The following is a 144,179-nucleotide window of genomic DNA, read 5'->3' as shown; positions in this document are numbered from 1 at the left end:
AAAAGTAAAAAAAGTAAAAAAAAAAAAGAATCACCAACTTGAAAAAAAATAAAAATCTTGGTCTTGGTTTTCCTATGGTTCTGTGTAGTATGCTGGCATATTGTAGACTCACATAAGATTTCTCTTGAGTGGCAGTGCAGAAGGAAAATTCTCCCAGTGGGACAGAGTTGAGACAATATATCTGATTGCCCAGTTTCCTGGATGAGAAAATGGACAGTAGTATGAATGTACTCTGATTCATAGACAATGGCTGAACATAGACAAAGTAATGGGTATGAGAATGGATCTCCTACTATATTTAATTTTAGAACAAAATATATGAAACAATTTTAGACAAAATGTAAGGAAAAACTATTTTGAGACAATAGAAAACATACAGAGAGCTGTGATTTTTGAGAAAAGGAAAATATGTGATATGAACAATATATTCACTTCATCTTTATATTTAGAGCACTTTATGAACCACTGCACAGAGAGGTAGAGCTCAAAGAGAGAGCAGTGGATACACTAAGCAAAGGGAACAGATCAGACTTGATGACAACTGAGATGGCTAGAATTTGCAGGGCAGGGTGTTGAAGAGAGCAGCATGAAGCAGGAGTTCCAGAAATCTGCAAGAGATCACTTTGACTCGTTGGGCAAATAATAGATAAATCACCAGGACAACATTCCACACCGTCTGACAGAGAACACACACTGGGGACTGTGAGCTGAAGACAGACGCTAGTGGTGGAAGGGTCCTAGAGATGATGGAGTTCTGCCAACCAAAAAAATCTTGTTAAACTCTCCAGACGTTCAGTTAAGGTCCCTAAAAAGCTATCGCTCAGGAGTAAAGCTATCCTACCCTTTCAGAAAGGGCTGCCTAGACATATCCTAACAAATATGGAAATCAAGCCTCAACAGGATCGAGATGAACCACCTGTAAATGCCTATCAAAACAAACTCAATATTTTTTAGAGGAAGGTGACACAAATTACACTTTGAACAATGGAACATCCATAATATCTTACATACGATCAGATATTACTTGACACATGAAGTAGCAGCAAAAATTAATTAGCAGCAGGAAAATAAAAAAGAGGTTAGGGAGGGGAGAAATGGGAAGTTGTTGACTTGGTATAAAGTTTCAGTTACGCAAGATGAATTAGTTTTAGAGATCTGTTGTACAGCATAGTGCCTATAGTCAACAACACTGTATTATGCACCTAAAAATTGGCTAAGAGGATAGGTCTCTGTTAAATGTTCTTACCACACACACACACAAAACCCAAAGAGACACTGGAAACTTTTGGACGTGATGGTATGTCTATTACTTTGTGGTTTCGCAGGCGCATGTGTGTCCATACTCATCAAATTGTATACATAAAATGTGTGTAATTTTTTGTATGTCAATATCCCTCAATAAAATGTTAAGAAAAGAAAATTAATAGAACAGACCCAGAAATACACATATATTGGAACTAGAAGGCAATTACTTTCAAATATTATGAAGAAGGAATATGTCTGAAACCCAAGGAATTCTCCGGGGTTCCTCTTAATGCTTCTGCATTCAAAGGTAAATTAAAAGGAATAACATAGCATTCCAATACGGGCAAGACCACTAGGATTTCAAATCCTTTTAGTATGAAATTTTAATTCAAGCTACCAGGTAAAAAATCCTAACCAACTTAGGTGCTGGCTAAGGGCAAAGGGAACATGTAATGATTAACGGAAGAAGGAAGTAACAAATATAAATACGGTATATGCATATTTTTCTTCATTGTTATATATGTGTTAACTATTAACCTATTTTCTCCTCCTTTGCACCACACTATTCTATTGAAGTAATATTTGTATTGGTTAACCTGTACGGGTGGGATCAGAACTAAACAAGAACAAATAATTAAGATTATTAACCAGAAATAGATACAGTGATTCAACTTTGTGTTTCTCCTTTTGGGGAAGATGCTGAGAATACTTTCATTTTTTTAATCAGCTATAGTGAAGTACAGTTTACATACAATAAAATTTACCAACTTTATGAGTACAATTTGCTCAGCTGTCACAAATGCATACGGCTGTGTAACTGCCATAATTAATACATGAAATATTTTTATCACTGCAAAAGTCCCCTTGGTAATATTCTTCAGAAAGTGTATAAAATAGAAGCATATTAAGTCCCATACATAGGGGAGCAAAAGGGTGGGAATATATATTTTTTTATGCTCCAAGTCACGATGTTTTCCTATATACAAAATAGAACTTTAAGGCTGAAGTTATAAAAATGACTAAAATTCCTTTCCCACTCCTTTGTTTATCTGTAAAGTTTGCCTTTTCTTTTGGATATGAATTTGATTTGATTAAATCTTTTTCACTTTTAAGATATATGATGGCAAATGATATTCTATTTAGCAACCTCTTTGCAAGTTGAGTTTACACATTAACTAATATTAAATGTGAAAGCATTTTCTCATTTTAACAATATACTTTTTTATCATTTCTACTGATAACACTGCAGATGAAATATTTTTAGTTAAAATTTTAATTCAAAATAAAATCACTTTTGTTGATAATATGAATAATTGAGATGAATTCAAGTTAATAGCACTAATCATATGTATTGCTTTTACGTACTCCTTTTACTATTATTTCCTCTCCTTACAATACATAATAAAGCAAATATTGTGTCTGTATTTCTATACATTAGTAAACTAAGGCTCAGAGATATCACTTAACTTGAATGAGACCTATTAAATGGCAGAGTTAACTCTCAATATCTGGTCTTCTTATTCTAAATATAGTTCTACTCCACTAGGATGCCACATTTTAAATGTCATTAGTTATTAATCATCATATTAACCAAAAAATGAAATGTAATGCCTTTGTGGATTAATTGCATATAATCCCAAAAACATCCTTAATATAAAATCAGCATCTTCAATGACTTGACTTCCAAAATAATTTCAAATCACACTCAGAATATCATTATTTTTGAAAGCTTTACTGAAGATTTGGGAGTCATAGAAAGTGCATATAATTTCATTCAAAATCTATCTTTAGGTATATTTTTTCCCAAGGCCCTCTACTCTCTGATCCTGGGTCTTTCTTTTTCTTCTTCTAGTCTTCAGCCTTACTCATTCTGTTCTCTTTATTATTAGCATGCTAGCTTCCACCTGTCTGGTGAAATCTCAGGTCCACCCTACTCAATGGGCCCTGGAGACTCCTTTAAAACTTGCTAGGACTTAAACATATTCTAAACAAACCTCTGTAATGATGAAAAATAATATATATACCAGCTGCTAAATACTATAAAAATACCCCATATATAATTATATTTGGAAAAATTAACCAGAACCTCTGTTATTTTGGAAATTCATGATGAAGCACCTACTTGCCTAATGGGCACCTTTATTAGTCCTCACTTTCTGGTCTCTTTGGAGTAGCAGCAATAGGTACCGTTTAACATCTAAATAAAGGTGTTATAACATTACTATAAACCTAGCAGCATAAAACAACACACATTTCTTATCTCAGAGTTTTCTGTGGGCCAGGAGTTTGAGTACAGCTTGGCTATGTCCTTTGCTTAGGTTTTTATAAAACTATAATCAGGCATTGGCTGACACTCTGTTCTCATTTGAGGTTTGATTGGGGAAGGACCCGGGGAAGCCCCTGTTCTCCTATCCAAATCTAACTGGCTTCATAAATCTCAGCATCAAGGATGCAGAAAAGAAAGATATTAAGTAAGTGTGCTAATTGTCTATTATTGCCATACCTAATTACCACAAATTCAGCAGTTCAAAATGATATTCATTTATTGTCTCACATTCTGTAGGCCAGAAGCCTGGGCCCAGCGTAGCTCAGCTGGTTCTCTGCTCCAGGTTCCACAAGGTGGAAATAAAGGTGTCAGCAGGATGGTGTTCCTTTTGGAGGCTCTGAGGATGAATTCCTTTGCAAGGTTGTTGGCCTAATTCAGTCTCTTTTGGTTGTAAGAGTGAGATTTCCAATTCCTGGCTGTTGAGTAACGGTGACTCTCAGTTTCTAGAGGCCACCCACATTCCTTGGTTTATGTCCACCTTCCTCCATCTTCAAAGCCAGTAACAACAGGTCAAATCCTTCATATGATTCAGCTCTCTCTATCTGCCTCACTACTTCTCTGCTGAGTCTGATAAAGCTGTTGGATTCTAAGAGCTCACGTTATTAGTTTGGGCCACTGGGATAATCTCCCTATTTTCAAGTCACAACCATAATTACATCCGCAAAGTTCCTTCTGCAGTCTAACCTATTCAAAAGTTGTGGGGATTAGAGCGTGGGCATCTTCGGTGGGGGCATTTATTTGCCTCTTACAATAAAATACAAAATTACATTAAAATCATGATGAGATTTCTTTCATTATAAGTAAAAAAAGGAATGTTTTGTTATTTTGCTGTCCTGAAGGACAGTATAAACTGATAATCCAAATACGTGACAGAGATTTAAAAGCTTTTAAGAGCTTTTAGCTGTAATCTCAGTTTTATCTAAGAAAGCACAACTTCTCCGGAAGCATGTTTCATTGTTACTAATTTCAACAACAACATTATTTTTAGGATAGTGAAATCTAAGCTGATTATAAAGCATTTTCGCATCTCCTGTATAATCTTTGAATGGTTCTTAAATTTAGGAGAAAAATGTTGAGGAGGCCAAAATCTTTTCATGCAAAATTATCTATTGGCTTGGCAATGCTGCAATAATCAATATTTCACAGTGCCCAAATTTTTGCTTAAAGGAATTGAGAGGTGTTTGTTTATTTTTGGTAGTTTTGTTTCATCTAAGTCCTTAAAGGCACCAAATGGTCCTGAAAGAGTGGATACATTTTGTATGTTTGTATTCGGTGAACGTAAGTATGCTTGGCAACTGGATGTCACTTCAGGACGTGCTTCATAGAACAAAGTGAAGCACTCACTGACCCTGAGAAGGATGTCAACTAACACAGCAATAATAATGGCTTATGTTTTTTGAAAGCATCTTCTATAAAACACTAGGCTAAGCACTTTCATGAACTATCACACTTAATTCTGATTGAAGAGTAGGCACCATTATTGTCCTAAGTTCAAATATGAGAAAACTGAGGCTAATGTTAAAATTCATACTGTTAGTCTCTAATAGAGCCAGGCGTCAATTGTCAAACTATGAATGTCTATTTTTGGCACTTAGGACCTTAATTTTTATTTTCCATGCCTGATAGACACACACTCACACACACACATGCACAAGATATATGTCTAACATCTAAAAGAGTACACACTGCCAGCACACATTTTAAGACTTCAATGTTTGTCCCTAGCTCAGACCATGGTGCTTGTATGCTAAAGATTAGCAAGATGCTAAAAACATTAAATATGATCGGTTTTAGAAATTCTAAAACTTTATTTTCTTTTATGAGACACTCACATTCATGATTTTCATTTTATTATGTTCTAGTTTTGAAGTGAAGTTACGCTGCTACTTTTGGCAGAACCTCTGATTATACCAATTTAGCTTCAAGTGAAACCATGATTAAGATATGTTGATACAGCAAAACAGAGAAAATTGCAAATTAAGTTATATCACCAGTTCTATAGATTCCGGGTACCATAAGGGGCATTTGGTTAAAAGAGATGTTAAATGAGTTTCTGAAAGTTTGAAATATTTGGGACAAAATATACTGGCTGAACTCCAAGATATCAGATAATTGAACTTAGCTCCTTTACTGGGAGTAATTAGGCCTAATTTGCATAAGTAAGGTCATTTGAACAACTTTCTGGTGGAAAATAAAGCTAATTGAGATTAATGACTCTTAAACACATTGCTTCTCTACTTAGCATATCAAGGCAATGTTTCTTGGAGAACAGAAAAATGCTTCAGGAATTCTATTAGGAAAATAGGGAAAATAGGCTTTTTATTCTTTCACTCATTTTGTCACATAACATTGTTACATTTTTCCATAATACATGCCAAATTATTTTATAAAACAATTTAAAAAAAGGAAGCCTTATGAAAAAATCAGTTTTTGATTTTCAGCAATTTTCCATCCCTTCACCTTAATTTTTTCCCTACACATTCATTTTTCAGTATATTCACACAGTTTTTTTCACATATAACTGCTATAAGTTTGGTATGATTTTCTCCTCTTTTAAAAATGAAGACACTGATGTTTAGAGAAATTACTTACTAAAGACTACACAGCAAGTAAACAGTCAAGCCAGGATCTGTTCAGGTCTCTTCAGCTTCCCAAACCATTTAAAATTCTAAATCGAAATAAACAGGATGAGATGCATACAATTTACCTATAAATGTAAAGCAATATATTTTTTCTTCTTGGTTTATGTTCTTACTACATGTTTCATACCAAATAAAAACAGAAATGCATGTATTTGTTTTAAGCAGCTGTGTGTTATGTACAGACATATGAAATCACAAACAAATTAGAATATTAAAAAAAAAAGAAACTGCATCAGAATCTCAATTTTGTTAAAAAACCAGTAGCGATTGTTTAGAAAGGGAGGGTAATGCATTTGCTCTAGCTACAATGTTTGGGTAAGTATGTGCTTTGAACAAATTAGGTTCTCTACAAATGCTTGTTGATTAATTGATCTGTCACTAATTCATCACACTGTAAAGATAATTGACAAGTAAGATAAATTAAGTCTGTGGATCTGAACTAGGACTACGAATTTCCCCCTTTCATAGAACACATATACGCAAGCATGTGCACCGAATAACTGTGACCCAATGATTAAAAACAAAAAGAAACCTGAACTTTTGCCTGTTATTCTGTTATAGGCTGAACTGTGACACCCCTAAATTCCTATGTTCATGCCCTAACCCCCAGTACCTCAGATTGTGCCTGTATTTGACGATGGGGTCTTTAAAGAGGTAATTAAGGTAAAATGAGGTCATTAGAATGGGAACTAAGCCAATATGACTGGTATCATTATAAGAAGAGGAGATTAGGACACAGAGAGAGAAAGATAGACATGTACATGCATAGACAAGTAACAAGTGTGTCAGGACACAGCGAGACAGCAGTCATCAGCCATCTTCAGGAAAGAGGCCTCAGAAGAAACCAAATATGTTGAAACCTTGATCTTGGACTTCTGACCTCCAAAATTTAGAGGAAAAATATTGTTGTTTAAGCTACTGTGTCTGTGGTCCTTTGTTATGGTGGTCCTAGCAAACTAACACATACTCCCTGCCATTGAAGCAGTTAAACTCTTTTTCCCTTGAAACTGATAATTGTACGCATTAGCTTCTATAGAAATCTATAAAAGATCTACATTATAGAATTTATAGAGGATCACATCATAAGGTTCTTGGTAGGAAAAAACATTCAACACTCAAAATGGCGGGATTTTCAGCCCTTTCTTTCTATATGGCCTTTTGAAGTTGCCTTTGTCCAAAGTCATTACTGCTATATGGATCCAAATGTTTCTTGCCACGCTCTGATTGTAAGTTTGATATTTGGTTTGGTTAGTGCAGACCATTCTTAGGCCTGTGCCAGGAGCAAATGGATAAACCAAGACATTGTGGTTAAGGGAAAAAAGGAGAGGAATGAGAGCCATTTTGGCATCTCAAAAAAGGGTATTTTAATGATTTATTGCTACAGAATATATTGCCATAAAATATAGTGGCTTAAAATAACAAACATTTCATAGTGGTTAAGTGCACATGCTCTGCTTCAGCTGCCTGGGGTTCACAGGTTTGGATCCTGGGCGTGCACCTACATACCGCTTATCAAGCCATGCTCTCTTAGGCATCTCACGTATAAAGTAGAGGAAGATGGGAATGGATATTAGCCCAGAGCCAATCTTCCTCAGCAAAAAGAGGAGGATTGGCAACAGATGTTAGCTCAGGACTAATCTTCCTCACACAGGCAAAAAAATAATTAACAAATATTCATTACTTCATAGTCTCTGTGGATCAGGAATTCAAGTGCTGTTTAGCTGGGTTCATCTAGCTCAAGGCCTCTCACAAAGCCATGGTTTAGGTATTGCCCAGGGCTGCAGCCATCTCAACATTCAACTGAGGGAGGATCCACGTTCAAGCTTGAAGGAGCTGTAGGCAGGACTCCAGTCCTTACTGGCTATTGGCAGGAGACATTAGTCCTTGCCATGTAAGTGCCTCTATGAGGCTACTCAAAACATGACAGTCAGATGATAGTCAACAATACTGTATTATAAACTTCAAAGTTGCTAAGAGACTATATCTCATTTGTTCTCACCACAAAAAAGAAATTGTAATTATGTGACTGTGAGAGAAGTGTTAGCTAACTCTATGATAGTAATCATATTGCAATATATAAATGTATCAAATCAACACGTTGTACACTTTAAACTTATACAATGTTGTATATTAATTATATTTAAATTAAAAAACACAGAGCAAGTGAAGAGAAAATTGAGACAGTGAGCAAAACAGAAGTCACAGTTTTTGTGTAACTCAGTCTCAGAAGCAGTATCCCATCACTTTTATTATATTCCATTCATTATAATCAAGTCACTAGTGCCAGCCCTCACTCAAGGGGAGGGTCTTAGATAAGTGTGTAAATACCAGGAGATGGGGATTATTGAGGACCTTTCAGAGGTTACCTGCTACAAAGGCAATATTTAGGTCCGAGTTCTTGCAATCTTCTCTATGTTAACATAACATTATTAACTCAGGTTCTTTTCTTTTTTTTTAACTGTTAGAAATTATTTCACTTATAAACAATTTCTTCATTATTCTTAATTTTTAAAAATGCTAATAAAATATCTAATTTCTCCAGGTTGTAATCAATCACTCCACCAACACATCAAGGTTGTACAGACAAGGAAGGGGCAGGAATTTCCAAAGAAATACAAACTTGATGCTCATTCTGACACTTTTCATAGGAATTCCAGTGAGTAGAAAGCTTTTTCCCTGCATATCAAGGCAGAAGTTCCTCTCCAAATTCCGAAGAATTTGAATAAATAAAATAATAATGCCAGTATTTTTTTAAATCGAAATCCTTTTTTTCTTTCTTTCCTTCTTCCTTTCTTTCTCTCTCTCTCTCTCTCCCCCTCCCTCCCTCTCTTTCTTTCCTTCCTTCCTCCCTCTCTCCCTCTCTGCTTCTCTCCCTCCCTCCTTCCTTTTTTCCTTTCTCTCTCTTACCCCTTGATTTCTTTCTTCTTCCTTCCTTTCTCTCTCTCTCTCTCTTAAGTAAAAAGACAAATTTCACATGCATCCTTTATTTTGACAGGTAATTGTCTAGGAATACTCTCTCTAATCAAAATACATTCACAGCAACAAAAAAAAAATCACAAAGACCTAAGCATGGTACAGACTAGATTCCACCTACAATTTCAACTTTACCTGCTGCTGCACCCTCCTCTTTATTTATGGTAGAATATTGTCTAAGTCATGAACTTTTATATCTCAAGGCATTTTGTATACTGTACGCTCTGCTTAAAGTCCTTTCTCTTCATCTTCATATAATTAAAAACAAATACAAAAAAAAAAATCTACCATCTTACTTGATTTTTAAGGCTTAGTGCAAAAGTCCACACCACTGGGAAGCATTTCCTGACCAGGACTTCACCTCGAGCAGAATTTACTACTCCCTTCTTTGTTAACTGAAAGCATTTTTATCACAGTACTAGTACAGTACTTACTGTATTACATTATAACTAGGTTTTGTTTTTAGTTGTTGTAGTTGTTTCACTTAGATTTTTGAAGATAGAACTTAAAAATAATTTACTTTTTATCTTTAGCTCCTATGATAGTATCTAGGTATCCAATATCTACCACGTTTTAGGCACTCAGAAAATATTTGGTGAATTAAATTGATTCAATTTGGATGCCTGACATGTTCTTCAGGTATGTAGTTAAAAGGTAGAAAAGTCAGAAATTAATGCACTTGTGTGGCTCTGGATGGCTCTGTTTACACTAGAATATCATCATCTTTAGCATTGGAGGAATATTATTTCCCAATGGTTTGACCCTGACTCCTCAATGCCCATACAGAAGAAGGCAGAAAACGTTGTAAATGGCCCTGTGGAATTCAGAAGATCTTCTGCTGACATTGATATTGGGAAGAAAAAGGAGATTCAAGAAGGAAATTTTATTTTTTTTCAAGAATCTTTTTTAAACTAAACTTTTGACTTTGTTTACTAACATAAGATTTTTTTTTTTCTTTTTCTTGTCAGCATCTTTGGAAGACATCCCTCCCCTTTCACATCATTAGTTTCAGGCGAGGATGATCACGTCTTTGGGTTCCATAGGTGGGATCAAGAGTTTTACTTGACCAAAGTTCCAAAAAACTCACTTTTCATGGTTTATTGACAAGAAATCGATGCAATGCTTTTCCTAGGAATTTTGTTGGAACTCTAGGCAGGAAGCATTCTTTCCTTCTGACATTGCTGGTGAAGAGTGACTTTGGAGCTTATAGCTGCTGGAGAATTATTTTAAGACAATAGATAGAGAGGGAGAAAGTGCCAGCTACTAATGAACATATCAGAATAGAAAGCAGAGTGAGGTAGTGAGCAGATGAGACACTGATTTATTTAATGTTTTTATGACCTGATTAAGTACCTAGATCCGTAGGAGATTGAAAACAAAACTTTCCTTCAATTTTTTAGCTTTTAGTTTTTGTTTACTTTTAGTTTTTTAGTTTAGTATAAGCCAATTGATCTCCTTATGTTTATTAAACTAGTCTAAGTTGAGATTTTGCCACTTCCAACAAAAAGAATGACAATGGATAGAGGAGGTAATGAAATTCCAATCATGAATTTCTCTGTAAACGTTTTGAAATAATGTTCAAAAGGGCAGTCATATAATGTAGGGTAAAGACCACGTACTTCAGAAGTAAACTGCTCAAGTGTGTCTCCTCAACCCATCATTTATTAGCAATGTGACTATAGGAAAATTAGATTAGACAAACTCTTTGTTTGTCTTAGTTTCTTTATCTAGAATATGGGCATAATCACAGGAGAGAAATATAACAATGCTTTACAGATTAAATCAGTGTGTGTGTGTGCGCACATGTGTCTAGTGCTTAGAAGATTGTCTAGTACGTTGAAGTGCAATGTAAGTGTTGGCCATTAAATACCTTCCAAAGCTTGCTTGAATCCATTCATTCTTCAGAGGGTGCCTACTGTATGACAAGCTCTATGCTGTACATTCTGGCTGTAAAAATACATAAGTTGTGTTCTTTGCCCTAAAATTATTTATGACCAAATGGTAGGAAAAGACCTGAAAACATGTTATTGAAATAGAATGAGATGACTACCAACACATGGGTGCAGGCAAAGGACGGTAGGAAAACCAGTTGTGTCATAAAGAACTGACTTAGACTAGGAAAAGGTTCAGAGAAGACATTGGTCATGAAGAAAAAGCAGTTTAACTAACGGAGTGGACTAGGGAACAGGAATACTTTACACAGATAAAGAAGTATAGAAGTTCATCTGGTTATCAGATCACCTACAGTGGCACTAACATCATGAAATAGTTCTGAAGTTTTCCTGAATATCAAAGCAATTTTGACCTATGAGATTTCATTGTGTCATAATCATTTTTCAAAAATCAGGGATAATGTCCTCTACATAGATATTAAAGATATATGCTATTTCTGTTTACATATTTTATATTTTCACATTAAACCTGTTCCCTAGGAACAAATTAGTCCAGTAATTTTAATGGAATCAAATAAATAAATAGTGAACACAATAGGTCAAAAACTAGCTCACAGAAACGTTTTTAATTAAAAACTATGGAATTACATTTTCATTATATTCTTTATTAGTTTCCTTAAAATAATTTCTATAATATACTTTTAATTTTGTAACTTCAATGTTTTGATTATATTGTATAAATTACCTACTAACTATGAAACTTTTGATATATCCTTCAATATACAATATATCTAATTAAAATATGTTTATTTACTTATTTTAATAATTTAATTAATTGGTTAATTAATTAACTGTAGTCCTCTTCCTTGGTTGCTGGAAATTTTTCAACGATTCATTGGTCTATTTTCAAACAACTCTGCATTCAGCTCTCTTAAACGCATCTTCTTCTTTCTTAACTTAATGAAGTGGTCCACTGGAGACCAGAGTGCAATATATTTGATAAAAAAAAAAAGATCACTGCGTTTTGAAAACTTGGCACTTATGGTCAGGGCTTCTGAGACTTTAATTAAAATAATAACATTTTATTGATCCCATGATTACTCTGTATACCTTGTTCCTTTGTGTTTTAATTACAACAATGGAAAAAATGTCTGCAGTGTTTTGCTCTTCAGACTAAATAGCTCCAGATGGTTGAAGTAAACAACATTCAGAAGATAACGTGGATTATCTTTCTTTTCTATAAGAACTGGGATTCCACTTTTCCTTTCTTAGGCACCATGTATTCATAGGTGTGGTTTAACAGTTACTATCTTCTCTCATTAACAATATAACTGAGAAAACAAACCTAGATGTTAAGCTAATTAAAACGTATTTTCTTTTAGTTTTCTTAGTGTGAAACTACCAAGCAATAAGTGGTAATAATATGGATAAACTAATTGATGAAGTTCACTGTAAGTTTAAGCACAAAATTGTAAGCTAGGCTAATGGATATACCACAAAGCACATCAGTTTCATGTTTAAAAATATTTCCTAATGGATAAAGCATGAACTTTGAAGTTAGGCAAATCTGAAGTAAGATTAGACTACTGCATGGATCTGACTCTGCCTCCTGCAACTTAATTTAAGCTTTAATTTTTTCATCAGTAAATTAAGAAAAACAACAGAATCTATGTAAAAACTGTTATAAAAATAAAACAGCATACATGATCACTTAACCCAATGTCTGCAAAATAATAATGTTATTATTTTTTAACAAGCACTGATATATTAAGCCCCTACTATGTGTTTATCAATATTAAGTTTAGTACAAGAATATATAGGTATTTTAGGTATATGCTTGTATAAATATTTTATAAACAAAGGAATAAATCCATTGTATGTGATACAATGCTTACAAGTAAGGCTTTTTGGTAAGACAAATTGGGGGGAAATTGTCAAATTTAATGGAGATATAGAATAAAATATATGGATTTAGATCAAAAAAGTCTCTCAAATTGCTCTCTGAATGGATAATACTGTGTTGGCCCCATAGGTTGACTTTCTCATTCCGGTAAAGGGGTATTACTTTAACATCCCCCATTACCTTGCTCTTAGTCAATGACTTCTCTAAGAAAATAAAATCAACTTATTTATAAGACTATCTTCATTTTGGTATGCTATATCCCCATTTATTTGGCTTTTCCTCCTTTTTCAAACTTGGAACTGTTCCTCTTTCTGCTTAAGTCCAAATTTTTAAATTTTTCACTATATCTCATTGCGTTTTGTTACTCAAAGCTCTCACTCTTGCACTTATCTCCTTTCCTTTTGCATCATTGTTTTTACTCTCTACGGCATGTATTAAATTTAGCATAAACACAAAATAATTCTTCAATTTTATGAAATTTTATAAAACGTTCCTTTGACCTTGTACTATAGACAGCTCTAACAATAGACAAATTATCTGTTACATTTTATAGGCAGTTTCCACAAAAGTTATTTGTATTTACTGTTTCTAATTCTCCATGCCCCATTCTGTCTTTAATCTTTTTTAATCAAGTTTTCATTCTCTTGTGACATCATTCTATTTAAGTCCATGAATGGCTACTATCTTGACTCTAAAAGCACCATTCTTATCAAAGTCTCCAATGACTGGACTCTATAAATACCACCTTTTCAAGTTTACCAAATAATTTTCAAATTCAATCATTTATATGCTTTAATCTTACTTGGACTCTCAGCAGCTTTGACAAAATCATTACTTCCACCTTATTGAAACACTTTAATGTCTTGGGCTAAATGACCTAATTAAACTCACCGAACCTTAGTTTCTCATTTATAAATGAGGATAATTATCTTGCAGAGTTGTGATGATGATTCAATGAGGTAATACATATAAGACATCTACCAGTGGCTGGCTTTTAGGATGGACCCCATCAAGAGAAGCAGATGTAATAATAATTAATTTCTCAAGTATTCCAATCATGTCTCTGTGTCTTATCTATGCTTTATGAGATGCCAGTTAGCAGGAAGCATTCCTATTTCACACACTCTTTCAAGCCTAAATCTGAGCACAAACATAGCAAAAAATCTGAAACGTAGAAGTCAATATTTATTAAAGTAGTGAATGAATTCCACTGTTGACTCAATTTCTTTTTTAACAAAGAAGTAAACCAAGCAGCTTCTACCCTTCTCTCTCAGAAGGAAAGGTGGAAAATCGCCTGTGTTCTCACCTTATGCAGAATGTAGCCCCATTGTTGTCAACCTGGTTTGAAAGGTCTTTTCGCATCCACCTGATAGATGATATTGAAGACAATTTCTTCAGACCGTGGAGCAGCAACTTAGCGCTGAGGAGGCGGTAACGAAGTCCCTGAATACTTTCAGAAGCCTCTGCACTAAACTACGATAACTCACAAATCATATTTTATTTCTATATTGCAAAATTTATTATATTTAGAGGTTTAATTACAGATAAATTGTTAAATTGGTTGTTCATGTACAAATGCACTTTCCTAAGAGGGAAAATACAAAATCCATGGATATCAAATTTAATATGTTCTTTCACTGACAGTCTCCAGCACAAATTGCTCCATGTACCCCAAAATATAGATTTATAATGGTTTATGTCACCCATATGGAACATCAATTCTAATCCCTGTGTGTGAGAGTTATAGATACTTGAAGTCTTCTGTGAACTTTCATTTCAGCCTTTATTATTTCTTATTAAAGGTAGACTCCCTAGACTCGACCCATTACAAGAAATTATGCCTGTACTTCCTCCATCTCTTTCAATCAATTGATGTGATATTCACATCAATGGTGAAATTGGAAATTAGTTTTATAGTAGCAAAGTCATTATATGATAATTGTTTCTTATGAAGCTATAACCTTGTAAAGAGAATAATAGAAAGCAATTTTATTGCTTTAAAATCCAACATATGTATTATTTTTTACAGTGACCAATCTGCATCTTATTTCATCTCTGATCTAACTCCTCATTCCTTTTTATAAGCTTCACTTTTATTCACTTGGCCTCAGATATAACACACTCTCTTGAATTTCCTTTTTATTTCACTAGCAGGAACTTCTCAATCTTCTTTGCTGAAGTTTCCTCTATTTTTTCAACTTTAAGCAGTGGAAAGTCTTAGGATTATGTCATATTCTTTTTTATAACCAAATCCACTCTCTAGGTAAGCTGATTTACCTCATCTTCTTACTCTAAATACTATCCATATAATGATGACTCATAAATTTTAACCTCCACCTCTTCCCTCCTACCTGAATTTCAGACCCTTATATTCAACTGACTGCTTGACCTCTCCACTTGGATTTCTTCTAGGAATGTCCAACTTAACATGTTCATAAGTACACTATTGATTCCCTGTTTCTTCAGTTATACCTCCTACACTAATGGACCCTCTAGCATTAAATTGCAACACCATTCATCCAATTGCTCAGGCAAAGACATTTGATTTTACTTCTTTTTACAACCAGTGCTCTTCATCTCAGTAAATAATAATACCATTTACTCAGCAAATTCATCACCATTCAATACTATCTTTTGCAGTATCCTAAATTAGTCTTCCTGCTTCCACTTTTGTTCACCCTCTGTAGCCATAGTAATCCTTGAAAGGGACAGTTGCCTTCTACTTTTCCCTCTCTTATTCTATTCTGACTATAATGGTTTCCTTGTCATTTCTTAAACACATGAACATATCCTTGCCTCAGATTATTTGCTAACCATTGTGCCTCAAATACTTGTCTACTAAATCAAGGCTACTCAGTGCCAATCTCACCGAAATAATGAGTTTGAGCTGGAATGAAACTCAAAGCATTACTTCCTTAATGGAGATATCTTGCCTAGTGTCATCTTTGATTTACATTATGATGCAACCTCCTTCTCTTATTGTTGATTGGTAAAAGTTCATGTATTTGACCATTCTGGTCTAAGTCACACATTTTGATTAATATTGATGTGACTCAGGACTTCATTTCATTAAAGTGTCTGCCCAAATATTACCTCACAGAGAAGCCTTCCCCTGAAAACTTTATGTAAAAGAGCACATTATCTATCCTTTTCCTCAACTTTATTTTTCTTGACAGTGTTATTCATGTGAACAACAAACCATCTATACCCACACAACTTACTGTCTATATTAGATGACTTTACTATTTCAATGTCATCGTCAACCTGACCTCACTATTCCAGGAGACTCTTGCTCAGGAAGACAAAAGTTGAAAATAACTTTATAATTTGTTTCACCAACTTCCTGAAAATATAATGTATTGGAAAATCAGATACTCAACTCTTAAATAGATAGTATCAAAAGACCATTTCCTCCCAAATCCCACTTAAAATTCAAGCTTAAACCCTCTCCTTTCTCTGTTCACTAATTCTAAAACATTATACCAAAAACCATATCCAGTTCTTAGCAAGCTCTCACATTGAAAGACTAACTTTAAAGTAGATCACAAAAAATAAATAAATAGAGGCCGGCCCAGCGGCCTAGTGGTTAAGTTCGCTTGCTTCGCTTCAGTGGCCTGGGGTTCACAGGTTCAGAACCCTGGGCGCGGACTGACACACCACTCATCAAGTCATGCTGTGGAGGCATCCCGTATGCAAAATAGAGGAAGATGGGCATGGATGTTAGCTCAGACCTAATCTTCCTTAGCAAATAGAGGAGGATTTGGCAATGGATGGTAACTCAGAGCCAGCCTTCCTCACAAAAATAAATAAATAAAAATATCTGCTCTTTATTATCTTTCCTCTGAGAACCTACCATAATTGTGCCAACGTATTTATAGTCTTACCCATGGCAAGCAATAACGTCAACTATATCAATAAGTTGTTTCAGTATTGTTTTGGGGTGGCAGCACTCAATGATTTTTGTGTTCATTTAGTCAATCACTTATTTATCATTGAATTTATCATACATGTTCAATTATATATCATGTATAATCATATATACATATATAGTAAGTGTAATCTATTTTGGTAACTTCATTTATTTGTTTATTTTCTGTCTTTCTTCTTGCAATATAATCTCCAAAATGGAAATATTATTTGTTCACTATCATATCAACAGCACCCAGGACAGTGCCAGGCTTATAAAAGGTATTCAATAAATATTCTTTGACTCTCCCTTTTATTTTTATTTTGTAATAATTTTTGTTTTCATGAAATCCCTAGAACCTTGTATATCCAACGTAAATCCTTATCAAAATGCATAAGCCATAATAAAACGGATACAAATAGTATGTGACAGTGAACTCATATTATGTTTTATTAAGGTAATCTGTCAGATTTAAAACAATTTATCTGGAAATTCTCGCTTAGACTTAAACCTACTTAAACCACCTTCCAATTTTTACCTCTATTTTAGTCGCAGAGGAAATTAAGCTTTTCTTCTTATTTTTTTTTCCTTCAGTTTCTTATGTGCTTTGCATATTAGAGATACTTTTTTACATCTTTCTTCAAATTCATTTCTTGTTGGAAGCTGGTTTATTCATATCACAGGAGGAAGCAAATGCATCCCCTCATACTTGTAAGTTCATGAAGCTCTATAAGTGCCTGCCTTGTCCTTGATGTCATCTGAGGTTCCAAATGGTTCTTTATACAAAAAGTAGTATTAGCATGCACTAGGAGTGTTTAATCAAACAATTTCAACTGTACTGACCACAACCAATTGGACTAGTAATCAACAAACAAGTAAAAGTCAACTATTTATTTCTAGACAGTGAAAATAGTCTATGATATTATAACGATAGATATGTCATTATACATTTGTCCAAACCTATATAATGTACGACATCAAGATTGAACCCTAACATAAACTCTGTACTTTGGATGAGTATGATCTGTCAATGTAGGTTCATTCTTGGTAAAAAAATGTACCATTCTGCTGAGTGATATTGATAGCGGCAGAGGCTATGCATGTGTAGGAGTGGGAATATATGGGAAATCTCAGTATCTTCCTTTCGGTTTTGTTATAAACCTAAAACTGCTCTAAAAAAAGTCTTTAAAAAGGTTTACCATTGTTGTAAATTAAAAAAATAATAATAAGGTAAGAATAATAATTTATGAATTTAGCTACTCTTTTGCTATAATTTTCCATATTTATAAAACTGCTTAGACATGCCCTATATCAGGAAAATATAAGGTACTCTATGTATTCCAAGTACTAAGAATTTGAGGCTTACCTAACTATTGAAAAAATTGAGGCAGCAAAGGTAGGGGAAGCCATTGAAGCATCTATCTCAGACTATAGTACCAAGGTGAGTGGTTCTCAAAAGCTCCCCTGGAACTGCTGTAACCCTCACACCTGCTCATACGTCTGGCTGCATCTTACTCCAGCAAATAATGACTTCTTTGCTTTAGCCTTCCAAATATCATTCTGTGCTTCTCCCTGACCAACTCAAGTTTCCGAACTTTACTAAGCAGGGGATTCTGGGAAATGTAGTTTCTCTGTGTTGCAGAAGAGACATTAATAGGTAGTGGCAGTGATTTTGAGTTTACAATAGACATTTCTGGACACCCCCAACACACCACACACACACACACACACACACATACATACACACACACACACACACAGATTCAGTTGTAAATCTGCTTATCAGATCCCAGAGAAGACTTGTCCTATTTAGCACCTATTTTTCTGCCTTGTCTATAAATTTATTTTTTTCCTTGCTTTTTTGCAGAAGTGACTGGTCTAAGTCAAATGAGAAACTACAGCATACCAAATGGGTAGAGACGGAAGCCTCACCCGTGCCAGTTGTTTCACTGTGCATTTTAAATTTTTCTACTCTACTTTGCATTTTAGAGGGAAATTTCAGGGTCGAAAAAATTAAAATGTAAGAAATAAACTGATTTGAAATTTGTTATGCGAGTCTTTTTTCCCACCATGTTGATTCTGGTTAGTTTGAACTTACTGAGAGTGAAGTAGAAACATATGACTTCTACATACAGAGGGAAACATTTTGGTCTAAAACTGTTTCCAAAAGGACATTTGCTATTGTTTGACGACCAACTGACCAAGTGGAATCGTTTGACTTGGAAGTGTAATATTGAGTAAACAGAGAAAGAAAACAGTTTACCTAAATTCAAATAGTACTCCAGATAGCGCTCACTAAATAGCTTCCTGCATGTCTCAGTCTGGGAAATACTAGGACTCTAATTTCCAAAATTGCTAAGAAGATGCTCTTTTCATTCCTGTCTCCTCTCTACCACCCTAAATCACTTAACTAATTCAAAAGATTCATGAAGGCTTGCAGAAGGGAGAATCAAGTTAAATTAATGTTTCACCAGCAAGCTTCTGGGAAAAAAATCTATCTAAATCATACCTTTTGTTCAATGTACTACTTAATTTCTATTATTCATTTGGATTATCCTTGCAGCCTGGCAAGAACTATTACGAAAATTATTTCTAATGTAGAAGAGCAATAGTCCTTCATAGAAAAGACATTGTAATATGATAATCCACAGAATAGTAATAAGCATTAACATAATTAAATATCCAAAATGTAATCTAAATCATGTTATAGTGATTTTTAGTCTAACAATTAAATTTCAATACTGAGTGACCTGAAATTCCTCTTAAATGTAGAGCAGTGGTTCTCAGCCAGGGATGATTTTGCTCCTCCAGGGGACAAATGTCTCCAGGGAGACATTTTTAGTTGTCACAACTTGGGGGTAGAGGTGTTACTGGCATCAAATTGGTAGGGGTCAGGAATGCTGCTAAATTTCCTACAATGCATCTCACACACAAAGAATTACCTGCCCTAAATGCCGACAGGCCAAGGTTCAAACATCCTAATCTAGAATAAGAAAATAAAATAGCACAAATTTCATCAGTAATATTCTCTTTTAGAAATGTTGTCTTTTTCATTATGTGTTTTTCCACTTGCCTAAGTGGGATACAGTAAATTAAGACATCATAGTGAGGCACAATTGAAGGCTACTTTAAAATTACTCTGATATAAAATGAAAATCTCTATATCTTAGAAAAAAGTAAGCGTGAAAGGTAATACGTAGGTATTTTTTTCCCCTTGGTTAGGATTTTTAGAATTTTCTCGTGAATTTTTCTCTACTTAAAGAAATTGTATTGTAAAATAAACAGCAATTATAAATTTCATTTTATTACGTATGTCTCTAAAGCAGTGCAATGTACTTTGAGTCATAAATATTCACAAGTTTTCTATAATAAAGTAGTAGTCATTTTCTAAGATGTTTATGAAAATATCAGGTAGTTAAGAGGCTATCTTGAAATATAACTAAAGTTCAAAGCGAAAGGGAAGTTTGAGTTGAAAGTTCTGAATGGCAGAGCCAATAAAAGGACTATAAGGCTAGAGGAGGAATATTTTACATAACACTAATTTTTCTAGAGACAGTCACTGTGGAACGAATAATATTGTTCTCAGGATTCTTCTTTAGATTCTTTTCTCTTCTTACTCAATCAAATACTTTCCAAGAAGATTTTATTCACTAACATAGCTTTAATCTCTGTCTGTTTGCTGATTTCATTAAAATATGTAACCCTCTTTGCTTCTCTTTTCCTGAATTCCAGACATAAAAATACAACTGGCTTAGTGGCAAATACAAATGGAAACACCAGAGAGAATTCAAATTGTAGGTCAAGGCTGGTTCAGGGCAAATGACCTTTGCAGTCGTACAGGGACCCACACTCACAAGAGCATATTTGTTTTGCACTGGGTCCCACCAATTATTCAGCCTTCTTGCTAAGTCTGAATTCATCTTTCCACCCAGACCACTTCCTCCTTCTAACCAGCAGTCATCAGTCCATCTCTTTCCTACATGTTTCTTGCTCTCCAAAGGCAGTAGTTTTCCACTCTTTTAGCTACATTTTAAATGTTTCTTCCTATGTTTTCCCATATTTTTATATTGTCATTACTTGACTTTTCTGCTTTAGATTACCTAAGAGTTAGCCCGATAATATCAACTCCAAAAAAATCACTTCCCTTCCTCTATGTGCCTATAATAATTATTTCAGAGGTTTTAGTCTAATCAATCCAAAGTGTATATTTTTATAACAAGATAAACACTATTCATAGATAAGCCATATTCTGCATTTTGGATATATTTGCTTTCTTATGCTACTTTGCATTTTTCCTTTAGTTAAATATCTGAGTCATGTTAAAGCACTTTCTTTGAGATATCCCTTCTTGAGTCTTGGTCTTCCCACTTCAACCTGGCTCTTTCATCTTTGTGCTCTATGGAATCTCCTTTCAACATCATCATGGGGATTCTTTTGTCGTTTTTCCTATATTAATTCACTTATTTCATGATTCTATATTTATTTCTTTGTTTACTTCTCATTTGGTACTGTATATCCTTCAGTACTTTCCTGAGAAGGAGGAATAGAAGATAAATATTTTTGAGATCTTGAGTGGTGGATATCATAAGTTGGCATTTTTTGTTGTTAGTGCCCTCAAATTGATTCCAACTTCTAGCGACCATGTATACAGCAGAGCAGAACCCTGTCCGGTCTTTTTGTGCCATCCTCTTACCTTCCAGCGCTATATCAGACAATGCTCCAGTGCTATTCATGGGGTTTTCACGGTTTTGGAAGTGGGTAGCCAGGTCCTTCTTCCTAGTCTGGAAGCTCCACTAAAACCTGTCCACCTGGGTGACCCTACTGGTACTTGAAATACTGGTGGCATAGTTTTCAGCATCAGAGTAACACATAGCCGCCACAGTATGACAACCAACAGATGGACAGGCGGTGTGGTTCCCTGACCAGGAAATGAACCTGGGCCACAGTGGTGAGAGCATAGAATTTTAACCACTAGACCACCAAGGCTGGCTCAGTTGGCACTATTCAGCATCTATTCCTACCACTTTGTAATGTACCTTCCTTGACTTCAGAGATAAGGAAGCTAAAAACATTTCATAGATCCCCTTGCAAAAAGGGTTCTGAATATAATTTATACTTCACCAATCTGATGTCCTTTTGTGAGATTTAGACAATAGAAGGCTTCACTTCAACAGCTTTTTCTGTTTCTACTGGTAAGTATGGTTGTAGAAAATTTTGGACTTTCTATAGCCCTGTGAGAAGATGTCCGTTGTCTTATCACAAGTTTTATAGTTATCAAGAGGCATGGCCAAGGTAATTTATTTTGCTGGTCCACATAACAGTGGGCCCAGTGTAGCAGTAGGTCCAGGTAAAATAATAGTGATCACAGTCACTGTTCAGTATCCAATCTGCCAGTAGCGGAATCCAATGTTCAGTGTCCAATAAGGCGCTGGCTACTTGTGTCAATCCAATTATATTGGACACCTTCCAAAATGTAGAGGAGAACAATTTCTTTTCACTGGAATGGACATTTATTCTTGATATTATATGCTTGCCAGGCTTCTGCTTACAACACTGTTCAAGGACTTATTGAAACCCTATTTGTTGTTTCTGAATCCTACAAAGCATTGCTGTTTACCAAAGAATTCACTTTAAAATAAAAAATAGCCAGTCAGTATGCTGACATTCTTGATATTTACTGGTTATTCCTTGTATCCCATCATTAAGAAAGAGTTGACCTAAAAAATGTGGAAAGGCCCATTGAAGAATCACATACTATAGTCAGCTGGGACATAGCACAAGGTTACAGTATCATCCCGGATAATTTCGTATATGCTTTGAAGTTGTGACTTAAATATGGTGCTGCTTCTCCCACTATCATAGTACATGCATCGAGGAACAAAGATTAAGAAGGGAAGAGGCATTTCTTCCTATGACACACTGGCAAAAGCTTTGCTTCCAGCTTCAGAGGTCTTAAAACCTCAGAAGATATTCTTCCACTGGACAATGTAAAAATTGTTTTTGTGAATAGAATGTTTATACTGCCACCTTTTCAATATGCATTCTTCATACCACTGAAATAGAAGAGAAAAAAGAAGGCTATTCTGTTGTCTTGGATGATTTATCTAGATTCATCTATAGGAAATTGTATTTGATGCTAGATAATAAGGAATACATTTTATCTGAAGCCTATATTCTAGTACTGTAATGCCTCCTGATAAAAGTATTTGAAGTTTACAGCAATCAAATACAGGAATGACTCTAAAAGGCTCAGGCTTTCCCAAGAATAGTGTTTTGGTCACTCAATCATGTAAAGAACTCTGATAAGCTAAGGTTGAGAGCAAAGATAATATGAAATGGGTAATGAAAGAAGAAAGTTATAAACAGAAATGCAGCTTTATGACCAGTTGCAAAAATGAAGACTATAATAAAGTCCCATATTTTCCACCTTTTTCTCTTTCCTCTCTCCATTCCCTCTATTTTATTGTATATTATGTGTTGTCTGTGGTTAGCTTGAGAGTTTATTCCATAGGGTACAGTTTATCAAATTGGGATTTTGACTGAACCAGAGGAATGAACGTGCTTAACATGGATTCCATGTCTGAAAGGATTTTTGGTCTTTGCCTTTGGGATGATTATAAGCACATTTGTGTTTGTGCCAGGGATCATTTCATTATGCAATATGGGAGCACACTTGTGATGTTGCTAGTTTTAGATGGTTAAGTATGGAAAAATATGTATGTATGAATATGGAAGAGGAATATCATAGAGGTGGACTGTGGTGGATATGGTGAATTGACACACAAGATTTGGAAGTCGGAAATAAGGTAGGTGACACACAGTTTTTGTATTTCTAGTGGTAAATAAAATCACAAAACAGTTTGGTTTTTCTTTCTTTCTTTCTTTATTGTTCTTTCTGTGACAGTGTTTACAAATGTTTTAGTAACTAGTCTCTAGTTTTATAGTATCAAGAGCCTAGAGGCTTTTGTCTGTGGCTATAGGGACATGGTTCTAGAGCCAATATCTGTACTGATAGCTTTCCAATTGAGGAAGCAGAACTCTCAGATTGCAAAAGTAGCTCCCTTGATTACCTGGTTTTATGACTTGGTGCAATAGTTTATTTTATATTTCTAACTGTGCCACAGGGTGCCCAGATATTAGGCTAAACATTATTCTGGATGTGTCTGTAAGAGTGTTTGTGGATGAGATTAATATTTGAATTGGTAGACTGAGTAAAGCAGATTGCCCTTCCTAATATCAGTGGGCCTCATGCAATCAGTTGAAGGACTGAAGAGAACAAATGTTGACCTTCCCCTGAGGGAGATAGAATTCCTCCTGCTTGACTACTTTTGAACTGTGATATTGGCTTTTTCTTGCCTTCAAACTGGAACTATACCATTGGGTCTCCTGAGTCTCCAGCTTGCTGACCTACCCTGAAGATCTTGGGACTTGTTAGCCTCCACACTGTCTGAGCCAATTCTTTGCAATAAACCTCTTTCTATGTTTATATACATCCTATTGGTTCTGTTTCTCTGTAGAACCTTGAATAATTCGCTTGCATTTAGATATTATTACTTAAAGGTAGATCTTAAATTTTTTTCATCAGCACTTTCAATGCTTTTTAGGCAGTTTAGTAATCAATCATTAATCCCTTTATACATAAACTAGATAGAATAGATTCTCTTCTGTGAATCTAAATCCTGAATGATATAGCATGAATGTCTAAAATTATCTTCTTTCTACCCTTATACTTGATTAAATGTTTGGTTAATTGATTGCATACTTTTAGGTTGGAAATAATTTTTCCTCAGAATTTTGAAGATTTACTCTGTTGTCATCTATGTTTCTGGGTTGGTCCGTTGCAAGAATTAATAGATACCATTCTAATGTCAGTTACTTTATAAGTGACTTGGTATATTTTCATTCTTTTTCTGGAAACAATGAGGATTTTGTTTTTGTTTTTTTCTTGCTATTATTTTGTAATTTAAAAATGGTGTCCTCATGTCATTTCTTTATTATCTAATATGAGAATCAAAAGGCCTGTTCAGTATGGAAATTTGGATTCCTTAGTTCTGGATATTTTGTTCAATTATTTCATTGAAAAAAATACTTCCCTTCATTTTCCATTTTCTCTGTTGTATCTTTCTAGAATTTCTATCAATTGCATGCTGTAACCTTTATGTAAAATACATTGTGTGTGTGTTCACGTACATGTTGATCCAAACACTGAATTATATTTTGAAGAAATTAAAAAGTGAGAAAAAGGTCTTTTACATTAATCTTTATATTGATAACTTTGGGGGCTTCTCATTTTTTGTGTGTGTAGATGGAAGTTTTAATCTGGTGCAAACTCTGAAGAACATTTCTTATAGCACAATACTGTAGGTAACAAAATCTTTCAGTTTGTGTTCATTTGAAAATATCTTTATATTGGTCTGAAAAGTATCTTTATTTGGCTTTCATTTTTGAAGGATATTTTCTCTCAATATAGAATTCTAAATTGGCCAGTTTTTGTTTATTTGCTTTTCTTTTAGTATGGTCAAGACATTATTCTATTGTATTCTGAGTGGCATCTTTTCTGATGAGAAACTAACAGTAGCTCTTATGTTTGTTTTCCTGTACATAATGTCCTCATTTTTTTCTGAGTGATCTTAATATTTTCATTATAGCTCTGGTTTCAATAACTTAATTATAATTTGCCTACGTGTTTATTCTTCATTGGGTTCATTGATGTTCTTATATCTATGTATTTTTCTTCAAATTTGGAACATTTTATGCCTTTATTTCTTGAAAAATTTTTGTTTTCCTTTCCTTCTTGATTCCTATTATACATATGGTTCCATATTGTACTGATGTTCTGATCTTTTTTTTTAAAGTTTGTGTTTTTTAAGCATCATCCCTGCTGACCTTTTTTTTTTTTTTGAGAAAGATTGGCCCTGAGCTAACATCTGTTGCCCATCTTCCTCCTTTTTTCTCCCCAAAGCCCCAGTAGATAGTTGTATGTCATAGTTGTACATCCTTCTAGTTGTTCTATGTGGGACGCTGCGTCACCACGGTTTGATGAGCGGTGCATAGGTCCGTGCCCATGATCTGAACTGGCAAATCCTGGGCCACTGAAGCGGAGCACACAAACTTAACCATTATCTCACCAGGCCAGCCCCTGATCCTTTTTTGAGTTTTTTCTCTCTGCCCTTTGTTTTGGATAGTTTCTCTTCCTATATTTTTAAATTCACTGTTTTTCTCTTCTGCAGTATATAATCTATCAAACCAATCCAGTAAATTTTCATTTTATATATTTTATTTTTTGTCTAAAAGTTACATTTGTTTCTTTATTTAAATCTTCTAATTCTCTCACTCCTATATTCACAATTTCTTTTAAATTTTTGAGCGTATTTGTAGGAGTTATTTGAAATTCTTTGTCTTCTAATTCCATTATCTCATTCATGTTAATATTATGTTGTTAAGTATCTGAATAATGTTATCTTCCCCTAAGAGTACTAAAATTAGTTTTGGAGAGTGTTTAATGTTATTGAGGATCAGCTTGGTCATTTTATTGGCTCAGTTATGGAGTACACTTTACTCGAGAAAGTGTAAACTGCTAAGATCTCTGGGTATCCATTGCATGTCCTAAGTGTTCAAAGTGGGTTCTCTAATTTGATAGGCTAGAACCTGAACATCTCCCAGCCTTGAGTGTGCCCTGTTAATTGCTGATGTTACGGTTCCGTGGTTGTCCTTGGCCCAGCCTAGTTGAATTTCACAGTTTGGAGGCACTAATTTTTACTCAGTGAAAGAATCAAGAGGAAATGTGTGCCAATTTGTTCTATGCTTTCTCTGTGTTCCCTCTACTGTAGCAACATTCCATCCCACAAATTCAGTTGACTACTTCTTCCCCAAATTCCAATTCTCTCCCTTCACATTGGCTACTTTCTATGCTAATAATTGTAACTATTTTTTCCCCAATTTAAGTTATTTGCCTTTTGAGATCATATAATATTTTTTCCCTATAAACATACTTTATTTTTAATTTCTGGTTGAATTTATTAACCTTTTTTATGAGCTCTAATTTCTGAATTTTAGAATTTTTTTCTCCTTTCCAAAATAACTAAAACTTGTCACATTCATTCTAATATATTTTGATTTATTTAATTTTTTATATTTATGTCTTTGAGTCTTTTGATATTTTTCCTAAGGTTCTTTGTGAGACAAGAATACAATTTAATTTCCCCAATTACTAATTGCCTGCTCAAACACCATTTATTAAATAGCTTGTTCCTCCCTAAATGTGAGAAATCTTCTTTTCCTTACATTTTCGTGCCATTTAATACCAGCAGTTGTGTGTTCTGCCTTTCTCCTGCCAGAGTGTAAGATCTTGGTTAAATAGTAATTTATTCTATATAATTCATTCCATATGTTTATCCCTAACAATGCATAGTATATAAAAATCTCTCAATAATTATTTACTAAACAAATGAAAACTTTATTTATATAAACAGGAAAGCAATCTATTCTTGATCTAAATATGATTCATTCTTACTAATCCTTATAATCCTAAGAGATGATAGTAAAACATAGCAACATAGCATTATAAACTCTCAGAAAAGAAAAATACTAATTAAACAATTACCTAATGATATTTTATTATTTAGACATCATTAGGTACTTAAATTTTTATACATAGATTTTATCATTTCTGTGCAAACATAAAAAGGAAAATATAAGCAAACTAAATCGTTCAAGGCAGGGGCTTGCAAACATTTTCTGTAAAGAGCCAGAAAGTAAATATTTTAGATGTGCAGCCATAGTCTCATTTCAATTGCTCAAAGCTGCCATTGTAGCAAAAAGAAGCTGTAGACAAAATGCAAACTAATAGCCATGACTATATTCTACTAAAATTTTATTTACAGAAACAAATGACAGCTGGAATTGGATTGTGGACCATACTTAGCCAAGTCCTGGGTTAAAAAAAAGAACTGAAAAACCTTCTGTACATTCATATTCCAAATCTTCAGATCATTTTTGACTCAGGGTCATTAATTTCTATATTTTCTGTATAGTATCATCCTCTGGTCCATTGAAATACTTTTGATGCAGCATTGTTCCAAAAGAAAGTTCCATATGGTCTAAAGCAATACTGTGCAACAGAAATATAACGTGAGCCATATGTAATTTTAAGTTTTCTTATAATCCCATTTAAAAATGTAAAACAGATTAAATTTTAACAGTATGGTATTTTATTTAACCAAATATATCCAAAATGTTATCATTTCATCATGTAATAAATATAAAAGTTATTAATAATAGATTTATATTCTTTTTATATAGTAATTTTTGAAATTTGGTGAATATTTTACTTTTACATCTTATCTTAATTTACGTGAGCTACATTTCAAGCTCGATATCCACATGCAAATAGTGGTTACACTCTCCTACTGCATAAGTCTAAAGGATATTCTTCCGAGCTTCTGATACAAATTTTGAACCTTTTATTTTTCTCAAAAGTGTCCAATGGGAGATTTTTCAAAAAAAATCATGACTTCTATTTATTACTCAAATCATTCTTAAATGCTTTGATGACTGAATTCTTGAGGACTGCAATTGTCTAGTCATGCCATCAGGAATAAAAATTATGCTACACCAACCATCTGGCTAACAGCTATTTTAAGATATCTTTTATTACAGAGATCTAAACTGTGAAAAAATTCTATGTCTCAAATTGATACAATACTGTAGTTAATTCCCAAAGAAATTGAAGGCTGTTATTAAGGAATTTTAAAGATTGGCTTTTCATCTCTCTTTCCTTTCTTTTCTATCAATATATGATATTTATGCATACACAGATGGTGTGTGTGTGTGTGTACATGCGCGCACACATGCATGCATGGCTAAGAGAGAGGAAGAGAAAGAGAATAATATAATTATTTTCTCTTTCGTATAGGTTAACCAGGAAGAAAGATTTGGGTAGAATCCTAATTTGCTCTTTCAAAAGGGATGATTGCGCTGCAACTGTCTCCTTTTAATCATCATATCACTAGTCATCTTTCGCTCCTGAATCCTGCTTTCCCAACCTAAAAGTACTGTAAACTGTATTTTTCAGTGTAAGGATCATTTATTAACATGTTGAGATCATTTATTAACACTATTTGTTCATGAAACACAACTCCATTTGTAGAAGGTCCTCACACAAAATTAAAATTAAATACTCTAATTCAGTATTAACAGGAGTTTCTGGAATGACAGGATATGATATCAGCCAGAGGTAAATAAAACTCTTTTGCCAAACAGAACTGAGTGTTCTTTTTTTTTTTTTTAATAATTTTATTTATTTATTTATTTTCCCCCCAAAGCCCCAGTAGATAGTTGTATGTCATAGTTACACATCCTTCTAGTTGCTGTATGTGGGACGCAGCCTCAGCATGGCCGGACAAGTGGTGTGTTCGTGCGCGCCCGGGATCCGAACCCGGGCCGCCAGCAGCAGAGCGCTCACACCCAACCACTAAGCCATGGGGCTGGCCCAAACTCTGAGTGTTCTTTAATCAAATTGTGAGTTTAGGGGCCGGCCCGGTGGCGCAAGTGGTTAAGTGTGCGCGCTCCGCTGCGGCGGCCCGGGGTTCGCTGGTTCGGATCCCGGGCGCGCACCGACGCACTGCTTGGCAAACCATGCTGTGGCGGCGTCCCATATAAAGTGGAGGAAGATGGGCACAGATGTTAGCCCAGGGCCGTCTTCCTCAGCAAAAACAAAAGAGGAGGATTGGTGGGTGTTAGCACAGGGCTGATCTCCTCACAAAAAAAAAAAAAAAAAAATTGTGAGTTTATGCTCCAACTGAGATTCATATGTTTAAAAGCTAACATACGCTGGAAACTTCTTCAACTGAGCAAGCTTGAATGAGCATTGAGATTTGAGCTGTTGAGCTTTTGTTTTTTGCTATATTTATTATAAGGGCTAAGGGAGGAGAGGAGATGTAAATAAAACATTTCTCTTGGTTCTTTCTGTTCAAGCAGAACAACGGGCTTTTCAAATAATTTTTTGTGCTTGACATTTGGACTCTTCTCCTTGACATCTGAGGCTTTAATTTTTGCTCCTGATTCAGCAAAATCCCTGTAGCACACACTTCAGAGCCAACAACAAATTGCTTGAAATACCTATATATTCATGTCCATCCAGATGTCAGGACTTGTGTTCCAATACATTTTCGTGTCCTTTAGGTGGTCACTTATATAAGAATGTGATTAATCACGTGATCCATTTATCTTTTTTGTGTGTCTGAGGAAGAATAGCCCTGAGCTAACATCCATTGCCAATCCTCTTCCTTTTGCTCAGGAAAATTGGCTCTGAGCCAACATCCGTGTCCATCTTCCTCTACTTCATATGGAATGCCGCCACGGCATGGCTTGACAAGCAGTGTGACGGTCCATGCCCAGGATCCAAACCCACGAACCCTGAACCCTGGGCCAAAGTGGAGTGCGAACTTAACTGCTATGCCACTGGCCAGCCCCTTGTTCATCTTCTGAGTGAACCAATTCCTTTGTCTTTGGTTAGAAGCCTTTATAAATGAGGGGGAAAATGTCTCCTATGAAAATTATAGTAAAATAGTGAGTAGAATTGTTCAAAAAGAAACCCTGGGTACCTTCTACCCACTGAAGGGGTTGTACCAAACTCAAATTTCCAGGAAAGTGAAGGCTTCCATCATGCCAGTAGGGGAGAATGAATCTTCCCCTTGGCCCAATGGCTCTAAGTCTTTGGAAGTTGACACTTTTAGACAACTTCTATCAATATCTACCATTCATATTCAGACTTCTTGATGCCAACGTGAGTTTTCTTCCACTGAAAGTTTCCTTCTGTGCTTTCCTTATGAGACAGGAGACCAACAGCAGAGTGGAAAAAGATTCTTCCACTTGAACACAAACCCATTCGGTAAATTTATCCAGTAAATGGCCCAGGCCCTGCCATGCCCATAGAATAACGTGAGAATGAGGGACTCATTCATATCTTTTCATATCTCATCTTCTCTCTTCTCTTGGTGATCTATCACTTGTAATTTCATCTTTTCCACATCAAAATCTCTTCCTAACTTAAGTTGTGAAACATTGTGGAATTATTCCTGAGCTCCAGTGCATAACAGATGGTAACCTGGAAGAGAGTTATGTTATAGCCTAGTAGTTCCACTAAACGCATACATGATACCTTTCCATAGCAAAACATATTTGAAGGAAAGAGCAAGATTAAATATTTTAAGTTTGAGAGCATTAAGGATATTGATATTTTTGTCTGGCATTTCTGATTCTTCAGGTGCTTTAAAAAAATAGAAAAAGGTAGAACATATGTTTCGTATGCCCATCAATTGTTTGCTACTTTAATTTGAGCTTAATGTTGTTCTGTTTATATAAATTGGAAACTGCGAATTATAAAAATTATGCTAGCCATCTGGAATATTTTGTACTTAATCCTTATGACATCTGTCTATTTCCTGCACTTGTACAGAAGAGTATGAAAGAGGGAAGCCATTTATTAAAGCCCTTTAGGCTATGTTCAATTTAGTTATGTCAGGAATCACTAAGATATACATAAAGTGTATGCATGTATATAAATACATAACACCTGGTGCTTCTTGAGGTTAACTAAATGTGGTAAAATTGAACACTGAGATTCTTCTTAGAAGTATACTATAATTTTTGTCCTAATCTTTACTTTCATCTTATGAAGAAATAGGTCATGATAATATTCAAATCTTCAAAAAAATTACTAACAAAAAACAAATCCTATCTTTTTCTCTTTCAAATATTTTGTAATCAAGCATTGTCATTACCACCACTGCCAATAATAAACACAAAATATAGCAACGAATCCTTGTGTTACCAAGGACCACTGCATCACTGATTTAAATTGTGCAATTGCATGAAAGTATTCCAGGCATTCACTCAGGAGATCACAAAAAGCAGTGTCTATTTGGAAAACACCATTTTTTTGACAACAAGTTAGAGAAAGCTTTGGGAGTCTAATTACATTGCTTCTTTACATTGCTTGATCAAACCAACAGCCTCCAAATCAAGGCTTTGTCATTAATTTTAAAGGCTTTAATGAGAAAATGCTGGTAGGTTTGACAATCTATGCTTCATATTCTTTACATGACCTCAGATGAATCAGCACCTGCTGCCACAGGAAGATTTTTCAGGACATTCTGATATGGAGAAAAAGAAATGATGAAAACCAAAATAGGACCTGGCCTACAGTAGATGAGTTTATTTAGTAAAGATTTAGCTCTTGCAGTAGTAACTATTATTGCGTTTGCTGATCAAAATATCGGCTGAAGTTCAACTCCTCACTTGAACGTAATTTCAGGGATGAAAAGAAATTCTATTGAATTGAGAGTTGTATAAATGGTAGAGCATTTAAAAAAAACCACTGAGGTTTACCAAATCCCCAAGTAAAGCTACATCCAGTGTTTTTCTGTCTTACCTTAGACCAGTTAAGCTGAATGTCAATTCCCTTATAATAAGCCCTCTAAGATCATAACGTTAAGGCATAGAAGCAAGTTGACATCACTCAAGGTTCATGCTCATTCTTCGCTTGTTTTAGTATCCACTTACTTTCACAAGTTTTTGGCCTTAGTTTCATACTTTTGTCTAGATCCATAACTCTGGTCCCTCTAGGAATTTTTTTTTCTACTTAAACATGTGACTTTTGGTCCTCAACCTTCTGCACAGCTTCTCGTTAAGTCATTACCTTGGTCATTTTATCTTAAGTTTCCTTAGGCACAAACTCTTCACTTGGGGTCATGTCTAAACTGTACCCTAGTTGAACGCTAATGCTGCTTTGCTTCTGCTTAATAAAGAAAGCTCTAGTCCCACCAGAAGCTCCCATTAGGTGTGGCGAAAGAACTTAGTGTCTTTTATTTTTAAGGCTTCTAAAATGCGTTGGAAAGAATGTGAAACACAAGATCAGAAATAAATATTTCCTGCCACCCATAAGTAAATTAGATTCAGCATTAGGCAGAGTGAGGAAATATCTATTACTTTCTGTGCAAATGTGGCTACAAGCTTTTTGTGACCAGGCCACCTATAACTATAGTGCAAAAAAATGTGTTCGTGTACTTCTATTTATTGGAAAACGTTATTCTTTATCCAATATCTCCATACCAGTAATCTATTAGACAAGAGAACTTCTGCCATGCCAAGGAGCTCTCTTTCTCCGGATTTCTCTGTGTCACTTTTGCATGATTTAAATCATGATAAATATCTTGATAAATGAAGACTTGTAGGGTATTATTGCATTTTATTTACCCAAATTACTCTGTATTTTTATGAGAGTTTTCAATACCTCAAATTTAAAATATAGGATGATAGGATATTATTATGCTATAATAAACTATAGAAAAAGGACTATATTCATCAAACTTGACCTTTTTGTTTTTTGTGAAGAAGATCAGCCCTGAGCTAACATCCGATGCCAATCCTCCTCTTTTTGCCAAGGAAGACTGACCCTGGGCTAACATCCGTGCCCATCTTCCTCTACTTTATATGGGACTCTGCCACAGCATGGCTTGACAAGCGGTGTGTCGGTGCGGGCCGGGGATCCGGGCCCGGGATCCAAACCTGTGAACCCTCAGGCCGCTGAAGCGGAGTGCACACACTTAACCGCTATGCCACCAGGCCGGCCCCAAATTTGACCTTTTTATTGTCCACTTAGGCTGGGCATTGCAGTTGGACACATGACTCTTCAATTGTAAATAAATGATTCCTAAGTTTAGTTTGTACAGTTTATTCAATGTGTAGTTTCGATTTGTGTCTCCTCTTCCTTTTATCTCTTGCATGTCTACTTTGGTAATTTCTAAATATGAAAACATGACCTTATTTGTTGTCATGATTCTACTCTTTCATAATCTTCATAATGGCTACTGATTTATACAAGGGAAAAACCACAGAAATGACCTAAAAGGATCTACAATAAATTCCTTTTATGCAATTTGGACCAGGCCTTGGGAAGCACCATGACTTTTAAATTAATCTTGAGTTAGTTGCCTAAAATAATCCTTAAACTAACTGGGACAAAACATCCACATTTTCTCAAACCCACTACTTTAAATCTTCATGGATTCTCTCATCATAAAGTTTATAGAGAAGATAGAAAACATCTAAGGTAAACTTCTACAAGTTCTAACCTCTTCATATTATTTTATTTATGCTCTCTTCTTTCTCTCCTTTCTAGACTTCATCAGAAAACTTTTTAAAAACTATTCTGCATTCACTATCTACACCTATTGATCACCTCTCTAAGCCACAATGCATCATAACCAAGCCTCTGCTTTCATCACCTTTTAAAAATTTCTCTGTTGAAATCCCTGAATCTAATTTTTCATTTGTTTATTTTTCCAAATCATTTCCAATAACGTTATGAAATTGAATTTCCAAAACCATTAGCTTAAAATTTTCAATGCCAACGTCCTCTGTTATGGCAACATTGTAAATCAGATATTCTAAAATGTACCTGTTACAAAACACAAAAACACAAAACACATAAAAATGTCAGAAAAAATATTTTAATAGCTCCTTTAAATGTGTGGATGAGCTGAAAAAAAGATAACTCTTCCAAAGCCAGAAGATTTACAGGAGCAGAAGACTAGAGAGGACAGTGGGCATCATGTTTATTAATACTTCACCAACAGGGGCTGGCCCGATGGCTTAGCAGTTAAGTGCGCACGCTACTGGCGGCCCGGGTTTGGATCCCGGGTGTGCACCGACGCACCGCTTGTCTGGCCATGCTGAGGCAGCATCCCACATACAGCAACTAGAAGGATGTGCAGCTATGACATACAACTATGTACTGGGGCTTTGGGGAGAAAGAGGGAAAAAAAAAGGAGGAGGATTGGCAATAGATGTTAGCTTAGGGCCGGTCTTCCTCAGCAAAAAGAGGAGGACTGGCATGGATGTTAGCTCAGGGCTGATCTTGCTTCCAAAAAAAAAAAAAAAATGCTTCACCAACAGCCCAGAGCTTCAGTTTTAACGGCCTCATGAACTTAAGGCTTATTAAAGAAAAAGCCTTGGGACTAAGATCAGATGTTTACACACTCAAAGAAAGGAGAAACAGGCAAAAGTGATAATAAAAAATCTACCAGAGGCTGGAAGACAGCAAAAAAATATCTATTTGTGTCAGATGCGAATCTGAATGGTTAGGAGAAAAATTATAAAATTTTCTTCTAAGAATTTGAACAACAAACTGGATCACACATTAATTTGAGCCTGGAATTCACTCAATTTTCATGTTCTGAAAAACAAAAGGAAACAAAAATCTATAATTTAATGTAAATTAGACCTGTATTTGATAGTGCCTTCAAAACATAAGCAGAAATTCACTGGTAAATTAAAATGGAACCCAATAAACTTATTCTCAAATTTAAGAAGGAATAATATAATTTCAGACAAACTAAAACTGAAAATAATTTAAAACCCAAAAACTCATTTATGTGACTTCTGAAACATATATTTATATAAGCAGGAAAGCTAAAAAGTCTTTCCTAAAATGAAAGACTTAGAAGACAAAGAGCTGCACAGTATGGCAAACATGTAGATAAATCTATACAAATATTTGACCCTATAACATAATAATTATAGCTATATCAATTACATTACTACATTACTATTATTATGTTACTATATTACTTATCCGTTGCTGCTTGACTAATCGCTGCAAAATTTAGCAAGCTAAAACAAGAGTACAGGCCTACCTCGGAGACATTGTGGATTCGGTTCCAGACCACCACAATAAAGTAAATATCGCAATCAAGTGAGTGACACAAATTTTTTAGTTTCCCAGTGCATATAAAAGTTATATTTACACTATACTGTAGTCTATTAAGCGTGCAACAGCATTTTGTCTAAAAAAACAATGTACATACCTTAATTTAAAAACACTTTATTGCTAAAAAATGCTCACCATATCTGAGCCTTCAATGAATCATAATCTTTTTGCTGGTGGAGAGTCTTGTACAAAACACAGTATCTGTGAAGCACAATAAAGTGAAGTGCAGTAAAATGAGGTAAGCCTGTCATGATTTATTGTCTCACAGTTTTTGCGGGTCAGGAGTTCAGGGGTGGTTCAGTGGGCAGCTCTGGCTCAGAGTCTCTCATGAGGTTCCAGCCAGATGTTGGCTGGGGCTACAGTCTTATGAAGAATTTATTTCCATGATGTTTTACTCACAATGTGACAAGTTTGTTTCTTTCCAGGGGCTCACTCCACTGTGCTGCATGAGTGTCCTCATGGCACGGCAGCTGGCTACTCCCACAGTACACAATCCAGAGATTAAGACAGAGACTGCAATGCCTCTTACAGCCTAGCCTTGGAAGTCACACACAATCACATCCATGGTTTTCTATTGGTCACAGGACTATAGATGAAGATCTTAAAATTGGTGAAAATTTACACTATTTTTATGAAGACTCAAGATTATGGAGATATCAGTCTTTCCCAATTCACTCAAAACCTCACTGGGGTCTTCTATATATTTTGAGTAGTTGATTTATAATCCACATGAGACATCCCTGGAGAAATAGACTATGTAGGGAAAACTCCTAACTGGTACCAATTACATTAACAAAAACATTGTAGAATTGATAAACAGTCCGATAAAACTGATAGCGAACTGATATACAGACCCACTCATACATTAAAACTTGATCTGGGGCCAGCCTTGTGGTGTAGTGGTTGAGTTCAACATGTTCCACTTTGGCAGCCTGGGTTTGGGGATTCGGATCCTGGGCGCTGACCTACACTGCTCGTTAGCCATGCTGTGGCAGTGACCCACATGCAAAATAGAGGAAGAATGGCAAGGATGTTAGTTCAGGGTGAATCTTCCTCAGCAAAAAAAAAAAAAAAAAAAAAACTTGATCCATAAAAGAATTGACATTGCACACTAGTGCGCAGATGATGGACTGTTCAACAGATTATGATTATCCATGCAAAAGAATAAGAAATTGAATCCTTGCATCACACAAAAAATCAATTCCAGGAAGAATGAAGATTTATATTCAAAAGACAAAAGTTTAAAGGTTTTAAAATGATAATATAGGAAAATATCTTTACTAATTTTGCATAGAGAAGTTCTTAAGCAAATTACAAAAAGTGAAAAGTATTAAAAGGAGATAGATGGATACATAGAGAGAAAAAGATTAACAACATTGAAAGTAAAAATGTTTACTCTTCAGAGGCTACGACAAGGAGAGGAAAAGTACAAACACAAACTGGAAGTTTGCCAATCACGTAACTGACCATTAGTACCAAGCATATATTAAAAACACTATAAATTAATAAGAAAATGGTAAATCAATAGCAAAATGGACAAAATAAATTAATGCATAACAGAATAAAAAATAGAAAAATGCCAAGAAACTTATGAGAAATTTTCAGCCCTGTTAATAAAATGGGAATGCTCATGAAAAATACAATAAAATATGGTTGAATAGAGACAGAGATTGGATTGGTGGTTACCAGAGGGGAAAGGGGGAGGGAGGAGGGCGAAAGGGATAATTCGGCACATGTGTGTGGTGATGGTTTGTAATTAGTATTTGAGTGGTGAACATCATGTAATCTATGCAGAAATAGAAGTAAAATGATGTACACCTGAAATTTATACAGTGTTATAAACCAATGTTACTGCAATAAATAAATGAAATGCACACAGAACATTTACCAAGTTAGGCGATATTCTGGGCCATAAAATAAGTCACAATAAATTTTGAAGGATTCACGTCATACAGAGATTTCTACACAAATGTTCATAGCCACTTTTTTATGATAGCCAAAGACTGGAAACAACTAAAATATCCCTCAGCAGATGAATTGATTAGTAAATTGTGGCATATACATAAATGGAATATGATTCAGCAGTAAGAAGGAATGCACTATTGATACAACAACATGATAATTATCAAAGTAAGTATGTTGAATGAAAGTAGTCAGACTAAAAAAGAGCAGATACTACATGATTCAGCTTACATAAAACTCTAAAAAATGCAAACTAATGTATAGTAATAGAAAGTAGATTAGCAGTCGTCTGGGGAGGGAGGATGTATGGAGGGATGGGAAAGGGGGATTATCAAAGAACACAAGAGAACTTTTGGGGGCTGATGGATGTGTTCACTGTCTTCATTGTGATGATGTTTTCATAGTTGAATGCACATGTCAAAATTTATCAAATTGTACACCTTAAATATGTGCAGTGTGTTATATGTTAATTACACCACAAGAAAGTTATTTTCAAAATCTAAAAGGTCAAAAAAATGTATTTTAAACTAACATCAGTGGTTTTTTTTTTTAAAAAAAAAATATATCTTAATAATTTGGAAAAAAATATGATTGGACACATACACTTTATTCACAGGAGAGAATATTGGTACAACTTTACAAAGTTAATTAATTTTATCTGGTTAAGTTGAAAATATTTATAGTCCATTTGGCAACACCATACTTTCTAGATAAGAGAGTTTAGTGTATGTGTGCACCAGGCAAGTTGTACATGTATATTTAAATTTACAAGAGGAAAAAACTTTTACATAATTAATTACAGTGTATTTTTGCCTGGAAAAAATTCACTGGGTGAAAAAATGATAACTTAGAAGAAGTATATTGACCAGTGACCAGAATATTTGATTTTCTAGAATTCTATTAGTGCTTTGCTTCTTCAAGTGTGGTCCTTAGACCAGGAGCTTCAGTATCTGCACTACTTGGGAGCTTGTTAGGAATTCAGAATTTCAGGCCCTATCCTACAGAATTAGGATCTATATTTTATCCAGATATCCTGGGATTTATATGCACGTTTTGCACAGTTTGAAAAACCCTGCCATAGCGGAAATGAGTGAACCATCCACTCACAATTTCTTAAATCTATCTAGGGAGATCAACCTCTTGCCCCTTTTTAATTCCAAGCCCCTAGAAATATCTTTACATAAAATGATTTGGCTTTCTATGAAGAAGATCCTGTAAAGACAACACAAACAGTCTAGACTGTTTGGAAGTTGTTTCTTGTTATTAAGTAATAATCATTATATATTATCAATTTGTTGTCTTTCTTTGGGCAGTGCAAAAATTCAATTACCGACTATGATAAATTCGAGAAAAATCTCTAGGCTAGTATTTCACTAACATCTGCATCACGCTCAAATGTGGTACTAGTTCAAATGCAAATTCCTAAGCCATGTGTGATATGTAATGAATCTGAATTTGCCACTGAATTTCTAGCATCTATGTTTTTAACAAGCTCCACATTCTAAAGATTGTGAAGCATTGGACAATTTCCTTGGTGAAATCAAGAAGTAAGCACTTAAGTTTTTTTTTAACGTGTTTAACCTATTTTTCAGCTTCTAATTGTAAACACCTGTATGAAAATTATTGAAGAACACTAAAGAAATAATGCTCATGACTTCTTGGTCCAAGAATATCTGAAACATTGGAGGCTTCTATTAACCTTATATTTCCCATTGTTTTACTAATAACTTGGAAGAGCTGAAAGCTAGACTTAACACTTACATGTATGTGTAGAAACAATGAATGGACAATGTATTAGACCTAAATAAATTATCTCAATATTTTATATTTATCAAATTACAAGGATAATAATTCTTTATTCCACTTCATTCTTATCTGCATAGACTCACATAGATGGCTGGTTTCTATTCCATTTTTATTATCAACTATTTAACTTCTTTAATAAGCAGGCTTCTAAATAGAGCAGTTAGTGTGCCATGTGCTACTAGAATATCACAGAATAAGCAAATTTCCAAGACTTTAGATTTCAGAGAAAAACAGACTCCTTTTATGTCAGTCACACAAAGGAGGACAATGACATTGGATCAGTGGTCAAAAATGATTATACAAGTAGATATCTATTAGTGATATTATTTAATATTCCTTTAGTATTGAAAATCAGTTGAAAAAATAGTCAAATATATTAATATGCACCTTTGCAATGAGTTTTTGTGTAGCTAATGTTTTATAATTATTTTATGAAAATTATAGTTTTTGAGAAGCTTCTAGTAGCAGAGGCAAATAAAAATTAATAATATTCTTAGGTTATGGGCTGGGCATATTCAACTATGTCACCATTAAAAACAAAAAAACAAGTAAAACAACCACCATGATAAAACCCTCCTGACGTACAGCTTGTTTAAACGACTGAGTGTGCATCCTAGAGAAATGAAAATAATGGTAAGAATCAATGAGAGCTTAGAGAAGCCAAAGTCAATGAAGTCATAATTTGTTGTTTTAGAGCCCAAGATACCAATTATCATTATGTTAAGAACATTTCCTATTTCCTGAAAATTGTTTGAACCCAGGGTTCTCTATTTAATGCCATTGACATGCATATTAGTAAACCTGAAAATCAGAGTCAATTGAAGAAAGAAACAGCAGCTTAATTACAAAGCTTTCCATCACTGCCTGTGATACCTCCTAATCCCAGACAATCAGAACAGTACTAAAACTATCCCCTGTTTAACCTCTGTTTGTGTTCCAGATGAAAACCTCATCGGTTTCAAGTTGATGATTTTAAAATAAATTGTTCGAGATATTGTTACCACTGTTACTACTTCAGTATGAAGGAAATCAAAGTTATTATATGAAACTATTTTTTTTAAATAGTCAAAGTAAAAGGTTGACAATTTCTCTATGCAGCTAAATCAATCTGGATCATTTATGCTTAAAATCCCATTTTTGGCTTGAGCCACCTAGTTGGTTTCTGAATGGAGACTATTCCTTTTTGTCTCACAATCTAGAGAAGAGCCCATGTTAACTTCAATGGCTAATGTTCAATTATTAACTTTATTTTAGCTCTAAATAACTCATTTGTTTTATTATCATCTCTGCTTCTTGGTCTCATCAGAAACATTATTCCTTGAGCCATTCAAAAATAGTCCTCAGTTCAGAAGTCTTAAATTAAATGAAATGCCTATGGATCTACTTCTTTTTCAGATTTTGCATCCTATATAATGAGACCAGAGTTTTGCCCTAGGTTAAATGTAGAAACAAGAGTAAGACATTTTATTAGATACCATTAAAGGCCATACTTGTACTTATGTTTAGAAGCGATGATCTAGTCTTCTTTATTTGCAAACAATAGACCTCAATACCACTACTCTAGACCATGTCTACTTTAAATTTAAATTTAATTGCTTTCACTTTGAACTACTCATGAGTAACTTTTTTAGGATAAAATATTAGTCATTGAGTCTTATGATTCAATGTCTTTCCAAGGAAATGGGAGATAAGAGATGTAGCACAAATTTTCAACTACAATAACTAAAATAAGAATAATCAATAAAAAAATGAAACTCTAAAATAACAACTTGAAAAAGTATGATCAAAAGCATGGTTGTGAAAGAGAATGAAAATGGAACAAGGAGTTTGTGGTACGAGTGGTGTAAAAATGTGAAATTTTTAATGAAAAATGCATATTACAGGCTAAATTATTTAAGGACTTTATTTTCTATAGATTTTTAAGGAACCTCTTTTAAAAAGGATAAATTATACACACTATGGCTAATAAAAATGAAAAAGGATATATGTTATATAATGAAAAGTAAACTCTGCTCATATTCCATAATTCCAGTCTCATCACCAAAGGCAAACAAGATGAGTAGTAGTCTGTGCATGGGTGCATACGTGTATGTTCGTATGACCCAGAAATTGCCCATGCATGTATAAACATGTATACACATACACATATCTTCTTTACAGAAGGGGAAGCTTATTATATATATTCTTCAATATCTTTCTATTCTCACTTATAGTATGGATCCTTACGTATCAGCTTGTACAGACTATCTCACTCCTCCTCTCTCATTACTTACTCCAAAGCTGAGTTACAGTCCCTTGTATGGAGGCTTCACAATTGATTAATTTACTCTCCTCTTGATGAGCATTAATGATTCATCTTCTGCTTTCATAACTGCATCAGTCAGAAAAATATTAAATAATAATGTAATAGCAGTATACTGACTTAATGGAACTCCTTCTAAAATTTCACCATTAAGCATGCTGATGGCTTTTTATTTATACACACAGACACAGTCATCATGATAAGGCAGTTTCCGTCTATTCATCTGTTGCTATTTTTCTTGTATTCGTAGTAGTTATTTTTCTCTTTTTGGTTGTTTTGTTTTATTTTTGACTGTGTGGATTTTTAGCAATGATGGCTACTGAATTTTGTGAAATGTCTTATCTGCAATTATGGAGATTATCTCTTTTTTCTTCTTTGACTTACCAACATTATTATATACATTTATAGACGTCCTAATATTCAAGTCTTCTTACAAATCTAGAATGAACCATGTAAGTCATGATACTTGAATGTTTTTCTTCTTCTATTCCACAAGTTTATCTTCAACTTCTAATATTGCTGAACATTACATTTAACTTATAAAAGACCTTTAAAAGAATAACCATGTCCCACTCCCACTCCCCAAAAAAGCAAAACAAAACAAAAAAACAAATGAAGCAAAATAAAGCAAGGTCACTAATTTCTGAACTACATAGAAATTCTAGTCCCACCCTCCATTATACTCCTGGGTAATTCCCTGCCAATCACAAAAGAAGAGGACAAGGACTACACACTACTATCTCCATTTTGTAACTGAAGAAAGCAAATGTGGATAACTAAAATACTTCAGATTAGTCTGCAAGGCAAAATTAGAAGTTGATACTCTTGGCTTTCCGTTTGAAATAATAAAAATGAAAGTCACTATTCAGTTCATAATTTTCTTATTGAGAATTGGCTATTATCCTGCATTTGCAAAAGGTGATAAATTCCAATATTTCAATCTTATAACCCAAGACCCTGAAAAGTTGCTTGGGTGTATACCAGAACAGCAGAAAAACAAAGCCCACATTTCAATCTGTTTTACTTAAAACTGAGGGAAACGTTAACCAGGATATTTGTCTGTGAGAATCAAAGAAAGAAAATACTGTCTTAACTATCAGAACCCTCCAGGACAAGTAATAGAATTTGCACTCAAGGAAATAAATGTGCCACTTTAAAGAGAGGAGGTTTTATTCTTTCTTAGCAATTGGATTTACTCAGTGAAATGATACAATATAAATTATTTTTTTTAACATAGTGACAGTGACCTATGCTCTGAATAGAAGAAATTTTCATTTCTCACCAGGATATAATTTATTTTCTAGGTTAGCTTTGAGTCTCCCATATCTTCAGTAGTTCAGCTAGATATATTTTGATCATAAATAATACCAATTATTTCTTTAATATTGATCATTCATATATCTTTACCCTAGTTGTTACATTTCTCTCCTTTAGTTACTCATCTGTCTGTAGAAGGAAGGGAGGAAAGAAAAAAGGAGAGAGGGAGGAGTTGTATCTATTCAAAAAGTGAAAATAATTCAGACCAGTATCTAAAAAATCTGGAAAATCCATGTAACTGTTTTCTCTTTAGGCCAAATACAGTAGAACTTGTAAAATATTGGAGACATTCAAATAATTTTTTGTTTTCTCTCCAGTAGTAACTTTCTTTTCTTCATTTGTGCAGTGCTACATACATACATAAAAATGATTTGTGTTGTTTATGATATTAAAAAAATACATGGGATGTTTTAATTCCTATAATGCATTAATCCTGTGTAAGCTTTCAGTATTGCTTAACCATGAATATGTGAAAATTAATAAACAGAAACCTCATTAAAATGGAGTTGGGAAGCCAAAAGGCAAAGCTCTCGTGCCCTGCATCAATAACAGAGCCCAAGAGGACGAAGGACTTCCTCTTCTTGACCAGCAAGAGGCTCAGCCAATGAGAGACTGTCATAACTCAGCCAATGAAAAACAACTACACATGGAACTCTCAATTCCTCCCATGGACTCTGTTTACAATACCCTCCCAACTTCTTCTGCCCTCTATGTATGAGCTTCTCCTCCCTTTGTTGCTGGGGGACTTGCACGTGGCTCACCATGGTTGCAGACCCCAAATAGCAATTCTCTGCTGTCCCAGAATTAATCCATTTTTGTTGGAGAAATAACTGGTTGTCCATTTGTTTAAGGTCAACAAATATATTCAAAGGGTTAAATTTAACCTTTGAGATTTCAGCATTCTAATCTCTGGAGAACAAAATGACTGTTTTTTAATAGAGGCAATTCTGATGCTTCACATTCCACCAGTAGAAATAAGAAATTAGTATAACTTGGCTTTCTTTCAGCAATCACCCAAATGGAAATTTCAGAGCCCATTTAGAAATCAGTTGCAAGAACAGATTCTCTAATTATTTTCCTTTCTTTCATTAATGAATTTTTGGTACAACAAAAAATTATCTAAAAATGGATAGTTTTTATCTACTTTTCTACTTTAAGCCTGATAATTTTATCTAATGTTGAGAATTCCATCCGAATTGCGAATGAAAATAATTTGTGTTCTTACTTCATTTTTGTTTGGAGTAGATAAGCTGATAGCACAGTGAAAATGAAACTACGATTGTAAAATAAACGAATACAGGTCATTCTTTTCTTTCCAATATACCAACATAGTTGTTGTGCATCACATAATAAATAGTTTTATGTGCACATTATAGAAAATGCTTAGCATATAGTTCACTTGCCATTATAAACATACCAAGCTACCTTGGATGACACGTAATTCACAAAGACAGTATCCTATACTAATTGAACCAGGATGAAGTCAAAGAACAGTAATCAGAGGTGATTTCACATTCTGCTAACTTTTTGAATTGAAAATAGTGTCTTCTCCCAGGTGGGATATATTGTGGCAGTCTTAAACCAACGATATCTGTATTACTCCATGTCTCATGAGAAAGAGGATCTAACAGCACAGCTTTCTGTTATCAAGTAAAAGTACCTGGGAAGAAAAGGATAATTGGAAATGAAAAAGCATAACAACAGCAAGGATACATAGGGCCTCGTGCCCTGTTTTGATTATAACTTCTGCTTTTCTGTTTAAACTTATTTATATATTTATTTTGATAGTTTCCCTCACCTCCCCCAAGCCCCATTTTTTTCCTCCAGGCAACTTTTTCTTGATAAATCTTTTTCATAAATCCAAAAACTACTCCATGGCTTTTGTGGGTAATAATGTTGACATTGAATTCCTTTATTTCATGTTGGGCACTGTAATATAGATCTTGTGAGCGCTAAAAGAAACTGAAAAAAAGAGCACCCTCACGTGATTGGGGATGTCTTTACTAAAGACCTTACATATTTTGCAAAATTAAAGGCAATCGTTTTTTAAAGAAGCAGGAAATTCCGATGAATAGAATTGCTAATTATATTCCCTCATTCTCAAACAAGACTGCTTTCTGATGAAGATGGCAAGTGACTCTTCTTTTCATGCTTTTGAAAAATATTAAGGAACTGTTCTTATTTTCTGAATAGCATATTTTAAAGCAGTGAACTCTGGAACTTTTGCCTCATTTAATAAAAGGATAGAAGGAATTGCATTTTGTAAGTATTTTAGTCTGTAAGCAGCTTGCTTTTATTCCCCATGCCATGTAATACAATTAGCTATTTTTAATAATGAACTTAGATGCAATAAAAGTGAACTGTTGTGCTTGCTATTTCTGGCATATTATTATAATACCAAATATCCCATGTTTTTAGAAATAATCTATGTGAATTAAAAATTTCCAGAAGATTATGACGTGTTGACTTATTTCTGGGCAGCTGTCTATATTTAGATTTATCAACTCCTCAATTGCATATGGATGCAATAGAAGCAACCAAATCAAGTGAATCTTCACATGGCAATATAGGAAACAAAAGGGGGTATCTCCCCGTAATATAAAGTATCCATAGATTAAAGTATTCAGACATTACTTTCCATTTAAAATATAATTTATAATTACTTTAAGTATAGGTAATGAGATACAAATGAGAATTATCTAACTGTTAAGTGATTTATACTTTACGAAGTGGCTTATTTCACAGGACACCATTTGATATGATCTGTGGCATATATTCAGAAAGAATAAATATTATAACATGGTGGACTAAAGTCAATGCATTGGAGTAATTTTGGATGTTAGGGAGAAAAGTAGCAGAAATAAGCAGTGGATTCCATTATTGGGTATAGCCATAGTTCACCTTCTAGAATGGCAAAAATTAGATACTTGCCACTAAGTGAAAAACCTGCATATGGGTGATAAAGAAACAGATCTATTTCCTGCCATCATGGTACTTACAGTCTATGGGAAAAACAAATATTAAATAATAATTATATGAATAAATAAGTGATAAATGCACACAAATTTCCCTAATGAAGAATGTGCGCATGCTGATATAAAATATTGTAACAAGAAGGTTTAATTTAGGTTAGTCAAAGACTTTCTGTGGAAGTGACATTTAAGCTGATATCTAAAGTATAAGCAGGATTTATCCACACGAAAGGCAAAGAAAAGAAAAAAAAATAGCATTTTCTAAGATAGGACAAATTTAATGCTTTTCAGAAGCTAAAAAGGGATCTTGTGGCTGGAGCTGGGTGAGAAAGCTGGAGGGTGGTGCAAAGTGAGGATGGAAAGACGAGCAACTACTACTTCAGAGAGGCCTTATAGGTCACTATGATGACAGTGTTGAGGTGGGTTTTAATGGGAATTCCCATTGTCTTTTGACAAGTCTGTTATTTTGATTTCATTATCAGTTAAACAAAGCCACCTTGAGATCAATAACCCTTGCTTTGTATTAAAATCTCTGAACTTTTAACTAGTTAATATATAGAATAATAGACTTGTATTATTCATCTGACCTGTTGACGATGAACAAGAGAAAAACACAAACAATGTTAGTGGTATCCAGACATATTGCTGACTGTAATAAGATTGTTTAAAGGGTTTAAGGAGAAGATTGGGAAGACTTCCTAGGACAAACTATTTCAAATTAGAAATCAACGCTATGGTGATAGAGGGAGTTTTCTCTGAACAGACAGCACTCTTGCTAAGTCATGGGGGAGAGCTACAAATGGAAATGGATTGTAACATTTACAATGAAATAAATGGTTTATTGCATGTACATAGTTCAAAATGTACTACCTTAAATATGGTAAAGTATGTACCTAATTTAGTTTTAATGCCCCATGAGCTTCATCATGAATAAAATTTTCTAAGATTTTGTACTACAGTACTCCTCAGACTTGATTTGATTATCCCTAAAGCCAAAAGATGTACCTTATCTAAAATGATAATGTGAGTAATAGCAATTAAATAGTACTTTTGAGAGAGTACAGTGTGTAGGTATATTTTGGAGAACTCTTTCAACTTATCAGATTGGCAGACATGTAGAAGAATAGGATAACTGAAGGATAACCAAAAGTATGACAAAGATCTTGGATTGTGATATCATTTCAGTGAGTAACCGGCTTTGTAACCTGGGCAAGTCACATAACGTTTCCTGATTTTGGTTATAGAATCAGAAAATTTGTGTTGGACTAAATCCAATGACTCTCCTTATACCTATTTATACAATTTATTAAGATAATTGATTATAAATATCAGGACCATGTTGTAATAATAAATATTGGCCAATTAAATAATTGAGAATACTAATTAATTTTTAAATTCAAACTCATTTAATCAAATTAATGTAGTACTAATCAGATGTATTGGATAGCTGAGTTGCTATTATTTCAAATAAAACTAAACAGCCATACAGATTAAATTTTATCCATCAGGCACAAACATGATCATAAAATTGAGCATACTATTAAGAGAATAGAGTTTTAAAGAGAATTTTACGATATAGAACATAATATATATTTTACTCACCGATTGTTTCTACATTAGGAACTATTGCCTTGTGTTTACTCTTTATAATATTCTGTAGGATTTATAAGGCTTATTTTATCCTCATATAATGTGATGTTTTAAATAGATCTATGCATATTTGGTGATATTATTTATTAAGCATATTGAACATGTTGCATGTTGAGTATAAACTACCAAAAACAGAACTCTTTTCTTTGCCAAGCTTCATAAAATAAATAGAACCTGCATAAAAATCCCCTGCATGTGAAACATCAAAACATAACCATTTGGGTGAAAATGAGCAATCAGTTTTAATTAATCAATTAATGATCAATTTAAGTACTTATTATCCATTTTGCGTGCTTATTGGTCAACAAATCATAATCTGAATTTATATATGATGTCTGAGTTGAATGCAAAATCCAATTAATGCATGTAAAAAATTCAACATGGGAAGACTCGGCAGCAACAGAGATCCAGGATATCAACTTGCTGATGTGTGATTTAAACAGTGGCAGTACTGTATAATATTAAATGAAATCATAAAAATAATAAACACTTTGTATATATTCTGAGAATATAAAAGATCATTTCTTCATATTTTATTTTCAAATTCAACTTTATCGAGGATTTTAGAACATCAATGATTTAGGAAAAAATTAGCTTTGGACACAAAAATATAGATCGGTATGTATTTTACCATCTTCTATACACTCTACATACACTTTATCAGTTATGAAAACAGATATAATTGATGCAATTTATTGATTTCTAGTGAAATGTAACCATAATATATGTGGATGTTAAAATACTTACAAACATTTTATTTTTAATCCCAAATGTGGGTCAATTTGCTTTGCTCTTAATATCGTCCTTCAGTGTACATTGTCTGACATACTGTCAAGATATGAATGGGTTTATTAATCTCAGGATCAAAAATCTTAGCAGATTTTATCTACTAGGCTTGGCATCAGATTATGAACATTTAAGAAAAGGTTATTATAAATCATCGTGAAGGGACCTTCTTTGCAGAGATGGATCTTCAGAGTCTTTCCTAGGCCAGGTCAAGGTTAAATGTTTTAGGTAGGATAAGAAACTGGCCAGAGATGTGCCCTGAAAATTTTGAAAGGGAAACAAATTAGCTTTCTAGTTGTGAAGTGAGAATCTAGGACTGAGACTTGCCTCTTAAATATTTAGAGAGATAAGTAACAAGGTGGGAATAGCAAAGGACTAAGGAGTATCCTGTGATATAGTTAGGAACTAAAGAGTATGGTCATTATTGAAGTCTGGAGGAAAAATGTTTCAACAAGTAGGCAGAGAGGGTCAGAGTTGTTGAATGTTGTTGTGAAGTCAAGCAAGATAAGACATGAGAAAGAGTTGTTGAGTTTAACAATACAGATTGTAGCTGGTGACGTAGAAAAGGAAAGCTGCAGTGAACGAGTTGGGAAAAGGGCTAATTAGAATAAGTTAAAGAGAGTGTATAAAGTCAATAAAATGACCATAGATTACCCTTTCAAGATATTTTTTAGTCTATTTGTGAAGAGTTGTAGGTAATTTTTCTTTACCACACTTAACATGATGTTCCAATGTCTTCTTTCTTCCATTGTTTTTAATTTCCAAAAACATTTTAGTTTTAAGGAAGTCCAATTTATCTAGCTTTTTTTCCAACACTTGGGCTTTTGTTGTCATATCTAAGACCATCTCCTTAATCCAGGGTCACAAAGATTTACTTTTATGTTTTATTCTAAGATTTTTATAGCTCTTGCATTTAGGTCTATGATCTATTTTGAATTAATTTTTGTATATGATGGGAGGTAGGGGTCCTAGTCCACTATTTTTCATGTGGATATGCATTTATCCCATAACTATCAGTTGAAAAAACTATTCTTTCTCCCATTGAATTGCCTTGGGTACATGTCAAAAACCAAGTGACACAAATGTAAGGGTTTATTTCTGGACTCTCAATTCTATTTCTTTGATCTGTATATCTATCTTTATTCCAGTACCACAATACATTGATTACTGTAGCATCGTAGTAAGTTTCAAAATTGAGAAGTATAAGTCCTCCAACTTTGTTTTTCTTTTTCAAGATTGCTTTGGCTATTCTGCATTTCCATATTTATTTAAGTATCAGCTTATCGACCTCTGAAGAAAAATTTTTATAGGGATTGCATTAAATCTGTTGATGAATTTTGGGAGTATTGCCGCATTAACAATATTGTCTTTCAATTTATGAACATAGGATACCTTACCATTTATTTAGCTCTTTTTTAACGTCTATCGATGATTTTTTTTGTTTGTTTCTGGGCACAAGTCTTGAACTTCTCTGGTTAAAATTATTATAAAATAGTTTATTGTTTTTGATTTTATTATAAATGTCATTGTTTTCTTAATTTCATTCTTGTGCCATTCATTGCTGGTGTATAGAAATATAATTTGTTTCTGTATAGTGATTTAGAATTCTGCAACCTTGCTGAACTCATTTATTAGTTGTAATAGTTTGCCTCTGTGTGTGTGTGTGTGTGTGTGTGTGTGTGTGTGCACATTCCTTAGGATTTTCTATATACAAGATCATATTATCTCTAAATAGGGATAGATATTCTTGATTCTTATCATTCTGTATACCTTTATTTCTTTTCCTTACTAGATTACTCTGTCCATAACCTCCAGTACAATGTTGAACAGAAGTGGTAAGAGCAGGTATCCTTGTCTTGTTCCTGATCTTAGGGGGAAAGATTATAGTTTTTTACTACATCATACGTATGATGCTAGCTGTGGAATTTTGTAGATGCCCTTTACCAGCTTGATGAAGTTTATTTTTATTCCTAGTTTCTTAAGTTGTTTTTTTTTAATCATGAAAGAGTTTCGAATTTTATCAAATGACTTTTCCGTACCAATCGAGATGATTGTGTCATTTTGTCCTTTTATTTTGCAGCTTTAAGTATAAATGACAGGTAAAAACTATATATTTAAGGTATAAAATGTGATGATTTCATATACGTATACTTCGCGAAATGAAACTACAATTAGCCAGCTAACATATCTATCACCTCACATAGTTACCTTTTTGTGTATGTGTATATGGTGAGAACACTAAAGATCTACTGTCTTAGCAAATTTCAAGTATACCATGTTATTAACTAGAGTGACTGTGTTGTACAGTAGGTCTCCAGAAGTTATTCATCTTATAACTGAAAGTTTATACCCTTTGATCAACATCTCTGCATTTCTTCAACCCCCCAGACTCCAGTAACCACTTTTACTCTCTGTTTCTATGAGTTCAACTCTTTTAGATTCCATATCTAAATGAGATCATGCAGTATTTCTCTTTCTGTGTCTGGCTTATTTTAGTTAGCGTGTGTCTTCAAGGTTCACCCATGTAGTCGCAAGTGGCAGAACTATCTTTTTTTAAGTCTAAACAATAGACTTAAAAAATATATATATAGATATATAAAAATATATCTATATATATATATTTACCATATTTTCTTCATCTGTTCATCTGTCAGTGGACTCTTAGGTTGTTTCCATGTCTTGTGAATAGTGCTCCAGTGAACATGAAAGTGCAGATGTCTCCTTGAGATAGTGATTTTATTTCCTTTGGATATATACCCAGAAGTGGGATAGCTATACCATATGGTAGCTCTATATTTAATTTTTTGAGGAACTTCCATACTGTTTTCCATAATGATTGTACCAGTTTCCATTCCCAACAATAGTCTGTAAGGGTTCCGTTTTCTCCTTGCTAATACTTATCATCTTTTGACTTTTTGATAATAGCCGTCCTATCAGACGTGGGTGATAGCTCACTGTGGTTTTGATTTTCACTTCCTTGATGATTAGTGATGGTAAACATCTTTTCATCTGCTTTGTGGCCCTCCATATGTCTTCTTTGGAAAAATTTCTATTCGAGTCCTTTGTCGATTTTTTAACCAGTTTTTTTTTTTGCTATTAAGTTATATGAGTTCCTTATATAGTTATATAATTTGAAGTCAGGAAGTATTATACGTCTTAGGTTTGTTCTTCTTTCTTAAGATTTCTTTAGCTATTTGGGGTCTTTTGTGGTCCCATAAGAATTTTAGGAGTGTTTTTACTATTTGTGTAAACAACGTTATTGGAATTTTGATAGAGATTGCATTGAATCTAAAGATCAGTTTGGATTATATTGACATTTTGACAATATTAATTCTTCTAATCCATGAACATGGGCATGTTTCCATTTGTTTGTATCATCTTCAGTTTCTGTCATGAATGTTTTGTAGTTTTCAGAATACAATTCTTTTAACTCTGATTAAATATATTCCTTGATTAATGTATTTTATTCTTTTTCATGATATTGTAAATGTGAGTGTTTTCTTAATTTCTTTTTTGAATGGTTCGTTGTTATTGTATAGAAACACAACTGATATTGCATGTTCATTTCTTATACTGCAACTTTATGAAATTCATTGATTAGTTCTAATAGATTTTTAGTGGTGTCTTTAGGGTTTTTTTAATATATACTATCATGTCATCTGTAAACAGGGACACTTTTTACTTCTTCCTTTCCAATTCAGATGTCTTTTATAGCTTTTTCTTGCCTAATTGCTCTGGCTAGGAGTTCCAGTACCATGTTAAATGGAAGTGGTGAGAGTGGGCATTCTTGTTTTGTTCATGATCTTAGAAGAAAAGCTTTTAGCTTTTCACTGTTGGGTATGATGTTAGCTGTGGCATTGTCATATATGGTCTTTATTATATTGAGGTACATTCCTATTATACCTAATTTACTGAGAGTTTTTATCATGAATGGACATTGAATTTTGTATCTATTGAGATGAACATATGTTTTTTATCTTTCATGCATCACATTGATTTTCATATGTTAAACACAGTTTGCATTACTGGGATAAATCCCATTTGGTCATGATACATAATCCATTTCTGTGTTTCTCACTTTTGCATCTATATTAAAAAAGGATATTGGTCTTTAGTTTTCTTATGATTTTTTTTTCTAGTTATGTATCAGAATGATAAAGTCCTCATAGCATGTCCTGGGAAGTGCTGTCTCCTCTACCTATTTTTGGAAGAATTTGTGAAGGATTGGTATTAATCTTTTCCATCCTTTACTTCCATCTTATTTGTGTCTCTGAATCTAACCTATGTCTCTTCTACAGTGTACATAGTTGTATCATGTTTTTTTTCCTATTCTGACAATTTCTGCTGTTTGATTGGAATGTTTAATCAATTTGTGTTTAATATAATTATTGAATACATAGGATTTACATTTGCCATTTCTCTATTTATTTTATGTATGTCTTATTTCTTTTGTGTTCCTTTTATCTCCACTACAGCCTCCTTTTGTTTTCCATAGATATTCTCTATTGTACCATTTTAATTCTTTTTTTTCTTTTACTATATTTTTGAGTTATTTTGTCACTGGTTGCCTGGGGGATTACAATTAATATCTTAACATAAAACATTCTAACTACTTAATTTCAATAAAAATAATTACAAAAACATCTTCTCCGATATACAATAGTCCCCCTTATCCTCTGTTTCTCTTTTCGTGATTTCAGTTACCCACAGTCAACTGTGGCCAGAAATATTAAATGGAAAATTTCAGAAATAAACAATTCATAAGTTTTAAATTGTGTAATATTCTGAGTAGTGTGAGGAAATCTCACACTATCCTGTCGTGTCCTGCCTAGGACATGAATCATCTCTTTATCCTGAGTGTCCATGCTATATACACTACCTGCCCATTAGTCATTTAGTAGCTGTCTTGATTATTAGATCAACTGTCGCAGTATTGCAATGATTGTGTTCAAGTAACCCTTATTTTACTTAATAATGGCTCCAAAGTGCAAGAATAGTGATGCTGGCAATTCAGATACAACCAAACAGAAGCCATAAAGAGTATCCTTTAAGTGAAAAGGTGAAAGTTCTCAACTTAATAAAGAAAGAAAAAAATTGTATACTGAGGTTGCTAATATCTACAGTAACTTCTACTACAATGTACTCTTATAATTGTTCTATTTTATTATTAGTTGTTGTTAACCTCTCACTCTGCCTAATTTATAAATTAAACTTTATCATAGGTATGTATGTATAGGAAAAAACACAGTATATACAGGGTTTGGTACTATCCACAGTTTCAGGCATCCACTGGAGATCTTAGAACTTATCACCCCTGGATAAGTGAGGACTACTGTATCTCTGTTCCCACTCCTTCCTTTGCGTTATTATTGTCATGCAGGATTTTAAAGCTCTCATTTTTGGCTCTCTTTTTTCTGGAATTTTCCCTTTTATTTTTAGTTGATCATATAACCCTGAACTCTAGCCATGGACTCTTCAGACAAAAATGAGACTTTCTTTTTGAGCTCTATCTGAAATGCCACCACGAGAGCTGGGGAGTACTCTGAGGGACATTTGTGTAAATGTAAACCTCAGCCAGTGTTACCTTCTTTCAAAGGTCAAATATACTCCAATTTCTTTAATCATTTTTTTTTGTCTTGTTTTGTCTAGAGCTTGTAATTGTTTTTGGCAGGAGTGTTATTTCTTTTAATATTAAAAAACAGAACTCTGTAGATGGGTTTTTGAATCAGTTAATAGCCACCCATTGAACGGACTTCATGTTTATCATGCAGCAATGAGAACATTAGGACTCCTAGCCTACTCAGATAACAAAGGGAAAGTGTGTGCTAATTAGGCTTAAATATATCTAGATCAGTCTGATACTTTTATCTATCTTAAAAAGTAATAAGTGGCACTGCAGTTTTAATTCTCTGGAAAATTGTCTTAACGAGGCTCAACATTTTCTAGTCAGACCAGTTGTGAGACATCAATTGAAGTCTGCAGATTTGATGAACATTATTTAGACTTTGATGAATTTTCCAAAGTCATGTCACCTTATGTCTAATTTCTGAGCAACTTATGGCGACCTCCTCTGGTGATATCCCGTGATTGGCATAAACTGTGTTTGTTTTCAGTTTAAAACTTCTACAAGTCAAATTTCTATACCTTCACACAAGCTCTCAAACATGTGCTGTTATTATGAACTTAGTCCTGACTTACATAAGCACTTTCCGGGCCAAAACCACAAGGGAACAGCCGATAGTCATAGAAATGACTCTTATTTTTTCATTGTTTTTGAGAGACTTTTCTGGGATTGTTGCAAATAATCTCTCACTTGAACACAGACTTAGTTTCCAGCCTCACTTTTTATCTCATTCAGAAACCTGTGGCATCAGGATTGGTGAGAGTAAAGTTCTCACGAAGGTTTCTCTTCCAAACTTAATTTGGATTAATGAACTAAACACTGGATAGAGATCAGGTGATCACTTAAACACCGAGTTCAAGTGCTGGTTTTTTTCTCCCTACTGATATATGACCTCTCTGGTGTCTTATTTATTCTACTAAAAAAAGAGAGAAAAGGTTGAATGTAATAGTATTGCATTTCCTGTCAATTTCAATATTCTATTAACTCAGATCTCATTATATCTTTTTGTTCCCTGCTCTGATATTGTTCTTGTTACAAGTGCTCCTTTCTATTTTCCTAACTTCCCATCAAGAAGATATGATCAATGTTTCACTCAGTGCTCACGATCAATCCAATCAAATAATTTGCAGATTAGCCTGAGGCTGATATTTCCTTGAATGGAGAACATACTGTTCTTCAGTTCTATTAGAATGGATATCCACCCTTAGCAGATATTTAAAACCTTGACTTTTTCTACAAATTACAATTACAAATTTCTACAAATTTGTGAAAGGACATTATGAGATGCTGGGACACATTTTTACTTTTTCATTCTTGGTTAGTCAATATCTTAGAAAATTATTACATATATAATTTTAGTTTATAACATTAGGATACAATATATGTCATATTCTTTTAGTTATATCAAATCACGTCTTCTCTAAGCCCTCACCCCTCTACAATTTCATCAAAGTATCTCAAATTTTTGTGTTCCAAAAATCTAGAGGAGAAGCGAGTCCCTAGTTTAGATCCTTAACGTTGATCATCTATTGACAGCCGTCTTCTGTTCTCTGTGCATGTCCAAAGCTGCCATGCCAGATCTCTATTCATCTGACGCTGAGTTAGCACTCCACAAAAATTACCCCACCCGGGGATGTCATCATAAAACACTCGACCAACATCTCTTCCCTAGTCTTCTCGCTAATGTCAAGGAAAGCTAAACTCACCCTCAGCTCTAGTCATTTTTACTTTACCTACTAAAAGTACTTCCCTCCATTTCTTCCCCATCCCATATAGTGTGAAAATTCAAAATAATTCTCCTCAATGGGCTTTTGAAAAGTAATGCTGGCTTTAATTCTTGTGATAGAATATTTTTCCCCAAGTAATTCACTGTGGTGCCCATGGAAAGGATTATATGCTTTGCTTTTAAAAATTGGGATAGGGCAGGAATAGAAACTTGGTTTTATATTACAATGGAATAACGAAGATAAGAAACAAAAGCAGTTGAACCTCATTTTTATCGAGTGTGGAATGCCCTTCCTCCCATTTACGTTTGACAGACACATGCTTCATGATCTAACTAAACTCTTATGAAGAAACCTGGACTACCCAGGCAGTTTGCCTCAGTGCCCTATTCTGTGCTCACTTACCTGCCATACTCAATAGGCAAAATCCCTATTTGCCTGGAGAGTAATTTATCATTCATTGTACTCTAGAATCTAGCATACCTCCTGGTCCAGTGCAGTTATACATTAATATTTGTTGAACAACTTTTTCACACCAAATTAACTAATTATTAAAAAAATGTTACAGAGGAAAGGAGTGGCAGACAGTTTGTACAAAAAGAATGTCATGCCCCCACTCCCAGTGATTCTCATGCCCTTGCCTTCATTTCTTACTTTGTAGCCCAGCATCTCAGAATTTCCTTCCCCAAGCCATAGGAGGGAGAGGGGCAAAAAGATAGAGTCCTCATTTCCTGAGCAGTAGGAGAAGGGAGCTTAAGTATATTTCACAATGAAAAATTGAAAAAAATTCCTCATTGTGAAGATGATGAGTTTCAGCAGGGGCTTTAGTACATTACATTATTTCAGGGGGTACTCACGAGTTGCCTTGAGACTAACCTGGATTCTCTATGATAAATTTCATTCCTCTTTTTAATAAATGTGAAATTCCCCTTCAGAACAGAATACATTTGTGATTTGGTACCTACTTTTGTTTTGCATCAGTGCAACCTTGACTCTGGAACATTTTAGACTAGAAACAGAAATGATAGTTACCATTTTCTAAGTTATGGTTATCTTCAAATGGCAAGCCTGTCGATACGCTGTGGTGCATGATGATATGTAATGTGCAAAAAGATTGATAGGAACTTGTCAAAAGAATCAAGCAGCTCAGAGCTGGCAGTTTAATGTAATATCGAAGAAGAGAGATATCATCAGATGAGATGCGCTCTGTAACAGCAAAGTTCAATATAAAAAAAAAAGGATAGTTAATCGTATAAAAGAAGTATCAAGAGACATGTCTATAGTTACATGGTAGGTGAACTATGGGGATATGCTAACAGATTTTTGTTTTCAAATATGAACCGAATTTTGTGCTTTTTCCTTTACATCTAGATGTCAAACTGGTTTAAATAAGATTTTAAGTGTGGGATGAAGAGTCACTAAACTCTCACTCGTTATTTCTAAATGGATTAATCTTTCCAGTTATTTCATAGATAGAATTCTTCTGATAGGGCTGCATTAAAATTGGTCCAAATTGTGTGCAGTACATAAAAAGAATGACTGCTGTTTCACTTGCATTAATCCTTGGAACTCAGTTCAATTTGTCACATGTAAGTTGATCAAATGGAGATAAATAAGGCTTCAATACGTAGTACTTTTCAGTCTCAACGACTTCATGATAAAAAAGCTCATATGAAATGCCTGCTGGGAAAAACCAACTTCAGGACAGGATTAACTTAGCCTGTCTTCTTTACCATTTCTCCCTTTAAGTCAACATTTTGTCCCTTTAACTGTGAACCTGGCATGTAGTTGCTATACTTCACTTTGTGTCAAGTTCTTCTGTCCCTGAGAATTGCGAATCACTTTGTGTAAGAAAACTTTGAAAGAACTGAATTGTCTCTTTCTTCAATTAGTTTTATCAGATATTGGGGCTCATATTTGGTGGTAATAAAATTATATGCTCAATTAAAAAACTGTTAATCCTCAGTATTTAAAATTAGATTTTAAAGGCCTATTTTCCTTTTCTTCTGCTTCCATTATTTTGAACAATCTTTTGTTTGTATAACTCAATGCATATGTACATGTGTGTGTGCATGTGTGTATGTGTTTGTATAAATCAGGGCACAAGTCAGAACTGTGCTATTCACCTGGATTCATTCCTTGGAATTGTCTTGGCAAAAGCCTCTTAACTATGTGGGAAAAGTCAGTACAGGTAAATCTTAATATTATAAAGCATGAGTATTCATCAATAATGTATTCTTTTCTTTCCTAGAGTCTAAATTTTTCAAGGACTGGGCCATTTCCCGCCCATTCCATAATACGATGTCTGAGCTCAAAACCTGTTTGTTGAATTGAAGATGTATACTCTAGAAACAGAGTATCACAATTTTTAAAAGTATCTAAGTGCATTCCATTTTGTTATGCTCTTTTTTTCCAACAAATGTTTTGATAGGTTAAATAACTAGTTGTTTTCTGAAAACTAGCAGCTTAAAAATGAGAAATCAGATTGTTTATTTTGGCCGGTTAACTAACAGAGATTTCTGAAAACTACTCTCAGGCTGTTTCTCAGAGCCTTCCTTCAAAGCCTTCATCAAAGCCCTGGTAGAAGGCAGCGGGCCTTTGAAAATGCACTATCTGAAGCAGGCTGAAAACTCATAGGCACCTGTAGGCACAGGCAATCCTTTTGCAATGTGAGTTACAGGGGACAGGCATTCTAGTATGTTTTAGTATCAAGATTTACAAAGAGGCAAGCTCCTTTTGAGCAGGAGCACACAAGGTCAGTACCCCCTTCAAGTCTCGTATTTCAGGGACCCTGCCACTGACATAAAATAATGTAGGAGGAGAAAGTGCTTCTAACTGAAGGCAGAGATTGGGATCACTGAACTACTTTAGATTTTGCACTGTGTGTTTTAGTGTGATAGTCTCTCGTTGAAAAAAAGTTACCGTATTACTTCAAATTGTTGTATTTTACTCAGAGACAAATATCTGTGTTTTCGGTCTAACATAACTCAGAGCTGGATGCATTGGGAAATGTCTTGAGCAAATTCATAAGAATAAGAAAAACTGGATTTTGACAGATTTACTGACAATATAAAAAGGGTCCTGAAAGACGCAACAATTCTGACAGATTTTGATGTGGGAGTAGAGCTAGTCAGAATTTTGAAACGTTCATGAAAAGCCAAATTCTTACCTCCTCATCTTTACCATGGCTTTTGATCTAGTGTTAAATAACAGTGCTGGGTATAATCCATGAAACTGTTGTATTTCAGCAAATAGTGAACTCAGTGTAAAGTATAAAGCTCCCAATCTGAGAGTGTACAAAACTCACGGACATGGAAAATTTTAACCACACATTAGAATGTAAAAGTTTTCAAAATATTTATTTCTTTTTTTAAGAAAATAATATTGATTGCTGAAAATCTATTAAAGCCACAGAATTTCAAGACACATGCTTCCCACCTCCGAGGCAGCTAAAGAAGTAAATGTTCATTTGTACATATAATATTTCAGACATTGTTCTTAACTGTATTTTATATTTGAAGCATTATGTTTGATAGGATTTTGTACTGCATTTTCACTGGATAAAATATCATTTGTTACACTGATGCTGCATTTTTGTGGGTTTTTTTCCTACATTTTATCTCTCACAGAGCCCTTTTATGTTAATGGATATTAAGAGTCTAATATAATTACGCCCTCCACCACTTTTAACATGAGCATGCAATTTTAATTATGCATATATACAAATATATTTGTATTGACTTATTTATAAAAAGAATCTTCTACTATATATATGTTTCCCCTAACTTCCTTTTCCTATCTAACAATACTACAATATTGTGTAGTAACATTTACTGAGACAGTAATTAAAATCAAGAATTATTATTTTTTATTGCCACTGAAACCAAATACATATTGTCATATACTAGTGCTTTTAATTCTATAGGCTAGGTTCTCATAGGCAGAATTTATGGTATAATTAAATGATAATAATGTTGCCATATCCTATTCCAAACGCTCTGTATATAATCATATTCTTCTAGAAGACTATGAGTGGCAAAACGCTCACATTCTTAACAGAACTTAGTGTGACCATGTATAATTTTCACTTTTAAAGGTAAAAATATATCTTTGGATTCAGTCTTATTTGGTGTCAAAAATTTGTCAGATTAAGAGAAAAGACTAGTTTGTAGAAGTATTTTTAGTGTTTGATATTGATTACATTAAACTGTATTAAATTTTATTAAATTAATTTGCTTTCTGTGGAAAACCTTACAGTGTATTTTGAAAAAGAAATACATAAAGATAAGGATGAAGGATGAGAACAGGCATATAATTTGACTCTAAACCACTGAGACTTATTTTTTTAAATATCATTTTATACCCATTGCAATAAGCCCATTGCTTTCTTGAAAATTGCTTTAAGAAATGATTAGTTTCAGGAATATTTCCAGTTTAGTACTTCTGCCAGTTTGATCATTCAAAGCTGTCTATTAATCTTCATGCAAACATCTTGATACTACTTTAATTATTCTCAAAGTTACCTATAAATGCTTTTAATAAATTACCCTTATAGCAAGATACTCCTATATAGGGTAATTAGGCCCTTTATTCAGAAGAAACAAAAAAGAAAACTTCCCTTGTGTTTAGACTGCATTTCTCATTCTTCATTATGTTAGTCTCATGAAAAAAGGACATAATTAATTAATTCTATTACTATCAACATTTAAACTTTTTAACATTTTTTGGCAGAGATGATGCTGGGTGTTCCTCACACATCTTTCTCTTGGGCATAGATGCTACATACACAAATCGCCCTTGCAATTGGATCTGAATCCTGTGAAGTAATATTGTATTGGATGTGGGCAGAAGCAATGTAAGCAAGGCAAGCCACGTCCAAGCCTCGCTATTTAAGCGCCTCACAGTCCTCTAGCTCTTTCTCTTCTGTGGCTACCTTGGAGCCCTCTGTTCCAGAAGATACAGTACAAGAGGGAAGAGGACAGTCTCACCTATATGGGGCTAAAATGTGTGTGAAAAACAAACTTTTATTATGTTAGTCTACTGATATTTGGGAGTTTATAAGGTATCTTAGTGCAAACTATATATTCTGAATAATACACATGGTTTAAAGTATCTTCCATGGTCTAACACATGCTGGTCTCCAGACATATCTTTACATCTCCTCATCCCACGTCAGACCATGATGGACATACAATCTCTAGTGAGCGCCTCCTATGAGGTAATCACTATCTCATACTTTGCCTCTCATGGTAATCTGGTGCCAAATATAACCGCTTACAGGTTTTTAAATACTCATCTCTGTTCTCACATTTTTTTCACTCTGGTCCCTGCTAGAATGTGCACGGTCTCTTTCACCTGTTCCATGCCTCCTATTCTTTTGCTTCTATCATTTCTGTTATTCTATATGGGGAGTAGATGAGGAGACACAAAATAAAAACCAAATCTAATAAAATGAAACAAAATAAAACAAAACTCTTTTCCTGGGAGGCTTACTGAAATGTTATAGACTATGTTTAGTGCTCTGCTTTTTGGGGCATCATGAGGTATTTTGAAAAGCCCCACCATAATACTCAGACGTATAACACTGATAATACTCATTACCTTGTATCTAATTATCTTTAATTCTATGAGGGCAGTGACCATGTCAATCTTGTGGATTCTTATGGTAATTCCTGGCAAAAAATAGATTCTCAATAGAAATGAATTTAGTCAAGAATTGATTTTCAAAGTATTGAAAATATTGAACCCCGAACTGCAGCTGTTTTTGAGTCGTTTGCTTGCTATACAATGGTTTCATTTGTATATCACTTCACAAAGCACAATAGTACGAAATAAACTGATGGATTGGCAACCACTCCTTCTTTTCTATAAACTGGAGAGTTATGCTTCTATATTTCCCTTTAACAACTCTAATTTTGTTTACAATGACACGTTAAGATGTCCACTAACCATAACAATTTTTCAAGAAGTACAGAAAAATGAAAAAAGACAAAACACACATGCACCCCGCAATGGTTTGCAGTAGCACTCAGCAGGACTCCAGGGGCTAGAGGACTGGTTCAGAGCAATTAGGGTATTCAAACTCTAATCTAGGTTTTTCAGACCATTCAGAGTAGGTGTCCATCTAAGAAAATTCTGTCTATGACAAACTAGTCAGAGACTAGGAAAGGCCCTTTAAATTCAAAAAAGCTAAAGTGTAGGATAGGGAAAAATAGAGAGAAAAGTAAAATAACCCTTTTCAAAGTGGTCACAAAAAGTTCTTTCTGCGACTTCTCCTGAATGCTAAGATCACAGACTAACTCTTACTTTAACACTTTGCACCTGTGTCTCCCCTGCCCTGAGGATTTATTGGACTGCTTGACTGAGAATGATGCCATAAAACCCTTGCCCTGTTATGTGGATTCAGAGCAACTGACACTTGTTCCTTGAATTTGCAATTAACTTTAATAGTTTTAAGCCACACAATTTAATTTCAGTCTGGGTCTCCCACAACCAACTATACTGTGAGTGACTCATAAGCAGCTGAAACATATCTGCACTTATAAGTTATAAGGCTTGCTTAAAAACACAGCAATTTTTGTTAGATTTCTTGCACTTGGGTTGTTATCAATAGCCTATAAAATTTGTGATATAAACCACAGGCATTGAGATGATATTGCCTTAGAAATACAGGTTTACATCACTGAGAACACATGTGGGAAACTTTGCTATCACAGTAGAGCATTTAGATTCTTCCAAGAAAATATCCACAGGTTGAAGATTGTCTAGTTTGACCTAGTGTAACAAGCAATGGTCATATAATATTCTAAATAACTTTGGAATCAAGAAAAATTGAACTTGAGATCGAGTTTAGTACTTCATACAAAATAATCAAAACATAGAATACAAAAAAAAAATTAGGATAACGGCATCTGGAAGAAGATGTCATCAAATATGTCATCTCTCCTTTGTTGTGATATTATAAAAATTACTAGGTAATAACAATTATAAAAACATATTACTAGTTCCTTTGCAGAAAAATAGGATTTAACTGAAGTGCAGGAAATAAAAAAATCAACTGATAAAAGTCATAAAAATAGATTGCCATAGAAAAAGTAAGCACATTAGTCCTGAGTATTGCAAAATAAAAGAGAACTTTATTAATATTCTATCGTCATACCAAATCCAGACTGTCTGTGAGGCTCAGCTCTGCTCAGGAGAGCAGCTAATCAGGAAGGCGAGAGAATGGTTATCCACACATGTATCTGTTGAAACAGCGAAACAGAAAGTGATGCCAAGTCTAAGGCATTAGGAACACATTGCTAAAAGCTGATACCTTGAAATAATCAAATATAAGAGGTAAAAACAAATGAATGTTAGTATGCAGAGAGAAGAAAATAAAGACAGTGAAATAAGGGAAGGATTGGAGTTGCTTGGAGGTGTGTTACTACGGGACCAACTTTGAAGAAAAAAGTTTTGAATCTAAAAATCTCCATTTACTACCTCCATGATATGGATCAAATTAATAAATCACTGAGACTTATTTTTCTCATCTGTAAAATGGAGACAGCATTACACAGCTCTCTGGGCTTTGTGAAAATTAGAATTATTCTTTAGCTGCTCGCTATTTATAGCTATTGTTAAGTGCGTGACTTCATTCATCAAAAATATCTATAAAGGTCTTTATTTTTCCAGTCAGGCATGTAAGAAGTTTGGAAGTCACCACTTTGTCTTAGCAGCAAGTAAAAAGCTGAATAAACTGAAAAAGCAACAAATCTTCTTATATCCTTAACAGAAATGAGGACGCAGGGCAAACTCAAAGTTGGAGAGATCAACAGGCAAATATAGAGAATCACAACTTATTGGAGCAAAAAATCTTGAGCTGAAACCTCCATGGGAACAAGTGCTGGGGTAGGAAAACGTAAGGTATTTTTGAATTGCTAGAGGTTGAGCGTGGACAACTCTAAGAGTTAAAAATTCAAGGGGGACTCAGTCGTAGAGGTGGGCCCACACTTTTGTGAGTTTCACCATCAGGAGCTTGATTTAGTTCTCATAGTAAAAATCAGAGAAAAGTCCCCTCAAGCTCCTGGCAGGGGGAGGGGAAATGAAGCCATTTTGAAATATGTCAGAGAATTCTGTTCCTAACAAGGTCTCACTTCAGGAGAAAATATGTAACCAGAGCCTTACTTGCTGAGGCTTTATTAGAATCTAATTGCCTTGGGGGAAAGGAAATACCCAACTCCAGCCCACTCTAGCCATCCTGTCAAACCTTAGGACGTGAGGGCACGTGGAGAAGGAGACTGAGAAGCTGCACATGCAAAGTTGACAGACCAGAGGAATAAGTTCACTAAAAGACCTAATCATAGGACAATAAAACACTTCCCTCCCCCTACACCTCACCACCACACTACTAAAGATCTATTTTATTTATAACAGTTCTTTTTACCTAGTACATCGTGTCTGGCTATCAAGAAAAAATTACAAGGCTTGCCAAAAGACAAAAAGAAAAATTTGAAGGACACAGAGCAAGCATCAGAAGCAGACTCAGATATGTCAGGGAAGTTGGAATTAGACTGAGATTTTAAGACAACTATTAGATAAAGTAGATAGCATGCAAGAACAGATAGGCAATGTAAGCAAAGAGATGGAAATCCTAAGAAAGAACTAAAAATAAATGGTGGAGATTAAAAACACTGTAACAGAAATTAAGAATGTTTGTGATGGGCTTATTAGAGGACTTAACAAAGCTGAGGAAAGAACATCTGAGCTTCAGGATATCTCAATAAAAACCTCCAAAATGGAAAAGCAAACAGAAAAAAAAAAAAGACTGAAAATGAAAAAGTACAGAATATCCAAGAACTATGCAATGACTAAAAAAGGTTTAACATATGTGTAATGGAAATATCAGAAGCAGAAAAAGAAAGGAACACTAATAATATTTGAAAAAAATAATGATTGAGAATTTACCCAAATTAATGTCAGACACCAAACCACAGATCCAGGAAGTTCAGAGAATACCAACCACAATAAATGCCAGAAAAGTTACAAGCATATTATTTTCAAAGTATAGAAAATCAAAAATGAAAAAAAAAATTCTCAAAGAAGTCAGAGGAAAAAAACTACCTTACCTATAGAGAAACAAAGATAAAAATTATGTTCCATTTCACCTCAGAAACTGTACAAGCAAGAAGAAAATGGAGTGAAATATTTAAAGTGTTAAGAGAAAAAAACAACCAACCACCACCAGAATTCTATATCCAGCAGAATGATCTTTCAAAAATGAAGGAGAAATACTTTCTCAGACAAATAAAAATTGATGGTATTTGTTGCCAGTAGATTGCCTTGCAAGAAATGTTAAAAGAAATTCTTTAGAGAGAAGGAAAATGATATAGGTCAGAACTCAGATCTATATAAAGAAAGGAACAACATCAGAGTAGGAACTAATGAAGGTAAAATAAACACTTTTATTTTCCTTATTCCTAATCTTACAGAAAACAGTTTGTTCAAAATAATAATAAATTTGATTATATATGCTTATTTATAATCAAAATGAACATATAATAACTATTAAGCCAACAAAAGACATGGAGGAAACTTAAATGCATATTACTAAGAGAAATTAGCTAAGCTGAAAAGGCTACATACTGTATGATTCCAACTATATGATATTCTGGAACAGGCAAACTATGGAGACAGTAAAAAGATCAGTGGTTGCCTGTGGTTAGGGGAGAAGGAGCGATGAATATGCAGAGCACAGAGGATTCTTTGGGCAATGAAACTGCACTGTATGACACTATAATGATGGATACATGTCATCATAAATTTGTCCAAACCCATAGAATGTACAACACCAAGAATGAACCCTAATGTAAACTCTGGATATATACATATATATAAGACTACCTGTATGGGTATGTATATGGGATAAATATACATATTTGTGTATCCTTTTGTATGCTTATGTGTAAGCAAAATGAATGACAGCAATGATACAAGGGATGGCAGAGAGGAACTGCAATTTTTTTTTTTTATTATAAGGTACTCAGAGTACCTCTAAAGCAGTAAAGTATTATTGAAAGTGGATTGGTTTAGTTGTAAATGTATATTACAAACCCTAGGGCAATCAGGAATATTTTTTTTTTAAAGTATAACTGATTTACTAAGAAAGAAGAGCAAATGAAATCATATAAAATGCTCAATAAAAACCACAAAAGGCAGTGAAAGAGTAGGAGGAAAAAATAGGAACAAAGAACAAGGGCAACAAATAGAAAACAGTAACAATATGGTAGCTGGTATTCTATTTCAATAATCACTTTGAACATTTTGTTGTTGTTGTTTGTTTGTTTTGAGGAAGATTGGCCCTGAGCTAATATCTGTTGCCAATCTTCCTCTTTTTCTTTTTTCTCCCCAAAGCCCCAGTACATAGTTGTATATCCTAGTTGTAGGTCCTTCTAGATCTTCTATATGGGATGCCACCTCAGCGTGGCTTGAGGAACGGTGCATAGGTCTGCCCTTAGGATCCGAACTGGTGAATCCTGGGCCCCCGAAGAGGAACGTGCGAACCTAACTGCTATGCCACTGGGCCGGCCCGACTTTGAACTTTAACGGTCTAAATCCACCAGTTAAAGACAGATTGTCAGATGGATCAATAAATAAGACCCAACTCTGTGTTGTCTACAAGAAACCCAAATTTAAATATAAAGATACATATAGATCAAAATAATTGGATGAAAGAAGATACACAAGGCTAACAGTAATCAAAATAAGAGCAGAAGTAGCTATAAATCAATTTCAGACAGAGCTGACTTTAGAGCACAGAAAGTTATCAGCGATAAGGAGAGACATTACATAATAATAAAGGAGTCAATTCCCAAAGAAGACATAACAATCCTTAGCATGTATGTGCCTAAAAACAGAGTACTAAATATGTGAGGTAAAATTGAGAGAACTGTGAGGAAAAATAGATGAGTCCACTATTACAGTGGGAGACTTCAACACCCCTCTATCAGAAATGGAGAGATACAGCAGGCAAAAAATCTGTAAGGAGATAGTTAAATTCAATAACTCCATCAATCAACTGAATATAATAGACATCAATAAACTACTTCACCCAAGAACAGCAGCATACACATTCTTCTGAAGCTCACAAGGAACATTCACCAAGACGAGCCACATTCTGGGCCATAAAACACACCCTAACAAATTTAAGAGAGTAGGAACACACACGGTCTGCTCTCAGACAATAATGGAATTAAACTAGAAATTAATAACACAAAGATAGCTGGGAAATTCCCCAATTCTTCGAAATTAAACAGTAAACTCCTAAATAACACATAGGACAAAGAAGAAATTTCAAGAGAAATTTAAAAATTTATTTTGAAATAAATGAAAATGAAAATACAACTTATCAAAATTTGTGGGATGTAGCAAAAGGAGCGTTTAGAGGGAAATTGATTGCATATATTAGAAAAGAAGAAAGATCTAAATCAATCATCTATGATTTTACCTTAATAAATTAGAAAAAGAAGAGCAAATTAAGTTCAAAGCAAGCAGAAGAAAAACAATAATAAAAATTAGAGTAGAATTCAACGAAATTGAAATCAGGAAATTGATAGAGATAAATTGATGACACCAAAAGCTAGTTCTTTGAAAAGATCAATAAAATCAATAAGCCTCTAGGCAGGCTAACCACTACACATCTATTAGAATGCCCAAAATCCAAAAGACTGTTAACACCAAATGCTGGTGAGGATATGGAGCAACAGGAACTGTCTATTCACTGTTGATGGGAATGCAAAATGGTATAGCCACTTTGGAAGATAATTTGATGGTTTCCTACAAAATTAAACATACTCTTACCATATGATCCAACAATCACGCTCCTTGGTATTTACCCAAAGGAAGTGAAAACTTATGTTCACTCAAAAACCTGCACGTGGATGTTCACAGCAGCTTTCTTCATAATTGCCAAAACTTGGAAGCAATCGAGATGTGCTTCGGCAGATGAATGGATAAACTGTGGTACATTCATACAATGGAATATTATTCAGTGCTAAAAAGAGATGAGCTACCATCAAAAGACATGGATGAAACTTAAATGCATATTACTAAGAGAAATTAGCTAATCTGAAAAGGCTATCTACTGTATGATTCCAACTACATGACATTTTGGAACAGGCAAAACTATTAGAGACTGTAAAAACACCACTGGTTGCCAGGGGTTAAGGGAGAGGGAGGGAAGAGGCAGAGCATAGAGGATTCCTAGGGCACTGAAAATACTCTATATGATACCATAACAGTGGATACATGTCATTATAAATTTGTCCAAACCCATTCGACATCAAGAGGGAACCCTAATGTATACTATGGACTTTGGGTGATAATGATGTATCAATGTAAGTTCATTAATTGTAGCAAATGTACAACTCTAGTTAAGGATGTTGACTGGAGGGGGACTGTGCATGTGTGGGAGCAGGGGATATATGAGACATCTCTGCACTTTCCCCTCATTTTCACTGTGAACCTAAAACTGCCCTAAAAAATGTCTGTTAAATATATATATACATATATACTAATATCATCCATCACACCTTGCTAAGTGTTAGAGTTTTGAAGACAAATAAAACAAAGCTCTACCTTTAATAAGGTTCCAGTCCAGCAGGGAGAGACAAATAAACAGAGAAGGAGAAAGACTTGAAGAAATCAATAAATGCAAAAAAATATCATTACAGCAGCAATGCTTGAAGTCTACATCGGTGCTATAGAGGTGCAAAGCAAGAAGCAGTCAATTTTAAAATGGAGCATAGAGCTTAGTTATCAGCCTCAATGCAGTCTTACAATATGAATTGTAATGGGGACGAGCTCTTTCCAGGAGAAAGCACAAAAGGGAACTTAAGCATGAAGCATGCAATGGCCTGATAAGTATGAGAACTGCAATTAACGTGACGAGGCTGGAGAATGGGGTGTGATTGAATAAGAAAAGAAGTAAGAGAAAAATCCATGATCAGGGGTCATATTATTCAGGTTTTTGTGTGGCAGATTAGTTAGGACTGTATCCTAAAACTATAGCTTTCATATTATTTTTTGACTTGAGACATTTCTTCCAGTGAAATCTTTCACAGACACTCAGATAAATTCGTAAAGATGGAATAGCCCTGTCTGAAGCAAGACGATGAGCTTGTAACTCCTTCCACTCTCCTTCCATTTCCTTCTCTGGCCCAAAGGCACATATTTTTACCATCCCACCACCACCATTGGAGTACCACGAAGCATATTTCAGAAACCTCTGTTATTTATAATGAGGACTCAATGAAAGCTTTTAAGCAGGGGGGCAAAACTAATCATGGTTAGGAATCTGAACTAAGAGAGGAAAGAGAAGCAGGCAAGAATATATAGCAACTCTACTTTCCTAAGGCTGCAAAAGTTGCTTTGTTTCTCTCACTAGAGCATTTCTATCCAAATGACACAAAAGATTTGTTGTGGCAGAAACGACCTAATGTGACATTTCTTGTCACTCTGGATAGGTTTAACTAAATCCACATATCCCCTCTGACTTTGTATCAAATTCACCATGAGTGCCTCCTCAAAATGACTCAATAAACTATAGACCCATGTTCCCCAGGGCAAAGATAGCTTCTAAAGAGCTATGTCAATGTAACTAAACCACTATAAACTGACATCAAGCATTTAAGGTAGTACATATATAATACTTGATTATAGCAATCTGCCTTGGCCTTGGTTGGATATATTCCTAGAGTTAAGGATGTAGGCAAGAACTCAAAAAAGACTTGAAAAGAAAATCAAGTGAGGTCTAAAACTGGGAGTGAAAATTTGGGGAAAAATTGTGGCATATGTAATCAATGGAAATAATTTGGACACACATTTTTTGAACAGAAAATATTAGAGATAATCTGTAGGTAGGATTTTTTTAAATCTTGGAAGTTTTAATTACCCTTCTCTTTAAAACTTATTTATCGTATACCTACTAAGTGCCAGACATCGAGTGATGCTTACTTGACAAGAGATGAGTATGATCTCAGACCCTCTGCTTGAAATGCACTTTCTATAGACAGCCATATTTATAGAGGACTTCTGATCTCTGCTCTTATGTCATCTTCTCAGAGAGACTTTCTCCGACTCCTTGTATACAATAACAATGACCACTCTACCCCACTTGGCCCCGTCACTCATTCCCTTTATCTTGCTTTATTTTTCTCCATAGTAATTGCCACCATCTGGCATTCTATATATTTACTTCTTTGTTTGTGTTATAATTGAGACAGAAGTTCCCAGACACAGTTACTCTCTGTGATTGAAGTCATGGTCTTTGTTTTGTCATTGTTCCTTCTCTCCATTCTTACAGCTAAGAGGAAGACAAAGCTTCCTCTTTTCCAAGAATTGTCATTTCCTGCTGGATTTTGGATCCCTCCCTCTTTCATACTGAAGGCTGACCCAAGGATGGGAAGTTAAGTCATACAAAAGTAGGCGTGGAAAGAAAGTAACTGAAGAGTGACAATTTAATATGTTGAACATGAAAAAGATTAGGATCCACACAGTTATTAAGGAGGGAAAGTCGGATATAAATAATTGATGTACAATATTTTTGTGAGAGCCCAGACTCCCATGGGTTACTAGATAAGCAGAAATGAGACATTTTGGTACATTCTCATAGTGATTTTCTTATTTTTTATAAAAGGTAAAATATTTTTCTTTTCATTTTGAAGATTTTTTTCTCTTTTACATTGTTGTTACCACAGAAGCATGAGAATTAAATCAATGATCAATTTGCTTATCGTTTCTGAAGTTTTTAAGAAAAGCCCTATGTGGGCAGGAGAAATGCAAGACATTTGGGTAGTAACTCTTGGGTAATTGTTGTATTAGCAAAGAGAAAACAGCAGATCTGGCAAGGTGGACAAACTGGTGCAAACTAAGTTTCTTCATAAGTGTCCCCAGCCAATTCCACCCTATCTCAAGAAATATTTGATCATGGAGTGTGTTGGAAAATCATCCTAAATGGTTCACAAATAGTACTAATGCTTTAAACTGTGAAAGAGTGGGAAAACTTGTCAACTGCCTTTGGAGAAACAGGTTCTCACGGTTGCTGCCTTAAGAGTTTTGTCCTCAGCAAGCACATTTTCCCTGCCCTGTCTTTCCATGTTATCATCATCAGTATGTCAAGGAGTACTCCTAAACTCTGATGGAGAAACTTCTGGAATTAACTCACTATTTTTGGAAGTTGACTTTTAAGTAATTAGGCTGGCTAGCTGCCTAGCCATGGAAGGTCCTAAAAAATACTCACTGTGGGAGAAGGATTGGAAAATAGTTTCCAGCTCTGAAGATGAAACAAGTTCTACTTCTTTGTCAATGTAGTAGAAAATTCTCTGGCTCAGTAGGAGCAACTGTCTTTCTCCCTCCTAATATCTGTGAAGGGGTTTATTTTCCTCTGCAACTAAATGGAACAAAATATTTCTGGAATCCTGAAAGCCTTTGCCAGATCATTTCTGCCTTTTTTGTTCCTTGTTGGAAAAATTTCTCCCTTCTTTTCAGTAGTGAGTTTTCTCCTGTAATTTCTCCCACAAAGTAAGCACCAACCCTAGGATGTTTTCCACCATTTGCTTTTACTTCCCCATGTTATTTTATAGGAAATCCCGTTCGATTCACTTCACATCCTGCTTATCCTACTGATAGAACTGCCAGTATTTCGTCCATAATTTTGACATCAGTTCCTTCGGATTCTATCTGATGTTTCTAGTTATATACTGCTGCATAGAAACTACCCCAAACTCACTGGCTATAAACAACAATAATGTATTTTACTCAGAAATCTGCAGTTCTGGTGAAGGCTCAGTGGAGGCATTTAATCTTCTGCTCCACATCGTATCATTTGAGGTGGCTTGAGAGCTGGGGGCTGGAATCTTCTGAAAACTTGCTCAGGTTCTAGAGGTTATCAGCTGGGACCTCATCCGGGCCTGTCAGCCAGAACATCTATACACAACTTCTCCTAACAGCATGATGGTTCAAAGAACAAGCATCTCAAGATTCAGATAGTAGAAACTGGGCTGGCATGGTGGCGCAAGCAGTTGGGTCTGCGCACTACGCTGTGGCGGCCCGGGGGTTTGCTGGTTCGGATCCCGGGCGTGTACCCACACACTGCTTGTCAAGCCATGCTGTGGTGGCGTCCCATATAAAGTGCAAGAAGACGGGCATAGATGTTAGCCCATGGCCAATCTTCCTCAGCAAAAAGAGGAGGATTGGCAGATGTTAGCTCAGAGCTGATCTTCCTCACACACACAAAAATAAACCAAGTAGAAGCTGCCAGCTTCTTAAGGCCTAGACCCAGAGAATGGCAGTGTGTCACTTCTGTTTTCCACTGGTCCAAAGGTTGCAGAGCCCAGATTCCAGGGAAGAAATAAAAGAAATGTCAGAAAATTTTGAGTTCATGTATTACAACTGCCGCTGTTCTTCTAGTCACATTTTATTTATATTCCTCTTACATACAAAATACACCCATCCTCTGGAAATGTTACCCAAAAGTCTCATTCCACTGCAGCGCCAGTCTCAGGCTTGAGTTTCAGGACTTTGTCATCTATATCAGGTCCTTGCATGAATGAGATTCCTTCAGTTTGGTCTCTAGCATAGCTCCTTAGAAACACTTTCTTTTGATATGATGATCTGAGGGTTAAAGAGACAAGTTATCTACTTCCTACACACCCCTCGTACAGGAACATTCAAAAAGAGGGAAACAGGAGGCAGGCAGCATTCTCTGATCCATAGCAATTCTGAAATGAGCAGATACATATTTCCATTTTCTGTGAATGATTCCTCTTGACTCTGCCCTTTGGACTCTTGGTACTACCCTTTGAGCTATCTTTTTTTTCTTTTAAATAAAACTGTTTGCAAGCACGTGGTCTTTTCAGTCTACTTTCTGCCCATAAGAAGTTGAAGATCCAAAAGTCTTTTTCTCACTTTTTTGTTTTGTGTTTTTGTCACATTTAGTCTAAGCTGCTCATGCTTCTGCCAGTACAGTTTTCTTAAAACAAAACAAAAACAAAAACACTCACTTTATGGGTTCTTTATGAATCTTCACAATGTTAGACAAAAGATACATCCACAGATATCTTCAACATAGAGCCGCTTCTACATCACACTCACTGTGAAACTGTAGCTAAAAACCTTGAGGGTCTAGAAAGCCTATTGTTTAAGGAGAATATCTGTGAGGCACACTCCTAAGCTTTTCAGAGGGCCTTTTATCTGTAAGATCTATGCGTCAAAGCCTTAGATCTTTCTGAAGCCTTAGCAAAAGGCTTCACAGTCAATCCTTTAGCTTCATCTTTAGATCATGTTTTCCTAAAAGCCCATGGGCTTAATCTCTGCTCTGAGATCTTTTCCTATTTTGAGAAATTCTTGCTAGCTGCAGAGGCTGGGAATGACGACTAGTTTTATTTTTAAACCTAGCAAATCTTGGACCCTTTATACTTAACATTTCTGTTTTTGGGTTATCTCTCTTCTGTAGAACTTTATCATAGAAGCAGCGAAGTGCACTTTTAACATTCTAACTGGAAATCTCCACTAAACCATAGAGTTAATTAATTCCTTTTCCTAATTCCACATTACCAGAGGAGACACTGTTGCCAAACTTTGTGCTGCTATATAACAAGTGTCCCTTTACACAAGCTTGAAATAAAATTCTCTGAAACACTTCAGCCTTTTGCTAAAAGCCTCTTCAATGCCCTTATAGTTTCGATTTGCTGCCTGGTCCCAACACCAGTGCCACATATTTAAGTTGTTATGACAACACCCCAGTTCCAGATTCCAAAGTATGTTTGAGTTACCTAGTACTGCATAACAAACCACGCCCATATTAATGCATAAAATAACAACCATTTCTGTTTGTTAGGAGTTGAAAAGGGCACATTTGAGATGACATCTCATCTCATGAGATCTGAGGTCTCAGCTGGGAATACCGAAGGCTAGAAGTAACTCTATGGCTGGGATTAGAATCATCTGAAGCAGTGCTATCTAATAAAACTTTCTGTAATGATGGAATTGTGCTATATCTGTGTGGTCCAAAAAAGTCGCCACTAGCCACACGTGGCTACTGAGCATGTGACTAGCATGACATTACAATTATTTTTAATTAATTTAAATTTAAATTTAAATAGTCATATGTGCCTAGTGGCTACTCTATTGGACACCACAAGTCTGAAGGCTTGCTCACTAACACATGTGAAGATTGATTCTGGCTGTCATCTGGGACCTAATCTACATGTGGCCTGGCCATATGCTCTCTCTGTTTCTTCACAGCAGTGACTAGTTTCAAAGAACAAGCATCTCAAAAGGACCAGGTGGATATTCTATCACCTTGTGTCACTTCGCCTCAGAAATCACATAGCATCAGTTCTTCCTTAGTCAGGGACTCACGCAGATTCAAGCAGAGAGAACATTTATGCCACTTCAATATCATGTTTTCAGTAGAGCATTTGGGATGGGACATCTTGTTGAGGTCATCTTGGAAAATACAGTCTGCCATACCCACTACTCCAGTTAAAGAGAAGGAGGTATAAGGCACGTCCTTGCCGCTCTACTTTCCTAGATTCTAGATTTCTAATGGTGCTTAATTAATCTGTCCTGGATTATTTTGTCAGTTTGGGGATCCCTAGAACTTGAAGGTTTTGCTCAGCAGATGTAAAATAAGTCTCTTTTCATGATAGTAATAAGCTTTTATTTATCTCGGGCAAAGGATACTTTTCAACACTTTAGAGTAGAGGATATAACAGATCGTGAAGTATGCATGGTTCTCCAGCACCTTCCATTCTCTCATAAAGCTGCTCCTGGCTCAAAGACTTTAGTGGTAGGTGCAGCATAGGAGTCAGGAGAGCATTCTGTCTCTTCAGAGGCTACTTTTCCTACCAACCAACTGATCATATTATTAATGTGTAACTTAAAATATAAATAAATAAAACAACTTTTCTCTGCCTTATCACTGGATAAATATCCCAGGTTTTAGACATTGCAACGTTAATAATACCAAAGAGTCTAATAAACCACTAACATAAGTATTTATAAGCAATACGAGATCTTCCAAGAGGCTGATCTGGCCATGGCCTTCTACCATATTACATAATAAGTGCATTATTTTGTACCCTGTTGATACTTATCCAGTACCTAAGAATCAAAATACCTCCCTTCTTATGAATCCTTTTCTAACAACTTTAAGCGTACTCATCACTCCTCTGCTACGCTCCACAGTACTCTAGAGCACATAGTTCTTACCCACATTATAGCACATGTATTACACAATGTGGTATCATTATATTTTTATATCTGAGCCCCCAGTTGACAGTGAAATCATAAGGGAAAGAGATGGCAACATGTTTAATTTAAATTGGCAGAAGCTACATGGTGCCATGGGTGGAGTAGAAGCACAATAACTCTGAAAGGATCTGGTCACATTAACGGATAAAAAAGTATATTGCAACTTATGTCTTTAATAGAAATGAAAGCTACTGTTAATAATCGCTTTGAAATTATTTTTTTCCTGCTATACAGTAATATACTTTTTTATTACTTGAGTTAAATTATTAAGCAATGCCTTTAGAAATATCCCCTAAGAGGTATGAAAACTTCTTAAACAGGGACCAGGGACTTATACCAAAATATTCAAATGAGGTGCTTTCACATTAGTGTAAAAAATTTGCAAATTTGTAGTATATAAACTCTCCAAGCTGACTATGGTTAAATTAATTAAGATATAGCTATCAGGGTAGCTTATAAAGGAATTTCTTTGTTAAGCTTGAAGAAATAGGTATGTATTTATTGTACGTACAAGTATAAAAATGTATAAAATGGTAGTGATATTTTTAGTAATAAAATACTTGGGAGAGATAAACATAGTAAAATAAATTCTTAATGACCCAAAAATTTAATTAGTCTTTTTTGTGTTCCCTGAGCTAAATTTGCCTTGAATAGGGGAAAGGCTGTGATATAATATTGTAAAATTTTTCACCTTTCACAATTCTATTTATTTTCTCTCTATTTTTCTCAAAAGCTAAAAGAAAGTAACAGTAGCACCCTAGAGTCTCTCATTATTTAAGCTTCAAAGTATTAAGTTAATCCCAGTTTCCTCCAGGGAAAGGGTTCTAAATAGTTCTGAATTAAATAATTTACCTTGATAGACATTGATTTTAAGCCATTAATAAATATTTTTAGATACCACACAGAAAATAAGCTAGTAAATGAGAAAATAAAGATCAATTCTTTTTAAAATATGCCCTTATAGGTCATAGTATCATAAATTCAAATGTCTTTAGGAACTAGATACCACTAAGTGGGAAAGTGCAATTAATGAGTGTAGTGAATTACTCAAACAATTCAAATTCATTTTTAAATATTTTGAGAAAGAAAACATATTTGATAATAGATTTTGTCCCAGAGAGTATCAGTTTATGACTCTTTCCCTGGCCTTAAAATTTTATTATTTTTAAGGAAATGATGTACTTTTGCATATATTTCTGTGCACATTAATATATTTGCATGTTTCCATTTACACATATCTTCAATTATCCTTTATTAATCATTGAATTATCACGTGATAATCCTTGGTACTTCTAATACCACAAATTAAATCTACTTTAATAATTTTTTTTAATTTAAAAATTATTTTTATAATTAATATGAGTGCATTTTAAAAATCAAATAACACTACAATATTTAAAATGAAAATAAAATCCATCACAGCCGTAATCATCCATATCCTTTACACTTGTTTCCTGTTTTAATTCTACTGTTCTTCTGAAAATTACAAACATATATTTCTAAATATGTTTATTTTATTATTGATTTTTCAAGTTTAGTCAGTATATATTGTTTCCTAATAAGGAAGGTAACAATAAACAACAAACTGTCCTCCCACATAAATTTTTCCTGCTCTATAGCTATAATATGAATTCATCACATATTTTCTAAATAAATATTTAACATTTACATCATTAAGATTAGAAAATATTTGTTTATAACTTGTATAATATTTTCCCACTTCTTTCTTTGTGTGTGTGAGGAAGATCAGCCCTGTGCTAACATCTGCCAATGCCAATTCTCCTCTTTTTTTTTTTTTTTTTGCTGATGAAGACTGGCCCTGGGCTAACATCCGTGCCCATCTTCCACCACTTTATATGGGACGCTGCCATAGCATGGCTTGCCAAGCGATGAGTCGGTGTGCGCCCGGGATTCGAGCCAGCGAACCCCGGCCCGCTGCAGTGTAGCGCACGCACTTAACGGCTTGCGCCACCAGGCCAGCCCCTATTTTCCCGCTTCTGTAATTAATAGTTGCATTTTTGGTTAGTTTTATGTGTACTATAGCTTTACTTCCAGAATATTCAAACAGTGAAATTAACATTTCTTTCTTTCTGTCTCTTTCTCTCGTTCTTTCTCTCTCTTGTCATTCTCTTCCTCCCTCTTTTTAAGACACATCGTCAAACAATCTCAATCCTTCTGTTCCAATTCAACCAATTGTGTTCTATGTTTCCTGCACTACTATTGTCCTGGAATTCCTTCTATCAACATCTTTCTATTCTTGTGGAGCCCACATTTTCTGGATCTCCTGTAGTGTCCCGTATTTTGTTTTACTCCCAGGTTTTGAAATTTATACCTTTCATTAGCTTCCTGAATGAGGTAGCATGGGAGGCAGATTTTTTTCTGGGGATATGCTATTGTAAATTTTTTCTATTCTTATCTTTGATTGATATAAAATTGGTATATAATTTAAGTTGAAAATCATTTTCCTTCAGCATTTGCTCTTCTTGGGAAGTTTGTTGATTGTCTGATTTTTGTTTGTTGATAGTTTGTTTTTGATTGTTGTGTGTTGTTTCTTTAGTTTGCTATTTATTGATTTTCTTTGTCTTTTTAAAAATTATTTTGCACATTATAGTTTCCATTTTATTTATTATATTTAATTAATTAATTAATATATTTATTTTTGCTGGGGAAGATTCAGTCTGAGCTAACATCTGTTGCCAATCTTCCTCTTTTTCTTTTTTTTTTTTCTCCCCAAAGCCCCAGTACATAGTTGTATATTTTAGTTATAAGTCCTTCTAGTTCTTCCATGTGAGCCACCACCACAGCATGGCTACTGACAGACGAGTGGTGTGGTTCTGTATCTGGGAACTGAACCCAGGCTGCCAAAGTGGAGCACACCAAACTTTAACCACTAGGCCATCAGGGCTGGCCTTCTTTGTCATTTTTTGTTGTTTGTTATTTTGATGGTGGTGGTTGATTGTTTTTGAAATTTCTTTTTTTAAGTAGTCTTATGTCTCACTATACTGTCTTTTCTTCTTTGACACTATTATTGATATTATTATTTTTTCTTTGTCTCTCTCATCATTGTTACCTCCACTTAATTTAATTTAATTTTGTTTTTGTTTTTGTTTTGTTTTGTTTTAAATTTTCTTACTGAAAGCTCTGTGAGCATTTGTGGGGCTTGTCAATTCATATACTTCTCTGAGGAATGAGACAGCATTTCAACTTGGAATCTTTTGTTCTTTTCTCTTTAAATCTAGAAAGAAATTCTTGAATGTCCTCCCTGGAGCCATAATCCTGGCTGCCCGTGTTCTTGTAGCTGATAGTGGAAGAGACAGAGGTTGAAAGGTGTCTAAATAGTCAACTTATAAACATTCCCTTAGCCTCCTGTTTACAGAACAGTCACTCACTCCTGCCTTCAGCTGCATCTGATATTGGAGAGTACAGAGAATCTCTCTTTCAATTTCATAAGAATCCAATGTTCTGCTTTTCTTGGGAAAGGGAAGGAGCAATCACTTCACTATAAACTTTGGAAAAGGGAATCTGAATCTCTCATTGCTTTTCAAAAGAGGTTTTAAAAGGATATTCCTGTTTAAAGCAATACCTCAAATCCTCTCTTCTCAATTCCTTAACCTTTTTTAAAGTTCTTTGGGGCAAGCTCACTTTTCAGAAGTGTTAGGGCAGTTATCAGTACATCATTTGCTTTACATCATCCACGTTTTTTGTTGAAACTTTTTGTTTTAAGATGTTTGTGTTGCTTATTCTTTGTTCTTGAGGGTTGAAGAAGCATGACATTAATTCTCAATCTACCACATGGTAGATTTGGCAAATATAAGTAATAACTGACGCACATTTGTTAATCTTTTCTTCCCAAAAGTCTAATTAAAGACGTAGCTGATATTTTTTAAACCAAAAAAATATATTTCCCTGACTATGCTAATCAATTGAGAAAATGATTACCAACTTCATCTTCTCATCCCCCAACTGTAAGAAAAATTATGAAAGGAAATGATAGAAAATACATTTGCATTACAGCAAATAATGCAATTATTAATGAGAAAAAAAAGTATGAGGAAAACCAAAATGGGAATAAATACTGCAATGGACAAACATCAGTTTGTACACAATGAATTATCCCTAATCAAGAAGAAAGGTGAGAACGACTGGTGTTTAAATGACTTTGAATCATATTTTTGTCTTTGCTCACTTAGATGACTTTCACTTTCTCATAAAACATTTTAATTAAGAATGTAACCATTATAATACTCTATAAGGTCTTCCTGGTCAAAATGGCAGCAAAAAGTAAAAGCAGGACCTGATATGTATCCTCCCAACTTTCCATTAAGTTATTCATAAACATACACAAAATAGGAAAAGTACTACTACCCTCTCAATAAGAAAGATACAAGCAACAAATGCAATCTCACACTATAAATTCATACAATTCAAAGAATAATTAACAATTTTTTATGCCCTTGGATAGGCCCTAGAAAGATAGTGGTAAATAAGCTAAAACACATCCCTGCCCTCATTGCTAGTCTCCCTGTGTACATAAGTGCATATGTGATGACAGCAACGAGAAGCTAAGTATATGATGTGACAGGAGAGCAAAGAACGCTAAGCTGCTTTGTGAGGGAAAGCCTGGAGGAATGGGTGGTCAAGCTGAGACCGTATACGTGAAACATGTTCAACTCCCCACCATATGAATTTAAAAAATTTTATATGTCTATATTGTAACTTGAGTCTAGAATAATGAATAAAAGTGAATAAGAGTTATCTAGGTAAAATTTTACAGGAAGTAAGAAAGAAACTGTGAATAGTAATACAAGATTGAGAACAGTGGTTTTTGCTGTTCTCAAAAGCTAAAAGGATGAGATGACAATAGAGATGCAGAAAGAGCTAGAGGACAATATGAAAACGTTGTCAAAAAAATATCAGAAATAAAAAGAGTTATTATAGAGCATAAAATTAGCTAAGCAGTGAGAAAGTTTAAGAAAGTTTTTAAGTGAAAAGACATAAAAACTGAGAAAAGTTTAATATGGATAAAAAACAGAAGAACCTAAAAACACAGTAAGATTACACATTGTTAATTCATAATTGAAGCTGTTTTTTCTTAAATAAGAATATTTTTCAGTGTGAAAATCCAAAGAGGTGACCAAGTTTCAAGCAACTCTTGAATTCAAGGTTAAGCAAAAGTTCTGACAAGCATCCAGGCAGAAAAACAAGTTATGTGTAATGGCAAAAATCAGACTAACCTCAGAATTCTACATAATCATTGCTAATATAATGAGGAACTTACTATCTGTAAGATACTCTAAGTACTTTAGGCATATTAACACAAATATTAACTCATCTAACTCTGCACAAACTATAAAGTAGATACCCTCATTAACCTCATGTAAAAATTTAAAATAAAGAAAGGTTAAATACCTGATCATATGGAAGTATTTAGTCAATCTAAGATTTGAACAAAGGATTCTGTCTCAAGAGCACATGCAACTAACAAGAATGCTTTACTCAAAGTGGTGAGTGCCAGAAGAAAGATGAGCAAAACATCCTGTGCATGGTAGAGAGAGGAGAGATATGATTGTGATTCAAATAATCTATATGTAACTAAGCCAGCATATAGGCCATAGAAAGACATTTAAGTTATGAAAGTACTTATCTTCCTGGGAGGAGAGGGATTGAAAGAGCTCTCTTAAATAGAAATAAATTAAAATTAAGAAATCAATATCGTGAAAATAATGGCATAATAATATTGGAAAGGACACTGAAAAAATAGAAATCAGTGCTGTAAATATGGTGAAAATGAATGCAAGAGCAAAAATAAATTATTGAGAAATATAATTTGCATGGTGAATGCTAATTACTTATAAGCTGCATCTCTAACTTTCAAATAAATTAAGAGTTGTAAAGTAGAGGAGAAAAAAAAATGTTGAAAAAATGCACTAAATTTTTCACTGTGGAACAGGGGTTCAACTACTTCTTTTTTATTTTTGTAATTATATTTACAGAAATGTGCATTTACCTATGCCTCTGATGAAATTATAAGTAATTGCTCTTAAAAATAAGATTTTGATCTTTCAAGCTTTTGCAGAAGGAAAATTTGTATTTCTAAATTGCAAGTAAGCAGAAAGTAAGAAAGCATAAAGCAATATAACCAAAATAAATCCAGAGGTAACAAATATGAAATTAATTACAATTGTTCAATCCTTTGATCAATAGGTAAAGACTTTAAGACTAGGTTAATAATACCACAAAGCTGTGTTGCTTTGCAAGAAACAGGCATAAATCAAATTATATAAAATGCCTAAAAAATTCTCAAAGAAACAGCAGGAAAATATAGAATAAAAAATCAGGAGTACTGATATTCATATTAGCAAAAGGAGAATTTAAAGTAAAAAGCTTAATATTATTTGCCATCATGGATTCAGAGAGCAGACATTAAGCTTAATAAAGAACAAACCAGCTCTGAAATTCTGTTACCGTAACAGGAAGGGAAAGATAGTTGTTGGAAATGTTTAGATAAAATATAAATAAATAAAAGGAAAGTTTTTAGCAACATGGAAAAATGAAATCAAGTAAATAATTGCTGTAGTTCAACATAGTTTAGCATGGTTATTCTTGCATGTTTACGATGTAGTATATGTAAATCTAAAATCTGCGGAAGGAAATTTAGCATAATGGGTGTATTCTCCTAAGCAATAAAGTAATGAGGAAAACAAGTGGTTGATTTTTAAAAATTTTGCTGATATGAAATGGGGGGATGCCAAAGAAAATTAATTATATAGAGAAGATGTAGAACGTTTTTATGACTATGTTATCATATATGTGCAAATACGAGAAACCTTGGTTCAATAAATATTATTTTGTGATACGGTTGGGAACGTTCTGGTAATTTTAATACACAGGCCATCTTTCAATCCCAAGTGTTAGCACACAGCTTTCTAAATCTAAATACAGTTAAATTTAGTAATTTTGGATTTCACAATGAGTGTGTGTCATGGACATCAGATATTCATATTCTTTTATTATAAATTAATTTTGCAGTTCTCCATCATTTTATAGCAGAATGTTTTATTTTTTTATTTCTATACTTAGTTTTATTAGCTATGTAAAGTGGGTTTACCAGAGACCATTTATTTACCTCCAATATCCATTCTTACCTTCTCTTAGCAATAGAATACCATTAATTATAACAGAGTATTGTCTACCATGACAGAGATTACATTACCCAGAATCCCTTGCATTTATGCATCTCTTTGTATGTTTTTGGGGAATATGAGTGGGATATGAGTGAAATGTACATAAGTAACATTAGATTTTGATCTTAAAAGTTTGGAGTATGTGTTCTTTTTTCCAGGAATTTGGGACTAATGATGGCAAGTTAGTTCCAGTCATGCAGATGAGGGCAATGAACTATGTGATGGCTGGAAAGCAAGACAGGATGGGGCCCTGAATGATCTTGGAGATCAGAGCTGCCCACCAGCCCCAGACCATCTGTCTACCTCAGAACCGTTACCTAAGAGAGAAATACACTCCCATCTTTTTAAACGCACTTTATTTTGGGTTCTCTTTATTATAGAAGCTTAGCCTATAACCTAGATATACCAACATTATAAAATATTTGTCATTAAAAGTAGGCCTGATAGGGTTGGGAACAACTGTTTGAAATTACTAAATATGCATATTGAAATGAGACCTGTGTACATTTTATTATACAGTCATGGGCCGTATAACGACGTTTTGGTGAAGGACGGACCACATATACAGCAGTGGTCCCATAAGATTAGTACCATATAGCCTAGGTGGGTAGTAGGCTATACCATCTAGGTTTGTGTAAGTGCACTCTATGATGCTCACACAATGAGGAAATCATCTAACGATGCATTTCTCAGAACATATCCCCATTGTTAAGCCACGCATGACTGTACATAGTTACAAAGAATGAGATAAACCCAGAAACCATAAAGGCAATACAGCAACTATACTACCAACTTCTGAGGCAAAAAAAGGATAATGTGTATTTTTGTTCAGTCAGGATTATATTTTTCAGGTTGCAGGTGTCGTTCTGTATTCTAATTAAACTGCTCTTCTTATTCACAATTTCTAAGTAATTATTGCTTCTTTTCTCAGGGCCCTTATTTCTAAATTGCAATAGTTGTTAGCCTTTGCTCATAGGCTTTCTCAACTATGTTCATTAGACATATATTTTCTATTTATTATTATTTAACAAAGAGTTTGCTTTCCTTCAATATGCTCTTGAAAGGCTTGCTATCTGCTTGACTTGTTAATGAAAGCGGTTACGTCCACTTGCTGCACTGCATTTCTAGTGAGCGATCTATGGTAGCTTCCCTTCTTTTCTACCTCTTTAATCTAGATGTTTCCTATACCACATGGAGTGAAGGGAAGCTATTTAAAGACCTTTTTCAGGGAAAAAATACCCAAACATTCATTTCTGTTTGAAGATGCAAGTGATGAATGAGCTTCCAATGAGTAGCGTGACGATTCTCCCTGAGAATCACCATTAAATATACTCAAAGAGCAGAAGATGAGGGGCATTCATTGTAAAATTGTTTCACATCATTAAATATACTCAAAGAGCAGAAGATGAGGGGCATTCATTGTAAAATTGTTTCACATCATTAAATATACTCAAAGAGCAGAAGATGAGGGGCATTCATTGTAAAATTGTTTCACCTGCATCATCAAGTAGCTAAACAACATTGAACATTCTAAACCTAAAAAAAAAGTTCTCAATTGATCATAAAGAATAATATTCATGCTAAATAAATTGGTGTTAGCATAGAACTTCTGCCAGAAATTTTCAGTTTTTAATTATCTAAACTATCTCTACCTTTAGCAGGTGAAATAATTTGAAATTGCTCTAGGCTTTTTAAAATACATTTTATAGTTGTACTTAGTTCATTATTGTATTTCTATTTACTAAATTTTGCCTGAATAGAATACTCCTCAATATCTCATCAACCATAGATAGGTAGGTTGGGACTATTAATCATAGGATAGGCACTTCTAATTTATATTAAGTTGTAGATTAAAGATGAATAATAAAGTTTTGGTATGGTAAAAAGGGTACAAAAATATAGAAAGAAAATCTCCAGGTTATAAAATATTCAAGAATTTCTTATGAGGAAACTATCACTTGAAGCAGATTTATTTGTGTTTACTCCCTATAGTGGCCTTCCTATTCAATAGCTTGCTTTGAAAGCAATAGGCTTAAACTAAGAAGATTAATAACAGAGACCAATGCAAAATAAAAATTTGTGTTTTACTGAAGCAGTTCCTATGTTTTTGGAATTTTTTTGTAGTCTTAGAAAAACACTTTAAAAAAAAAAGAAAAACAAAATTGTAGGTATTTGCTTAATGAATGCAAACACAAATGGAAATTTAAAAATTAAAAAAAAGTCTATACTTTCTTATAAGATTTGAACAAAAGATATTGGTATTTGGAAAATCTATCTAAATAAATAATTTCAATGAACATCTACCTCACCATTAGGTAACTCATTGCATGACTTAATTACAGCATTCATATTCTGATGACAAATGTAAAGTGGTTAAAACCAAACCTCCATTGTGATCTAGATTTGATTGTGTAACACAGAAATAATGCTGCCACTCTGAATATGGGTTTGGAGTGAATAACAGGACCCAAATTAATGCAATGTGCGTTGCTTTGGAAATCTACCTTTCAAATGTAATTCATAGGAATCAACCTCATCTGCTGCTTTCTCACTGTGATGGTAAGTTTCCAGCCAAAGTGTTTAATGTTGTAGCTCTCGTTAAATGCAAACCATGTGAGATGGAGCCATTTAACACTTAAAAAGGAATGCCCCCGGATGACAGATCAAATGTAAATTGAATTTATTTTTGTCCCATAAAAAATATGGACCCTGTGAATATGAATGTTTTGATAAATTACTTGCTTATTCATCTTTACTTACACGTACAGCAATAGACTGTGTCTACACCACAGAAAGAGAAGAGACTGTTACACATTTTACCCTGGAAAAATTTAGTCTAATTGGCAAAATTTAAAAGTTAACTGTTATTAGATAGCTACTTAAATATAGCTAAAGAATTTATTTTGCCAGGCGATTTATAAGTACAATAGTCCCTACATTATTAAATTGAATCACAATAGTGGGGAAATGTTACCATCGGCTTTTATTTCTCAGCTCATTTTATACCTTGGAGTAAAGGACATTAGTATTACATTAAAGGTGGATATGTTTTATATTAAAAAATAAACACTGAATATTTTCTTTAAAACCTTACAGACTGTATTGAGTAAACAGATGTGACTCCAAATAAACTATTTCATAGATAAACAAATGGTTAGAGGATAAATATACACACTGTAAGTGTTTGCATTTCATTAGCTGTCTGCGTTGTAAAGGACAGCATCACATAAGAGGAAAATCTTCAGATATAGGAATATTGTACTAGCTCATTTAGAAAGCATTCTTTACCATATATATTTCTTTTTAAGCATTTCTCTTAACTGTGAAAATGAAAAAGAAAGGAAAACAAAATTACAAATCATTTTAGAACCCAAGAAAAACTCTGGTAACTAGAGAACATATAAAGGAAAAAATGAAGAAAAATAAACATTGAAACATTTTAGAATAGAGAAAATTGCTGCAAGCCATTTGATAAATTTGAGTGACTAATACATGTAAGTTCCCGGGCAGATCCTGGGGAATTAGAAATGAATAAGACACGATTCCTGATGTGAAGGCTGGAATGGAAAACACATTTCACTGGTGAGGCTTTCCAAGTTTCCAAATGATACCACATAGAAATTATTATTTTTATTATACAAAAAGAAAAACTAAAGTCAAATACACTTTTTTGGGAGTTAAACCTCACTCATAAAAGTAAGGGAATGGCAGCCACTTGTTGAACATCTACTACTTGCTAGACTTGATACATACATTTTCCTTTCTGAGAGTTACCCTGTTATGAGGGTATTATTTTCACCATTGAACAGTTGAGAATAGTGACACAGAGAATTTTAGTAACTTGCTTAAATTCACTAAAATATTAAGTGTCCAAATCAGGTCTTAAAAACTACTGCACTCTTTTAGTAAGATTTATTAGCTTATCATCATTCAATGTGACCAAATCTCTAATCTCAGAAATACATAATTATTTTATATGAAATTCTTTATAATTCTCTCAGCATCCAGAATTGGTTTCTATGAGTATGCATGACAGGCTACAGGTTAATAGCCATATAATCTTGTGTATGTTAGGGAGAAAAGGAAATTTTTATTTGTATTTTTGATTTACTGATACTGAAAATATTTTCTTTGGGAGGAAATTTTATTTCTGAATTTCTACTACCAAATTAGACATTTTTTCACACATGTAAATACCTGCAAAGTGAACTGAAGTCACCTCTCTTGATTTCAAATTGGAAGTCAACAACTGTAACTAACAAGGACTGATGGGAGAAGCAAAGTTGCTAACTAGCAAATAAAAGCATTGGTGCATTTTAAATAAGACACCTGGCAAATCTCTGTTATTACACAAAATGCTATAATATAGTTAATATTTCCATTTTATTTCTATGCCTGTATGAAATAAAAGCTTTTTGCGTGTTTATACTTATAGTTATTGTCATTAGTGGCTAGATTATCAGTGTTATAAATTAAAAGGCAAATGTAGAAAAGAGAAACAATTAAATTTAAAACATATATTAAATCAACAAGCATTTCACTGTTGAGTAGTCTTCCTATACAGAAAAACAAATAGACTTCTTGTATTATTAATTTAGAAAAATAAGTGAATTGTATAGGTAATAGTACTTTCAACACTATATTTTTCTTAAATATTTGTGAAATATCAAATTCCGACATTGTAGGGCCCTTCTCAAACAGGGCCTACGTACCTTCCAGCAGCCATGTGTCCTTGAGGCCCCTTGTCTGGGCTACGTGCCAGCACTCATGATGATAACAGGCCTGGGCTTGGCCAACCCAGCTGTTTCCCGTGGTATAGTGAGCACAAAGACCTTGCAGTCTGAGGGAGCATGGAGGCCCTCCGGGGGCAGCTATGGTCCTTGGAATGCAGGTCATACAAGGACAATCCCCTTTGACAAGCACGCAGCCTTTGCTCCTTTGCCTACTTAAGAAAGCTTCTCTCAAGGAGCAGCAGTGGCGCACAAATCTACATCCAGCTGGCCACCTCTGGACTCTCCCTGTACCTAAGTCCCGGTAAATCTATATGTTTCACCCACCATCTCTGGGTCATTTCTTCAGTCTCTCTGCATGATACCGCACTGTCTTAGCTCAGCTGACTCTGTGGGTAAAATCATTTACCTTACTTTATAATAAACAAAAATTGCTGTTCTTGTTTTGTTGTTTTGTTTTTATTTTTGTCTTGTTTTTTAACTCACATTTGTCTAAACATTTGAAAATAACAGTTGCTGCTTGTTGGACTTTACCTGCTGCACCACTGAAAATAATTTTCAATAAATTATTCAATGCCTATCACCTGAAGCATTTGATATAATTCAGTCTGTTATCTGGTGGAGAAGATATGTTCAAAATACAGCAAGATAAAGTATTCAAGTACATAGAATATGTTACAAATCTCAAGGGAAAAAAACAAAATATCACAAAAGAATAAGTTGAATTCTGTTTCTGGGAATGCAAACTAGTTTGTTTTGGAGCAATCTTCACGCTGAGAACAAATGAAAAACTAGGCTAAATATAAAAATTGTGTTTGAAGTCATTAGAGAGCTACCAAGGTCATGAGATTATGTGGTACTGAAATCCAGACAGAGGGGAAGCTAGAGACTGGAGACCAGACTTGGGCAGTACTTCTGCCCTCAAGAGGACTGTCGATTCTGAAGGTTGAACTGAGAAGCTGAGAAGCTAAACAGTGCTTTTGTCTATGTCAGATGCTGAGAGGATACTGAAGTTCAGAGCCCACATAAAGGAAAGTCCCTTATAAAGACCTCAGAATTTTGGATGTCATCCCCAAAAAGGCTACACCCTAGGATTAAGAATAATCTGGAAATAAATCCTCACATAAACTGAAGCCCAGGTGAAGATCGTTTCAATGTCTGGTAGATTAAGTTAATTGGCCCCTACAGTAGTTACCTATAGGAGTTTCATGTTAGCTTTAAAGATACACATAGACTTAGAGTGAAAGGATGGAAAAAGATATTTCAAACAAATCGCAACCAAAAGAAAGCAGGGGTAGCTATACTTACATCAGATAAAATAGTCTTTAAGCTAAAAGTGATCAAAAGAGACAAAGAAGTTCATTATATAATGATAAAGAAGATCAATCTATCAGAAGATATAACAATTATAAATATTTATGCACACAACATCAGAGCACCTATATATATAAAGCAAATACTAACAGAACTAAAGGGAGAAATAACATCAATACAATAATATGTGGGGACTTTAATACCCCACTCTCAACTGTAGATAGATCATTCAGACAGAGAATCAATAAGGAAACAGCAGATTTGAACAATCTTATACACAAAATAGACCTAATAAAGGTATAGAGAACATTCCATCCAACAACAGAATACATAATTCTTCTCACCTGCACATGGAACATTTTCTAGGAAATATCATATGTTACACCACAATAAAACTTTTAGCAAATTTAAGAAGATTGAAATCATTCCAAGTATCTTTTTTAACCATGTGATATGAAACTAGAAATCAATAACAGGGAGGAAAACTGGAAAATTCACAAATACAAAGAAATTAAACAACACAGTCATGAACAAGCAACGGATCAAAGAAAAAAATAAAACGAACATGAAAAAGTATCTTGAGACAAACAAAAATAGAAACATAATATTCTAAAACTTACAGCATGCAGCAACAGCTGTTCCAAGAGGGAAGTTTATATGTTAAATGCATACTTCAAGAAAAAAAAAGATCACAAATAAACAATCTAACTTTACACCTGAAGGAAATAGAAAAAGAAGAACAAACTAAGCCAAAAGTTATCAGAAGGAAAGAAATAATGAAGACTAGAGCAGAAATAAATGAAATAGATAACAGGAAAATAATAGAAAGGATTAACAAAACTAAGAGTTCATTATTTGAAAAGATAAACAAAATTAACAAATCTTTAGCTAGACTAACCAAGAAAAAAAAAGAGAGAGGAACCAAATTAATAAAATTATAAATGAGAGGGTAGATGTTACAACCGACTCCACGGAAATACAAAGGATCATAAGAGACTACTGTGAACAACTATATGCCGACAAACTTGACAACCTAGAAGCTATTGATAAATTCCTAGAAGCATACAACCAACCAAAACTGAACAAGGAAGAAATAAAAAGTGTGAACAGGCCAGTAACAAGTAAGGAGATTGAATCAGTAAGCAAAAACCTTGCAACAAAGAAAAGTCCAGGACCATGTGATTTCACTGATGAATTTTACCAAACATTTAAAGTAGAATTAATGCTAATCCTTCTCAAACTCTTCCAAAAAAGCCTGCATTACTCTGATACCAAAGCCCGATAAGGAGATATACATACACACACATATACACACTCACATACACTCACACACTATGACTACAGGCCAATATCCCTGATGAATACAAATGTAAAAATTCTCAACAAAATACTAGCTAACTGAATTCAACAACACATTAAAAGGATCATACACCATGATCAAGAGATCATACACCATGATCAAGTGGGATTCATCCCTGGGATTCAAAGATGGTTCAACATACAGAAATCAATAAATGTTATATAACACATTAAGAGAATGACAGATAAAAATTATATGATCATCTGAATAGATGCAGAAAAAGCATTTGACAAAATTCAACATCCATTCATGATAAAAAAAAGTCTCAACAAATCGGGTATAGCAGGAATATACCTCAACAGATTAAGGCCATACATGACAAGTCCACAGCTAACACTATACTCAATGGTAAAAGGTTGAAAGCTTTTTCTCAAAGATCAGAAACTAGACAAGGCTGCCTACTCTCAACATTACTATTCAACATAGTACCAGAGGCAGGCTAGCCCCATGGCGTAGTGGTTAAGTGCACGCACTTTGCTGGTGGTGGCCTGGGTTCGGATCCTGGGCATGCATGGACACACTACGTGTCAGGCCATGTTGTGGCGGCATCTCATATAAAGTGGAGGAAGATGGGCATGGATGTTAGCTCACGGCCAGTCTTCCTTGGCAAAAAGAGGAGGATTGGCATGGATGTTTGCTCAGGGCTGATCTTCCTCACACACACACACACACACACTAAATAAATAAATTAATTAATTAAAAACAAAGAAACAAAACATAGTACCAGAGGTCTTAGATTTCTTTGAGTTAAACTTGCATTTCCCTTTCTAGATTCTTAAGGAGGAAGATTAGTTTATTAATTTGAGATCTTTCTCCTTTGTTCTTTAGGTATTTATAGCTATATCACAGCTAAAAATGTAACTGTATATTTTTTTTCTGAATTTTGAATTTGTCATCCCCTTGCTTATGACCTCCATGGTTTCTGACAAGAAATTAGCTGTTCAGCACCCCTTGTACGTGACTGGTTGCTTTTTCCCTGCTGCTTTCAAAATTCTCTATTTATGGCTTTTGACAGTTTGACTCAGACGTGTCTAGGTATGGATCTCATTGAATTTATCACATTTGGAGAATGATAAGCTTCTTGGATGCACAGATTAATATTTTTCATTAAATTTTTGAAATTTTCAACCAGTATTCATTCAGATAGCATTTCTGACCATTTCTCTCTCTGTCTTCTGTCCTTTTGGAATTCTCATTATACATATGTTGGTATGCTTGATGGTGCTCCACAGGCCTCTGAGTCTGTGTTTATTTTCTTCATTCTTTATTCTTTCTCTTCCACAGAAGGATAATCTCTATTGACTCATACTAAAGTTTACTGATTATTTTTCCTGCCGGTTCAAATGAACCTCTTTAATGAATTTATTTCATTTAACTTATGTTTTTCAACTGTAGAATTTCTGTATAGTTCTTTTTAAAAAAAATTCTATCTATTGTTGTTCTTTATTTGGTGAGAAATTATTTTTGTGCTTCCCTTTAACTCTTTTAAAGGTTTCCTTTAGTCCTTTGAACGTAACTATAATAGCTAATATAAAGTCTTTGTCTAGTAAATCCAATTAATATCCGGGCTTCTCAGTGACAATTTCTATTGACTGCTTTTTTTTTCTATGTATGTATGGGACACACTTTCCTGAATCTTTGTGTGTCTCAAAAATTTTATTTCAACTTGATATTGTAAATAATATGATGTGTCAATTCTGGAACACATCCCCTCTTCCTTCCCAGGGTTTCTTGGTGATGATGGTAGAGGTGTTGGTCTGTTTAGTGACTTTCTTGGACCAGTGTGTAATGTCTATCTTCTTTGTAGGGTGAGGCTACTAAATTCTTTGCTTGGTTTCTTAGTGGTCGGCTAATGATTTGACAGAGATTTCCCTAAATGTCTTAACCAATAAGTGGCCCCAGCCTTTGATGAAAGGTTCTGTGTATGTGTTTGAGTACATTTTCAATATTGTAGCATAAAGTTTATCAGTCAACCAAAATATAGTTAAAAAATCCCAAAACTTGGAAATTCATCTAAAAGAAGAAAAGACCCATTAGAAAACCTTTTAGAAAAAGTGGTAAAGAAATTTAAACAGGAATTTTATTTAAAAAGTAATTAGAGAAGGGCCGGCCCCGTGGCTTAGTGGTTAAGTGCATGCGCTCCGCTGCTGGCAGCCCGGGTTCGGATCCCGGGCGCGCACCACTTCTCCGGCTATGCTGGGGCCGCGTCCCACATACAGCAACTGGAAGGAGGTGCAGCTATGACATACAACTATCTACTGGGGCTTCGGGGGGAAAAAATAAATAAATAAAATCTTAAAAAAAAAAAAAAGTAATTAGAGAAATGCAAGAAAATTACCATTATAGTACTCATTTACAAAATATAGTGTTTCTTTTTGGTCTTTCTGATGAAGCCCAGCACGACCAAACACATAGTGAGGCTTTCTTGTGAAATTATTGCCATCTCAGAAATACACCACCTCACTAGCAATAATGGATGAACATATAACATTTCTCTCAAGCTCTGTTTGTAGGGAAGTGAAGGTAAGACCACTGGTAATAAGAGGGCTTTTGAAAGGAAATATAGAGTCTGGTTTCATCTGTCTGATGGAAAATGAACATTATTGTTGGTGTTATTACCACTGACAGACAGTGGCATTACAATCACAACAGATTTCAGCTTTGATTAGTTGAGAAGATATGCAATTGAAGGATAAAGCAGTGGGCAAACAGGTGACTTTGCATCAGATTAGTATGGAAACACTGGTTGTTATCAGAATTTTGCTGTTAGGTAGCCACTTTTAATGGCCTTATAGGACTGAACAAAAAGTATAAAGACTCGGAACAATTGATGTCTCACTTAAACCTGTTCAAGTCAAAGTCAGAGTTCTGAAAGAAAACATATGTGACCCTCAGACCTAGACTGGGGTATTGGATACACTAGCCTGATAATCTTGCATTCCAAAAGTCTGCTGAGGCATTCTGACTAGGAGAGACAGTCCCTTCTTCTTTGCCAGAAATTGTAGGGGAGGAGGGTAATAAATTTCCCTTTGTCAGTAAACCACGTAACAACACAACTGAAGTAGGTAAAAGGGAATTACTGATTTTTTTCAAAGGTCTTTTATTAGGTCTAAACCGACCCTGATGACATCATGATCTTCAGAGTGGGATGATGGATGAAAAGAAAAGTTTGGGTTCAAGTCCAAGGAGTCCTTGGATAATCGTGATTATTTTCTTGGTACTTAATTTGAGAATTGGAATAGATACAAATAGGCCTTGGTAACCCTCATATTTGTCCCTCAACTGTGAAGTAATAGCCAAGTGGAAGTCTCTCAAGCAGGCTCCATGTCCCTATCTAATATTGTAACCCAAAAGACATGTTGAGAGAATTCCCCTAGGAGAATTGCAGCATTATAATTATCATCAAATACTAGAAGAATGCAGTGTAGCAGCTCACATCATATTCCCATTCAATTCACCTGTCTGGTCTTTCTAGAAATCAAATGGACTTTGGTTGCTATTGGTAGACTACCATAAACTTAACCAAGAGGTGGCCGCGATGGCAGCTGCTCTGGTATAATAACAGTGAACAAGTTCAATATTCACTATACAAAATCAATTTATCTCAAAATATAATATTGAGCAAGATAAACTAAACATTATAGAATATATAAGTATCTATTTACATAAAGTGCCAAAACAGGCAAAATGAGTTTGTGGTCTTAGAAAGTGGAATAGTTGTTACCCCTGGGAATGAAGAGAGGGGTTGAAATTGAGAGACTGCATGGGGTGGGGACGCTTCTGAGGGTGTAGTAATATGTTCTTATCTGGGTGTAGATACCTGGGTGTGTTCGTTTTGTTAAAATTAACACATTGTACAGCATGGTGACTATAGTTAACAATACTGTATTATGTACTTGAAAGTTGCTGGGAAAGTAAATATTAAATATTCTTATCACAAAAAAAGCCAGTTATGTGATGTGATGGGTGTGTTAACTAATCTTATTGTAGTAATCATTCTGCAATATGTGTGTATAAAATCATCAGTTTGTCCTCTTTAAACTTATATGAAGTTATATGTCCACTATATCTCAATAAAGCTGGAAAAAAATTAATACATTGTCATTCTTAAAATATGAATACATTTATGAAAGTATGTGTTACTTCTATAAAAAACAAGTTTATTAAAAAGTACCTTAAAATTAAAGAATCAATTATCACAATTCTTTTATACATTCCAAAATTAAAAGATAAACCATTGCAAGATTCCTCATGTTTTCATTTATTGATAATAGATTACATTTATGGGTTTTACTAAGCCTATGGGGATTTTTTCTTTTGTAAATTTATTTATAAATAATTTTAAATTTAATGCTTAAACAATAAAAAAATCTTTAAAAATATTGCAGAATATTTCAGAAGAGAATTGGAAAGCCAGTGAGCAGACTAGAGGCCTGGTAACGAGTGAGAGTTTTTGTCTTCCCTTTTTAGTTGGAAATATGTCAGAGGTGAAATAATGTACTTTAAGGATGAGTTAAATTTCTTTGAGTCAAAAGATTCTTCCTGGGTTAAGTTATAAAATTGCTACCTCTGCAACAATATTGTAGATGGACTCCACCTTACAAATTAATACTTGCAATCCGAGATAGAAATCCTGCATATTTTTTCTAGGGATGTTGATTATATTGGTATATATTTTTCAGAAAATAAAGAGAAAAATAAGCCTATGACATGTGGGGAGATATTGTCACATGATATAAAAGTTATTTTCCCAATGACAGATTTTTAAGGAACTAGAAACAAGTTTAAGGGTGCTATTGGAAGCACTTGTATTTACCAAGTAACCATAACCTGTAAGGTAGGTTTTGTATGTGATTTTCTGTAATCTTCACAATAACTCCATGAGGTAGATATAATTATTCATAGTTTACAAAAGTGGAATATGACTGAGAGAAATTACACAACTTCGTCAAGTTCACAAAGTTAATGAGAGATTGAAACAGAATTTGAACTCCAATCAGCCCTTTTCTAAAGCATACATTTCTTCCATCATAGCTAGTAACAACTCCTTCAAACAAAAGTATTGAAATCAAGAATTGTTTTTTATCATTGGATAGCATTACGTTTTCACAAAATTATAAAAATTATATGTAACTGACTACCTCAGTATGATTTTAAATGGTTTTTGCTTTACTGATATTTTTCATTTTATTTTCTATGCACCATAACCCCAATACCAAGAAAACTGGTGATTAATCCCAAAGTATAAGCGCATGCCTGTACAAATTGTATTTTTTAAAAAATAGTTTAAAATAATATCGCATATGAGTTGCAAAATAAATTTTCAAGAAATATTTTTGATAGAGACTAGTTAAGGTAGAAACATAGAAATCCAACTAGATATACAGAAACACCAGAGAATATTAAAGGCACCACGGGTCAAGCGAAGACTGAAAGTAGAGAGGGAATAAGATAAGAAGAATCCTGACAGCCATTTCAGTTATTCTGGCATCATGGAAAAAAATAGAAAAATTGTGAAAATTGAATGAAAACAGCAGGATTCCATTGCTGTACCACAACTATAAATATCTGATTTTCTGAAAATCATTTCCCATAATTGAGGCTCTTTTTCCTCAGTGATAATATGAGGGCCATATTTATACTTGTACCACCTACCTCATGAGATGGTTTTGCTGATCATATATGCAAAAACACTATGTAAAATGGTTTACAAATGTAAGATACCGCAGTCTTTCTTCTTCAAAACCTAGGATAATCCTAAACCATTAAAAAAATTTCAACTGTCTCCCACCCATGAATATGTTAACGTAGATCTGCTCAAACAGACAAAGATTAAATCAATGCCGCCAGGTGCTCTGAACTATGACTGCCTATCTCCTGTTACTCCCACAGGCCTGCAAGGTGTTTGTAAATATCATGGAGCTTAAATTAAAGGTCATACCATCTGAAACACACTCTCCACACATGGCAGAAATCTGCCCTGCTGTTTTTACATGACATGGTATCAAAATGCAAAAATGTTGTATAAACTTGTAGTATTATGATTCTTAGAAGCATGTACTTTTCCTTTTGCTGAATGTCATAGTTTCAGAAGGACATCATAGAGGGATTTGAGGCTTCTCTTTTCACCGGTTGTAAGAAATAGAAAGTGACTCTCCCAAACTCACATAAAAAGCAATTTATCAAAAGATAATCAGGAACGTTAATAAACTAACAGAAATCAATGCAATTGGGAGGCCAAGAGACAAGATGCCCAAACATAGTCTTACAGCACTAAGACGCATCAAGATGCTGCTACATTTACCAATGCCACGACCTATGAGTTATTCATTTACTTAACAAATATCTTTTCAGGGAATGCTATGTGAAAGAGACTATTGTAGGTACTAGCGACATAGGAGTGAAGAAAGCAAGTCCCCTATAGTCATGGAATTCTTATGCTAGTGAGAGAGACTATAATAAACACATAAATATACAGTGTAACACAATATGAGACTGTCATAATTCATGAGACAAAGAGTAAAGAAGACTTACAGACAACTATTGTGATGGGGCAGAGGTTAGAGGATTTTAAAATACTGTAGTCAAGGGTGACTAATCTCAAATCCTCCTCTCATATTTAGAGTGTTTCCAATTGATCGGCATTAGATCATGGGCCTATTTCTGAACTGGACTATGATGAGTAAAGGAAGAAACGGCCTCTTCAGCTTCTGTATCTGGAGACTTTGTCTTTCACCAAGATTAACCACCAAATGAAATAGGAAACTTGTAAAAAATTAAGAAGGATGCACTCAACAAAAAATATGACAAATGTGTATTATGCTTTGCCAATCGATTGCATTCCTTGGATTAGATAATGAATTGAGAAGAATATAATCAATCTTTAAAGCTGATACCCTTCCTCGGACTCAGCTATAGAGACTGAAGGAAACTAGCAGCAAGATACTAGCCACCACCATACGGCAATACTCTTTGCCAGATTCTTTTATCAATTCAATTTAACAAGCATTTATTGATCACTTTGTGCAAAGTATTGAACATTTTTATATCCCTCTGCTCAACTTCCGGAGAGGCAACATAGTTAGGTATCTTTAATATAATGAACACTGAGGCCTGATTTGTTCTGATAAGTCAATTCTAATGGGAATTTAGAAATCTGGATGGCACCACCTTATAGATCCAAATAAACAACCATCAAACACAAAACAAGACTTATTATGCAGACTGAACGAGTCTTACTTTAGTTTTAAAAATGGTACTGACATGCAGCAGAGTTGGGTGTTTATCCCAATAATGTTTTACTTTTTCAAATAAACATTTGTCTATAAACTGCTTTGAAGAATATGTCATCAAGTCAGAAAGTAAAAGACTCTGAATTAATTTTAATCCTACTTGAGTTTGCAGATCTGAAGTTTATTACTAAAACAGGATCTCTTGAAAACTTTCAATTTTGTGAATACAGTTCTCAGTTCTTAGGTTTTAAAACTTTCAACAGCTTCAGTACTACAGAATGACATCCACTCTAAATATGTTCATGTGCATGCACTGTGCTTCTTCCTTGGAATATATTGGCGTTAAATTCTAATCCTTGTAGAGAAGGAATACTGTGTTAATCTTTTCATGTTCTGCTAAACTAAATAAAGCTCTCCCACAGTAGTTGTGTTAAACGTGAAAAGCTGGCTTTTTAATTCGACCAACTGAAAATGAATCATATGGCCAACAGCAATAAAAGTTTTCAAATAGCCAGTTTACTTTTTGTTTCAAAAACTCAATTTTTTTAATTCTCCATACTCTTTTTATAAAATATTGTTACAATAAAAATAAGACTATATTTCTTTTTTCAAATATTTCTTGAAATTTTACAATATTTACATAATGCCTTTAGAATAAAAAAAAACCAATTGCTTTAGATCTCTAAGGAAAAATTAACACCAGGAGTAGTAGGAGCTATTAATATTTGCACAGTAGTTTCTAAAGCTTTTCACTCACATTATCTTATTTGATCCTCACAGTAATCCTGTGATGAAAGAAATCCCTATAATCCCAATATTACAGATTAAGATATTAAGGCTCAGAAATTAAGTAATTAATCAAGTCTCTCAAAGTTAGTGATTGATATCTTCATTTTGTCACTTTTTTTCATTTTCATTTTGTTCTTTCTGATTAAAAAATAATAATAAAAGGAATTGTTTAGGTATTTAAAGTCACAGGAACATTAACTCTGGTTTATGTAGGAAGGAAATATGAATTCTAGCCCCAGAGTCCATACTAAAAACAAAAATGTTTTATTTATGCACATTTAGTAAAACATGAATGGGAATTTCTGAAGGCACATCCTCTAGAAAAATGTTAAGTGTGTTTCCACAAGGTTCAAGCTGGGTGTGGTTTTCAAGTATTCATCCCAGTCAGGTAATGTACATCTATCCAGTGATCAAGTGAAAACTGTACCTGATATTTTTATGGGCTGTCACCATGATAACATGAAATTAGTTATTATATATAAAATTGTTTGTATTTGAGTATTGTCATATTATTCTTTTAAAAAATAAGCTTTATAATTTTAAATAACAGATCATTAACTATATCTCATGCATTTAAATTAATACAGTAAGTAAAGATATTTATAAGAACTATATGTATTTGTGAGTGTTTAGTCAAAGTGTAGGCTTATTTAATTAAGCAAAGATTTAAAAGCTTGATAAATTTCGAAAGAGCTGGAATCATGTGTAATAACACTGAGATGTTATAGAGAAAAAAAGAGAAAAAAATTCCTTGGGAGTGTCAAATAGAAGTACCAGTACTAATTAGCAAGCTCTGGTCACCATGGAAAACGTGGCATAGGAAATGTATTTTACAAATGTTAGAACTTCAATGCACGAGAGCGGGATCAAGAGTTAACCACAACAAATGCATATGTAAATAATGTTTCCAAGGGTTTACTCAACCCACTAGATGAGATTCCTGCTTAAATGCAAGAACTGCTACAGGTCCTACGTAGAGTAGAGAAAAAAATGACAGAGGACATGAACAAAAATACAAATCATTAAGTGAGAATTGAGTTTAGACTGGCAGGCAACAAAATTACTGCATTTCCTTTGATTAATCACAGATGTCCATTTGTATCTTGATATTTCCTATCATTAGATACATTAAAATATTTCTGAGAATAAAAATATTGGCAGCTCTTTTTAGAATGCAATATGTGAATAAATGAAGTAAGTCAATATTTCAGTAACAGAGAATCTCGATTTGCAATTATTACATAACTGCAGCTGCCATTAAACAGCAAAGTTTATGTAAAATCAGCTAAAATATTTGCTGGAAGTGCTCTTTTAGACCATTTGATTATAGCTTATATATTGTTACAAATATCTTAAATGTGTTTTCTTTTACTTATCTAACTTTTGTTTTCTTGGAAAAAGTATAAAGAATAAAATACAAATGTCCTGAAGTCCAATCATATGTAAATAACCCATTGACAACAAGGCAACTATCTTTCTAGATCTCATTTTACATATGCAGACACACACACACACACACACACACACACACAAATGTGTGTCTATAAAATTTTATGCTAATTGAATTCTGTGATACATCTCTATCTGTGCTCCTTTCCACAGATTCTGAGTGGTTTAACCACTTTCTATGCTTGGCCAATAAGATTACATTCTTTTTTTGTGTGTGTGAGGAAGATCAGCCCTGAGCTAACATCCTTGCCAATCTTCCTCCACTTTATGGGGGATGCCGCCACAGCATGGCCTGACAAGCGGTGCATCGGTGCTCGCCTGGAATCTGAACCTGGGCCACCAGCAGCAGATGCATACTTAACCACTAAGCCACAGGGCTGGCCCCAAGATTACATTCTTATTAATCACTTATAGCTTATAATTTCTAAAATGCTCATTCATATTATTGTCCATTCTTTTGTGGGTGTTTGTGTCTTCATGTTTATATTCATTAGCTCTTCATAAAGTAGTGTATTAATATTTTGCCTATGTGTATTTCTTTAATCTACCAATTATTTTTCATTTAAACTGAGGAAGTTTTATCATCACTTTTGAAAAATTGTAATGAAATATATTTTTAACTTTATAGCTTCTGAATGCTTCTATTGTTTTGAAAGATTTCTCCAAACTAAAATTACTTTGTTTTTTCTAAACATTTTCATATAAATGTTGTTTAAAATTTAATATATATGGAAATTACTTTTGTATGTAGTGTGAGAGAAGAGGCCAATTTTGTTTTCATTGTTTACAAAATAAAACAGAGTTTCTCAATAAATTGAAATATTATTTTCACATATTAAATTAACATGTATACTGACATCTATTTTTTTTACATTTGTTTTAGTAGTTTCTGCTCTGCATAGGTTTTTTTTAAAAATTGAAATATATTCTACATATAACATTATGTAAATCTAAGGTATACATTTGAGGACATCATGCTAAGTGAGATGAGTCAGAGAGAAAGACAAATACCGTCTGATATCACTTATATGTGGAATCTAAAAAAGCCAAACTCCTAAAAACAGAGAGTAAACTAGTTGTTACTAGGGATGGGGGAGTGGGAGGATAGGACAGATGTAGTTTAATGGCATCTATCTTGATATATTGTTTTACACTGAACTATTTGTTGAATTTTCAAAATTGTTCTTTTTTGATTATAACAGAATTTTAATATATTTTGTGTCTTCTAAGTCCATACTTTATTAGTATTTCCATAATTTTTGTTATACTCAAATATTGACTATTTCATATAATAGTGCATTCTATTTGCTTATTTAATAAAACATATTGCATATTTTCTTAGTTTTTTATTATAATTGCATAATATTTTATAAGTGAGAAAATATTGATATTTTATGATGTTCTGTATTCTCTCCTTTACCAGGTCCTGATTTACCATTTATGGAAATGGTGTTCTAAGTCCTTTACTAAGTCTTAAAGCGTTCTTCAAATATGTTTATCTTTTTTTTTTTAGTTTTAATCCTAAGTGTTTTTTTTTGTTTTTTTTGTCAATTTGAACGCATTATTTCTCACTTATATTCATGGCTGCCTATTGGAGATATACAGAAGAAAGAACTATTGATTATTTTCTTCTTTTTGGAATTTTTAATTTTAATGTAATTTTGAATTTACAGAAAAGTTGCAACAATAATAATGAAGCTATTAAAAATCCAAAATCAATTTAAGGAATCTAATTTTTCAGTAAGTTAAAATGATTGTTGTTTTTGTCTATTTTGATGCTCAAATTGTCCCAGATTTGGCCAATATTTCTTGATATCTCCGTCATTCTTTGAGCACTTCCTTGTGTTCTAGTACCCCATGATGTTCTAGGTTTATCTTGTATTTTCTCTTCTCTATCCCTGAAATCACCCTTTTCTCTAAGGAACCTTGGTTATTCTGACTGGATAGTAGTATTTAAATACTAAGATCTGAGTGACAGGTGTTCTATTCACTGTAGGTGGATCATTGCTTCTCAGTTCTTTCAACACAGAGAGCTAGGAAATTAGATGATTGACAGATAGATCGATCAACCTTTATTTATTCCTATACCTATCTCTATATATTAAGGTAAGTATCATACTGATACCTCCAATTCCAATCCAACACCACAGGGTACATTCTAGTCTTCCCATGTTCATATTTGTAATCTTTTTCTAACAGTAAGAAATTGGCTTCCATTATCCCAGAAGTATTTACTCATTTGCTCAAGACTGGAATACATAGAATTGTTTCACAATCATTAACCCATACTACTATAAAGAGTAAAACTACTAGCTCTAAGTCAATATTTTTTTTTACAATTGTTATTTTGAGGTAAAGTTTATAAACCGTGAACAGTACAAATCATTATAGTGAAAAATTCAGTACATTTTAATGGAGACATATATACACATAAGTATCAAGATCTAGAACTATTTTGTCAACCCCAAAGGGTCCCACACGCATGTTTTTAGTCATCTTCCAAACCACCTCATTTCTGATTTTTGACACTATTTTAGTTTTAGTTGTCATAGAACTTCATATAAATGTACTTCATACAATATGTACTGTACTCTTTTGTGCCTGGCTGTTTCTCTCAGCATAAGGTGTCTGTGAAATTCATTCATATTGTTGGGTATATTTGTAATTTGTTTTTCATTGATGAGTAGGATTTCATTGTATGATCATAGCACAATTACAGTATCCTTTCTCCCATTGATATATATTATGACTGTTCTAGTTATTGATTATGATGAATAAAATGGCAATAAATATTCAAGTCTCTTTAAAACATTTTTTTTTAAAGATTATATTTATTTATTTATTTTCCCCCCAAAGCCCCAGTAGATTGTTGTATGTCATAGCTGCACATCCTTCTAGTTGCTGTATGTGGGACGTGGCCTCAGCATGGCCGGAGAAGTGGTGCGTCGGTGTGCGCCCAGGATCCGAACCCCGGGCCGTCAGCAGCGGAGCGTGCACACTTAACCGCTAAACCACGGGACCGGCCCTAAAACATGTTTTTATTTTACTTGGATTAATACCTAGGAGTGAAATTTCTGAGTCATAGGTTGGTGTATGCTTAACTTTATAAGAAATTGCCAAAGTATTTGCAAAGTGTTTGTATTATTTTACACTTCACTTACCAGTGTATTAAAGTTCCATTTGCTCCATATGCTTGTCAACATTTGCTTTTTTGTCTTTTAGTTGTAGCCATATGAAGAAGTAATTCATTGAGGCTTTGGTTTAGAATTATCTGATGTTGAGCACATTTTTATTTACCTAATGGCATATTTTGCCTTGTAAAATGTCTTTTCAGATCTTTTGCTCTTTTGTATTGGTGAGATTGTCTTTTTTATTAAAAAAAAAGTTATTTATAAATACTAGACGTGGATCCTTTGTAGCTGAATATTTTTTCCTAGCTTGTGGCTTGCCTCTTCACTCTCTTAACATTGTCTTTTGATAAGCAAAAGTGTTTGATTTTGAGCCAGCCCTGATGGCCTAGTGGTTAATGTTTGACACTCTCACCACTTTGGCGGCCCAGGTTCAGTTCCCGGTCACGGAACTACCCCACTTGTCTGTCAGTAGCCATGCTGTGGCGGCAGCTCACGTAGAAGAACTAGAATGACTTACAACTAGAATATACAACTATGTACTGGGGCTTTAGGGAGGAGAAAAAATAATAAAAGAGGAAGATTGGTAACAGTTGTTAGCTCAGAGTGAATCTTTACCAGCCAAAAAAAACAAAAGTGTTGGATTTTGATGAAACTTATTTACTATTTTTATAGTTATTAGTTTATTGTGTTCAAAGAAATATTTGCTTACCTATAGATCACAAATAATTCTTCCATAAGCCTTGTAGTTTAAGTTTTTATTATCAGTTTGTGATTCTTTTTCAGTGAATTTCTATATATAGTATGAAGAAAGGGTTGAAATTTTTTTCTCTCCCATATGAGTATCCAGGTATTTTAGTACAATATGTTGAAAGAATATTTTTTTAACCATTCAATTGCTTGGGTGCCTTGATCAAATATCAATTAATTATCTAAATGTGAGTCTTTTTCTGGACTCTCAATTTGATTCCATTGACCTATTGTCTATCATTCTGCCAATACTATAGTGACTTGTTTCTGAAGCTATGCAGAATTTCTTGAAGTCAGGTAAGGAAAATCCCCCAATTTTGACCCACTTTTTGGCTATTCTATGTTCTTAGCAATTTTATATAAATTTTAATATGTTTGTCATTTTTTATAACAAAGCCTATTGAGATTATGGTTAGGACTGAGTTGATAGGAATACACTATTTGGGGGAGAATTGCAATCTTAAGAGATAATTCCAATCTATAAACATGATGTATCTTTCTTTTTATTCTTTTTAATCTCAGTGATATTTTGCAATATTCAGTGTAGAATTCCTACAGGTGTTTGTTAAATTTATTCCTAAGTGTAATATGATATATAGCATTATTGTAAAATGAGGTTTTAAAAAATTTCTAAGTGTTTTTTGGAACTGATTTTTTAATATTGACTTTGAATTCTATGGCATTGCTAAATTTGTCTGTTAGTTCCAATGGTTGGTCTCTAGATTACGTAGGATTTTCTTCATTAAGAGTGTTATATGAGAATAAAGATAGTTTTTTTCTTCCTTTAAAATCTTTTATTGTCTTTCTCTTTTTTTCCTGCACTGGCCAGGACCCTCTGGTACAATATAAGCGGTGCAAATGGACAGCCTGTTGTGATACCTATCTTAAGGGGAAACATTATCTCAAAATTTAAGTATTATGTTAGTTGTGGTTGTCCTTTTAGATATCCCTTTTGTCCTCTTTCAGATTAAGAAAGTATCCTTTTATTCTTCCGTTGCAGAGTTCTTATTTTGAATGGCAGTTGAATCTTGTCAAATGATATTTTCTGCATCTATTATAATGATGCATAATGATGATATTATAATGATCATATGCTTATATTTAATTCTTTTAATATAGTGTATTATATTGGTTAATTTTTTTCAATATATAAATAAACTTAGTTCAACTTTGCTTTCCAGGCATATATTCCACTTGATCATGACCCATTATTCTTTTTATTTATTGTCAGATTTTATTTGCAAATATTTTAAGAACATTTGTAGTTATCTTCATTAGGGTTAATAATCTGTATATTCTTTTTTGGTAATGTATTTGTCAAGTATTGGTATCAGTGTTATTCTAGCTTCATAAATCAAAATGAGAAGTATTCCTTGCTTCATTACCTTCTGAAATGTGTGCATAAGGTGACTACTATTTCTTTCTCAACTGTTTGGTAGATCTCATCAGTGAAGCCATCTAACCCTGAAATTTTCTCTTTAGATTTTTTTTTTTTAATTACAAATACTATTTCTATAATATATATAGGACTATTAAATTAAAAAAATATATAGAGGCCGGCCCAGTGGCATAGTGGTTAAGTTTGTTTGCTCTGCTTTGGTAGCCCAGGGTTTGTGGTTTGGATCCCAGGCACAGACCTACACACTGCTCATCAAGCCATGCTGTGGCAGGGTCCCATATACAAAATAGAAGAAGATTGGCACAGATGTTAGCTCAGGGACCATCTTCCTCAAGCAAGAAGAGGAAGATTGGCAACAGATGTTAGCTCAGGGCCAATCTCCCTCACTAAAAAAAAATATATATTTATATATATATATAACAATTTTGATAATTAGTTTTTTTAAGGAATTTTTCCATTTCCTTTAAGTTGTCAAATTTATTTGCCTAAAGTTCTTTGAAAAATTTCTGCATTATCAATTTAACAACTTTGCTAGACTATAAACTCTGTCACCCCTGAAGTGGAAAGCAAGTAAAACTTTTCATTCTTTCAGCATTTCAATTATTGCCTTTTTGTGGAAATCTTGGCATTTCTCTCACATATGCATAAAGTGTTATCCAATAAATCGAGCAGAGTTGATATTCAAATTATAGCTCTTCTTTTTATAGCTGCATTTCCCCATTATTTTATCTCTTGTTTCCAAGCTGCTTCTGAATCCCCTAAATACTCTACTATAACTCCTCAAACAAGTAACACTGTGACTTTCTGCTTGAGTCCATAGTTGCCCCCTGAGCCAAATGCAGAAGGTCTCTAGGTGAAAAGCCCTTCCACTAGATGTAACTGAAAGTGACATGGAATGACAGTCATGTGCAATTACAGATCTGCTGAACCACATTAATATTCACTTCACAAAAAATCATATTCGATTGCTAGAAGTGTTCCCTAGTAAGAGTTCTGGATGATCTCTAGAAAACGCTTGTTTATCTACTCCCTTCATGTGAGACTAAAGAGGCACTGACCGATGAGAGAAACTGCACTGGGTCTCCGCCACCCAGTGATTGGGAGACCTGGACACTCAATTTCATTTCATTACAATCATACACTAACTGTGTTTAGTAAGGTTCATCACAGAAGTGTGAGTCTCAGCTCCACATGATATATACGGAGCTTGCATGATGAGCTAGCTAATGATTTCTAGCAGATAAATGACAATGAGACAACAAAACAAACACAGAACATGGGAATAAGTAAACATAATGTAACCGATGTCAAAGAAAAGGTATACTGGAATACGAGGAAAGGAGCCTCATCGCTAGCATAGGAGAAAGAAGTAAATTACCTTGTGAAACAAACAGTGGTTAATCTAGCGTAAAATAGGGGAAGAGCAAAATAATAATAATAATAATGAAGAAGAAAAATTCAAAGAAGGAAGAAAGAAGAACAACAGACGGCAAAGCAAAAGAAAGACAGCCAAGATTATTGCAGGGAAAACAAACAAATCCCAAAAGCAGATTCAAGTAAATGTGCACAGCAGGAAACAAAGAGTAAAGGACAATATGAGGGAAACTTCAGTGAACCATCGCAATATTTGGGAATTGTATTTTGTACTTGGCTCCCTTGAGTTCATTTTGTCAAGGATGGAATATTGTGTTAGATTTAGTTTAATGACAAAATATCTTGAAATTTATGAGGAAATGTGTCAACAGGAATCCAAATATAATTAACTTGCTTAAATGGCTTGAATATGTTAGCATAAACACGAGGATATCTGTGACAAGAGCAAGTGCCCAAATCTAAGATGGGATCGTTTCCCCATCCTATGAGGGTTCAATAATAGTTGGAAACAAATTTTGTTCCTTTGTCTTCCATGGGAGAAACAAGTCTCTTTAAAGAATGATGCAACCGGAATAGTGGCAAATCTAGAAACTCAGCCGACAATGGAATATTCATTATAAGTAAAGTTGATGTAAACTTTTTAAAATAATTTAATTAGTACTAATTTGGTTATTTTAGAAATGAGAGTACAAGTTGTCATAAGCATTCTATGGAGAAACAATTGTCAGAAGTGGTGTTTGAAAATAAGCAGGTAAAATACTATCATTTTTATAATGTAATATTTGAAAACCAATCACCATAAAATACATAGTATATGTTGGCATCATGGAAAGTAATAAAAAAGATATAAAAGAAGGCAAACTCAGTCACTTCTGAGATTTGGTTATAATCTCTTAGGCAAGAATTCAGCAAATCAGTAGGATAATTTTAAAGTTACTTACAACCAATCGCTCAAAATGGCAGAAGAACTTAGGATCGTCTAATATTTATTATAAAATACAATGATTTAAAATGCCAAATAAATTCTGGATCTATCTTATCAGTTAATCAAATTGGAACAGGCAAGAGTCACAGAATAGAAAAAGAAATAGGCTGTCCAAAGTTCTCTTCTTCCACTTAGTTTTGTGCTATTAATTGCTAAAGGAATGGTAGCTTTTAAAATATAATTATTAATTTGTCTTATGCATATCAAGATGCTTTTATTCATTTTCTACTGTTTGTAACAAATTTCCACAAATTTAGTGGCTTAAAACACTACAGTTTGGAGGTAAGAAATCCAGGCATGACTCAACTGAGTTCTCTGCTCAGGATTTCAAAAGCTGGGTTACATTCTCATCTGGAGGCTTGATTAGGGAAGAATCAGTTTCCAAGCTCACTCAGGTTACTGGCAGAATTCAGTTCCTTGAGGTTGTAGGATTGAGAATCTCAGCCACTAAAGATTTCCTGTCATAGAAATCACATGGCTTTCTCCACACCAGGGAAGTTTGCTTCTTTAAGGTTACAAGAGAGAGTCCTCTCCTGCTTCAAGACTCTTTTAAAGACTCACCTGATTAACTCGAGAGAACCGATTAGGGACCTTAATTACGTCTTCAAAATCCCTTGACCTATGCCATATAGGTCATCATGAGAGTGATACTGCATCATATCCACATGTCCCCTCTACACCCAAGGAGAAGGGATCATACAAGGGTATGAGTCATTGGGAGTCATCTCAGAATTCTGCCTGCCACAATGTTCTTTCACACTGAGTCAATTTAAACCAATCCAATAACAAAGAGTTATTAGAGTGCTGCAACAAATTACCACAGGGTGACTAAAAGCAAAACCAAACTTATTATCTTACCATTCGAAGGTCAGATATTTGAAAAGGGTCTCAATGGGCTAAAATCAAGGTGTTGGCAGTGCTGTGTTCCTTTCTGGGAGCACTAGAGGATAATCATTTTTCTCACCTTTTTCAGTTTCTACAGGCCGCCTGCACTTCTTGGCTCACGGCACCCTTCTCATTTTCATAGCCAGCGATGGCCAGTTGAGTCTTTCTCTCATTGCATAAACTCTGGGTCTGTCTCTTCTGCTTCTCATTTCCACATATAAGGACCCTATGATTACAGTGGGATCGCCTGTGTAATTTAGGATACACTCTCCTCAATATAGGTGACTAACAACCTTAATTCCATCTTCAACCTGAGTCCTCCTTGCCATGTAACATAACACATTCAGAGTTTCTGGAGATTGAGATGTGGGCATCTTTGGCGGCCATTATTTGGCCTACCACAAACCGGTATAGCAATTTTGGGAGAATTTCCCATTGACATAGTGTATGTCTCCATTAATCTATGTCTTCTTTGAATTTTTTAATCAGGATTTTGTAATTTTCTTTCAGCATTCAGATCTTGTACATATTTTGCTAGGTTTATACCTAAGCATTTCTTTTCTTTGGAGCAATAGTAAATGACATTTATTTATTAATTGTGGTTTCCGCATGATCAATTTAGTATATAGTAATGAGATTGATTTTGTGTGTTCATCTTTTATCTTGCTACCTTACTGAATTCATGTATTAATTCTAGCAGTTTTTTTTTGTAGATTCCTTGGGTTATTTCTATATAGACAATTGTTATTTGCATATCGGGAAATTTGTATTTCTTTCATTGCAATCTGTACCCACTCCCCTTTTTTTCCTTTGCCTTATTGAAATATCTAAGACTTCCAGCACTATGCTGAAGTAAAACATGAAGAATGGGCATTCTTGCCTTGTTCCTGATCTTAGGGGGAAAGAATCCAGTTTTTCACCATTAAGTTTCATGTTAGCTGTAGGATTTTTGTAGATGCTACTCATTAAATTGAAGTAATTACTCTCTATTTTTAACCTATTGAGTTTTTTTAATCATGAATAAGTGTTAGATTGTAACAAATTCTGCATTAATTGATATCATCACATGACTTTTTTCTTTAGCCTTTATCAATATAGTCTAAAGAAGAAACTAGCCTTGCATACCTGGAATAGAGCTTGCCAGGTCATGTTATATAATTCTTTATATTCATGGTTGGGTTTGATTTGCCTATATTTTGTTAAAGAATTTTCCATCTATGTTCACAAGATATTGGTCAACAGTTGTCTCTTTCTTTCTTTCCTTTTTTTTTACTGTTGATTTTCATATCAAAGCCTTATAAAGTAAATTGGAAAATATTCCTTCTCTGATTCTCTGGAAGAAATTGTATAAAATTGGTATTAATTCTTTCTTAGTTGGTAAAATTCTTCATTGAAGTCACCTGGGCCTTGAGATTTCTTTTCTTAGGAGATTTTAAATTACAAATATAATTTCTCTAATGGTCATAGGGCTATTCAAGTTAGCTCTTTAATCTTGCTTAAGTTCACATAATTTGTGTTTTTCAAGGAATTGGTCCATTTCTTCTGTGTCATTGAATTTATGATCATTACCATGTTCATAGTATTCTGTAATCATCCTTTTAATGGCTGTAGGATCTGTAGTGACATTGCCTCTTTCATTCCTGATATTGGTGATATGTGACTTTTCTCCTTTGGTCTTTTCCTGCTAGGGGTTTATCAATTTTATGGATTTTTTTTCCAAGAACCAGCTTTTGATTTCATTGATTTCTCAATTGTTTACCTACTTTCAATTACATTGATTTGTGCTATTATTTTTACTGTTTAGCTCTTTCTCCTTGTTTTGGGTTGATTTTGCTCTACTTTTTCTAGTTTCTTGAGGTAGGGAGTTAGATTATTGTTTTGAAACATTTTCTCTTCTCTAATGTAAGCTTTTAATGCTCTCAGCACTACTTTATCTGTATCTCATAAATTTATGTTTTGTTTTCAGTTTCATTTAGTTCTATGTGTTAGTATTATTATTTTATTTTTGAGACTTCCATTTTGACCAATATAGTGTTTAAAAGTATGTTCTTTCATTTCTAAGTATACGAGGATATTTTTTGTTGTAAATTTCTAGTTTGATTCCATTGTGGTTGGAGAACATACTCTGCATGATTTCAATTCTTTAAATTTGTTGGTGTTTGTTTTAGGACCCAGAATACGATCTATCTGGGTGAATGTTCAACAGACACTTGAAATGGCTGCTCGTGTTGGTCTATAAAGGTCATTTCGATCCTATTGGTTGATGATGTTGTTCAGTTCCTATATTTGCTAATTTTCTTTCTATTCATTCTATCAGTTGCTGGAAGTGGTGTGTTAAAGATCCAAACTATATATTTTGTTTACTTCTCCTTGTAGCTAATATTTCCTTCACGTATTTTGAGTCTCTATTTTTTGGTGTCTTCACATTTAGGATCACTATGACTCCCTGGCAGACTGATATTTTTATCATTATGTTATGTTTCTCTTTGTCTGCAGTTATTTTCTTTGCTCTGAAGTTTACTTTATCTAATATTAATACAGCCACTCCTGCCTTTTTTTTTAACGTTGGTATGATATATATTTTTCATCCTTTCACTTTCAATCTACCTTGTTTGAAGTCCTGATGCAGTTATGTCCTTCGTTTTTATCACTCTGCAAATCTTGTCCTAAGTTTACATTAGGGTTCACTTTTGATAGTGTGCATTCTATGGAATTGGACAAATGTATAATGTATAATGTAATACAGATATGTCTTTTGCAAATATTTTCTCCCAGTCCATGGCTTGTCTTTTCATTCTCTTGACAGTGTCTTTCACAGAGTAGAAATTTTTAATTTTAATGAAATCCAGTTTATCAATTATTTCTTTCATGGATCATTCCTTTGGTGTTGTGTCTAAAAAGTTATCGCCAAATAGGAGGTCATCTAGATTTTCTCCATTTTTTCTTTTTTAAGAATAATGTTATCTTTTAGGAGTTTTATAGTTTTGTGTTTTACATTTAACTTGATGATCCATTTTCAGTTAGTTTTTGTGAAGGGTATAGGATCTGTGTCTAGATTAATCTATTTTTTGCACATGGATATCCAGTTATTTCAGCATGTTTGTTGAAAAGACTGTCTTTTCTCCCTGTTATCGTATTTTTAAGTTTTACAATTTCTATTTGGTTCTTTATTACAAGTTCTATTTCTTTGCTGAGATTTTCTATTTTTACCTTTCCTTCATGGGAATTTATAATTACTTGTTTAAGCAGTTTCATGATAGCTGCTTTAAAATCTTTGTCAGAGAGTTTCAAAATCTAATTCATCTCAATATTGGCATCTGTTGATTGTCTTTTCTAATTCAAGTTGTAATCTTACTGGTTCTTGATAGAATGAGTCATTTTTAATTATATCCTCTGACATTTTGAATATTGTGTTAGGAGACTCCTTATACTATTTAAATCTACTTTAGTGGACAGTTCCTTTGTTTAGATTTAACTTGTAGGCTGTGGCCTACCTCTGTGGGCTGTAGCTCCAATGAAAATTTAGTTTTCTGAGCCTCTGCTCAGAAGAACTATTCTGCTTTTACAGTCTGCTTCATTCTTCTGGTTCTGCTTGAGCTCATGCTAGATCCCTGCTGGTGCTATCTGCAGAGACAGAAGACACTTATCTGGTCCACCCAATGTTATTAGGTGAATCTAGACCCATGGATGAAGCTATGGCCTCTTTTCTGGACTCCCACTGTGGGTGGAGTTCCGGCTCTATCTCCGATAGTGCCTCCATGGGAGAGAAGTGCCTACTTAGTTCATCTTTTGCCACTAGGTGGAGGGCTAGTAAATACTGGCCCTGAGTTGCTTTCTTCTATTTAGTAAAGGGCTGGAAGACTTCTGGTCTGGATCTTCTGCTTCTAAGCGGAGAATGTGAAGTTCCTAGGTCTGGAGGGCTGTCTGCTGTTGGGTGGAGGATTGGTAAACTCAGGTTCTAGGTCTCCTTCTGCTGCTGGGTGGAGGACAGGGAGATACCAGGCCTACTTATGTCACCAGTGCAGGCAGAGGAACTCCTTTTGCTGTCAGTGGTTGTGGGGTTAAAGTTGGGTCAGCCTGCCTGGGTCCTGCATTGCCAGTGTGGTAGGGGCATTGGACCTGCTGCTGCTGGTGGCTGTGGGGCAGGAAATTAACTGGCCTCTCCAGGTTACATTTATGCCATTGCTAGGGAAATATTGGCCCACTGCTGCCAATGGATGTGGAACTGGGATGGGTTAGTACCCAACCCTCTGCTGGCATTGCTGGTCTCTACTGCCATTCGGTATGGATCGTCCAATCAAGTCCTTGCTGTTCCTTTTGATTAGAGGACATGAACATATCTTGTCTTTTTCTTCTTCTTTTCTGTCTTCTCCTTCTCCTTCTTATCCTCCTCCTCCTCTTACTCTTTCTTTTCCTTCTCTTTCTCTTTCTTCTTCTTTTGTATATGTCCGTTGGTATTTCCAGATTGCAAATCTCCTCATCCAGTCTTAGAATGAATATATAGGAAATAAAAATAAAACTAAGAACTCATCCTGACATCTTTCTTCACATCCTGAGGTCCTTATCTTCTTACAACTTTTCAGATTCCATTTATTTTTTCCATTGAATTAGTTGAATTATTTCCAGGGTATCTAGTTGTACTTAGAACGGAGGAACAGGAGAACATTGAGTTTATGCCATAATATCCCAGAACAAGAAGCTAGTATTTTCTTTGAAACAAAACAAAAAAACATTTAATATATTTTCTTATCTTGTGTAAGTAGGCTTAAAATCTTATAAATTCTACCACACTGGATGCTAATGATGTATAGTATGTGATGTATTGTATGTGCAAAATTAGTGGGCTTTTGTTTCCTCCTATTTAAAAATGTTTTTTTATCCAAATGTTCTTAAAACAAAAATTATTTAAGATTACCTAACCTTTCTTCAAATTCATCTATATTTTTCATAAATTTAAAAACCTTCCAAAGGAAAAATAAAAATGCCTCACTTAAGCCAACATGATTTAATTATTTTCAAGGTATGCTTAGTCATTTTAATTTAAATATCATTGATTTTACTTTCTATTGGAAACTTTAAAAAAAGAAAACAGAGTTTATCATCTGAATTCTGATGTAGTATTTTTTATTTTACATGGGTAAGAAGAAAACAACTGACATCTTAACAAATTCCTAGTCTGAGTTGGACTAGAGTGACAAATTAGTATCCCTAGAAGTTCCAAACACAAGGAGAATCTGCTCCACTCTGCATCTTTTTTCCACAGGCTTCCACAGGGTGCTTGTAAAAAAGACTGGAAGAAAGCCAGGGGACCTGAGAGAGCCACTTTCAGTAGCGCTGTAAGGCTTGCTAAGATTTGAGGATAGAGCTGGAGTAACTATAGAAGTCCATGCATGTTCTAGACCTTGCGTGAGTAAAAGATAGGCATAAAACCTGCTGGTACCCCAAACCCTTCTCTGATAAGAAGCAGAAGACATACTCTGCTGTGGAAGGAGCAAGAAGCATTGCTGTGCCCTAGCTCAGACCTTGCTCTCAGATGAGGTGAATATCAACTGCCACTGGAGGGAAGAAAGAAAGCCCACCCATATCCCAGTCCCTGATCTGATACCAGGCAAAGGTAAGCTGTGACCCTTCCACAATCTGTGATGAAACTAGCCAAAAGCCATCTGATGGTGGGGGACCAGGGGCAAAAAATCTTTTCAAGGCCAGGATCCCACAGTGATTCAAAACATAGGTATGCTGCTTCTGGGGGATAGGCCAGAAACTGGCTGGCCACAAGAATACACTGATATAAGCCTGAGTTCTGCTGCTACAGGGAAAGAGGCAGGAAATTCACCTGTACCTTAGACCCTGCCCTGGGATAGAGGCAGAGGCAGGAGCAGGAGTACTAAGAAAGACTTGCTTCTGAGGTACAAGCTCACAAGACTGGGAAAAGAGAGGCGAGAAATCCTTAGCCTCCATCAGGAGACTTACACCAATTAAAATATCAAATTGTCTAACATATATGCAATTGGCACCCAAAAGTTAAAGGGAAAACAATGAAGCAGAAAAAAAAAATTGAAGCAATAATAACTGAGGATTTCCAAAATTAATGAAAGACAACAAAATGATATCGAACCAAGTGGGCTTGCCTCCTGGTGAGTTAAATAAGACTCTACACCAGTGGAAGTTGGCTCACAAAGTAAAGTGTATTTGCAGCAAATAGGAGGCCATGAGGAATCATTTCCAAAGTCATGGCATCCCCAAACAAAGGAAAGTGGGAACTTTGGTTGGGAAATGAATATTCAAAAGAGAGAGGCAGGTATTCACTTGCACAGGCTCAGTTGGAGAACATGCTTCCACATAATGAGGCCTAAGCTCCTCCTGGAGAGAACTTCGCCTTAAAAATAAGGCAAAGGTCATGGGCATAGCTCTTGTGGTGAGGCTTGGTCAGTTTCAGGATGGCTGGTGGTTACATCTCCTTAACACACAAAAGGAAAAGAAACTACTGGGAAAACAGTTAATTGCTTCTAAATCCACCTTTGAGTCTCTCGAGGCACCTAGTCAGTGACAAAACCACAGATCCAAGAAACACAGAGAACTTAAAAGCAGAATGGGAAAATGAGAGCTCTTTCTCTAACTCTCATATTATTTTTTCTTCTCCTCCCAATTTGTTTAGTTATGTTATCTTTATTTTGTCTGGGAATATAACACTTAGATTTGTATTAACACTTCGTTTCTGCACCCAAGTTCGCACTGTTTTTGTCCTGCTCCTCCAGTTAAATAGATTCACTACTCACTACCAGTCTTTTTGTTGAATTTTTATTTTTTAGTTATTTAATTTTCTCTTGCTTGGCTTGGTTCTTCTAGGAGATTCACCAAGAATTTCTTGGGAATAATAGTTCTCTGTTATTTGCATAGTGAAAACTGTTTTTCTGTCTCCTTTATGTAGTTTGGGAATGTATAGAATCCTTGAGTCATTTGTTTCCCCCCTGAGGATTTAAGAGACATTGTTCCAGTGTCTTCCAGCTTTGACAGTTGTTCTGGAGAAGTCTGAGATCAGCTGTAATTCTTTTAAGCCTTTGTAAATAGCATGGTATTCTTGCTTCACAGCACAAAGCATATTTTTATGTATTTTTTGAAGCCAATTAACTTTACAGCATATGGCATGGGGTTGATTTTTCTGGATCCTTATACATTCAAGTCTTCATTATAGGAAAACTTTTCTATCCTTTTTCTTTTTCTTTGGTTTTAGTTCTATCTCCTTATACGTGTTCTGTTTCATACTTTTACTTTCAGTTTTCTCTAGGTACTCCAATTATACAAAGGTAAAGTATTGGAATCTCTGATGATCCTGGAGCTGTCTTGGGAGCATGTGTGCATACCTCTAGATTTGTTCATGTTATAGAAATTCATTTTTATTTTAAGTAGTTATTTTCCAGGTCTTTGTTGCTCGCCGTCAAACTTAATGCTAACTGATCATTTTTATTCTTTCTTTTTATTCATGTAACATAGTTGTTTAGATATGAGCTATTTCTTTTTTGTAATTATTCACCATAACTGACAGTGATATTTTACCAGACTGTCAGTTTGAAGGAAAACCTTTCAGGAATTTGCCAAGGACTGTTTCAGGAGAGACCTAACTATTCTTATGATCCCAGATTCTGTGTATATGATTAGCCTTAATTTCAAACCTGACAACAGGGAAAACAAAACATCACCTTATTTCCACAAGTAAAATAGTCTAATTCCCTCTACTCTCACAGTCAAGATGTCCCCTGTAGATGGTGATTTTCCATGAGATTCCTCATCTAGTCCCACTTTCTCTTATTTTCACTTTCAGAGCCAGGTTCACTCCTATTCCCGGTATATGCATCTTTTTTTCATTGTTGCAAACAAGGGATTTAGGAAGGGCACAACAGATTGTGTTCCTCATCATGAAGTGTGTTTTTCAGGATCCACCTAAGCTTTTCAGTTGCTGCACCCATTAGCCAGGGGTTTACAACTTTGCTTCCTCAGAACATAGTTGCCTTTATTTCAATTATGATGCCTTGGGTTTTGCTATCCTTTCTTTTTATCAACAATTGAATAATTGAAATATTTATCTTTTTCTTGTTTCTTTATAAATTACTTCCAAAAACAAAAGAGAGAACTGCTGATTTTTGCAGTCTTGTTCAAAATTACAAATTGAAAACTGCTACCATAGTTACCTTAATTTTAACTAAGGACCAAGGAAAACTATCATAGTAAACTAGATTGTACTCTAATTATGATTTTATGAAAGCACTTAGGATATAATTGCCAGAGTACTATTTCATAAAATATTTCAATTATTTGTAAACAATTTGTTTGTCCTGCATATTGTTACCTTTTTCAGGTTCTACAAAGCAATCTAGAATCTCTTTGCTGACCTGTTTAGATAATCTCTGAGTTCAGACAAAAAAAGCTGATTGAACTCTACTATCTGTCAGACTGTTGTTATTTCTAAGGAATTCTATTCGAAGGTTTACCTCATCAAAATAAATGCAGGTCTTATAGCCTTCCTCTCTTGATTGTCGCATGAACATGTAACTTATTTTGACAAAAACTTACCTATACTTTAAGGCTGAGCTCATTTCTTTTTTATATTTTTTCCTATTATTCCATATCACTTGATCCTAACTCATTCTAATGCCCAAAGTTTTGACATTTTTTCTCACACAAATCTGAATTTGATTAATAATGTTTTAAGACATTTTCTCTATGAGACACTCTTGACCAAGAATTTGAGAATCTCGTTACATTGAGAGATTCTCATTGTGTCAAGCCCCTACTCCAGCCTTTCTGAGAGTCCTCTTCTCTAAGAGAGATGTGAAGATGCTTTTAATAATGAAAGGATGTCACAAATATGAAGTATCATTATGATAATTAGCATCTTCTCCAGCACTGGATATATTACACATATAAACTGTATCTGTCTCCCATTTTCATTGTAGGAACATAAACAAGGAGATATATTCATTTAACAAATATGTATTGGTTATTTCCTATGTGAAACCCACTGTGTTCAGCATTTAGGCTGTACTAGAGAGTAAAAACTGTCCTCTCTCCGCATACAATTTATCTTTTGGTGAGGAAAATAAACATTAATCAAATCTTTAATTAAATAATTATACGTTTTTAATTGTTGAAAAATATGGAGAAAAGACAAAACAGTAAGAGGGCATTAACATTTATATTTGACTTAATATAAGGGTAGGGGAGGTTCACTGAAGAAGTTGTATTTCAGCCCAAAGCATAAAAGTGATTACTTAGCATAAGAAGATGGTGGAAAGGGGAAAAGCATGCATTTTCTTACCCACCTCTCTATACTTCTTTATAGACCCATGGGCTCAGACATTGCCATGAAATAACAAAGTACTCAATATTGATTGATTGATATTTTCTTGAAAGAAAAAAGTTTAAATCATTGATTTGTAACTTGGAACACAGTCATTAGGTCATTAGCTTTCAATGATGATAAAACTTGCAACTAATCAATGATTAATAATTGGTCATTTTCATTCTCAGAAATATAGTTTCAAAAAAACAGATGTTGAAATTAAACATTTGATGAAAGAGACTACTTCTAGCACTATTTTCCCAAGCTGATTAAAACTAGTTCCAGTCATATCCCAGTAGCTTTGCTTTTGTTCAAACATCTTTTTGTTGACCTTCTCCTTGCCCTGAACGCTGATCAAGTGGTTCACTAGGTGGAGATGGAAGGCTCCCAAGAGTGTAATCCAGCAATAACATTTGAAACTTTCTTGTCTGGGGTCACAAAACAACAAAAGAGGGAAGAGTGTGGCAGATTTAATACTTTATTTTATTTTCTATTCTTAGTCTGTAGCAGTGCAGACTTTTATTTATTTTTAGGAGGGGTCACCTTAAACACTTACTCTGAGTAATTTATTTTATGTGTAACTCTGTCAAAGATTCCCATTTTATATATTAGATTGCATCATGTGCATTTTCTGGTTATTTTTTACACTCTAGGAAAACAGCCATTGGATATCTATCTATCTATCTATCTATCTATCTATCTATCTATCTATCTATCTATAATCTATCATCTATCTAGCTCTATCTATCTTTCTGTCTTCTAACTATATAAACACTTTTTTCCTTCAACTTCACGAAACATTTTGAAATATAGAAGTGAATTTTTTTCAAAGTGAAATGAGTTATAAAATATAAAGTGCAATAAAGAGAGTGAAGGTTTATATGTTGAGATAGTTTAATAAAAATATGAATTTAACACCAAATAATAAAAGTTAGTCATTTGAGTATATATAGAATTTATACTTGTGAATGTTTAGCATGGTTATATTTTAGGCTTATATATAAAATATATATGTATATCTGAATGTAAGTCACAATCTGGGAGGATATTCAACATATATTTGATCAAGAGCTAAGTAATTGCATTAGTGAAAACTAATAATAAAAAAACAAAATATCAAAAGATGTTAAAAAGCAAATGAAAGTGTCCCCCGATAAAATGGCATGGATTTTAGTATAATCCTTGGAAGAGTTAGAGATCAGTGAGGAATATACTAAAGAGGGATAAAATTATAAAATCACTAAAAAATATGAAAATTGAAAATAATTTAGAAAAAATAACTCCATGACAGATGAGATTGGACCGAAAGGTCCAATTGATGCACTAAAGCATGTCTGTCTAAAAGGAAATAGAATCAATTTTGTGTTTCATGCTCTCATTGCCTCTTTAAAAAATCTGTATGCCAACAGATACTTAATTATAAACAAATAAATAAAATATGAGTATAATAATATAGCTACAGTATAAGAATTATATAAATCCAATCAATCACCAGTATTATTTTTTCTTCATATTTCTCAATAATGAAATTCCAAGTAATTCATTAAAATTTCTTCTTAAAATTTTTTGAAATTTTTAAAAAACTTTCTATTACAAGCATAAAGTATAAGAAAGATTAGGAGAAAATATAACACAATTATAATAGGCAATTACTTTTCCTTATTATTCTTCCAATAATTTTATCTTACAAAAATATAATTTTAAGCATGAATTTCATAATTACATAAACACTTTGCTAAAATAAAATAGATCACTAACAGTTTATGAATGATACTGACAAAAGTTATCTAAGAAATCAATACCCCTGGAAAATGACAAAAAATTAAAATTAACATAAATATGATTGATCTAATTTAATTTTAAAAATACTTTAAAACAACTCTATTATAAATTGATACATTATCAATTTATGGATATCTAAAAAATCAAGAAGATATTTCCCAACACATGGAATAACACAAGAATACTTCTGAACTAAAATATAATCAGCAGTATTTATTTTTGGATAAATGTAACCACCAGAATGAATAAAATAAAAAAGACAATGTTGGTGAACATGTGGAGCAAGCTTGTTCCTCATAATCTGTTGTTGAGATTATGAATTACCATGACCAATTTCAGACTATTTGCCATTATACACTAAAGCTAAATATATGCAGACTCTATGGCCTAAAAATTCTAGTCCTATATTTACTAATAGAAATAGAAATAGAAAAGACATGTATTAGAATGTTAATAGCAGTACTATTTACAATAGTAGCAAAGTGGAAAATTCTCAAATGCTCATTAACAGTAAAATGGATATAAATGGTGCTGTAGGTTTACACGATGGAATAATATATAGCAATGAAGAAAAAAGGACTAATACTACATGGAACAATATGATTACATTTTATAAACATAACTGTGTAAAGGAAGCTAAATAAAAAAATACTGAACTGAATAATTTTCTGAAATTTTTAAAACTTTCTATTATAAGCGTGAACATAAGAAAGACTAAGAGAAAATATAACAAAATTATAATAGGCAATTACTTTCCTTATTACCACATACCACATATATAAACTTGAATTGAGCAAAATTAATCTACATCAGGATAGGGATTATCTTTGGAGTATGGGTGATAGTAATTGAAAGAGGATAGGAGAAGGACTTCTGGGATGTTGATACTTTGTTTCTTGATCTGGATACAGGTATTTGGTGGTGTTTACTTAGTGAAAATTTATTGAACTGAAACATGATATGTGCATCTTCCTGTTGATGTGATACTTCAATAAAATTTTTAAATCAAATGTACTTTTCTATAGCTGTGCTTTCAAATATTTTTACTGATAAAATTCATTATGTACATACAATGTTCATCTTCCTTAAAGATGAATATATTGACACAAGAAAAAGTTCTAGACAGGATCATCTGTAGCCAATATTATCTTCCAGATATCATGAGTGTACATTTTACTGTGAAAAAAGCATAAAATATATCTTTTTTCATAAAAAGGTTTTATTAAAATAGTACAAAAATATCATGAGGAAATGACTGTCTTAAGTGCATTTTTATCTTATTTTATAACGAAAGATAATTCAAACCAAAAATTCATACTGGGTTCATTTTGTTTGAGTTCATCATCTCCATTGATTAAATAAACCAGACAAACATAAAATCTGATTTTGTTTGATGTTAAAGAATGTTACCTAAATGTCTAAATTATATTGCATCAATGGAAGAAGGAACATATAAATGGATCTGGAAATGTCTTCCAATTCCCTCAGATCAATTGCTCCTTTCATATTTTTGTTGTATTTCTAATTTTCCTCATGCAGTGACTTCCCTGGTCAAAGGTAAACTCTGTCTCCTTTGTTGATCCATTACCACAATTTGTCAGAATCTCCACTATAGCAAATTATCTCACTCTGGCTTCTATTATGGCCATTTTTGTATGGCTTATCTTCCTTGCTAGAATGCTAACTTCTTAGGGTCAGTGGCTATGCTTTGCTTATCTTTTTCTCTCTGCAAGAACTGACCTTAAAGCCTCACACTTAGGAAGCACATTGAATGGCATGTTTTCAATTTTCTTTTTCCCTCAATATTCGTTTGGTGAGACAGCTTTGAGTATTATCAAGAATGACGTTTAGAAATAACATTTCATATCTCCTTACTTAGCCATGTGACTTTAGGTAAGTTATTTAACCTCTCTGAGCCTCAGTTTTCTATAAAATGAGAATAACAGTACTGTACCTATCAGAGGAGATGTGAAGACAGACTGGAATTAAAGTGTCAAGTGTTGGATATTTTATTAAATACATGGCAGCTAAATAATAAATGTCAGTTCTCTTCTCTTTCTCCTTTCCCAAAGGCCTAGCTTTTAAAAACAAGTGGTATTAGCATCTGTGAGGAAAGCACTTCTCTTATTTATTTTTATTCAATTTATTTAAAATAACAAAACAAAAGAGTTCACCCATTTCTCCCACCCCCTACTTGTGGCAACCACCAACGTGTTCTGTGTATATATGAGCTTGTTTTGTTTTTTGCTATTGAGTTGCATGAGTTCTTTATACATGTTAGATATTAGCCCCTTATCAGATGTATGATTTGCAAATATTTTCTTCCATTCAGTAGGTTGCCTTTTCATTTTGCTGATGGTTTCCTTTGCTGTGAAGAAGGTTTTTTAGTCCCACTTGTTTATTTTTGCTTTTGTTGCATTTGCTTTTGGTGTCACATTCAAAAAATCATCGCCAAGACCTTTGTCAAGAGCTTACTGCCTGTGTTTCCTTTTAGGAGTTTTATGATTTCAGGTCTTACATTCAAGACTTTAATCCATTTTGAGTTAATTTGTGTGTATGGTGTAAGACAGTGATCTGATTTCATTTTTTACATGTGGCTGTCCACTTTTCCCAGCACCATTTATTGAAGAGACCATCCTTTCTCCATTGTATAGCCTTGGCTCTTGTGTCATAAATTAATTGATCATATATGTGTGGGTTTATTTCTGGGCTCTCTGTTCTGTTCCATTGATCTATGTGTCTGTTTTCATGCTAATACTATAGTGTTTTAATTACTAGTTTTGTAATGTAGTTTGAAATCAGGGAGTGTGATACCGCCACCTTTGTTCTCCTTTCTCGAGATTGCTTTGGCTATTCGGAGTCTTTTGTGGCTTCGTACAAATCTTAAGATTGATTGTTCTATTTTTGTGAAAAATGCCATTGAAATTTTGATAGGGATTGCATTCAATCTGTATATTGCTTTGATAAGAAAACAAAGATAAATAAGGAAAACAAGCTCTCAATGGAGACTTCAGAATTTCTATTTGGAGTTGGCTGGTTTTACCAAACCAAGTGGGCTCACCTCCTGGTGAGTTAAATAAGACTCTACACCAGTGGAAGTTGTCTCACAAAGTAAAGTGTATTTGCAGCAAATAGGAGGCCATGAGGAATCATTTCCAAAGTCATGGCATCCCGGAACAAAGGAAAGCAGGAACTTTTATTTGGTTGGGGAATGAATATTCAAAAGGCAGAGGCAGGTATTCACTTGCACAGGCTCAGTTGGAGAACATGCTTAACCGCTTGCACCACCGGGCCGGCCCCAGCCGAAATTTTAGATAAAGCATTTACACATATGTAATTTCCTGAACCTGACTGTATGTCCAAGGTGCATAATTTGGATTCCAAAGCACCAATATTATTACAAAGGCAATACCAATCAAAATACCAATGATTTTTGACCTAGTATAATTATAATTTTAGATTAAATACCAACAATTTTTTATCTAGTCTAACTCATGATCATACAGATAGAGTGTTTGGCTATGTCTACACAGCCAGCATGAAAATCTAGGTCATGAACTGTATAAGATAGAGTTACCTGACAGCTAGACTGGAACATCCCTATGATTATCTCTGGGGTTACCTGGAAGTCAGCTAAAGACTCCTGTCTACGATAAAGATGAGATGGGCTAGCTTGTAATTTTTAATGTCCCTTTTAAAGTTTGAAAATCCTCTGGCAGAACCCAGGACCATTTTTGAGGCTGTATAAATGAATGGCTGACATCTGGCAGCCTCGTTTCCCTACATAATCTGGGGTGTATTGAAACAAATAAATAAACAAAAACCCCTAAAACTTCTGCTGGAGCTCTCTTAAAATAGAGATCTTCCTGCATATCTTGATAGATCATAATCCAGAGACGAAGCACATCCTGTGAAACTTAGAAAGATGTGGAGTAGCTGCTCTTGGAGGTTTCTTGGGGCCCACGTGCTTGCCTGCACTTTCCTTCTGTGAAAGTACTCTATTCTTTACTTTGATCAGAATCTTAAATGTTTATTGTCTGTAGAGTCTTGTGAGTCCTTTCAATTGTCCTATCTGGGCAACCTTTGCATCAACTAACTGGTTAAGGTAAGTATTTCCCATAACCAAAATGGATATATATGGTTGTATAGTCTATTCCATTTTTGGCAAATTGTTCTGCATATTTTCATTCATTGGAATTAACTTATGTCAGAAAAATCACAATAGTACCAGTCCACATATGCAAAACATTTTAGATTTACAGTATCATGTTTCACCATCAATATCTCTGTAAGAATTGATGCCAAATTTTGCATTGCTATATGTTAAGGATAGTGGAAGAAGTTAGCTTCCTTCTCTTCTCCATCAATTTCCTAACAAATTCAAAATACACACATAAAATCTAAGCAAAAACTAGACCAAGCCTCTAGCCTCCCATTTCAGCTAGATTGTTGATTCCTAGCCACCCGCCATGCAAAATTTATCACAACTTGATAAGTAAGAAAATTTCCAATTTCCTGCAAAAGGGTAAGACAGAGAATTTAAGTAAATTTCCTAAAGTCACAAAGCAGTTGCCCAAACTCAGGTCTTTCATATGCAACTTATCCAATGTAGATTCTCTAATAATAGTTTCTAGTAAAAATTTTAGTGACTTGAGTATTATATTAAGCTGCTATTCACATTAAAAAACTCAAACACTGAATTATTTGCATTCGATGAATGCAATCCAGAAAGCTGGATTAACAAACACAGTAACCTCATGCCAAACATCATATTTGATAATGTAATGATCCTGCAGTTTATAATAGGCTAACATCAATCCTGGGTTCAGCTTGAGCTAACAGAAAGTTGTACCTCATTTTCTTTTCTATATATCTCCTCCCTAAAGTCTGATTGTTTATTTTCCTGAAAGTTACAGTGGAATTGGTTTTATTTTATTTTTCTAGGATGTGAAATGATAGCCAGGTGTAAAATCAAACAAGACACATAATACTAAAAATTAAATTGGTCTTAGTCTATTAAGGAAAACTCGGGTACAGGTATGAAAAAATGCTAACATTGCTGTCTGAATTCTTAGCTTTTCATACACTCCACAATACCTGGCAGCAGTTTTTCAGGAGACGCTAGATTGACAGGTTAATTATAGAAGATGTAAAACTATATGTACAGATAGCAAATCAAACGAGTATTCATTCACTTGGCACTCCACCAGAAAAGAGCAGACAACTTTTATTTGAAACTATTTGAGGATACAAATCATATAATGCATGACATTGAAAATTCCCATAACAAATGCATAGTGAGGCTGCCAGCAAGATTACTGATTCACATCCAAACATGAATTTATGGGGAGGAAAAAAACACCTCAATTCACTTCAAAGTAAATGAATTCTCCTATTAGGATGTGCTGTACTATAATGTGCCTCACAATATCCTTCAAGTTGAATGAGATCACCTTCAAGTTTTACCATTACCACACTGATGTCCTGACATAACTTGAAAGTTGTATTATATTCTTTGTCATTTTATACCAGAGAGATGCACACACTGGCAAGGAACTTCTTGATTCACTGTATTTGGACCAATGGAAATAATTTTTTTCATCCACATTTATACAGAGGAGTTCACCTTGATTTGAAGCCAGTCTAAACTTCTGAAAGTAGACATAAGGGATTCTTGTTTGAATAAATCTATCTTTAAACGATAAATCTTCCAGAAGACAATTATTTCAATATAAGACACTGATTTTCATGAATGCCATGTAGTACTCCCAGCTGTGTTATTTATTGGTCTGGCTAGCCATAGCCTTGATATTTCATGTTATTTTGGCTATGAATGAGTATTAAAGAAGTACAAGACATATTTCACAAGAGTAAGAACTGTTCTGCTCATCTTAGCCAAAATCATTTCTCCCCACTGTTATACCATATGTTCTGTGCAGATTGTCTATTTGGCTACTGTTATCATCCCTGGAAATGGCATCATTTCAGTGGTGAAACGATCCCTGTATGAAAGGATCTGGCAGGGCACTTTGGGAACTCACAGGATGAGTGGATCTATATCACCCTCAGATGCTTTTATTAGTATGAAATTGCTTTCAAGTCTTTGGCAAATCCACAAACAGGATAAATTAATGCATTCTAATATTGGATCCTCAGGAGAAATATGATTTGAATATCCTTTTCCTTTACTATATTGCTTAATTCTGTAACATAGAATCTGAATAATTTTTGCTGGAGGAAAAAAACCAACAACTTTTCAACTCTTCTGTGTTTGCCTAACCTCCAAAGCCATCCATGATTAATATTCCTTGAAGACTGACTATATCCCAAGCTCTTTTCTAAGAATCTTACTTGTATTTATTCATATTTTCCTCTTGACATTTCTACATGACAAGTCATTTTATTATCATTATTTAGATGAAGAAATTAAGGTTCGACTAAGTTGAATTCATTTATTCAAACAAATATTTGAGTGCCTACCAGAAGTGAATTTATTAGGAAGTTAATGAAGACTATGCCTCATGGTTGTTCACTTATAGGGACTCTTTCCAATGCCCTGAAAGGAGCCCTAGCACTATGTTCGTATGATTGTATCTTATTTAGTATTTGTAATGTCATATTATTTTTCTTAAAAAGAGTTCCTTGATTTTTATAAGCTTCAGTTGTACGAAATTTGTATCCACTCCTGATAATTGTATACAAATTTCCAGTCACTGTCCTAGATACATGAGATACTTCAGTAAACAAAGTTCCTACATTCTAGAATGGTTAACAGACAATAACCAGTAATCATAACAAATAAGAAAATGATATAGTATGATAGATGATAAATGCTATCAAAGAAGAGTACAACTGAAGAGGATTCAGGAGTTGGGGAGTGAACTGTGGAGTAGGGAAGATGAGTGGCTGCAATTTTAAGTAATATTTTTGGATGGCCTATTAAAACAGATGATCATTGAGGAAAGACTAGAAGGATGTCAAAGAGTTTGCCACATGAATATCTAGTGGAAGCCCATTTTAGGCAAAGGGAACATTCAGTGCAGTCCTCCCCCAAGTTCATACAGCTAGGAAATAATAGTTATAATACAAACACTAGTAGTCTGGTTTCAGAACTTGTCATTATCACTTTACTACACTATGTCTACATTGACAAACAATTAAAAAAGTCAATTAACAAATGTTTTAGAAAATCTGCAAAGCTAAAGAAAATCATGCATGAGGCATAAAATATAAGCCCCGATCTCAATTACTTGATAATGTCATCAAAGAGATGTGCCACCATACACATATAGATGTATGGCTATAGAAGGATCATTGTCTCCTTGTCCATCAATTCCTGATATTAGATCTCAAAGATGATTTCCAGAATGTTGCAGAAAACTTCCTGGAAGAGCTGTAGCGAGATATGGGCTTTGAAGGATCAATAGATTTTGGATAAATGAAAAGGACATTTCGGACAATATGACATAGTAAATCACCAGATTTATACCCTGGTGCCCAGGTTGTCCCCTTGGCCCAAAAAGTCATTTTGTCATTCTTTTAAACCTTCTAGAGATGTCAAAAATATTTGTTCTCCTAGGTATTAGGGAATGCCTGATGCAAGGGAGATGTTTTGAATATCACTTTATCCTGTCAGCAATCCTCAAAATTTGGAGTAGACTCAGAATTTGGCACAAGACACAATTATGTTTTAGTCTAATTTATGTAAAATGGGAAAGGTCATGACTGCTGGATCCAGTGAACTCTTTCATTCTTTCTGGGCATAGGCACACTGGAGGGGGGTGGTGTGTGTGTGAGTGTTTGACTCATGTTGCTTCAGTTCACAGTGTGTGTTCTGGCCTTTCGAATTCAGTAATAAAACACACAAATACAAACCATTACAAGCAGATTTCTGTTAAGCATTCTGTATGAGAATTACAGAGTTTCTTCTGCATAAGAAAGAATGATAACACTAAGAGCAAAATATCTTATTTATTCAAAATAAAAATATCATTTCTATACTTAATTATTAAATCTATGTATTCATCAAATCCTTTCTATATGCAGTAGTAGACTTCAATCTTTAAAGGATCCCTACTGTAACTTTATCAACAAGTAAAACAAGTTTTGCTCATCTGCTTTAAAAAACGAGATAAGCAGCCTCCATCTTGGAGTGGCCACCAAGGATTTGCACCTCCTGCTATCTACACTGTTATATAGTCCAATGCTCTTACTCATGGGTGATTTTTCTTTGTCTAACCACTGGGGAACATTTATAAATACATGGGGACAATTTTGGTTGTCTCAACTTGGGGGAGGGAGTGCTACTATAGTGTCTAGAGCCAGAAATGATGCTAAACAACCTACAATGAACTGAATAGTCTCTCATAACAAAGAATTATCTGAACTAAAACTGTCAATAGTGCTACAGTTGAAAAACACTGTTGTTTCTTCTGGCATTGAATAGGGTTGACCCCTGTAACCAACAGAATATTGTGAAAATGATGGTGTGTGGCTTCCGAGGCTAGGTCACAGAAGATAGTGTGGCTTCTGTCTTGCTCTTTTTTTGTATTGCCTGCTCTGGGGAAAGCTAGTTGCTATGTTGTGAAGACGCTCACATAGCCATACAGACAGATCTACATGATGAGGAACTGAGGCCTTTTGCAGGACATGTGAGTGATCCAGCTTGGATGCAGATTCCCCGAGCCCAGGGAAGCCTTCAGATGACTGCATCCCTCGCCACCCAGACTGTAAACTCACAAGGTTTCTTGAGCCAGAACTACTCAACTATGCCACTTCTGAATTTCAGATCACAGAAACTGTGAGATAGTAAATGCTTATTGCTTTCAACCTAATAAGGCTTGGGATAATTTGTCAGGTAAAAATAGACAACAAGTGGCATAAATTAAGTTTTCATGTAAGTATTATGGTTCTTAGAGCCAAATACAAGTGCATATTCCACTATATAATTAGATTAGGTTTTATCCTCCCCTTTGGGTACAAGAAAAGATGTATTTGTCTTTCTCCCCATCAGCTGCTCAGAGCTAGTCAGTTCTTTGAATTCTTTCTATCTAAAGTGTGTCCCCCAACACAGAACAGTGGCACACCCTGGGAGCTTTTGACAATGCGGAATCTCAGACAATGTTCCAGAAGTACTAAATCAGAATTTGGATATTTACAATTCCCCAGGTTATTCAAAGGCCATTAAAAATTTGAGTACTTCTTAAAAGGCTAGGAAAAGGAATCAAGTAAGAAATGCTACTAAGCTTTGCCATTTATATAGCTTTTATATGTTAAAACTAGCACAAATGTATGAAGTGGTATTCTATATTTATAACATAGGTTATGCATTCTTAGGACTTTTTGTACATTTTTCAAAAATAATGGAGATTTAGATAATTGAATCAAAATTCTTTTGTCATAGCATTGGAGCAGCTATATTTGTTTTGTGGCTAAATATTTTCTAAGCCTTGGGCTTAAACATAATATATTTACTGGTTATTTTTTCACAAATGAAACTCAGACCTCTGGTGTATATATTTTGTATAGGCCTGTGTCTTCTCTCTATATAATGACATTAAAACCAGCTCTATTGCAAGAATAAAGGCTCATTTCTCAAAGCAGTGAGCTTTTAAAAATGCCAGTTAATGTCAGAAACTTGGCAATTCTAGTCCTCAAAGTGTGTTGGTAGATTGGCTCTGTGCTGTCAAAATCTTAAAAATTTCCACTTAGTAACAGAGTTGAAATTTCCTTGTATCCAAAAATAAAAATAAACTGCTAAAAGAGGTACTAAATCAAGAAATATGTTTTAAGTAAAATTCTATTTGTTTCTGACATGGATGCCTTCATTATCGTTTGACATCGTTAATCATTTCCTTTTTCCTTGCATTTCTAAATACAACCTTGTTGACCATCACCTTTTTGTCTATGCATATTGTGCTTGGTTTTCCTACTCTACTGAATGTCTCATGTTAGACTTACTCAGCCCTCGCCATCTTTTTATCCTTCCTGTATGATTTCCCCCAGGTAATTACTATCTACATGCTTATGACTCTCCCTTGTAAATCTCCAGCCCAGACCTCTCCTCCAAGCCTTCAATTCATGTTATCCAATTGCTTCTATCAACTCTTCCACTTGGAAATCTCATAGATATCTAATATCGAACATGTTCAAAATGTAATTATCGATTCTCTTCTCACCAAGAAATATCCATTCTTCCCCTGGTCTTCCAAATCTCGGTGAACAGTAGCATTATCTATCCATTTGCTCAAACCAGAAAGCCAGTCAGCGTCTTTTCTTTCATTATTCCTCAACCCAATTCCATATTCACATTACTATTAGATCTTAATGGATCTGATTTGGAAATACATATAGAATCTATAAAAATATGTTTCTATTGGCTTAAACCACTATAGTTGCTTACCTGCAATACCTTCAAAAACGGTCCCCTCTACGCACCAATGAAGAGCACCAGAGTGACCTTCTTAAAACACAAATCACACAACGTAAATTTCTCTCTGTAAATTCTTTAGTGGCATCTCATTAAACTTAGAGTGAATCCAAACCTATAGTGGTCTACCTACTCAATCTCAAGTTTGCTTAGCTCTACCTTCTGCTTTAAACATACATATAATATGATATATGATATAATTTGCTTACTAATTCTTTAAAACCGTATGCATCCTGTCCAACAAATAAGTTATTTCTGGAAAGTGAAGTACAAATATATTACTTTGATTTTTATCTTTGAAATGTAAAACAATAATTGTTCTTTTTGTACTTTTTCTGAAATGTTCAAATGGTATATGGAGAGTACGAATTAAAAAGTAATTCATGTAAAACTAAAAATATATATCATGCATAGGAGTATTATTCAGACTCCATTTATCTGGTCAAAATGCTATTTCTAAGTAGAATGTTTAGTCTTCAATAATTTATTTTAGAAAAAATCATATCAGTGTTATTTTGGAAATTGAGTTTTGCTATACTCAGCATCTGCCTTTATTTTAAGTATTTTGCTAAATTGAAGATCCTCAATTCTGGATGGGTCATGTTTTCTCCTTGGTGAGAAGGACTTCACAGGCTATATATGTCACACTTCTCTACAGCAGACTTCTTGGATGTGTGCAGAGAAGGAAGGTTATTGCTGTGCCAGCTGGAAGAAATGCCTTTAGTTGCAGACTCTCTAGGCCACTGTCTAGAAATTGCAGATGCCATGGCCAAGTTTCTTTCACTAAATTTGTTACAATGCTTCCGTCAGTCTAATCACAACCAATCTCATCCACTTCTTATTTATAAGGTTATGATTTAAGGAAAGAAATTTATCCCTAGAAGAAACTTTCTTTCAACTAATATTTATGAGCAATTCTGAAACAGAAAAGTTTAACCAGACATGTCACTAGCAATGTTTTACGTTGTTTTTGCAGATGAATACAGGCATTGCTATTGCCTAAATAGAAGAAAACTCAAGAACAATGTTTTCAGTGTATGCTATACTTACGATGATTGATTATTTTGACAAGAAGTCTAGAAGAAAAGACTTTTAAAAATGTTAATAATGCTAACAACATAGACCTATAAAAAGCATCATCTAAATTTCCACTTGCTTCCTGACTGTGTCACATAATTACTACCTCACTTCTACAGAGAACTCAGGTAAAAAAATAATATTATTGCTTTAATCTAGGGCTGTAATTTTTCTTCTTGCAAAATCTCTCTAGTTTCTCTAAATTCATTGTATGTTTAATTCTGCAGGCATCCTCTTATTATAACCAATATTCATACTCATCATCATTATCATCATCACGAAATACTCATTGAACAAGAATGATGTAATGGTTCTGATGTGATTTTATTTTAATTATATTTTAATCATATATAGTAATGTATGAAGCATAAGTTACAAATAGAATTATTCTCTATTGATATGATATTTGGCCTCTATAAGATTTCTAGGAACTATGATTTGTAAAGTAACCAATAAGGTATTAAAAGGAAAATTGTTTCTGTACCATAGCCCACATGTTTAAGCAATGTCCATAGTAGTTTGTATTTTATTTGGAGTCATTTCAAAGGGTGTGGCATATGCTGGAAATGTTTGACAATATCCCAGTTTATATGAAGAGAGAGGAACTTAGAATAACAGACACTTTGAAAATTCAATACTCAGCGCAAGAGTCCTAGAACCCAAGTATATATTTCTAATAACTGCTTTTCACTACTTCTAATATGAGTAATACTTTGTTTTAGAAGCTTATTCAGAACATACAGGTATTTATTTATGCAGCATCACTTGATTGACCCATAATGATATTCTACGAGATTGGCTAAATCTAGAAATAATAGCTTTGTGATACTCTGACCCCTGCTTAGTTATGAAGTTTTGAGAATGTGACTCCCTGCACATAAAGCATTGCACAGAATCTCTTTTACATCTATTAACTATCAGATATGAGAAGAGCATCCACTTCAAATTTTCAAGGCAACAAATTCAACATCCATGCGAGTTAAATGCTATAAAATGTGTCTAATAACATTTTAAGAGTGTAACAATTCCAAAGAAACCTATGAACCCTCAAGAATGAAGAATTTTCTGATTCAGGAGTCTCAGAAGGCAAGTTGAGATGCGATGTTTGAGGGGATCTCCAGACTGCCTCTCTTCTCATCATGAAGACAGGCCTGAGCATTGGCGCAGGTTAAAGTGAGAAGTTTACCATCCTCATCTGCTCATTTTATCTTCCTAAGAAAATGTTCTATTTCCTTACATGCTTTCTACATATCAGACTTTGCTCTCCAGTTTAGATCTATTACTTATGCTTTGTTTTTTTGCCCAATGAGTTCCCTTAACCATTACTATGTATACTTTAGGCTTTCTATCTAATTCTGTTATGAAAGTCATTAACATCACACCTCCTCCTACTAACATCTTTCTAAATGTCAAAGAACAGAAGCAGAATTAACTGAAGGGCTGCTAGGCTCTTTACAGGATCCTTGAGCTTAGAATTTAGGTTAAGTGCTTTGGCTGAAAAAAGTAACTAAAAGCAGGGACAGAAACAAACCTGAATGATTTTTTTCTACCCTGTTGATTTGCCATCCTGCCTCAGTTCACCAGTCATTTTCTGTCCCAAGACAAGTTCTAGATTTTCATATATATGTGACATCTATAGACAAATAATTACTCTTCTGTTATTTTTAAGGCATTGTCTTTACTTTCAAGGAGCTTACAGCTAGCCTAATTGTGGAGATACTTGAGGAGTTGGTATGGAAACACAAATCAAACTAGGGAGTAAAGGAAGATTTCTTAAAAGAGATGATATAATTTGAATTTTAAAAGAAGATAAGGTAAGGAATTAAAGGAAAGTTCATTCCAGACACAGGACTCACAGGGTGGGAGGATACATGTTTAGTGGAATTTATTAGAGAGAAACGTAGGGAGATGTGCCCGAGAGATACATTAAAGGACACTGTGTGATACTGATGGGTTTGAATATTATTAGGAAACTTTGGAGAATGTTAGGCAAGGGTGAATATATTAGAGTTCACAAAATTCTCTAGGAGTAATAAGGAAGATATATTGCAGGTAAAGAAAAGGTAAGAATAGCAGGAGAGAAGCCAGTGAGTAATAATCGTAGAGATAAAGGGTTGGATTTGATAGATATTAAGGAAGTAGACTCTGGCTATTTCTTTTCAATCTCACAGGAAGTTCTTCATGAAATAGCCTTCTTATTTCCCACCATTTCCCCCCTGGGATGTATCTTCATTGTATCTGCTACCTAGGACTAAATGATGTGAGCTGCTTTCCAGAACAATCAATCATAATTTTTGTATATTTGAATTACCTTGTATAGTCTTTATAGAAAAGTTTTCACTGATCAATTCAGTCAGCCTGGATGTACTGACCACCTTTGCAGGCAAGACTCTGTGATTTGTGATATAAAAACAAAATCATAGTCCATTATAGGGTATGATGTTTGTCCTTGTAATTCTTAAAATATAAGAAAGAAAAATGAAGCAAATGGAAAATAAGTGTTGCAAGTGTGGAACAGACTTAAGAAGAAAATTCAGAACACTGTGATCTCTAACAAGAGGAATCATTAGAAATCCATCCTAGATGTTCTGTTTTAACATCAGTTAAAAAGTGAACAAGATATCAATAAGTAAAGAGAAAAACTAGTGTTCCATGAATAGAGAGAAAGAATAATATGCAGGGGCAAAAGGAGTAACTGTAGCAAAATTAATTAATTAGGCACAGGGTTCATGCTAGGAAATATTGAGACCTAATGGAGTTCTCTTCTCTGGAATGCCACCTAATGTGCCTAATCCTACCGTGAGAGAAGAACTGATGCCTTACAATCCTGTTTTCTTCAGAAAAACTTTGCATTCGTAATTAATTATATAATTATTATGAATTATTATAAATATAAAATTCATAATTAATATGAATTCATAACTAGAGTTTCCCTTGTAGCTGTCAATCTATAAAGATCAGAAACCAGGGGATGGTCCAGTGACGTAGTAGTTAAGTTCACATGCTCCACTTCGGTGGCCCTGGGGTTTGCAGGTTCAGATCCTGGGCACAGACCTACACACCAGTCATCAAGCCATGCTGTGGAAATGTCCCACATAAAAAATAGAAGAGTATTGGCACAGATGTTAGCTCAGGGACAATCTTCCTCACCGAAAAGAAAAAAAAGAAATCAGAAACCAGTTCAAGAGGCAAAGCATTTATTTGGGATCAAAGAACTGCAATTCAAGCAGCACAGATTCAGGTAGAAATCCATAGTGTCCTGATTCCAGGAGAACAGCTCCAGGTTTTTATGGGAAAAAGAAGGAAGGTGAGGTAAAATGTTTTTAAGAAGAGTTCATTGGTGCTGACAAACTAAGCTACTCCTGGCCATACATGATTGGTTATTGATTCTATCTTCAGAAAGTTCACAATCATCAGTCTTTGATGAGAATGTCCATTCTCCTGCTGACTTTTCAAATAATTTCTAATACGACAACTGCTGTTTTAGCCTAGTCCAAGGTTCAAGGAATGAGATGAGCAAGGCAGTTTCTCTGGAATGTCTGCTGGCTCTATTGTAAAATAACTCCACTTGTCAATTTTTCATATTTCTCCCTTTTGCTCAAAATCTTTCCCTGAAAGCATCACTGATTAATCATTTGAAAGCATTGTTGACCAGCTATTGAAAAGCATTGCTGATCAGCCATCAAAGCATCATTGGTCCGTTGTCACCAGGAAGGCTCATTCTGTGTACGTCATATCCCACATAGGAGGGAAAATGACTTTCTTAGGTGCCTCAGGCCACATTTGAGCAATGAGTGCCAAAACAGAGAACGGTTTCTTATCAAGTCTTATGAAATAAACAAAAGTTCCTTTAATTGGTCAAATAAATACTAGAAATCAATTCAAAATGTTGAGCCACCATCATTTGTATGGAGTTTTTATAGCACCGTGAGAAGCAATAGAAACAGAGTCTTATAATAATAACAATTTCTAGAACCACAAGCAAGACATTAATTTCAAATGTAGAATAGTTATAAACCATAAGGCTATACCTGAGGATAGTCAACCAAACAGATGAAAACATTTTAAGCTTTCTATTTCTTAAAATAATCGTCATACTAAAAAGACACATTTGGGGGGGGCAAAATTTTACTTCCCCACGGTCTCATCTTTGAAATTCCCCCTAATAACTGTCACAGTCCAGAGGTTATGTTGACAAGTTGCTCCATCTCATTGAACCAGTCTCTTAGTCCTGACAATAGGCCAGTTTAGTTAAGTTCATTTCAGAAGGCATTGATGCAGGTGAGCTCCCAAAGTTAGGCCTATATGTGTAAGCAAGCAATCAGTTATTTAATAAGAGGCATTTCTACAGAAACAAAAGAAAAACAAAGGTGAATGTTTGCGGTAAATTATAAACCAGTTTCTGAACTCAGAGGGCAGCCGGTCAAGAAGATTTCTAGATATCAGGGTTGAAGCATCTTTTGTAGTTTGAAATGTCTCTGATGATGTCATAGGTGTTCAGATAAACTTTCTGAGGGCCTCATACAGTGACAGACATAAACATTGTCTAACGGGCTACTATGGTGATTTCTCTGCAGTTTATATCAAGTCATCTAGCTTCAGTTTGCAGGGCTTCAGGAAGAAGGGCAGTTTTAGTTCTCAATGATTCCAAGTCAAAAAGATGAGAGAATATTGGAAATGTTAGGTTGGATATTTGTAGCTGGATATTCAAGGAAACTAGAAAAATTCAGGATCCAGTCCTGTTTATAGGTAGAAAATAAAACCTTAAAAACAATGAACAGACTAGAATCTAATATCCACAAAGGTGTGTTACTGAAACACATAATTTTCTCTCTAAAATGACACTCATTTTTACCAAAGACAGCCAAATTAAGATTAATTTGTTTGTAAAATAAATCTAGTTTCAATAAACTTGGACTGATATTTACATAAGTACAGCAAGAATAGTGACAGATACATATAGGCTCTTTTAATCTGTTTTGTTGGAACTGTTCATAAGGAATCTCCAGATTGAACTTTTAACACCCTCTCAATGCTAGAAAGCCATGCCAATGACTTGCCATCATATTTCATCTGTAATACATATAGATTTGGATAAATTTCTCTCTTTTCAAGGTCTCCAAAATATCTTGAGGTTCCTGGGCCTGCGGGGTAGTAACTACCTTACTTACCATCTTAGACTATTGAGAACCCAGTAAGCAAGGTGTAGATCAATGTTTCCAAAGGCTCTAGTGGCTCCATAAAAATCAATTTTAGTTCCTTAAAGTGGTCTGGTTGTATCTGAGGCTATGCATATCCTTCTCAATGTCTCATATGACATTCCAGTCAAAGCCTTGGTAAAATAACCAATATTTCTAATTGTGTTCTGGTATAAGAAAAATAGATTCTTAGTGAACTTATGTAAATAAATATATTGCTATGAAAACAAGAAAACTCACTAAGAGTTTCCAAATTCTGGAGGGATCAGGTAGGGAGAAAAACATAAATGTTTTAATTCTGTTTACAAAGGTATAATTTACCAAATTGCTGTAATTCATGTGTAGCTTAAAAAAAAAGTTTTCTTAAATCTGGAAAACAAAACATTAAAAAAATTCAACAATGTTTTAAATTAAAAATCATAGAAGTTATAATTATCCTTGTCAGTTTATTCAGTTCTATGTTATTAATGTTTACTATGCTTGAATCTAGTTTTTCTATTACTTCTCTTAACCTTACCTGATGATTAGTGTGATAGGGACAGTGATAATTCCAAGAAGTTTGCAACACTTTTGTTAAGGCTTGTATGATTTGTCCAGTGAAGTGGGTACTTCATTCACTGGAGACTGTGGAAGACATACCCTAAAGGGCAAATACATTTTCTAATAGTTTCTTTGTCATTGTGAGTGGATCAGCTTTGTGGCAGGGGAAGGCTTTAACTCATCCAAAGAATATACATACAATAACAAGAACATATTGATAACCCATACTGAGGAGCTGTTGAGTAAAATCCAGCAGCAGGTGCTCCTGGGTCCAGAGGAAAGAGGTCTGAGGCCTCTAGGGACAGAAATAGCTTTTCTTAATGCAGTATAGTGGGTGAAGGAATGCAAAAACCAAAAAATGGGGTTTGCCAGGGAGCCAGGAAGAGCCAAGTGTCTGTCCTGGGTTTCCCGTAGCCCTGACTGCTCATTTAATTTACAGCCACTGTCTACCCGTCTTAATTTCTCTGATTCAGGAGCAGTCTGTTGCCATGTTACAAAGATGTTAGGATGGCAAGAATCTGTCAATGAGGAGCTACTCTTTGCAGAGGAAGAATGGACCTCATCCAGAGATTCCACAATCTCTATAGATTCTGTTGTGGCTCCTTTGCATGAAAGTCAGCTAGATAATTTTCCTGATATTCAGATTCAGTCCTTTTAGTGTGAGCCGCAATTTTGATGACAGAGACTCAGTTCAGTTTTATGAGTTTTCTAACTGCGAAGCATTTTTGCAAAAGCATCAGAGTAACTATAAATGACAAAACACTTAAAAATAGATCATTGCCATTTGACAATTGACAAAAGTTTGGTTATTTCTGTGACATACAATTGACAAAGAATTTGGTTATTTCTGTGACATACAACATTTTAAGATAATAACTAGAATTATGACTAAATAATATAAGGAATTATAACTTTATACCAGGACATATCAGATTTTTAGGAATTTCACATAATTTCTAGAATACTTATATACTTATGCAAATACAACACAAAGAAGGGTTAATTTTACTTCTTGACAATATTTTCCATGTAATTTAACATGTTAAATAAGCCTAATTAGTTTAACAAATCTTTTGGAATGATCCAGGTCAAAAAAAACTTCACTTAGAATCTGATTTTGGGAAGTTTGTCAAAAATACAAAAAGGTTTTAAAATACTTGGTCAAATAGGATCATAGGTCCTTGTGAAACAATACTCAGGTATCCATTTAACCATGCTGACAATTAGAGACTTTCAGGCAAATACAGAAAGTTAAATATTTGTAAGAAAAGTTAACTACTCATAAGAAAAACTTTAGCTCTTGAAATTAAAGACTTGATAAAAATAACACAGGAAATTATTTTGGTAAAACATAAAATTCCTGCCTTTTAGACAGACAACTCAAAGGTAAAGAAAAACCTTTCATAATCGCTTTAATAAGAGCAGACTAAAAGCTCAAGAAAATCTTGCCCTTTTAACAGAGAGAAAATCAAATTCTAATTTTGCACCAGCTTACTTTTGATATTAAAACTCATTTACTTAATTAAATTCATTCCAAACTTAACAAGCTTAACTATGCATGAAACTCTTTTCTCAGGTTTCCTTTTCCACAAACCTATATCTTTTGTTTTTACATTCAGAATTTGTCCTTTCCTCTTTCTTATAAACAGTTGTACTTTAGAACAAATTTACTTTCTTAACAAAAACATCTCCATTTCTTATAACTTCTTTTACTGAAAACATACATTTTCTCATAGCGTATTTTTTTTAATGTGGCACAAGGCGTGTTCACTAATAGACTTAAATATCTTTTAGTTTTTCTGTAACAGCAAGCAAAAGTAGATAAACCAATGTTTAGTAATTAATATTCAATATTTTATCTTATTTGGAAATGATTTTATCTTATTTGGAAATGATGCTCAATAAATTTCCATCATTTAATTTAATTTACCATAACTCTAAGATTTCAAGTTACTGCAAGATTATGAAGTTATTTTTAAACACACAGTATCATAAAACACAATTATTGTTAAATAGTTCACCAAAAACTTTTTATCTTACATTTATTTAGTTTACTTGTTATTAATAATTATATTTAGATTAAAAAATAACTTCAAGAGACATTAGACAAAGTCAATCATCAATGTTTTCTTTTTATTTTTTGCTGACAAATTTTATAACAGAGATAACAAGAATTTGTTTGACTTTTAGTAAACCTAGGTAGAACAAAAGTTTTAGATTTAATGCTGCTAACTCTAAAGATGTGTCTATTTTAATTAAACCAACAAACTTAATTTAGCATTAATATCAATATTTTCCTAGATGACATTTTCCTGAAATTCATTTGAGTTGGCTTCTATTATATTTTTGAAAGTATACTCAATTTATACAGTGCTTATTTGTTTTTAAACCAATTAACTAGAGCTCTCTACAAATTAATTTTTATAATACCTTCTGGTGGTAGAAAAAATATCACACATTTACAACAGGCATATATATAGACACATACACACAGCGACCCCACAGCTATTGTTTTAAAATTACTGCCATGAATCAGGTATAGTGATACAAAACTCACTAGTTATGAAAGAATAGTTTGATCCAAATTTTGTTTTGGTATTTGGAAAAAAATTAAGTTTATCTTCTCAGATTGCTAAGCTTTTTACTATTCGTGGAGAAGAATTTTAAGATTTATATTTGCTCTAGACTAGCAATCTTAGGGCAAGAGAGACTTTCTAGCAGCTTGTATTTTTAAAACAATTACTTCTCCTCCCCACCCCTTTTTTCAGTCTTAGGAACCTGGGAGGATTCTAGATAAGAGTTTGCATAAGGATACCCTGTAAAACTTTTACATATCAAAGGCACCAGGGAGGAATGTAAATACCCCCAAAGAGGACTTGGGTTTCTTAAGGCCAGAATATTTACAAGCTTTTTGAGATAAATTGGTGAGGTTAGTTGCTTATCAATGGACTGACACACCCATTCAACTATGTTTTCTCCAATTTGTTTCTTTCCCTCTGGGTGATACCGCCCAAGGGGAAGGTCGTCTGTCCACCGCGAGACATGTCAATAGTCAAGAGGCAAGGTGGTAGGAGAGAAACAACTTTATTACAGCTTGCTAGCAAGGGGGAAGATGACCAACTAATGCCCAAAAAAACTATCTTACAGAACAAATACTACAGGCCAGTTATCTAGGGGCTGGTCCACAGGTGGAGTAGGCATCTAGTCTCCGAGTCAGGGCAGACATCTGGTCTTAGTTTCTGATAGTCTTTTGTTTTACTGGATATGCATCAGAGACTGGAGAAACATCCTATACCCTGACCTTTCAGTTGTCATTGGTGGTGGCTATCAGCATAGACTCTCTGCCCGGGGTTTATCACATTCCTAAGGAACTCAAAAGAACGAATTTATCAACTTACAGCAACCGGCAGGGGCCATAAAACCCACAGAGCATGTCTGGGTTAGTTAATCAGAGGTCATTCAAAGTTATAATATGGTTTCTTTTCTACAATATGGCTTCCCTTATGTGAACTTGGTGTTGAGCTGGTATCATTGATACATAGTTTTATTTTAGCTTAATGAGAGGAAAGCCTAAAAATAATTCCTATTGGTAGTGGACTTTTGTTTGCAATTTTGTAGTCTTTTCTTTGAGGTACTTATATCTTTAATTTTTCATTAGCTTTTCTTCAATGCAGCTTTTAATAAAGGTATTTTGGAATTTTGAAACCTTTGCTTTTAAGTGCACTTTTTTTTTTTTTTGAGGAAGATTGGCACTAACATCTGTTGCCAATCTTCCTCTTTTTTTCTTTTTTCTCCCCGCCCCGGTACATAGTTGCGTATCATAGTTGTGGAGTTGTAGCTCTTCTATAGGGGACACTGCCTCAGCATGGCTTGATGAGCAGTGATTAGGTCTGTGCCCAGGATCCGAACCAGCAAACCCCAGGCCGCTGAAGCAGAATGCACAAACTTAACTGCTACGCCACTGGGCGGCCCCCTAAGTGTACTTTAAAATGATCTTATCTAATTAGAATGTCCCTTTTAATGGCCATTGTAATTCCCTGGAGGGCTGGCAGCAGTTTGGTAGGACCCTAGCCACAAATGGAGTGTAACTTTCATTTCTGCCCAGACTTATCTGGCTGTAAATGGAGTGCAACCATATTTCTGTCTAGCCATATCTGGCCACAAATGGAGTGCAACCCACATTTCTGCCCAATCATATTTCTGGCACCCAAACTAACAGTTACCAAGCTAACCTCTCAGGACATAAAACAAGCTTAGTAAGATTTTGTTATTTTTGTAAATATTTACAGCTTCCAGGTCCATAGTTTTTAAGCAGGTGTACTGGAAGATGGCACGCTTGATTCTTCAGAAATTAAAGATTACATTCAATTTGTCTGGTCTGTGATTCTCAAGCCTAGTGCACAAAAAGACAAGTTTTGGGAGTTCAAAAGAGCCTCAACGTGGCCACTGTAATTGTAAATTGTCTTTGGTAAAGTTGGTTCACTGGGACAAAAATTTACAAGAGGAAGGACCAGGACCATAGTTCTTAAATGTAAAACCAGCTGGAGTTCCTGAAGGAGGAATTTCTTGGGGAATTTTGGAAAATGAAAGTACCATGTCAAAGAAGAACGTGCAACACAAGAATGACAATAGAGATACCCCTGTTGAGGGAAGCCCTTCCAATTTAGTGAGAGTACTCATCAACCAGGGATATTCCTGCTTCAGGGAAGCCTCTTCTGTGGCAATGGCCACAAGCCAGCTTTGAGACAATAGTCTCTCAGGGAAACCCTGTCTGATCTGCAAAGAAAGGCATGGAACTCAGCTAAAAGGAGGGAGGTCGGATCCTGGGAGGACTCATGGTCAGGGGAGACAGTAGTCAGTGAACACAAGGGGCTCATGTAGGTGTCTTAGGCTTTTCCAGGGGACATTGATCCAGGAAGATCTCATCTACAAGTCCTACTTTCTGATACCGTGCATATCAATCTAGAAAAATCAGAAACCAGTTCAAGAGGCAAAACATGTTTTGGAGATCAAAGAAGTGCAATTTGAGGAGCACAGATTCAGGTAGAAACCCAAATAGTATCCCAATTTTAGGAGTGGTGCTCAGGATTTTTACAGGAAAAAAGAGGAAGATGAGGTAACATGTTTTTAAGAAGAGTTCATTGGTCCTGACAAGCTAAGCTACTCTTGGCCGTACATGATTGGTTATTGAGTCTATCTTCAGAAAGTCCACAATCATCAGTCTTATGATCAGGATGTCCATTCTCCTGCTGACTTTTCATACAATTGCTTTTAAAACAATTGCTTTTTTGACCCAGTCCAAATGTTTGGCCCACTCTAAGTTTCAAGGAACAAGACAAACAAGGCAGTTCTTCTGCAATGTTTGCTCTGGCTCTATTGCTAAATGGCTCCACTTATGTCAAGTTTTCACACAGCCAAGGTAATGCCTAGACAACAGTGAAAATCCTTAAAGGATGTGACGAAAGTACTAGCTATCGCTATGTGTACATCTGTCCATTCTACTTAGGCAGTAAGTGCAATATTTCACTATGCTAAACTTAGCCTCAGTATGTCAACCTAAGCGTGTATGTACTTTCGGAAACGTAGCTACTTCAGTTTAGGAAATGCACAGCACTTCAAGGTCATCCAGAAAACACTGTGTTCCCTTAACTCCAGCTATCAAGGTTAAAAAGTAAGATTAGAGGACAGAAAAAAAAAATGGTGATTATTTTCAATTCCTTGCCTAAGGATATCTAAGCGCAAGGGAGGAAGAAATTGCACTTGCACTATGTTGTTTATATATCATTTAAATTCCACTCAGAAAAAAAAGGCATTGAGGAACCAATTTCTTTGCAGCTCATTTCATGTTTAAATACTCTGCCAACTATTTACTCCATATTTCATTTAAGGTGAAGTTGCATATCTAAAAGGAAATCACTTCAGCATAGGCTTGATGCTAATTAACATCATTATGTTTCCTTCCTTTCTTTCTTTTAGCTAAAGTGATCAGAGGTACTAGGTGCATACCAAGTCACTCATTTACAATAATATCGTTTGTTTTTGAACAACAATTTACTCTAGCTTTAAAAAAGAACATATTGTTAATGGGCTTTGCCAATACTGCTTTCAGATGTCATTAGGTTTACATGGATAATGGCAACATGGATAATGGCAGAGTATATTTGGATTAAAATAGCAAATCAAGAGTGTGTCATTATTTCTCCACATTCATGTTTCTAACTTAATTTTTTCCTTTACCATAACAACAAATTGACAGTGCATTAATTTAAACGTTCAATTTAAAACCAGCCTTGGAGTTAATGCATTTAAATTGGTAAAAGCAAAGATAACAGCAGGCTAAAAGCATTGTGAAAATTGAAATGCTATCAACCCAATTTAAATAATTTTGGTTCTACCAAGATTTGTCTGCCTTATGCTAAAATAAGAATTATCCACCTTAACTGTTGCAGATTTGGAAAAATTGAAGGTTCTCTTTTAGTGGCAAGAAAAATGCTTAGGGAAATTCCCAGGGATTATCAGAGATTGGTTTAATATCCCCCAAAAGACAAAATAATATCTTTTTGAATCAGAGACCAAGTTATGTTTTAACAGTTTCAGGTCAATGTTACTTTTGAGAACATTTCAAATACAATAAATTATGCTATAAAAAGAGGTTTATGAAAAATTTCTAACGTATAAGTACATATGGAAATAATTAAATTTATTCCCCAAACAGAGTCCATTATATAAATTTTGTAATCTGAGTAGAATGCAAACTTTGGAAACATTTGGAGGCGCATTTTTAAAAATCCAAACTGAATGTGAGGAAAATCTATTTGTAAAAATCACTTGACCTAAAATAAGTCCTCTCACATTTTAACTCAAACTTATATTGAACAAGAGCTTTAAAAGCTGATGCCTACTACACTCCATTAGAATAGCTAATTACGGTCATCTAGTCCAGAGAACACAGGCAGTCTTGCTAAGTCATATGTGAAAAAAAAGACTAACCAGAGAGTCAAGCAAATTTAGAGCTACAGGACAACAGTTTTACCTGGAACCTCAAAGACCATTTAGTTAAATCTCCTCATATATAGGATGAGAATCTAGGCTTTCCTGTTTATTGATCATCTTTCTTTTCATCCTATATAACATTAGCAGAATTTATCTCTTTTTGAGACTCATGCCTTACTGTTTTGTCTATATATCTACTCTATTTCCCATACGTATCCTCCATCTCAAACACATAGCTTTATCATCCCGCATATTAAAATGTACTCTCAGGAACAGAGTGCATACACTTTAATTTTATAAAAATACTGTATTCTAGTCTTGATTCTGAATTATTTCAGAGAAAAATATTCAAATTAAAGAAGAGTTTTGATTACAGTTAAGAGAGAGTAACTATTTGGAGACTCTGAAAAGAAAATAGTAGCAGGTGGATTGAGGCTGAAGACCAGAATTCAAAGTGTCACCAAGCTGACAGCGAGTTTCCTTTTTTCCCCTTGTCTAGTATATGCTGGGCAGCAGCAATATCTGGAAATGGACACTACAGCACAGAGAGAACTCTAACAGAAGCCCTCTAAATGATGAAAGAAAATAAAACTCCTAGTTCAGAGAGTATGCAGAATCCTCCCTCTCTTTTTTTCTTTTCCTTTTCTCTGTTCTCATCCACCCTAGCCTCAAAGCAATCCTGTGGAAAAGGTGGAAATGGCAGAAACATGGGCCTACAGGAGCCAAAATTCTAATGCAGAGAACTTCTCTGATCAGTGAATTCGTGGTTCCAAGAGTGAGGGGCAATCTTTCATAACTTTTTTTACCTCCATCTGTCCTGGCCATTTGGTCCCGGACACAGGTGTAGTCAAAAAGTATGTGGCTGAAAATGGCAATTATAGCCCCAGTTTTCTAGCTGGAGAGCTGAAAACATGAGCCCCAGGGAACTGGAAAGTACCAATGTATTAGTTTTCTCAGGTTGCCATAACAAAGTACCATAGACTGAGTGGCTTAAACAACAGAAAGTTATTTTCTCACAGTTTTGGAGACTAGAAATCTGAGATCAGTGTACTCTTATGGTCAGTTTCTGGTGAAAACTCTTTTTTGGTTTGCAGATGGCAGTCTTCTTGCTAAGTCATCATTTAGTAGAGAGAGAAAGAGAGAGGGAGC

This window comes from Diceros bicornis, chromosome 7 (assembly GCF_020826845.1).
Source record: "Diceros bicornis minor isolate mBicDic1 chromosome 7, mDicBic1.mat.cur, whole genome shotgun sequence".
NCBI classification, from domain to species: Eukaryota; Metazoa; Chordata; class Mammalia; order Perissodactyla; family Rhinocerotidae; genus Diceros; species Diceros bicornis.
This window is presented reverse-complemented; position numbering follows the sequence as displayed.